At 39.9% G+C, this 101,709-nt stretch overlaps 5 protein-coding genes and 1 pseudogene across 17 annotated transcripts; 2 read left to right on the forward strand and 4 right to left on the reverse strand.

The window, feature by feature from the left end:
• Positions 1-376: 376 nt before the first annotated feature.
• LOC122403951 (neurofilament heavy polypeptide-like) lies at positions 377-5,753 on the reverse strand. Of its 5 annotated transcripts, none has more exons than XM_043407776.1 (7): positions 5,521-5,753; positions 4,789-5,016; positions 3,607-3,742; positions 1,511-3,497; positions 1,154-1,212; positions 940-1,011; positions 377-645 (listed from the first exon to the last, which is right to left on the reverse strand). In XM_043407776.1, the coding sequence occupies exons 1-7, from the start codon at positions 5,605-5,607 to the stop codon at positions 476-478; spliced, it is 2,739 nt and encodes a 912-aa protein (XP_043263711.1). In that variant the 5' UTR covers positions 5,608-5,753; the 3' UTR covers positions 377-475. The 5 variants fall into 5 exon arrangements, with proteins under 5 accessions (XP_043263711.1, XP_043263710.1, XP_043263709.1 ...); XM_043407775.1 differs by having other exon boundaries at positions 4,789-5,019; XM_043407774.1 differs by having other exon boundaries at positions 4,789-5,022.
• Positions 5,754-6,994: 1,241 nt separating this feature from the next.
• Positions 6,995-60,779, forward strand: LOC122403948. Of its 6 annotated transcripts, XM_043407762.1 has the most exons (27): positions 6,995-7,621; positions 16,092-16,243; positions 16,377-16,453; positions 16,658-16,732; positions 21,221-21,307; positions 21,941-26,857; positions 29,980-30,027; positions 31,207-31,418; positions 31,498-31,690; positions 31,803-31,901; positions 33,060-33,199; positions 33,426-33,498; positions 33,743-33,778; positions 34,425-34,569; positions 34,688-34,793; positions 35,656-35,688; positions 39,339-39,385; positions 39,465-39,634; positions 40,820-45,571; positions 46,035-46,094; positions 56,430-56,634; positions 56,717-56,975; positions 57,057-57,168; positions 57,339-57,461; positions 57,757-57,911; positions 58,031-58,110; positions 58,697-60,779. In XM_043407762.1, the coding sequence occupies exons 1-27, from the start codon at positions 7,526-7,528 to the stop codon at positions 58,863-58,865; spliced, it is 12,621 nt and encodes a 4,206-aa protein (XP_043263697.1). In that variant the 5' UTR covers positions 6,995-7,525; the 3' UTR covers positions 58,866-60,779. The 6 variants fall into 6 exon arrangements, with proteins under 6 accessions (XP_043263697.1, XP_043263698.1, XP_043263699.1 ...); XM_043407763.1 differs by lacking the exon at positions 35,656-35,688; XM_043407764.1 differs by lacking the exon at positions 33,743-33,778.
• LOC122403950 (A disintegrin and metalloproteinase with thrombospondin motifs 3-like) lies at positions 59,646-68,588 on the reverse strand. The gene is made up of 15 exons (XM_043407771.1): positions 67,838-68,588; positions 66,837-67,089; positions 66,627-66,757; positions 66,373-66,465; positions 65,995-66,230; positions 65,633-65,785; positions 65,450-65,563; positions 65,242-65,374; positions 64,912-65,081; positions 64,526-64,829; positions 64,252-64,384; positions 63,886-64,157; positions 63,558-63,826; positions 63,202-63,460; positions 59,646-63,044 (listed from the first exon to the last, which is right to left on the reverse strand). Exons 1-15 carry the CDS (start codon positions 68,390-68,392, stop codon positions 62,691-62,693), a joined length of 3,429 nt encoding a protein of 1,142 aa, XP_043263706.1. The 5' UTR covers positions 68,393-68,588; the 3' UTR covers positions 59,646-62,690.
• A 2,274-nt stretch (positions 68,589-70,862) lies between these two features.
• LOC122403952 (zinc finger CCCH domain-containing protein 11A-like) lies at positions 70,863-82,411 on the reverse strand. Of its 3 annotated transcripts, none has more exons than XM_043407778.1 (6): positions 82,297-82,411; positions 81,942-82,042; positions 81,234-81,353; positions 80,970-81,144; positions 80,762-80,878; positions 70,863-72,864 (listed from the first exon to the last, which is right to left on the reverse strand). In XM_043407778.1, exons 2-6 carry the CDS (start codon positions 81,999-82,001, stop codon positions 71,858-71,860), a joined length of 1,479 nt encoding a protein of 492 aa, XP_043263713.1. In that variant the 5' UTR covers positions 82,002-82,042; positions 82,297-82,411; the 3' UTR covers positions 70,863-71,857. The 3 variants fall into 3 exon arrangements, with proteins under 3 accessions (XP_043263713.1, XP_043263712.1, XP_043263714.1); XM_043407777.1 differs by having other exon boundaries at positions 81,942-82,038; positions 82,297-82,343; XM_043407779.1 differs by lacking the exon at positions 82,297-82,411 and adding an exon at positions 82,130-82,282.
• Positions 82,412-84,169: 1,758 nt separating this feature from the next.
• LOC122403949 (UHRF1-binding protein 1) lies at positions 84,170-94,762 on the reverse strand. 2 transcript variants are annotated; one of them, XM_043407769.1, is made up of 17 exons: positions 94,579-94,762; positions 93,944-94,145; positions 93,598-93,789; positions 93,250-93,475; positions 92,985-93,151; positions 92,741-92,900; positions 92,410-92,667; positions 92,086-92,325; positions 91,934-91,960; positions 91,655-91,747; positions 91,379-91,566; positions 91,061-91,298; positions 89,701-90,911; positions 89,498-89,632; positions 87,897-88,262; positions 87,629-87,776; positions 84,170-87,099 (listed from the first exon to the last, which is right to left on the reverse strand). In XM_043407769.1, the coding sequence occupies exons 1-17, from the start codon at positions 94,620-94,622 to the stop codon at positions 86,738-86,740; spliced, it is 4,257 nt and encodes a 1,418-aa protein (XP_043263704.1). In that variant the 5' UTR covers positions 94,623-94,762; the 3' UTR covers positions 84,170-86,737. The 2 variants fall into 2 exon arrangements, with proteins under 2 accessions (XP_043263704.1, XP_043263705.1); XM_043407770.1 differs by lacking the exon at positions 91,934-91,960.
• A 441-nt stretch (positions 94,763-95,203) lies between these two features.
• LOC122403955 lies at positions 95,204-98,164 on the forward strand (annotated as a pseudogene).
• The last annotated feature ends 3,545 nt before the right edge of the window (positions 98,165-101,709 follow it).

The raw sequence follows: 101,709 nt of genomic DNA on the forward strand, positions 1-101,709 counted from the left end.
GTATTACGTACACGTAATACATATGTTGATAAAAAGAATCATTGATTAAATATGAAATATTAACTTATAATTATTGTTTCTTTTGAAGATCGTGAAATTAACAAAGAAAATCATTTTAAAACTAAGTACGATATTAATCATCATGATATATGTATATTCTGTTCAGTTGTACATTCTTCATTCTGCACGCGTCAAAAATGTTTCGGTATAAATTTAATATTTTAAATATAAAGTATGTACATTTATTTATTAATTTACTATTCTGTTACATTTCTAAATATTAGAGATATCGACAGTTCTTCATAGTATTTAAATTATTAAATGCAAATAATTTAACAAAAATAAAAAAATGTTGATAAATTACGATCCTGTATACTTAAAATATTATAATGCCAAATGTATTCATAACTAATATTTTTTCGAAAAGAATTCGAATATTTTAATCATATGCACCCAATAAGGTATAACTTTTATATTACAGAATATGTTCAATATTTGTTAAAGTTAAACTAACTTTATGTTTTACCTTGCGACCTTGCCGTTTAGATGCTTTTCGTGAAACTTTCGACTCTCTGCTATCTTGCACTTGTTTGTTAAGACCCAATCTAAATCGCACAGGCACCTTCGAGTCTGAAGCACTTTCATCTATAATAAAATAATTCAACAATGTTTTATATTATAGATTTTAAACTGACAACAATGTTAGTTAATGGTAATAAAATTATAGAAACATTTCCGGCCACGCGGTATTATATTTTCGGTAAAGAATTTTTTCTCTCGAAACCACATAGGATTTCGGGGTCATGTGTATTCACAAAAAATGATTGCAATTGACCCCTGCAACTAAAAATAATTTTTTCAGATTGATTTGAAATTTTTTAATAACTTTTTACCGATGCCTCGATCAAGAAATTGATATTGTAAATATATTCTACAAACCTTCTGAATCATGTAACTCGGGTATAGAACGACGAAGGACAGTAACTCTCCGAACTTCTTTTTGATTAGCAGCTGTTGCAAGAAACATATCGTGTAAATATAGAAAACACAATTATTAATGCAATATCAATATTTTTATAATCTACGAAATCTCGAAATAATATTTAATTAAAAACATTTATTGCATAAACAGAAATTAACGTATATTACTTACATTTTTCATCTGCTTTCATTAAATGTCTTTGATTTGCTTTTGCATTACTTTTCACAACTCTGGAAAGAAACGAAGCGATTATTTTCTTTGAAAAAAAACGTAAAGATTTTCTATAATGGTAAACGTAGAGAGAGAATATGAGGCGCGTGTTTAAAATGAGTTAATAATTTAACGATTAAGTAATGTGGATATTTTCACGAGTGAGTGGACGTATGTATATTTAGTATTTAAGCTAGCTACCATATTGAATACGTTTAAATTTCATTTTATTATCAATATTATCAACACTCTATAAATGTCATAAAAAATATCATAATAGGTATCTGGTTCTGGAATAAGAAATATAATAATACTTACTCGTTGACGACGCCTTTAAAAGCAGACTGCACTAATCTTGCCGACTGAATCGGGGCTGTCCTGTTTAATCTCTCGGCTCGTCTCCTACTTAATTCGGTTCTCAAGTCACTTTCTTCGTCGACTGCTATGTCCTCGAGAATTACATCCATATCTTCGCTCGGTCCATCCGAAAGAACATCTTTGCGTTTTTTACACTTTTTTTCTTTTCCAATGCGTTCAGAGAGAGGAAGTTCATTTTTTAATTTTCCTACTTGATACAACTCCTTATCTCGCTTTTTATTCTTTTTTGAGGATCTCTCTTTCTCTACTTTTTGTGGTTCTAAATCAACACAGGAATTAACAGAACTTGTAATAGCAATGGGAGACGTATTTTCTACAGTTTCTTCAAATTCTTCAAACTTATATTTAGTATCTAAACATAAACCTGTTTCTTGAATAACATCATAGTTCTCTGCAAGCTTGTTAACCTTTCGTGTATTCCCTGATTGGGCATCTCCGCTTTCCAGACACTCCGCCTTCTTATTCGTATTTTCTTGTTTACTTAATTTAATTTTCTTATTCGCATTTATAGGATCTATAGGCCTCGTAGATTCAAATTTTCTTCGCCTGGCTTCTAATATAGGATCATTGATCGTGTCGGTAGACTCTTTATTCGTCACGGTAGTTTTCTCAAAATTCTCTTCTTTTTGTTTCATTTTAATACGATTTGTCTGTGGCGATATTCTACCTTTAAGCATCGGAGATGATTCTTTGACATATAACGGGCTTCCTGTATCATCCGGAGTGACTGATCGTAGCCCATGCTTTCGAAATAATTCCTTGGGTGACCACCTTGGGGATCTTCTACGTCTAGGAGAAAGACGAGGAGAATTTCTTGGAGACGACCAAGGTGATCTATGCGGCGATAATTTCGGTGATCTGGACCGCGATGAAATTCTTCGCGGAGATGCTTTTGGCGACAACAAACGTGAAACCCCTCTTCGAGGAGACTGCCCAGGTGATTTCGATTTCGGCGATGATCTGCGGGATGGTGATATTCGTCTTGGAGATAATTTCGATGATCTTGATCTTAAGGGAGATTTTGATGGAGGAGATAATCGAAGCGGTGAAAATTTCGGAGAGTGGGATCGTGTTAATCTTGGTGATTTAGTCGATGAATTTTTCGGTGAACGTATTGGTCTAGGAGATCTGGAATGCGGTGAAAGTCTTGGCGATCTTCCTCTCGGAGATGACTTTTTAATAGGTGATCGTCTCATCGGAGACTTGTTGGGAGATCTACGCGGAGATAATTGTGGTGATCTAGATCGTGGCGAAAGCTTGGGTGATCGTGAACGCGGAGAATATCGTACCGGAGACTTTCGAGGCGATCTGTACCTCGTTATTTCTCGTTGAAATTTTTTTGACTGCCTAATCGGTGATCTTCTAGGCGATCTTCTAGGTGATTTTTTCCGTGATCGTGATCTGGGTGACAACGACCTACGTTTCTGCGAAATTCGATTGGTGTAAGGGGACATGGACCGTCTTTCGTTTTTTAAAAGCGGCACCGTCGAAGCAGCATTATAAAAATCCTTTCTACTGTTGCAGTCTTCTGTTTTGTATTTTTGATTTATATTCTTGCTTACTTCATCTTTTTTTATCGAATCATTGTTTCCCTTTTTATTACTTCTTTTTTCCTTCCTATCAGACGGCTTATCAACGTTCATCTCTCTTTCCATTTCATCCATTAAGCGTTCCAAACTGTCCTCCTCTTCGAGATCAGCCATAAGAAGTATATCGTCGTCGTCATCGTTAATGTCTTCTTTCTTTTCCTCGGCTTTTTCCAATTTTTCTGTTGCTTCGACTCGATTTTCAATTCTCGCAGCTGTTTCACTTTTCCCACCATCCTTCTCGATCATCTTCATTTCTGTATTCGTCTTTTTTTTATCTTTATTATCTTCATCGTCAGAACCACTTCCATTGTCTTTAAAACGATGAAACTTTGATATTTCTAAAAATGAAAAAATATCCGTGGTAAAAGGTAAGGTTAAAAGGTAAGAAAATATGTAGAAATATCATTAAAATCATAACACTTTTATAATATATCTATACTACCATACCTGTTGAATGTGATTCAACGCGTGGACCAATTTTGTCTACGGTACAAACTAAATCAGTTTGTTGAAGTAGAGAATGTTCGTCTACAGGAACTATCGCGATCAAGTTTGGATTACGTGGACTCTGATAATATAAATTCTGTAAATAAAAATATGATACTTACTGAGCGTCGGCTAACACAAAGATGGAATAAAACCAACACACAACTAAAAGAAGGAACAAAAATGTAAATTCGAAAATTCGAAAATTTTAAATAAAATCTTGGCACTAAACAAGTAACGAAAGCATTCTGTATGAGAAAATACTCATTAAACTTTGAAAAGTTATCGAAAATTTCAAGGCTTCCAAGATTTTTAAACAGACTATCAAGTAAGGATGTACGGGTAGCCGACATTACGGACCGAGTTCGATTCAGAGCAGATTATAGTCGAATTATTCGACATAATCCGAAACGTAACAAATCATTTTCCGAATTGTTTTTAACTCATTAATTCCTCTATATTCTCTAATTTTGTTTAGAAAAAAGATAATTATGCTTTACGTAATTCAAATATTTCATAAAGTTAAAGAAACGATAGAAAAGAACTTTGTTACGCAAAGAGCAATAAAAAACACCTTTTGGTCATGATAAAAAAAAAAAGTTTGTCTGTACTATATGCCGTGGGCTATAGTAACATTGCAAAACTTGAAAAAGTCTTTGATAATGTTGTTCTAAAACAGTTTTTGAAAAATACATACGATATAATTTAATTCATTTAAAAACTGATTTAAATATCAGTAGCACATAATATTTTATTAAAAGCATTTTACTCCAAATAATATATTCAAATATTAATTTTATATAGTTAAATACTAATATATAATGTTTTTAGGAAACATTAAACTTTTATCGGTTAGTAAGTGCAATGCTCACGCATGGGTAGACACGTTATACAATATACGTATAGAGTGGATAATACATAAAATAATGAAAAAATACTTGTACATTAACCGGTAAAAGTCACTAAAATTGTTAAATCTAAAAAAATAAACTTTAAAACATATAATAATGAAATCATACAATTAACAAAGATATAAACGTTTTAAATTATGTATATATTTTGTTAAATAACATTAAAAACATACACTTTCTATCAAGATATTAAAAAAACATCAAGTTATATGAAAATTATTAATAAACTTACCCCATTCTGGCGTTGTTGTAATTGATTAGGAAAATATCCTCTTCTCTGCGGTTGCTGACTTTTATATAACGGACGAGATGTTTGCCTTACTTCTGGCATTACCTTCTGTAATTGTAGCGGGGACTGCTTTTTGTAATGTATAGTGGCTTTTGTTCTTAAAGACTGTAATGCTGCTAATCGCAATGCCTCTAAATCTTCATCATCCTCGTCATCGTTCTTTGTGCCTTGCTGCTGCTGCTGCTGCTGCTGCTGCTGCTGCTGCTGCTGCAAAATAATTAATTTAAAAATTTAACATCCGTCGGTGCTAATAAAAATTTTCTATATTATATAAATTATTTATAAGGGCAATGGTCATAAATGTAAAAGTTGGTAGAATAAGTAGCAAAGTCGAGCAACGATCTTTTTGATAGAAACAGTTTTTAATTTGTACAAGTATATGTAAATATGCGGAGAAAATCGAAGTACATATATAGATTTATACCTTAGCTATCGTTTCATTTTAACAACACTTTCGTTATAGCTAATAAACAAACTTAATGACCGAGTTAAATAAACAAACATAACATAATTACTTAAATATAAATTTCTAGATCAGTTTGAAGCAAACGTTATACGCGATTTGTGACAATGTTATAAATATAATGAACATATATGTACACCGTACCGTATCAATCGTTTAGCAATAAATCATTTCCATGGACTTGTTAACCGATATATTATGATTCTCCTTACCTTTTGACGATAATCCATTTTATCCGAGTTACAATTGTGGAAAAACTTATAGCTATCACTAACAACACGAAGATCCAGCAATAGCATTAATAACTTTATACTGATTCTGAAAAATTATGATTTACCTTAAGGGTAATTACAATTTATAAGACCGCAACATTGCAGGAATAAGCGTTTCTTTTGATTAAGTTTTTGATAATTATAAATTCTACGAGTAATACTGCACACTTTGTTACCCCCCACTACATATAAATAAAGATGGCGTAGGCGCCCTTAAAATTAAAGGCTTCGATCACATCGTCATAGAAGATGAGCAACCATATTGTTGCGTTTGAAAAATTGTAATTTCTTAGTCAATATTGAAATGAGATTAACATCGTTGTAATAATGCTACCAAGTTGTATCTAAATTCTATCCCTTTGATTAATTTAACTAACAAGCCTGAATACTTTGAGGGGAAAATGATAAACATAAAAATTTCCAGCTTTCCTAATTAGAAGGTTTCTATTTCTAGCACTTGGTGGCTGCACGTCACAGATACGTAGAATCATTATATCTGTTATCGTCACTGATCTATTTGTCTAGATACGGGCATTAAATATAGAGATCAATGACTGAATGCGGTATGGAGGAATTTGCGCATACGAAGTACTGGAAGTACATAAGTATGTATTTCGGGCGACTTTAAAGCCGCCATCTTTGAGAACGAACTATTAGCGACCTCTGGCCAGCGTCCCATCTACCAAGTTACTCATCAACATCGCTCCTTTATGATAAATGATAAAAATTAATTAATTCCTTTGTTGATTGTTTCGAGTCGGTCGGTTTTCTGTTGTGCGATTGGAAATGAAAATATTGGAAATATCCTAAATAAAACATTGGATTCCATTGTTTAATAATAATCGTTAGAAATTGAATATTTGTAATTTTACTAAATGTTAATTTTATTAATGTAATAAGGTCCTATATCTGTAGTTTTCTGTACCGAATATATGGAAATTTCACTAGAATGCGGTATGACTGTTAAAAAGGTAAGAAATAGGGAGAATAGAAGATAGAGGTGGTTTAGTTTTTGGGACAGTGTCCGAACATTTCGTCTTCCAATAGTAGATGAATGTTAGTTTGTAAGGCACAGATACAAGTTTTATTTAGGTAAACATTTATTCGTGATGTGAGAATGAACGGTAAGTACGTATACATATACATATACGTATAGATAGAAGTTTAGCTAGATAAAACGATAGATCCGTTGTTCGTAATATGAATAAAAATGTGGGCAACTCTGGTATACATAGAATATGATCCATAAGCCACAAGTGGTTCGTTGGAAACGAATCTGGATCGTAGGTTAAGAAACGTTGATCGTGGCTTTGTAAAAGAGTGGGGAGGGTACATACGCGTGTTCTGTTGGTGGCGTGAGTTTGACAGGATGGTAAGCAGCGAGGGTGTCGCGCAGACGAATATGCGGGAGAGGGGAATGCGCCGTCAGTAGTCCGCGAGCCACCGAACCGTGTACGTCGTGTTTTTGCATGTTTTTCCTCGTTGCTTGTAATTACGTCTGTCGTTGGCGTTGTCGTCTTGACATTATTCATCGGTTCTGTCGATTAAAATGGGTGGTTAAAAAAATGAACAGGTCCCTCTGATGATCACTTGGACGAACGAACTATGACCACCGACGATACTGTTAAATAAAGACTAGAGTACCGATTCGAGTGTATCGTGTATTCCGTGATAGTAATTTATGCCAGTAAACAGAGATGCGATCGTTTCCACGTAAGAGAGAAGAATTTACGCGAGATTGGGAATTTTGCACTACGGAGCGTGAACTGCGACCTTGTTAATTGCTTTGCGACGGAGAAACGAGACGGCGTGGCATATCTATAACAGTGAACAACATACCGGCGTGGTGTGGCGTGGCGTGGCGCGGCGTGGCGTGGCGCGGCGTGGCGCGGCGTGGCGCGTCGCGGCGCGGCATCTCGCGTATAAGCGAGCGGTGTAGGACGGGATGAGTGCGAGAGAAGTCACCCTCCTCGGGGGCTCCCCTTGGGGGTTCCGCATGCACGGTGGACATGACCTCCATCAACCTCTACGCATTTCTAGGGTACGTTTATTCACGGAATGTTTCATTAAGCATAATTGATCGTTTCGATGTCGGAGGAGCAGCGTTTAGGGTTGTTTCTTTTACCACGAAAGGGAAGCTCTTTCGACAGTTACACGTTACAACAGTCGTATAGTCGTTTTGTAGTTGCATTTTATTTCTACTATGTTGGACACGTTCTTTTAAAATACCGATATAGATTTCTTTATCCATGGTATACGATCGATAAAATAAAGGGGATCCATCACTCCAACACCACTCGAACTCACACAAGCCCAAAATGTGTAACCGATCCTCCGACGTGGTTTACGTTGATAAATGCTACTTTACGTTTATAGGCGGTAATAGATTGTAAAGATCATGTCCTGCTGTTCCTCTATTGAGCGACAACTCGTGTGTTTGACACGTCTGTTCCATTAGCAGATGAACTGACCGTCTCCTCGGATAAGCATCCCGAGGGTCTTCTCTCTGATTAATTAGTCGTCCAACAACGCACACGTATCGAACGTTAAAAGGATCATCGAAACATGTTTCAGGGATTTTAAAATGTTCATTTTTTATTCTCTAAATTCATCAGTTTTAAGCAGTAAGCTTTAACCGACCGAGGCGTATAGAGATTGTAAAGCGTGAAGAATAAAGGTTGATAAGTTGTATATTGATATTTGTAAAATGTGACAAGTCGATAGGATGTAAATTTCGTTGTTAACGATTGGAAACTCGAGTAGGAGTACGCAGTACTTTTTACGCTTAGCGCATTAGGAATATGTATGCACGTATGTTCCTCTGTTATACATATGTATATGTTTGGTGATGACGGCACGGTAATTCAACTGAAATAGATACGAAAATATAGAACTCGGTCAGTCCGTCTATACATTGATAGAATTTTAGGGGAATATTTATCATCATCGTACCGTAGATATTTCTGTACATTTTAACGAAATTCCTTTCGCATCTACTTTTAGATGCGCATACGCGAATGTAAATGTAAACAAGTGAGAACGCGAACAAAGTCGCGTTAAACTCTTTCCTCCGTCTCGCATCAAATGTAATAGAAAATTACGTAATGCCTTATTTATCGCGCGACGGACGTCGTAATACATACACGTCGCTTAGGTAGAAACGGTCGAGTAAATTCATAAAACATTGGCATACCAAGGCATTCGCAATCCGCAAGAAGCTGTTTTCGCTGTGACGCGAATCATCGTATATGTATAGATTGGCTGTCACACGATGGATCAAAGTCTTTTCTCTCGAATAGTAATAATTCGTTGTTATTCCGCTCGTGGTGCAGTTGCACTCTTACGAAATATAGGTAACGAATGCCGATTATGTTGAATCAGTCATCGTTGACTCGCATTGCTTATTCAACGGCTGTCCACGTGACCTCAATCAGGAACACAGATTGACGTCCTTATTATGCAGCCCGCGTTAGTTGATACTATTACAGTTACCAAGCATGGTCTACATGTTATAATAAGTTTGTTGACCCTTACGAACAAGACACTGATTTCCCGATTCAAGATACCAATTATCTATCTCCCGTCGCTCGAACAATCGCACCTCGCATGTTTTTCATCAACTACACTCCTCGATAACGTGACGTAACTTGAACTTTTTCAACTGTTGCGATACGCGAATCAACAACATAACGGTTTTAAACGATACTCGTATCGGTTCACGGTACAACTCCCGACGGTTACAAATTTACGTATTCGTTAAGATTCATAAGTAAGGAAAAAAGAAAGAAAAAGTGTTCGTAGAAGGTTACGATACCGTCGTATGCTGTCTAAAAAAGTGATTTTTTCCGTATAATAAAGTATTTATTAATCGCATAGAAAGGAAACATGAATTTCGAAGAAGGAAATACGAATAATTTGACAATCGACGGATCGATAATATGTTTGGAAGTAACGAGTGCACGGTAAAGTATCGAATAACGAAAATATCAACACTTTTGTTCGCGTTTGCCGCATCCATTGGCGTAGTCTGGATTTAGAGCCGTCACGCCTACCCTTCTGCAACCGGGCATGCAGGCTGCAGTTGTGCTGCGCGGGTCTGCAGGCGCCGCGATCGATTACTTTTACCTCTGAACACGACCAAAGAACGTCGTTCCACCGCGTTTTCCAAGGTCTCGCGGAGAATATTGATAGGGAAACTTTTTCTCTGCCTATTGTTATCTTCAAAGTCGTGGCGCAAAGTCAGTCGCTCTTTCGAGAATTTACCACGATAAATTGCGCGTTAAATATTTAAACACACGCTGCATTCTACGTTTACGTAATTACCTTTTCGATAGGTACGCGTTAGAAAGAAAAATAGATGGAAGGAGTTGGAGTTGGAGTCGGTGGACAACGCAGCGTTTACGCTTCGTTTGTAAAGTTTCGTACAAGTTTCGTCGAGCATATTCGAAGCTGCGATCTATTTTGTACGACTGTCTGGAAGCTACTTGCGCTCTCGAGTGCCTTCACCGCGAGCAGACGCAAGGTTAAGAGCCGCGTTGCCTCTCTATTGACAACGAATAAAGTACCATCGACGAGTATACTTCCATACGTGCACGCATTTCCGAGAAGAATCGCGGAGGATCGGGGGTCGGTGGTCGGTGGTCGGTGGTCGGGGGGTCGGTGGTCGGGGGGTCGGGGGGTCGGGGGGTCGGGGGGTCGGGGGGTCGGGGGTCGGTGGTCGGTGGTCGGATGGAGGGGGCGCCATACGTTTTCAATTTGAACGAGCAGGGGGCAAACGGTCGCTAATAGCATTTTGACGAGCATCGCTCGGCTCGAGACTCGAGCGAGCCTTGCTATGCAATCGTGTGCATTCTGAGTGCAAGGAGGGGCCCTGTTTAGTTGATTGGTCATTCGGTAAGTCGGTGAGTCATGTGGTAGCGAGCGTGTGTGCGCGCCTTCCCTTCGGTACAGTTTCGTACGCCCCTTTCGCGCGAAACGCCCGCATAACGCAAACCGTACAAAACACACGACTATGCTTTGTCCTCTCGATAGCTTGGCTTTTCAGGGCCGTTCCTACCACTTTTCCTACCACCCTGGACTCCTCGACTTTTCTCACTTTTCTCCAATTTCTTTAAACGATTCAATCAATGTTCCATACAAGATGGAATGGTTTCGAGAGGAACACGTTCTAATGTCGTTTGTTTCTTTGTTTTTTTATAGCTGATAGGCAAAAGATAAAAATGTGGACAGGTAGAGAATCGTGTACAATGGCACGTTAACGCGTTCGGGGGTGGATCTATGGTTGAAATAATTGCAAGACACTGTCCAGGCTATAGACAGCTCTCGGGCAGCAGGGTTACGGAGGTCGTGGGAACCTAAGCGAGCACGTGTATCGCGAAGCTTTACCCAGCAGCAGCAGCAGTTCGTCCTACGTTTAGACAGGCCGGTTACGATGGATTTTAAGGAGATCCCGGAAGGAAACGAAAACCCTGCTCTTTACTCGAACGAAGATTCTTCCCCCGAGAAAATAATTTAGCTCGATAAAAATTGAAATTATGGTGAGAAATGGCAGCTTCGAAGACCACCTCTGTTTGTACGGGCCTGAGGGTCCCGTATGCCTCGACTGCGCGGAATGAGTGGTTGTCGAGGTTCCCTGAGTTGGGGCCAGTGGCAGCGATCGCTGGCTCTCGAGTATACTAATCGCCGAGACGTATCCTTTGCGCGACGAGTACCAACGGATACGCCTTGGAACGCGCACGTGTTTCCTCTTACGGTGAAATTTCACGAAAATTCGTCGACCGGACCCCTATCGACGCGTCTTTAAAACTGCAACGCGACATCCCCGTGCTTTTACCTTGGTTGTGCAGCGCGCTGCATCGTAAAACGATCGTTGTCGCGCGATTTCCCGGGATAGATAAATTTCGTTATCTTTTTAATGTACAGCGATCGATATCGCGGAGAAGGTCATGGAAAAGCAATTATCGACCGTCATGACGCAACGACAGCTAGATCGATAACTATTATCCGTTGCTTTCCGTCGATCTCCGCGTTCGATCAGTTTGTTCCGCGATTTAAATATCGTTCGACGTATACGTGAGAAACGGCCGATGGAGCATTTACTTGCATACGGTAGTTGTTAGAGTTGGAGTGTGGTGAGACGAACGACGATCCTCGAGGTGCTTTCACGCGATAAAAAGAAATTCTTCCGCGATGGTTCACATGAGTTACGCGCAGTGGGCCTGTCTGCCTAGCACTTATCGGAACAAGGTTCGTGCATTCTTTAACTATTTACTTTTATGCATTACGAAACATTGTTCTTTCGAGTTTCGAACATTTATCATCTCCGTGACGATTTTCCACCACTTGCCAGTGGTTATTTTCATTCGTCAAAATTCGTACGATGACGCAAATTCCTTCGAAAATGGATTCAGAGTTTGCCATTTAGACTTGGCAAGACGGTTCGAGGGTTAATGGATGTGGCCATTGAATTGATTCCATTGGGAGCTCTAATGGTACACGCACGTGTGCCAGTTGCTAACTTGTCGAAACAAGTCCTTGGACCTGAAGGGACCAACGTGCCAACTACAATGAAAACCGAGTATAAAATTAAGCGGAAATGTGACGATCAAGAGACAACGAAAAGAGGACGGACTAAAAAATGACAGAGACAAGAGAACGCAACTACGTCAGAATGTCGGTAAAGACAGAATAAGAGAGAGAGAGAGAGAGAGAGGAGTGTGTGGGGGAGAGGGAGAAACGCTTACAAATCGGCGATTCTAATATTGTCCTAGGCACTGGCCGGTGGCTCGCGACAAGCCGGACGCAGTGAACCAACCGTCTCGGTGCCATCGACATCAAGAAGAAACTCGTTGATCGCGCGAAAATTGTTTAAAAATTTTGTGCAACATCCGTAACCAAGCAGTGACGTGACGTGACGCGACGCGACAACCAACAACCAACAACCAACGCATGTTTTTACCATCTCCTTGGATCGTTTAGAGTAAAAAGTTCAAAGGATCGGTAAGCGTAATATTAAAAAAGAAAACCTACTGTTTCGTTGAAGACCATCGGTTTCAATGTCGTCGAGAGAGACGTGTTCGTTAAGAATTGTTTGTTGACGATTGAGAGAGGGAGTGATCGTGAAACCCAGGCCGACGAAAGAGCAATGTCAGACAATTTTAATATAAAACCTACTTGATGGATGTGTCGTTTTTTTTTGTAGGTTTCTCGTTTCCCAGCTGCTGCAATTTTTCGTTCAAATTTTCTAAAACAGCGTCCAAGGTCCACCGTTGGCTCTCTGAAAAACAATCATATTATTTGTAAAATTGCCATAACCCGACAAGTAGAATTGCAATATATTTTTTCAGAAAAGTATTTTCTCGTTGCCGGCTAAATTGCTTAAAAAAATGATCGACTCGATTTAAATTCGAATTGGACCGAACGGTGAACCGTGCAACGAAAGCAAGGTGTAATCGAAGTAAACGAAAGGTATGTCGACGCGTATCGGCTTCCGCCAGAATCCATGCGAAACTTGAGACGCGCGAAGCGACCGGCTATTTTAAAACGAGCCGAGTTCTGCTCAAGCTCATCGGTCGAAGGTCATTCTAACGCCGGTGAAAAAAAAAAGCACAACGAAATGAACAAATGGAGTAATTATAATTTCGGATAAGAGGACGACCGGGGCCGGCTGAAACGCCCGACAGCGCAACGGACAAGTACGAAAATGATGATAAAATGTACGTAGAAAAGAAAGGGCAACTAGAATTTCGATAAAATAACAGAGCAACCAAGAAACGTAAGTGGTTTGAAAGGAACATCCTGTGGATGTAAATGGCATAAATCATAAAATGAGAATGGAACGAGAACGTTGTAACGTAACAGGGTACAGCTGCTGATCTGCGTCGGCTCTTTCAACAAGACGGAAATGAATTTTCAGATGTAAAAGCCTCGTGCAAAATCATTGGCCACAGTCGCCGACGATATATTTTTAAACGACTTACCTCATCGACTGCTCGTACATTTTCAATCTGTTGCTCGTGAACACAACTTCTTTATCAAATATAGTTATACGTATGTACATGCGTAGGCATACATGGAGTAGTTCGCTTATCCGAACAATACTATGTGATTTTATTTTGTTTGATCGCTCGCGCAACAAAATACCAACTTGTATACTTCAAATTAAAGATTATGTTAGCCAGTGTATGTACGCGCGAGTGAAAAGTCGTTGATGAAAGTCTTGAACAGGCAGCTTAATATATTTCTTTTTGCGAAGATTAAGTAGGCGGAGTGGCTCAAGTTATGTCGCTTAATACGTCCAATTTACCACTGACGGTCTTTCGTCGACCGACCAACGAGTTAGTTTTTCTCTGTCTTTCACGTTTTTCTTACGCGCGGTCCTGCAATTGCGGGAATACCGTTCCACCGGAACATAACATTCTGATACAATTACACGTTTCCCTCTCTTTTCTTCTCTATGCTTGCGCGTCTATTACTTTACTCTTATTCATACGTACATACATATCCATTCAACGCGATCTCACGATAGATTCTAATACAGAGTTCGTAAATGTATGGTCGTCGTTGGATAATTCGTAATTCGTTTCGATGTACCGAGCATTCGTTGCGAATTAAAACGACCACTAAAACCGTAGAAACACGAGCACTTTTAGATGCGCCTGCATGATTATCGGTGAAAAGTAACATCTGCTTCTCGTCAAATTCTCTTCTTTTTTCACTGATAATGCAAAGGGGCGTCTCTGTGGTCCCCTGAAAGCGCAAACAGCTTCCGTGGACCATGCCAGCCAGGCCAGAGTCGTTTGTTGGACGGTGAATCGTCTGGTTGTTGGCTGACTTTGCGTAGCTCGATTACTTCGGATCCATCTAAATTGAATTAATTGACAGTGACATCGACGATTCGTACAATTGATACCACGCGAGGGCTTCGGGTAATTAACGGCAAGTAGGAACAAGGCGCTACTGATCCCATTTAACCTCCAGATAGTCGACCATATGGCGAAACAGTCACTATTACCACAATCGAGGTATACGAGTACACTTTACATACGATCTATTTTTTCGGTTCATTTTTATGGAGATATAGAACCCCATTACTATTCTCCTGTAATTCCCAACATTACCAACAGGTTACAGAAATTAACACCAGGGAAAGTGAGACAGCAAATGAAATTACAGAAACATTTCTGCCGACACATTAGATTTTCGGTAAGGAATTTTTGTCTCGAAAGTGCGTAGGAATTCGGGAGTATGTCCAATGACCAAAAATGTTTGTGTAATTGACCCCCGCGACTGAAAATAATTTTTTCAGAACGATTTGAAAATTTTATTTTTGCCGAAAAATTTCACACCTTCTCGAATTTTTTTCTAGAAACTGGCTAAGATATCGAGGAGGGTATGTCTATTCACCAAATATGATTGTAATTGACCCCCGTATTCGAAAATTGAAAATTTTTTTTTTACCGAAACATTTCTCACAGCTATTGATTTGAAATTTTGTTCATTTTAATTTTTTAATTACTCGTATACCTCGTCCGTGCTATTATACGGTTAAAAGAAACTCGATGGTTTTATTTAACGAAAAGTTCCGTCGAATGTTTCGTTATCGATAGAATCTAGGAACCGTTGTTTGTAGTTCGTGATTTCACCGCGTTTCTCACGTGCAGTTTGCTGCGTTACCAACATGCGTTTATTATGGTCGATAAGTAAATTTGTAAGTAATTTGGGAATTATGAATCTGTTGGTATAGAAAACAAATCGAATAAATCGTTGGTGCAGTGTTTTTTTTTAAACGGGTCTATAAAGTTTTCTACACTCGTAATTTGTAGAGAGGGCTGTTACCAGATAATAGAAATGGACTCGTTATTACTTAAGGCGTTGCTCGAACCTCGATTAGTATTTTAAAAAAAGTATCCGGACGAGGATACGGATTACTCGAACCTTGTCATTGTTCTCGTTGATATATCGACAACGTCGGGGACATCGTGGAAGTTTCCAACATGCTCAAGTTCCGAGTGTCGGGCCAACGAAAGTGCAGCTACACGGTGAGAATCTTAAGCACCAAAGTGGGGGGTGGTTAACGAGTAAATTTCAAAGTGATTTCTCTCGCACGGCATTCAATCGTGTGCAGACATAATTCGTTCGCTTGCGTTTTAAACACTCGGACCATTCGTTTCCGTCATTGATCCAGTGATAGAAACATTGGTACTTGAAAGAAATGATAACCAGGAAAGCAATATCGGTATCAGCGTATTATCGGACCTTTGGTAAAGGTAATTGTAATGTTGGGGTGAAACGTCAGGACGGTATTTTTGAAAAGAGTACGGTGGTTTCTAGGTAGCAGGGAACCTAAAGGTAATCGATCGTAGGAATGAAATGCGGGTCAAAACGGACCCAGAGCGCAATCGATCAGTGATTGCGGTAAATTCTCCTCGCGTTGCACGCTCTTAAATAAATGAATGTTCAAAGAAACGATCCCATTGTAATCGAGGAACAAATGTAAATTTTCGTTGCAGGTTAATCCGGGCAGTAAGGCGGCACAGCAGGGTGTGAGAGAGGGTGATTTAATTAGCAGCATTAACGAGAGGAGTACCCGGGACCTAACGAATAGCGAGGCACACGCACTCTTACGAAATGCCGGGGAGCACTTAAAGCTTGGTCTGAATCAGTAAGTTACTTTACGTGTACCTTTTTTCAGAAAAATTTTATTCAGAATATTCGGCAAAATGATTGTTCATTTTGTAAATATTCGTTTAAAAAAAGTTATCGTTATCCGGTAAAACGTAATTGTCTCTTTACAGGGAAAACATTGGCTCGCCAAAGAGACGTATTTACAAGAGCAGTTTGCAGGAAAATACTACCACCGAAATTCTCAATAGTAAGTATACATAGACATATTTATTACTATAATTATTGGAGCGACTCATCATAGTCTGCCAATAACTCTGCTAACTGTACTCTATTTTTCCAACGAATCGACTTGCGTTCTATTATGCGGTACTATAAATTTTCTACATATTTATTTATTTTCTTTATTAGTTTCCATATTAGATTAAGAGAATGGATCATGTTTATTTTACAGAGACAACGACGACGAAACATATAAGCGCATCGAATACACGGATTCTAACGACAGAATCGAAGAAGAACGAAACAAGTGAGTGACTTTCTATTTTATATCTTTCTATATCATGTTTTTGTTGGAATAAAAATTTAAGAAGTAAAAGAATAGAAGGAAGCGGTAGATTCGTTGGAGGGAAAATCGATAGGGGATCTGACCGAATGGTTCGATACGATTCAAAACGTAGACAATGGGGTGGTTTTAAATAAACGCGTTGACAAACGCAAATTACGGTAGAAGCATAGTAGTCCTCCTCTGGCTTGTTCTTTTTCCCTTTGGTCTACATCACGTGCTCTCTTTTGCAAATTGGTGTGCCGTCATGGAACGATGAGCAGACGAGCACCGTGTACCCACGGTTCACTTATGCTCTGCAAACGATCGCGCTCTCTACAGACCAACACACCTGTTTTTTTTTTTACACAAACAACTAACAACACGTATACAGGATGCACCTGCCAGCACAGTCACGCGTCTCGTTTGTGTTTCTTGGACGACGCGTTGCGTTGCGCCGCGCCACGCCGCACCCTCGTCGTTCGCCAGAAGACGCCCCAAGACGGTGACCCTCTTCTTCTTCCTTCTTCGAACCTCCATGTGACCCACCTTTCTGTCAGTGCTCATAGACACTTTGTCCAGTGTGCCGGTTAAACTCGATCGTTTCGTTCTTTTCCATTTCAGAAATGCCGCGTCCTCGGTCGACGGTTTCATCGATCTCGCAAACTTTGTGACTTTTTTTAACAGTGGATCCAAACGTTGGCCGCAGTGAATGTGTTTCCTTGATCACCGATCTACACGCAAACCGACATTCCAGAAAGTTGAAACGACAATTTAACCGGTAATAATCGGAAGTACTCGATCCCGTGGTAAATTCTCTTGTTACCCAATTATACGCGGAACAATATTCTTCTGAAAGGAATAGTTTCTTCGCAGTCATCCTCCTTCTTTTCTTTCCTTGAATCGTGGCAATAATTGATCGTACGGTGCACTTTTTATCCATCGAATAACGTGGAAAGTATAATGAGAAATCGAACTCCAATGTTGGCGTGCTTGCTCTGAATTCTCATCGATATCGGGCATGCATTAGGCATCCGAGTTACGTAATTCAGACCGGAACCATTGGGGATTCATCGATGATCGAAAACGGATATACTTTTCCGATCACAATGGCTCTAACCTTAATGATCGCTCTAATGCGAAGCAATGCGTTAGCTTGGCTATAATTACGTAAGAAGAAACAAAAGTCGTGAAACTTGCAAACAGCGTTTTGGTAATATAATAATCGTGGGCTTGAAATTTTGTTGAATATTGGATGGACACTGGTGAACAGATTAAAAGCGTTCGCGTTGAACAATGAGATTGTTCGATTGCACGCGATGTTTCGGCGGGGCGAACGAAACAGATTCGTCGGAAACCTCGAACCCGTCGTTTCAAAACAAACACTGTTCGGGAAGAACAACACGAGCGACGAAACGACGACGACGCAGGTCGAAAGTAACATTGAGTTCGTCTCGGTTACTGGCGATGGTACGTTCGTTTCGTTCGTCGCGGAAACGCGGGAAAAGATTTCAAAGTCCGAAGAGGCGGCTAGAAACGCATCGAGAAGCGTCGGAAAGAGGCAACGGAAATGGTTCGTCGGCCAGAAAACTATTCTATTCGACGGTGGACTCGACCAGGACGAAAATTCTGAAAGGGAACGTCCAAGTTGAGGGAAGCGGAAGACTCGGGATCGGGATCGGGATCGGGATCGGGATCGGGATCGGTCGTAGGGAACTCGAGCACGAATACTACCAACACCTAGAGGCGCTCAAGTTTCTCATCGAGCCCCCGGCTTGCTTCAGGAACGACGAGGCCAGACAAAACTTTGAAAACAAGCTAAACACGCTGGACTTTAGAAGAATGAATACCGTCGCCATCCCCGAGATTCCAGCCACGGACTTTTCTAATCCCGAAACGGTACTCCGCGCCTCCAACTACGAGCAAACAAAGTCCAAGTTTCGAAGATTCTGCTCGAACGAGGATCTGAAGGGTGCCATGATAGGTTTGTTCGTTAGGGCACCTATTCTGAAGAAGAAGAAGAAGAAGAAGAAAGCGGAGACTGCAAGTTGTTTGTTGGGTGCTGGCAAGGAAGCTAAAACGGTACGATTTAAGGAGGAATACGATCCGCGCGAGTTTTACCAACAAGGCGTGGATGAAAAAAGTATGGATATCGAGGGCGAAGGAAGTTTCACCGAACCGTCAGAGGAAACGGTACCAAATAATTGTTCAATATCGAAAGAAACCGATTACGCTGATAGGGTTTTATCGAACGAAGAGGTCTTTTGTCCGGACGGAAGGTTCGATGTAGCCGGAGAAAATGGTAAATGTTTGAAATATTTTAACGAATTAAAGAATTTTCAAGCCCCGGCGACGGCGACGGCGACGGCGACGGCGACGGTGACGCCGACGCTTTAACGCGCCTTTGGTGGGTGTGCCGTTGTCGCGTCATGCCCCGAAGGAGCCAAGCCCGCATTTCCGCAGCCCCATCTTCCATCTTTCGTCCTTTACCCATCGCCAAAGCCGAACCCTCGCGAGGAATTCCTTGGATCTCGTTACCGCTTTAGTTACGCCATCGATCCACTCAACATATTTCATTGCCTCCTCACCGATTCGTTACGTAATTGGAAGGCCAAGCGTAATCGTTCCTTTATCCTGTCTTTTATCACTATCCTCGATGATCTTATTAATAGACCTCGTGTTCACCATTTCTCTATTCATTTTACTTTAATTATTTATTCGAAACCTTCGTCGATATTAAAGTTGGTTGCATCTACAAGGATGCAGCTGTAACTTGGCAATGGTATTACAGCAGAGTCGCGTGGTTCCTTCGTATTTTGCCACTCCCATTGTAATTGTTCTCGTTGTCCTTGGTTCTCTAGCAATTTGATATTAGGCGAAGCATTACGAACGAGTCTCCTCGGTCTCATCACCGGATCAATTACGCAGCTAATAAGCATAGTGCGCATCGCTGTTTCTATGCATCACTCGCTGTACAAGGTTACTTAAAACTTTTTAAAATGATAAAAAGAAATTGAAACTATTTCGAAGATGTTGGTGAAATTAGCAGTATCGATATAAATATCCCTTTAGTCGGTTATCTCCTATTTCTAACGAAGAGATCTATTCTTTTCGCCGTATATGTACATATAAATCGATATTGTTGGCGAGAAGAGTCGCGTCTGTCCCCTAGGGGTACGTTGCATTATATCTCGAGGAGTGTTGTGCAACCCTTTGAAATCTCGGGAAGCAAGATCTAATTAGAGAACCATTCGTACTCGAGCAACAAAGAAAAGAGAAACGACATCTTTGAACATCCAGACATCAAAATTGCTTCTTTTCTTTTTCCAGTGTCTCGTTTCTCCGACATCGTAACGACCGTCTACTCGATTCCTTTTCTTACCATTATCTTCCTACCATCTGATCAAAAAGCAGAAACGAGTTTTACTCGTATTGATAAAAAGGGGCAACGTACTAAAAATAGGTTTCCGATTCGATTCCTTCCGCATCGAATTCGTCGCAGGCCTGTATTGTTGGTGCGTGTGTCACCACTCTGGTGATGTAACGAAAAGTGTGGAAAATGGATGGGTGTGCTCGCGATAGTGGCGTTCTGCCGGCCGGCATTGTTTACTCGGAAGGAAGTTCAACTCGGAAGTGGCACTATTCATGAGCGTCGCACGAGGGACGGACACGCACCTTGTCCGTCGATGTGTGTCAGACCGCGGCAGTCTACGTTGAAAACACCCACAAACCTCCGAACAAAGTATGCGTGCGTAATATACACCGTATTTAATAGAATACGTGTGTAGGTACGTGTGACGTAAAAACATCATTTAGGGGACAAGCTGCGCAAGCGTAACTCGAAATTCTCTACGTGGTAGGTTGTCGGCTGATTTATCACAGCGTTTCTCAAACTTTTTCTTCCACGCGAATCGTTTGATCGCGTATCGATGCTTAAAAATGTTCGATCGTCTATAAACGAACGTTACCGCCTTCTTAGGATCTATTATACATAGATCGGGGGGGGATCGATGTAGAACCTTTATCGATCAAAGCAGAGAGGATATTTTTCGCGACGAATCAAAGGGACGGTTTGAGAATCTCTGATACGTTGGTACGTATATGTATAAACAATACACATTGGGAATATAGACGCGAGCAAACAGAGGATCGTAGGCGTGGGTGGGGACACGAGCGTGTTGCACGGCTGATGGATCTGTTCGCACTCAGTCCATTCCCGCGATTCATGGACCCTACAGGCCATGCCGCTCATTTCTGGCCCGTTCGCGTTTCATTCGGAATTCAGAAGCGGCTGTCAGTGGCGGCAAAATACGTGCAATTGTTGACGGATTTCGTAAACATCGGGTCCGTGTCTGCTGTTAAATTATTTCGCTACCTATTCGCTGTATCTCGTCATTTCGAAATAGAGTATTTTAGATTTTTTTTATGATCGAAGAGTGGTACATACGTTTACAGCGACGCGTCCTGTTTCAGATGACACGAAACCCGATCAAAGCCACGTCAATGAAAACGGTGGTCCGAAGTGTTCCGTGATCGAGCAACCAGACGAAATCAAACAAAGTAAGAACGATCATTTTATTCTTTAAACATCTTAAGCCGATATCTTTGAATGCTGGGTTGAGTCATGCTTGCTGCACGATCGCAACAAACTATATATTTTATTAATCTTTCGCTACACCATTCAAATCGTTCTGGTTTCATTTACAATCGTACCAAGGATTTCGATTCTATTCTCCATAAAGGAAGCGTAATATTTTCAGACTAACTACCTGTTACGCAACGTGTATCGTATCGACATGGAATATTTTCTAATATTAAAATATTAATACGTGCCTGTCTAAACATATTTCTATCGATAATAGTAGCCGCTATGACAGATAACTGCCCGTATAATTGTTAAAATAATTCCGAGTAGTAGGAGTAGGCTTGCTGTCTTGCTGTTGTTGTTTTTATTCTCTATTAATCGATTCATTAGATTTATTGACGGAATCTTGTCAGGAAGGCTATTCCAAAGAAACGTATCAGTTTCGTTTCTATCTTATGCCGGTGCATTTTGATCGTCTTAAAGAGAAATCGTGGGTGGAAAGCTATCTCGGCGGACACAACGACGCAACGATCTGCCTCGAATAATCTCGGAGGACAGTCTGTTTACGAAAATTTAAACGAGATCCGCTCGATTCTGGGATTCCACAGGATTTACCGAGTCCTTGGAGTACGCCACGGACACGGAAGAGATTAATAGAATGCCGCACGGTACGCGAAACCGCAGGAATCGCAGGGGTCGCAACAAAAGGCGGCTTCAATCCAACCCGATTCTCGAAAGAACCACCGCCACCGCCACCGCCACCGCCACCGCCACTGCCACTGCCACCACCACCAACAACAACGACGACGACGACGACGACGACGACGACGAGGACAGCGTCGTAGAAAATACAGAGAACGTCGGAGCTTGGAATTCCGCGTCAACGAACGACTCCTCCACGGAGATTACCGTACAGGTGGACGAAAATAAAGCAGAATCAACGAGAAACGACGAGAATAAATGTAAGAAGAGAAAGAAAGAAAAGTATAGAATCCGAAAAGGCAGCACGGTGCAGCCTGTGGTTAAGGTTGTGGAGATCAGGACGATCAGCAGCTTGCCGTTGGCGGGTAGGATCGATCACATTCCGGGAGTCGGTATAATAGAGACAGGAAACAAGGACAAGACGGTCGAGAACGCAGGAATAATGACGATCAGCGAGCCTTTAGAGACGTTTGGTTTGCCGAGCAAGAGCATCGAGTCGTCGAGGAGCAGTAATCGGCAGCGGCTGCAGATACACGACGTCAGCGACTGCGACGTAGAGACCGACAACGTTAAACCGGTTATCGTGGAAATGGAATCGGACGTGGAGAAAGAGACGCCGGAAAGTAGCAGCGGTGGTGCTGTCTCCGTGAGCCAGGAAACCGATTTCGAAGAGTCGGGGCCGAGATACTCCGAGGCGCGGCACGTTTGGGACAGCGTGATGCCAAAGGAGGTGGAGAGGAAATTGAGGAGCTTTATCGAGGAGCTGAAATTGCCGACGTACTCGGAGGACGTCGAGGAACCGTGCAACTCGACGGACCAGCAGAAACTTCTCACCACGACGTACAAAAAGGTGAGAAAACGCGCGGCTCTCGAGTCCTATTACGCCCACTCTCAGGCGGCAAACAGATTCCTGGACATTATACAGGAGGAGGGCGAGAAGCTCTCCGAGGACGAGGAACAGCACATCAGGGATTTCATCAACGAGGAGATTGGAAAGTATCGAAGGGAAGAGCGTCGTTTCGAGAGAACGAAATGGGACGCGGAAGCAAAGGAACCAGTTCAAATAAATATTTCTCACAAAGATACAGAGTTATCGAATTACGCGAGGCAAGACGAGATGATGTTGGAAACGGAGGAGTCGAAGGTTACGGAAAATTCTATTCCCGAAGGTGACGCGCTGTTTCGACAAAATGAACGCGAGGAAAAATGCGAAAGAACGTTAGAATCGAAAAAGGAGACTTTGATAAAAGAATCGCTAAATGTGAACGATATCGCAGAGAATGTTGAATCGAACAAAGGGAAAGAAGAGTCACGGATAAAAGAGGAAGTGATAGAAGGCGATTCCGAAACACAAAACGAGGGAACCGATCTTGGAGAAAATTCGGAACCGAATATATTTATAGAAAATGAAACGTTTGGTATTGATACGGGTAACCAAGTGGCCAATGCATCGTCCGCTGTTAGCAATATCCTCCCGGAATCGGAACCGCCAAAGGAACAACAACGGCGTCCTCCGACGCCGCCAAAGAGATCGTCCAGCCTCGTGGACGTCGATCTCGAAGAAAAGTCGAATAATCGAGTTCCCGACGACGACGACGACAGTCCTCCGAGTCGTCCCCCTTTACCCAAAGAAAACGTTCTTGTTCCGGACGAGCCACGATCGGAGACGTCGATCGAGAGTTTGGTGGAGACTCTGTCGCGCAGCGCGTCCGAATTGCCCGAAAATATTCGTCGGATCGTCGATGAGTTAAGGGCTCGGGGGACGAAGGCTTGTTTCGAAAGTGACAGCATTGCCGAATTGCGCAATTACGTCGAGAACGGCGCCAGCCTTGGCGATGGAACAAGTCTTGAAATAACGGCTGACTACACGGATCGAAAGATGCGCGAAAAATGTTGGCCGCCCAAGTCGACGACAACGTCCCAGGCGAACGGATCATCCGCGAAGCCAGCGAAACTTATCATGGAATCGTCGTCGGACGAAACGGCGCTTGATAAGGCCAAAATTGAAAGTGAAACTGCTGCAACGCGCGAAAAACGATCGACGGATCAACGATCGCATCGAGAGGAAAAGCACGTTTGCACCAAAGTTACTAAAAATACAACAACGAGCAGGAAAAGGATCGAATCGCGAGAAAATACGTCGACGAGCACGAAGGAGTTGACGACGAGCGAGGAAGAATTTGAGGAAATCTACAATTATTCGAGCTCGAAAAACGACCACGATAGACGCGGCTCGGATGAAAGTACCGAGCGTAATGATTTTTCCGCGATATTCGAGCGCATGCTAAATAGTAAAGAGGAGGAGAAGGAGGAGGAGCAGCATGTCGACGATAAAGAAAAGCTCGAGACGAGCGATTGTCAACCTCAAGACTCGTCGAGCAGTACGACTTCGTTGAGCACGGTAAAGTATAACCCGATGGAGGCGTGGCAGACCGACGTTTATTCGATAATAGCGGAAGAAGCGAGGAAAAGTAAAGCGAGACGCGATGCACGGAGAAACGACGAATCGTCCAGTCTGAAAAGCAAACTTTCATTGTTGAAAGGAGGAGAGGAGTTGCAGAATGTCGCGAATGGACACGAGGCTCCATTGTCTCCGGAGCCTATACCTTACTCGCCCGTGGAAGATTTGTATTACGTCCCGTTGAACAGTGGCGAGAATTACGCCGAAACTCGCTCGGAGGAAGCAGCAACAGCCACGGCTGGTCCAGAGTCTCTGAGGAATCTCTGCATCAAACGAATCTTATCGATGCCGTACGGCGTTCGAATAATCGACGAAATAACAGTGCCTAAATTTAACATCTTCGAGAGTCTTTGTTCTATTGAAAAATTTGCTAACAACGTAACGAGAAGCGAGATTAAAGGCCCATTAAATATGCATGATCGGCAGATCGAACGAGCTAAACTAACAGCTTCGAAACGTCCCGACTTGTACGAAACTACTGTTTCAGACCAGACTAAATTCCAAACGATGGAAAAATCCTTACCGAGTAAACGGAACTCGAACGCGTGGATGGGCCTGGTCAGTTCGAGGGACCCGAAGCTTCTCGTGTGTCTCTCGCCGTCGCAGCAAAAGGCCGCCGTTAAAACGAGCGCGGATAATTTGTTGGACCTGCACAACAAGTTCCTAAACAGGCACAGTTATTACGAGGAACAGCCGCCAGCGTGCATTCCGGTTCCCAAGTACAGAGTCGAGGTACGACCTGCCGGCGAAATCGACCGGAAACCGACCAACAGGCTACTGGAGATTATCAAAGAAAACTCGGACGACTCCAACAGTCTCCAAGCCTCGAAGCATTCGAGCAAGTCATCGACAAGAAAATCGACGAGATTCGAGGAAGGTCGGGTAGATCGGGAAGGTCGGGAACGTCTCAAGGTCACTCGCCTCTGCGACTGGTTGAACCTTGCGAGACGCGATCCCGTCGATATCTCCTGCCACGCGACATCTCTCTCCGATGATTTATTAATAGAACCGTCGGTCGAGGGAGAACAGCTTGATAATAAGGTCCGTTATGGTAGTCGTTTCGACGTTGCAAAAGAAACGAATACCGTTGGTAGTTGGCCGGAACCGCCTGTCAGGAGCTCGACGCCGTTTAACAAGAGCCCGATTATGTTGAACACCGCCCTGATCGACAGATCGTCCATCGTGCCGGACACCGCCGGGAAAAGGACGCCGCCTCGAAGGACTATCGATCCGCGTTACAACGTGAATCCAGCGTTGATCGACGACAGAGTGCAAGTGCCGCCGCGAACGAAACGCGTGGTGAACGTCGACAGGTCATGCATCGACACCACCAGCATTTTCGACCAGAATCCTCCCAGGTGCCACCTGGAGCCGCGCAAGTACAAGAACGCGGACAGTTTTAAGCACCTGACGGCCACGGAGATCGTGCAGAATCTGAAAAAGCTTCAGACCGACGAGGAGGACCCATCCGAGGACCACGGAAACTATTCCGTGCCGCAAGAGTACTTTGCGCAGCAGCTCAAGTACATAGAGCTGCTGGAAAATCAGCTGAAGAACGTAATATTGGCCGAGGAGGAGGAGGAGAAGGAGAAGGAGAAGGAGAAGGAGAAGGAGAAGGAGGCGTTCGAGGACTTGCGGACGCACGTCGGACAAAGGATGCAGGAGAGAGGTGATAAAGGTGCATCCGAGCTGGATGACGAGGCTCGGGTTACGAGCGAAACTTGGCACGATAAGTCTGAAAACGTGGAGGAAAATCGGTCCGAGACCACCGACAAACACGTACACAGACACAGACAGTTTCGGAAGAAGACGATTCGCGAGAACGGTTTTCACGGGGAGGAAACGCGCGAGAAAATCGATACCACGGAAGAGCGTTCCGTCATCACCAAGAAAACCAACGAAACCTCCAAGAGAGGAGAAGAAGCTGAGATACCGAGGACATCCGCGGTCCTGCCGAACGGCGAAGCGTTTCGTCGAAGGATGTACGACGAGTACGTGCACAAAGTGCTCGAGAGAGAAGAGAGGAAGCATCACAAAGTGGTAAAGATCAGCACGCACCAGGACATCCGTAAACCCAGCGAGACGTCCAACAAGAGCGACATGAGCGCCGTCGAGAAAGAGTTTATAGAAAAGGCAAAGAACAGACTGAACAAATTCGGGATCGATCTCGACGGAAGCGAGGCTAAAGAGGATGAAAAGCGCGAGGCGAGGAAACCGAAACTGGACGAGGAGGAGGAGAAGGAGGAGGAGATCGCTATGGCAAAGTGTCTGATCGACGGGAAGGAATTCGAGGATGCGAGAAAATTGCCCAAGCATTTGCAAGAGTTCCTCGAAATATCCGCCACGTCGACCACCGACGACGGTGAGTTCCGTGGAAATCGAGGATTGCTGTGTTGTTCGTCGTTTAGTTTCTTTTTTTTTTTTTTGTATGCTGGCATTGAATGTGCCCCGAGTGCTCGAGTGTTTCGCCTGACTTTGGATTTCAGAGATCGCTACACCGTGTCGAGAATCGAATACGTAACAGTTACTAACTCACGTTCATAGACGTATTCATGATTTGCATTGTCGTAGGTGTATCGTGCTTGTCCTCGCTAACGAAACTACGAGTCCTCGTTACGAGTCCTCGCTACGAGTCCTCGCTACGAGTCATTCCTTACTATTTTCTCCACTTTTTACTCGAAAATAGTTCTCTTTTCGTTCGAGCATAGAAACTACTAGTAGGTACATAGATGCGGTCAAGATGAACATCTACCGCCCAAAGGTTTATTTTTCTTCGATGTTGAATAATAACGAGCGACTCAGGTTGGTCGGTTGCAACGTTCATGATTCATTCGAGAATGGGAACCTAAATATAGGTACCATCGAGAAATAGGCCAGCGCTCGTAGAACGTTTCGTCGCGCGTCCAGTTTCACGGTGGAACCCCACCGTCTCGTTTTTGGCTATTTCCGACCAATTGCAACACGACCTACTACATTCGCCGAGTTAGCTGAAACTCCTCGAGACCTTCACCCTTTCGGAACTACCTCGTTCTCGTAACAGCAACGAGCTTTATTTTTCTCCCGTTGCTCCGTTTCAAACCTACTCTCGCACACCTCTGCCTTTTATACATCCAATATTTACATCTCTGTATATTATATTTTCACAGCGACTAAATTTCTAGTCGATTACATCACACTGAATCTACTTTAATTACTTTACGCAAAACAAATAAAAACACAGGTACATGAATTCGTTTATACGTCTGTGAATCAATCATCTGTGATCGTTACTTACATAAATACACTCTGCTTTTTTTTTTGACGTAGCTTGGCAACAATTAACAAATTTACTAATACGATCGTGGAATATTTATGATAAATTTAAATGTCCCACTTCCCATGTAAAAATAGTCACATTATTTTCTTACCTATTCACATTTTGCTGCTCGCCGTAGAACATGCTTTATTTTTTCGATAATATGTTGTACTTCCCTGTTTCTGGATCGCTGAAAATAGAAAATTATTCACAGTTTAGATTAACGTAACCGGGCTCCTTCCAACCTTCTTAAATACATCACACGCAGAAACCGTAAATATTTCACGTGCACGCACAATTTTAACGCTTCCGAATCGCATTTTCGAGATTAAAGTTTCATTACTGCACTTTAAATATAATAAAATAAATGTATATATATTTTTTTTACGTTTTGGGCATGGTTTCTTAGTTAAAAGGAGTGGTTTTGATTTTGCGGCAAAGGAAAATGACAATGAGAGCGATCTGCTGCACGAGATTGACAGTGCTTTGAAAATTGGCAAAGGATTTCTATTGGGGAAAGGTGCGTCTCATGATTTTGCTTGGTTAAGTAGAGCATGCTTTTTTCGATCGAAAACATAAATAATATAAGGAAATAATATCGTGAACAGTAAGAAGGAGTTTCGAGTGTCTCCATTCCTAGTTCGAATTCACGCTCGTTTTTTCACACGTTCGTAATCGGTTTCGTGGGAGTTTTCGAGCGTTTCGACGAGTCGCGTCACGAGCCTATTCTAAATCGTCGGTTCTGCGTAGTTAAACGACGCAGAGCATCGTCGATGGCGGTGGTATCGCCGTCCGAGTTCCGAGCGTCGCGACGTCTCTCAGTCCTCGGTCGTCGGTCGTCGGTCGTCCTTCGAGCTTTTGGTTCGTTCTCGCGAGTTTCCGTCTCACCAGAAACCAAACACGTCACTTCCTGTCTAGCTATCATGCTGGAGAAAAGTGAGTTTACCGTCCGAAACATCGTCTGGCGATCGGGGCTGGAACAGAGCTTTGGGAAAAGTGCTGGTACGAGTGTCGTCTTAAGGATTCGTTCAACAGGTTGTCCTATGAACGCGGAAATCTGCCGTAAACTAGGACACGTTTCACCAAACACTTCCGCTACTCGGACACGTTCGATGGATTTTCCCGACTTTTTTCTTCCTTTTCGTTCCTTTATTTTCTCCTTTCTACCGACACTGCTCGGTTCTTTGTTTAAACGCGACCAAAGTTCGGCAAATATTTACTTCCAATTCAACGCGTACCAGGACACTTTTAGAGAAACCCTATTGACGACGATCGTTGGTCAATGACCGCGACCGCGACCGTGACCGAATTTTATCGGTCTCGACTTGTTCGTTCCAACATGGAGGATACTGACCGATTAATTCCAAACGTAATCTACGAAATATCTCGGAAAATTTCCAATGATTTTAATGTATGCAAACCGACGAGTAATTTGAAACATTTTCCAAGAGAAAAGTTCCTGGAGCGTAACAAGAATTAGAGTGTACAGTTTAAGAGTTCTTAATCTTTCTTTCTGTTCTCGGCTTTTTTCCATTTTTTCTCTCCTTTCTTACTTCTCTTTCTCCTTCGAAGCTCATCAAGCTTGCTTCTGTATTAATGGTCTGCACCGGTCTCCTAAAGAAGCAATTCAAAGTCTTTTAATGCTGTCTCCAACAGGAGTAATCATGGCATGCTTCCAAAGGTCACATTGCCCCTGTCAATGCGGATATCACCTTTAAATAGAGTATTTTAAATAGACAAAGCAATTGATAGACACATACTTTTTTCTCCTCGTTATTTTACTTCGTCGGTACAACTACTCTAAAACCAGCAAAGGTTCAAATATACTATCGTCTTATGATATCAAATTCATTTCCTTATTTTCAAAATTAATTACCTGTCTTTTCATTTCATCTCTATGTTTCGTTGTCGATTTTACTTGGAAAATAAAGATGGGTGAAAGTTGAATTAATCGCGATAAACTAGGTAAACAGAAACTTTCGTAAAGTCGAGGACAGCACAACTGTTGTTGACAACGACAGTACAAGTCGCGGGTGGTTTATCAGTTCCTGTAGAATTTCAACAGTGATCGCGAGAGTATACCGTTGTAATTATTTATTATTTCTTTTTGTAGTAGTAATTCCGACTGTCAATTGGATATGTTATTCCAATTATAACCGGATTCTTAAAATCCTTTTTAATATTTTCAGAGAACGTTATGTTCGCTCCCACGTTTAAAGCTTCGTCCGCAACACCAGGTAAAGTTGCAAACGAAACGTGTGAAACTAACAGAATGTTTTGTACTCTTGTGGATTGTACGGCTTTCTTTTTCATTTTTTTTTTTTAATGAAAGAATAAAGGACAATTACATTAATAGACTACACATTACCATAATCAGTGTGATCACGGTGGAAAAATAAGAATGAAAATTCCCTGGAATCTGAGAATTACTCGACCATTTTAATTTAGTAATTCTACGTAACATTGGAAATCAGACTGATCGGAATTATCGACGTAAATTTTCATTTCTATCCAGATATCAGGGAAAAATTCATTCTACATTTTAGTAATCAAGTATCCTCCAATTAGTAACAATTTTCCCTTCCATCATCTGCTTTCGTCGAATGAAATCACTTACTAAATTCTCTGTAACGGCTTCTAGAAACATTTTCAAATAGGATAAATTAAATTTTAAAAGAAAAACCACTGGTCTGTATAAAATTCGAAAATCGCTCAACTGTTTGAAAGTAAGCTCGAAACTAAGTTGTCGATGATCTTTTCGATATGACGCCAAGGGGAACTAATTGCTGGATAATTAGCGATGCCAGTGTGCATGCCAAACATTGTTTCAGGCCCTTTTCTCCGATCCGTTCGCGTAATGGAACGAGTAAAGCAGGGAGGAAGGAACGATTCTTTGTACATATAATACGCTTCCGTGGCCAAGATTAGCAAGTCTCCTACAGATCCCGAATGTTGATTTTGGCTCGTTCTCGCTGGACTCGCGTGGCCCAGCCACCCAACGTCCGTCATGGTGCAAACACCCTAAATACAGCTTTCTTCGACTCGTGTATAATTGTTATTTACTCGAAACTCGAATCTATCGTTCGATTCGATGATCGATAAACTGAACCGCGCGTAACAGTTGTTAGCGATCTTGCGTGAAATAGTAAAACGCGAACCAAGGTCTTTGAAACGTTTAGCATGCAAAATCGACCACATATTTTACACTGATTATTTCTAACCAGAAACAATTTAATCGAAATAATAATGGTTATAACAGTTAGGGTCCCTGATTAAAACAGTTGTATCGCTCGAACATCTGCTTAGAATTATTTAAGCTTTTTTTAAGAATTTCAAACGTTCGTGTACCACTGCCTATTGAAAGTTGTTGTTATTTTCTCCAGTCGTTTCTAACAATATGAACTCTGATTTGTTAGGCGTTTGGTCGCCTGGAAGTGAGCCACCACCACCACCACCACCCCCAAACGAGCCAAGCTCCGAACGAAAGGAGTCTGAAAAGGATGGTGGAATTCCAGCCGTCTGGGCACCTTCCAGCGCCGGAGCAAGCCCAGTTCCAGAAAGAAAGGAATTTCGTCCAGTGCAATTCGAAAGCCCTGTTCTAAGCCGCAAAAAGCTAACACAGCAAGAAGTAAGTTATCGAGATTCGCACCGTGGTTCTTTTCGTTAGCTCGTAAATCTGAAACGATTCTCCTGGTGGAAATTTTCAGATTACACAACAAGCACCACCACCTTGGAAGACCGAAGAAAGAAAAAAGGAAGCGTTTGAAAGTAGTTACGAGAACAGTTCACGAATCGTTAATTCGCATTCAGCACCTTCGCAAGGATTAAAATCGTTGGTTTCGACGCCCCGTTTGCCGCGTGCTCAAAACCCAACCATCACTCTACTGCAGAAAGCAAGAGGTGAGTCAGAATTGGAACCGATCTCCAGCAAATAACCATGCAAACGGTCGGAGGACAATTACTTTCAATTCCTGCATTATCAAAAAAATTGCTTTTATTTTTTTTATCCCAGAGGGACAGTTACCAAAAGGAGCAGCTTACTTGGAGGAAATCGAGACATCGAAACATCCTCCGAACGATGAAAAGCCTCTAATCAATCCGGGAGAGATAAGTGAGTACTTTGAACATTAAATCTACCGACACTTTGTGTATACCCATCCCTACCAAGACCGATCAAATGACCAATCTTTCGTTTTCTCTTTTACAAGGGAACCATATTCAAATTTAAAATCATTTTCAATTAAATAAACAATTTATAATGAAATTTTATCGCACACCAGTCGTACGATGAATAGGAATTGCCGAAACTTGTTTTGGTATGTAGCGTCAAAGTAAATGTAAAAATAAATATAGAAGACAGCATAAATGATAAAAGTAGTTATGGTAATTGGATAGGGGATGAAATGCCCTTTAAAATGAGCGTTCGTGAGAGTCGATAGCTTAATTAGTTCCGGAGATATGAGGATTTTAATTTCAAGTCGATCGGATGAGACCGAAGCCTTTGTTTACATCCGCGAGATCAATGAACTTTCTTACTACGGCCTTGCCAAGGTCGTTGACCGCACGTGACTCGTAGTAACTAGGTCACGCGACCACTCGGTCACCAGTCACGTGCGCGCGAGAGAGAGGTCCGGCGCGACGCGGCAGACAAAGACAGAGACAGAGACAGTCAAATTGGACAAAATTACCCCTTTACATAAATTACGATATCTCGAAAACGGAAAGTCGGATCGACAAAAACCAAAAAGCAATTTTAAAGGGGAAGGTTTACTGCTTCCAACGGCGGTGGAATTTTGAACAAAGCACTGGTAGTTTCGGAATTGCACGCGTCTAAACTTTTAGTATTTTCAATACGCGTTGTTAGACTGTTCCAAGGCAGTGGAAACTGAAGATTCTCTCCTTTCATCGAACGCTAACAAGAATATGATATTACATTTTATCCGGTTTTTTTTTACAAAGAAATGTAAATCGTTCAAGAGGTGAAATGACCAGTCGTGGTAGGTTTAGTGTTAACGTACAACTGATTGTTAATATTTTACAACCTGTACTGTGTACCATTAAAGTTTAACCATATTCGTGTATATAATTTTTCCGTAATTCCACGCGTTAGCTAATTACATATGGTAATTTATTTGTACCATGCGGGAAGAACGACGAGCGATGAACGTTATTGTAATGAATAAATCCTTGAAGATAAAATATTTTTCTCTCTGAAACTTTGCGCGGTTGTTTACGGCTGCATTGTGAAATTAAACTGATGTTCGCTCAGTCTACACCGTGAAGAAAGAGTACGAGAGCGAGCCAGAAGCGGAAAATGAACCGCCGAAGAAGATGGCCGATTTGGGTCCTCGAAAATTCGAGGGTATTGGCCCAACATCTAAGGAGGGTATTCCTCTTGTTTTAAGATCGGTAGGTCTGTAAATAGTTACTGAAGTTTTCAAGTAATCCGAACTTTACGAGCAAAAGGTTTCGATCGACATGTACTCGTTAAAATTTCTTATTAATCCTGAATTACATACATCTTAACGTTAGTTAGTATCACGTGTCATAGATTCGAGCAATCTGTTTCTATTTATTTAAATGGAACGTAATGTTTTCATGTCCGCGGTATCTGACTGGAATAAAAATATTTTAGGAAGTCAAGGAAAATAATCAAACAAAATGGTACAAGAAAATGTATGACTCGTTGCACCGTGCAGACAGAAATGGTAAGTTTGCGTGGCAAATAATACTGTCTAGCTTCAACAACGCTTACGCGAAACGAGAAAAAGTTTATCGAAAATTATAACAAAAATTAATACATACTACTAAAACTTTCTACGATGTTTGATTTTTTTTTTTTATTTTTATTTTTAATTATTAATAAATCTAATCAATGACCAATATAATAAAATTAATTTCATCGAGTTGGATAAAAGAAACGAAGGGATTGATGTTAAATCTCATTTTCAGATGACTACATAACCATTCGTTACAAACCAAGAAGAGGTGAATACTTGTCCGACATACGATCGACGGTTGAATAAAAATTGCGATATAAAAATACTAATGAACAAAGAGCTTAGTCGGATGATTAACACGCCGCAATAGTGGTCTTCTTCTTCTTCTTCTTCTTCGGCTGTTCGCGGTGTTCGCGGTGTTCGCGGTGTTCGGCGTGTTCCGTACGAGTGACTTTAATGTTAAAACGATGTTCTTAACGTGCGATGGACTCGTAAAACTTTTATGTAACACCGAGATAACAATTGTGATTGGTTTTAACGAAGCTAATCAATCGTTCCTGTGTGAAAGTAACAATAAATAATTCAATTTTAGGATAATCGTGTGCTACGAGTGCCCTTTATTTAACACTCTGCTATCCATTAATAACCCACATAATATTCGTGTCCATCTCTCAAGTCAGTCGGTACTAATCGAGTTTCTTTTTTTACACAGCTGCTATTTTGTTACATGGTACAGTATTATAGCAATCAGCTGCAACAGCTTAACAGAAATTTCATGTAAGAGACGTATTATAATCGTGTATACATCTATTACCTACTGATACGTTGATCGGTGATGGTCGAGCGATAGAATTAACATTTTCATGCATACATGGAAATGGTTTGATTTTAAGAAACAGGTGTCTATTTTCCAGGGACAAGGTACGGATACGGAAGCAGCAGCGGATACCTGAGCGAACCGGAACACCGATTATACTCTGAACGTTCTGCTACATTCGATAGTCGTCGACGTCTACGTAACAAGGAAAATGATTTCTACACGTCGACTATGCCCAGAAAGTAAGACGATAGACTAGATTAAGCAAGACGTTAAAAGAGAAAATACATTCTCGCAGACGTTTCAAACGTGTCATTTTGATCGTTTGAAAAGAAGAGTCGTGTTCTGTTTGGATTTCAGAAACGGAGCACTAAAGTACAGTCCAGATATTTATAAGAACCAACCAGGACGCATCGAGGATTACGAGCCTGGACGATCGTCGATCGCCGAGAAGGAAGCCAAGGAGGTAAGCGCATTAGAGCCTCAAAAAATGAATCCTAGCCCTGATAAATTCATTTCTCGATACGAGTTTCTTCCGAGATTTCACAGTATCTCATGTAGGATAGGATGCACTGGAAATTCCGAACCAGTTAAAATGTTTGGAAAACAGAGGAGATTACGACAATAGTGTATTTTCCCTTTTGCAAATTGTGATCGAAGCGACGGTCGATTAACGCAAACTGACGCGATTCTTGTCGGCATATTATGTATACATATGTAGAATATCGCGTCACGTTATGGTACGTAGATTGAAAAGCTTCCCAAACAATGTGTCTGAAACATGATCGTTTGAAATGGCTTTGCTTCTAGCCGACTTCTGTCACACGGACGAGAAGGAAGGTAACGATTAATGGAACGATTGAAATCAATTTACGAAGCAACGCTCGTTTTCTTAATTTTTTGGAAGCTTCTTTTTACTTGGCGTCACGATCATCAACTTCTCTATGGATCGTTTCTTTTACCACGGCCGATGTCACGTTACGTTTCGGAGATATCGAGCGCGCACGCGATCGCGTCTACACTTTCGATCTTTTATCGTACTCGTTGTTTTTTTAGTTAGCTTCGGTAGAGCGCTGCTTTTATAGATCATTAGTTGAAACGCTCCTCTTACTTTCCACCTAAAAGAAATAATCTTATCTTTCGGCCACGGTTTCATGAGAATTCATTCAAAGTATTGTTTAGACACGTATGTACGTTGAAATTTTAGATGGAAAGTAGCAGATGATCGAATACATCGTTCGGATATTTATTTCTTTTATTTAAATTTCATTCTTAACCTCATGCAATTAGTGCATATATTAACGCTATATTTAATTCTGTGTTTCTAGTGGTGGGACGAGGTCATGGACATATTTGACGGGGTACGCTATTTTTATACTTAATCGTAGTTAAATAAGAACCGACTTGTTCCTTTTTGTGTTCCGTCAGCTCCTATTCGCTATCAAGACGAATATTATTATTTTTCACTAAGGAATTTCAACCCTTTGCGCTCGAAGACTTTTCTTGGACGAAAATTAATCGCGATTAGCAAACAATTAATATCGATATATGTACTATCTAAATATATAATAATTTTCTCAATATTTCTATAAATTTCGTTTTACGTAGCTTCTAGTGGCGAATATACATACACAACTACTAAGAATAAACTAAAAAAATGAAAGCTAGCAGATTGGTGTATATTGATCGGTGTATTACGATTCGGCAGAGTAATTAACGGATCGAAATAGTTTAAAAGAAATGAAAGCCCTGATCGTCTATGAGAGCTAGTCGCACGTCGTGAGCCACGCATGTAGTCCTTGTTGGTCCCCGAGAGAATATATTTTTGGAAAAGCCGCAGCTGATCGATTCCCTTTACATGTTATCGCGATCGATGTCCTGCGTGTGTGCGTGTGTATCTTTGGTGTTTGCGTATCGTGTCTGTTGGTGTGTACCACCTCCGACGGTTCCGGATTACGTGGCCCTGTTGGTTCTCGGACGATGCCCGGTGACAACCACCACGACGCTAACAACCTAACTGGACAGTGGTTGAACGAGAATGGACATCCTCAGGGTACGGGGATGGAGGAGTTGAGGAACGCGGAGCTGAGCCATCGCGTTCTGAGCCTCTCGTACCGACCGGAGACGAGCATTCGGCACAATGTAAGGCTATCAGCGGTCAGCAGCTCGAAAACCGTCGAGGTCGTCCCGAAATCCCGTCGAACCGCCATGGAGGATGAACCGTCCTCCCGTGGCGGTAACCGCGATAATAAACCGCAAACGAAGCAGTGGTCGAGCATGAATCTGCTCGATTACCCGAGGCCGAGTAATCTCGATCAATCAACGATCGAGACGGTGAGAGCCAGCAAGGACGATTCGAAAGATCGGATCGTGCGACCTCTTGAACGGGCTGCCGACTGCGGTTGGCACGCTGCTCCTGTTGCTACTACTACTACTACTACTACTACTACTACTTCTACCACCACTGCTGCTGCTGCTGCTGCTGCTGCTGCTGGCATGCTGGAAGGACGATCAAAGAGCTTCGTCCTGCCGGATCGTTGCTTGCGTCGATCGAGCTCGCCCATCGGCGACAGATCGACAGCTATCAGATCGACGCTCCTACAGGCTACCACCGACGAGCAGCATCGCCATCGTAATCATCACCACCATCACCACCACCACCACCACCATCATCATCATCATCGCCAACACCAACGCATCTCGCCCACTTCTTCTTCTTCCACGTCTTCTTCTATTTCCAGCATCAATCATGTTATGCTAGCATCGCCATTATCGACAACACCTTCCGTTATCACCGCCAACGCTCAGCCGTCGGCTTCACGGGTTAGAGGCTGCAACATCGTCGACAAGTAGAGTGCACGATGACGTTGTCCTCTCTCTTTCTCTTTCTCTCTCTCTCCTTTGGATCCTCCCACACGTTCCTAGCGTTTTTTTTCTTCTTTCCAACGAATCGATAAACTCGCGTCTTAATCGTTGAAAAACGCTACGAACTTATTATCGTCGGACGATCCAACGGATACTTCTATCTCTTTTTCTATTTCTGTTCCTCATTTTTCTTCGCTGTTTCTCTTTCTCTGTGTGTATTGTCGACGCTTGCTTGTAACTACGTTTGCTACGTCCGGTCATCTTCATTTTGTCCATCCTTGTCTTCCAGCGCGTTTTACTCCCGCTGGACTTGCCCCCGTTTGGCCTAACGGATTAACGATTGATTCGATGTCTGGAGAAGAGTTCTGTTATTTTTGATCTCGTGGGAGATTTAACGGACTACGGACAGCCACGAGCGCAGTAAAGTTCGCAATAGTCCTTTCGATTTTCGTTGTTCAATATCACAAAGGGACACGTGAAATTTTCTTTTGCACAGTATTTTCTTCTCTGCAGCCCCGTTTCCATAAATTTCGCATCGTTTGCATTCGACCGTTCCCCTCTGTTATTCCTCCTTTTCGTAGCTTCTCCTTTTAAAATAATTTATTTGCAATTTTAAAAGACTACCCCACTTGTGGTGTATCGGCCGATTCTAAGGATCCACACATTCCACCGCATTTATTAAAACCAAGTCCAGACACGATCTCGCCTCAACTATTTTTAATTACAACGTGACTAGAAACAACGAAGCGAAACATTTTTATAGTTATTATTTTATAATAAACGGGCAATTAATAATGCGAAACTTGTAAGACTGGTAATAACTTCTTCCTGCCGCTACGAACAGCTCGAAACGTTTCGCAGAATTGTAAACTACGTACGGTACTGTCTCGTCAAACAATTTACAACTGCATTATTATCCATTTACCGGAAAATTACCAAGTAAATTGAATATTAATCGAGAGCGTCGTTGACGCGTGCTCGGTGCTGTAGTCTTATTCGATTACACAAATTCATTGCGTCGATGATAATGTACAACAGAACCAGTGCACAAATCAAAATTACACGGTACGATAAATTATACAAATTAAAATGCAGAGATATTCTTCTTTTATATATAGAAAACTCAGTGAATGAAAACTATACGTATAATTTCTGGTTATTTCAAGTACACGTAATTAAAAATAGATCGTATTTGGATTTATGTTTATAAAAGAACTATGTCACTTATCAGGCTGTTATAAAATTCTAGTCACGATGCCGGTAAAATGTCCGATTAATAGTAGTTGGTTGGATTTACACGAAACCCTCGACCATTAAAATATTACCCTTAAAATCTATATTAAATTAATAACCGAACGATTATTATTTAGAATTATTTTTATAAAAGATTTCTATGGACACTAATAATTGGGCATAAGTAAACGTAGAAATACTGTTAGCGCATTAATCTGTCGTGCATGGTTAATAGTCTGTTGAATTCTATAACTTTGTATTGCGATCGTACCTTACTTAAGAATGTATATTATATATTTATACATGTATACATATATGTATACATACGTTAAATTCCGTTGGAATTTATATGAAAATATTTTTTACTTTTGTTTCAAATACTCGATTCGACGTTATCGAAAACGTTGTTAAATTTTTCTTTCGTTGTGTCTACTCTATCGTATCGTTGTATTCACGTAAACGTGTCGTATTTACGATTTAAGTAGTAGTTTCTTCCATTGTTGATTTGGTACTGTCGTTGACCGGTGTCGCTATCTAGGTTCACGTACCAAACTGTGTTCTTCTTCTCTCTCTGTCCTTTTGTCTGTGTCGGCTGTTATCAAAATTGCATATCATTTGCTCTTTTATCGCTCCTCGTTGTTGTTAATTTGCGCTTAGCATTAGCCGAATGTCGCATGAGATACGTAACATCCGATCGACTTTTTATCGATACACAGTCGTTCGTACCTACGTATACGATAGATAAAACGACGTTGACTGAAAATTGCTTTCTTCGATGCAAAGCTATTGTAAATCGAATTGGTAAACCTTGTACGGACAAAACCGAACAAAAGCATGATCTATGTACGTATCGAAAGTTACGCGAGGACTTGCGCAACATCGACCGAATAAGTTGTTCTTTTGTTTTTTTCAGCCATTCGATCAACGCAACAATCGTCCAGTGAAACCGTATATGGCGCAGTAAGCGTATTTTCTGTTCACGCTTGAACAAAGTTTTCGTTGGTGGGCTGTCAACATGATGGATAATATTTGTTTCCAGCGCCCTGAAAGAGTCTGGCTACGAAAGTGATTCTACGCTAGTGTTCCGTCGCAAGGAAGACATAAGTCCGTTGAGTCAAGTGGAGCAAAAATTGGCCTACAAAACTGTGCAAAGCGGGGGTGACGTACCCCTTCATGGACTTCGTAAACCAGCACCGGAACGCCCGAAGGGTGAGCTCAGCCCCACACCTAAATTTTAATCTTTATTCCAAAGCTACTTTTGTTTTACTTCTCTTAATAAATTTTAATTTCACTGTTTTGTTCGATCGAAACTTTTTTTTCGCTGTAGTTTGATGTTATGCAAGCAGGCATGCGCGCGCATACACGACCGATCGGTCGTGCCTGATTTATTATCGTTTGCCCAATTACTAACGGTAGCTGTGTTCAACTAATCGCAAGTCCGTGCATGGTCGTGTTATTGTGTTATTCAACTTGTTGTATCCGATAGTTACGATCAAAGTTACACTTTGCGCCTCCGAGCATGACGCGGCGTTCTGTATTTTCATAAATAATTGCCGTCTTTTTCATCAACGATATCGTCCATCCGGCAGCTTCGGTAATCTCACGTTTATTTAATTAACAACAACGATCGCCGACTGTAAATACGACGACGATTCTTTACCGTTTCCGGAACGAACAAATTGTAGAAATTGTCGAATGCTCTGGAGAAAAGGTTGCAACAAGCATTCCTTTCGTACGATCGTTGAATTATATGTATAAAACGTTCCTACTATTACTTATTGTTAGTTCGGGATCGGCAATGCGCTTGCAACAGCTTATCACCGCTTGAGACGACGAGTTGGTTTAGTATTATTCCTCGTAAAATTAGTTTAATAGAAGCATCGTATCGGACGGTAATTAATTATAATTATCCGGTAATTACGGATTGCCGCGTTACGATTCCAAACGTAAGCGTGCCGAGCGTTTAGTTTCACGTTTTGAATAATGCATCGAGTGAAAAGTACAAAGCATGACTCGTAACCGCCGTTTGTATCCATAAATAACTGTGCTAGCCGCGAGGTGCAAGCTTGAACGCATACTTTTCACGATATCTAAAGTTTCTTCTACACCGCACCGCTCGCCTCGGTATATCTATCGATATTGGCGCGCGAACATGAAATTTTCTTAAATCTTGTATGTATAATACGATGCACCAGACGTACCGTCACCGAGAGGAGTTTCTACACGACACACACGCTGTGCCGGGAACAACGCGGCAATATCACCAAGCTTAAAACATCACCAAACAATCGCGACTATTCTTTCGTTAGAAAACTTTGGTGAGAGGGTTCTTTCGCAATACGTGACGCGATACGAACGAAATCGCGACAAACGAAATAAAAACTTTGTCCACAGACGACACGGAGGTCGAGTATTTTCCTATCTCGCCCACGTTGACGCGGATCCGCGTTCACCGGAATACCGTCTCTACGCCCACCTCCATCTGTTTCTCGCAACGTAAAATGTCATCGTTTGGGCTAAATTCAACGACCAAGAGAACGGACCATCGCTCGAAATCGAACGTTTCCAGAGACTTTGTCGATCCGCGTCGATTAAACGGACCACCTTCGCCGCCGCGAAGGCAATCCTCGCGCAACAGCAAGACTCTGAAATTGTACGTCCAACAGCAAGCTACGGACACGGGACGCGCGTTCAAATCGCGGCACAAGCAGTGCTTTGCAGCCGACACCGCGAATATAGAAAGATACAAGAAGACTCGTGAAAACTTTCAGATCCAGACGTCCAACGGTCCGAGCTCCTCTCGATCGAAACTTTCCACCCAGGTGTTTGTCGACTCCAACAAGACAAAGTTGGAACACCGTCCTCTGCAAACTTTCACCGTTCGCACAGATGCGAACAAGAGCCTAACTTTGCAAACCAAGACGCCCTCCAAGTCTCTACTTCCTACTTTGACGAAATCGAGGGAAAGCATTTATCATACCTCGACGTATTTAAAAAAGGACTGTGGAAGGGTACGTTCGGTAAAAAGGGAGCAAGAAGAATCGGTCAAGAGACTTTTACACGGATGCAGAGAAGAGGATGCGAGAAGGAGCGTGGCGGGAACCGGAAGCATCGTTAAGAGTTCATCGACGGTGTACAACACCTCGGCGTTGAACAGTGGGAAACCGAGGAATCCGAACGAGAAATCTTTGAAAGTTGTGGCGACGGTATCGCCAAAGGGACAGCACACTTTAAGGAGGACCAACTTGCCTTTGACCGGAAAGACGGCGTGTTCGGCATCGATCGTGCGTAAGACGATGTCGACGGACGTTAAGAAGCCAAGATCACCGATCAAACAACTCGATAAGGTAGTCGTCTCCAAGGAATGTTTACGATCGTCGACGCCTTCCTCGGAACCGATCAGCGAAACGAACAGGAAGAAGAGACTCGGAGAGAAGCCCGAGACCATCGTTAGAACGCCCGTGCGAAACCTCGAAACGATACGAGTGAATCCCGATTCGAGCAAGAAGAGGATCGAAGTTAAGAGAAAAACCAAGAGAGATAAGGATAAAGGAACCGGGAAAGGGAAGAGAGTGGCGAATGGTCGAAAGACAGACTCGGATAAGGTAGGTCTCGGCAAAAATAACATCGAGGACGAAGAACCGAACGTCGGACAAAAGAATTCGAAATCGGACGAGCAGTTATCATCGCCTCTGTTGACCATAGAAGAGATCAGAAGGCACCAGGAGGCCACGCGATCGGACACGTTTTTCCAAAAGCTCTTCTTGAGCTCCGTACCCTCTGTCGCTTCGAGTAAAAACGTTTCTTGCAGGGGATCCATAGTGTCCGAGCGGGCCAGACTGTATCAAGAGAGCATCGTGAGGGGGGGCTACAAATCCGAGCCGTCTTTGAAATCTCTGAGCATCTACTTGGCCCACAAACGTCCGGTGTCGAACTCAAAGTTTAAAAATTGGGAACGCGAGAGTGTCTGTTCGAGGAGCTCGAGTCCTTACGGCGTCAGCTGGCCCGGCAGATCCGTGTTCCAGAAGATCAGCAAGTTCGACAGTTTGATGGGCATCGAGGATTTCGGGTCGTCGGGGACGCTGCGCGATCCTAGTCCCGATTTCGCGAGGGAACGCGTCAAGGAAAGAAGCTCCAGCGAACCGCCGTTAAAACGTTTGTCAGAGTACGCGGAATCCAGCCGGAATTCTTTTTCTCGCGCCTCTTCGACGTCGCCGATCAGATCGCCGATCAGATCGCCGGCCAGATCGCCGGCTTGTCGACGCATACAAACGCTGAAACAAGAGAAATCGGAAGGTCCGAGCACGTTCGCGAGTGAAGGGCGGCGGGCTAGAAGCGCCAGCGAGGCCGACCAACTCCAACGATCCAGAGGCAAGTTCGGGTCTAATTCGTCGTCGATGAGAAGCACGAGCTCTCTTTGCGCCTCGCCGGTCGATCGAGACGAATACCATCGGTACGTGGTCGAATTGACGCACGACGGAAGAAAATCCAAGAGGTACAAAGAGCTGTACGACTTTTACTCGAGCCTCGAAAGACTGGGCGAGCTCGAGAGGACCTTTTCCAGCTGCGATTTACGACCGAGGACCAAGAACGAAGATATCATTGACTACGACCGCTGGAAGAGGGTGAGATCGCAGGAGAAGGCAGAGATCGAATGGAACGAGCTTTACGGAAAGCTAAGGGCGGTCCAGAGGGACAAGAATTTGTTATTCAGTACCAGAGACGTGAACAAGTTCAAGTGGCAAGGTGATTGCGGTTTGAGGTGCAAGGAACGATCGGTGGAGAACATAATACAGCATTTTAAAAAGCTGCAAGACGAGGAGAGCGAGCTAGAGTGTACGAGGCGAAAGGAAATCGCGTCGCGGAAAGACACGTACAAGCCTCTTTGGCGAGGAACGTCCGTGATGAACGTGGCGAGCACTATGCAGAAGAAGGCAACCAACGATCGGAACAACGATAAATCATCGTTCGATCCGTCGTTGCAGAGGAATCTGGGAGGCAGTAAAAAATTCTGGAGCAGCTTGTCCATCGAACAGGTGGCGACCCTCAAGAAACAATTGAACGAAATTTACTGCAGTGGGAATTTACAAAAACCACCCCCGAAAGTAGATCCCGACGCGGTGGAGTGGAATCGTCGAGAAACGATTACAGCTAACCGCGATTCTCTGTCCAGCTACGAGATCGAGGTTCCGCCTCAGACGGAAACAACCGATGGGAAAGGTCTTCACGTACGATGTCACTCGATGATGATCACGTCGGACACGGCCGCGGACCAGAAATCCTCCACGCTGAAGAGAAGCGACTCGTTTGGTCGCGGTAAAATCGTGGAAAAATCCGAATCGGACGAACCCGTGACGACCAGTGAACGATCGATGAGCGAACTGGAGAAGCAAAGACTATCCGTGACGCTTGGAAAGGAAGTTTTGGACAAAGTTTCCCAGAGACGATCGTCGTCGATAGCACCTCGTGAAACTCGAGGTAGCATAGCCGCAGAGTTGGCGGCTAAGAAGCTACCTAAAAAGGTTGCTTCCAGCGTAACGAGCACTTCTCCCAGGAGCTGTTACTCCCTCGAGGGCGAAGATGATTCGAAAGAGAAGAACGATTTCTTGGTGGTTTTAACGCCCAATAACGAGAGTTTGGCCGACAGACAGCGAGTGGAGAGCGTTTTGGAGGAATGGTCGATGAAACCGCCGCTTCTCTCGATATCGTTGCCCGAAAACGATTCACGGACCAAGCCAACAACGGGCCTGAACTCTGGCAGCGAGAGGGACAGCACGACGGGAAGTTCCGAGACGTCGGTGAAAACGGTCATTCAACGGAACATCGAGTCCGAGGACGTCCCGAGGAAGATCGAATTCTTCGAGAACGTTGACAAGATTGCTCCCGCCGATACGAGAAGAAGAAGAAAAACGGGAAGATTGTCCTACTCTCAGAGCTTCGCCGATCTGAAGGAATTGTTTGGCGAAACAACGTCGGCGAAATACACGAGCTTGGCCGATTCGAGATGCGGAACACGGTCGATCTCACCGAGCGTTGCGAGGAAAGGAAGCAGCAGCCCCGGCACGGCTGAACCGGATAAGAACGCGCGACAGTCGCTTGGTTGTTGCTCGCGAGACCGTGAACACGATAGATCGCGTAGCGTCAGTCCGTGTCGCGCGACCTCCCGATCCAATTCATCGTGCAGTTTGGACAGTATATGGCTGCGTAGCTCATCGCCCGACCCGGAAAAGTACTGGCGCGCCTACCTCAAGCTCGTGAAAAACGGCACGGTGAAGCGACTCCGAGTAAAGTTCGAGAGCGCCGAGGACATCTCGAGCACCGGGACCAAAGCCTCCCCGACGCCAAAGAGATTTAGAAGCGATCCGGAGTTAACGCGCAGTCTTCTGAAAAAGACTCTGAAGCCTCACGAGTTTCCGGACGTGGCTTGGCTACGACGAAAGTACGAACCCCAAAGGGGTAAAGCTCGTCGGCGGGGCGAATCGCCCCCTATTCCTCGCGTGCCTCTGAAACGAGAGGACTTGTCGATGCCTCGTATCGACGTGATCAGCAAAACGGCCGAGTTGAAGGATTACTCGACGAGTTGCACGATCGTTGGCAATGGCGTGGCGAGAAGGGCGGAGACCGAGGAACTCGAGGCGAAGAAGCCCGTCGGTCGGATGAGGGAAAAGTTTGAAAATTTCGCGAAACGGAATGCCTCGATTTTGGGGGAAATGTTCACCTCGTCGCCGGATGTCCGCCAATTGCGCGATATCGCGCCTTATCTGGCTGGTCGTTGGGTCGCCCACAGGTACCCCAGCCGACGAGATAACATGCGTTCGTTATCCTCGCCTCCTGCTCTCGCAGCCAGACGGTCCTCCTCGAGAAACGATCGCACGCCGCCTTTGCTTGCACCGAAAACTGACGCTATCGGTGCAAGCAAAACCACCGGCAGCAAACTACGACGCAACGCTTCCTCCAAAGATCCGTCCTCGATTCTCAAACAGCCCGAACCTTTCGCGAATCAGCCGTTCGATCCTGATAAACACAGGCCGAGGTTTAGGTATCAACCTCCCCCGCCACCACCTTCGCCAACCGTGCGACGGAAGACCACACCTTGGTGGTCCCCTATTCCGATCTATACTGCTCGACCCACTGTCACTTTCGAAGGTCTGAACTCTCCCAACTGATACCGTTTATCTATTCTTTATCCCTAATATACATATCTTGTGCTATTTTACAATTTCACCATCCAGTATTCGAATTGCAAATCCCTTACGCGTTACTCTCATCATCGTGAAATTGTCATTTCTACTATTTTTAACTTATCCATCGATTTCGAGTTGGCTGTTCGGAAGCATCGGAAACAGCGAAAAGAGTGATTCTAACGCGTTCAACTTGTACAATTGCACCAATTCATTTGTTTGTATCGTTTAATGCATCGTTGGAAAAGTGGTTCATCCCGGGACACCAATATCGATCGATGCCGAACAAGAGAGTGAGTGTGTTCCATTAAACTGAAACTTTTTTCGAATGTTTACAGTGATTGTTCGTGCCGAGTGATTTTCTCCCCTCTATTTATTGTAGCGCGGCTAATTATTATTTTCCTTTTTTTTTGTCGGCTCGACCATAGAATACTCGAACGCACCCCCGCCGCCGCCAAAATCTCAACACTACAGAGACGACTGCCAAGGTAACGCTACAAGCTAATCACTTTTCTTTTTTTTTCTATTTCTATTAATTAGGAAAAGTTGCTTGAAAACTTTGGTCAAACTTTACCACGAACGAATATATTTTTCGTGGTGCTTCTATAGGATAAAAATTCATTTACACGTTTAATAAAATACACTGGTAAAGTTTGTCCAGTTTGCGAACATCTTGCAACGCGTTTTTGGCGCGCCTAATTTATTCGTTGCGAGTTCATCCATAATCACGAGGCGACACTTCATCTTTCAGAAATTGTATAAAACATTTTCAGAAGCTGTTGTAAGCTTAAGCTATATCATCGCGTTCTCTTGGTTTCCTATAATTGGAATTATATATTTTTGTTGGAATATGTGTAGCTGCTCGAACGAAACAGAGCATGAGATGATCTACTGGTTGTGCATGACATCGGGTGCAATTACTTGCACCTAAAACTACCGTGCAATTGTTTTGCAACGAATCGAGCATGGACAGGATTATGAAAAAATAGGAAAGCGGCATGTACTATTTTTTGCGTAGGTGTATTCGTGACTGGCAGAACGTACACAAGTGCATGCTTAGCAAACCAGTTGGAATATACTCTTCTAGAGATATGTACCGAGTATTCGAGACGAATTATTCAACAATTTCGAAGCCACTAAAGTTCCATAATAATTTCGTAATGATTTCTAGCAAAATTTTGATAATTATTTTGATCGAACAAAGTCCTCTTAATCGTACCTATTGCAATGTACATTAACATCTAAGTACATATGTATATTTGCGTACGTAGAGAAGGATAGAGTATAGAATGAACGTGACGGAGTCGCGTCTTATCATTCCGTTACACGATTAGTATGAACAGCTGCGTTTAACCGAGTCGAACCAAGCCCCATTGCACTCGATAATACCTACACGAATGAATTACCAAGTCTGTCGCAATATGTAGTTCCAAGCGTCTAACGACGAGTCTAAATAGTTTCAGCGAACCGTGCGTTATACATAATTTTATTCGTCAAAATTCGACAGACTTTCCTTGTTTGCAAACTGATGTTGGAATTGGTGCGGTCAAATTGGTCAGAATGGAGTTGAAGAACTTATCTCCGTTATCGGTACATTAAAGATTACTGTACCGTCGCGTATCTTAAAATGTTATTTCATAGAATGTCCGCTAATCGGAATCTACGCTTTCCTTGAACGTGGATACTGATAGGCTTGCGTGCATGCTGATAGAAACGAACAATTGCCACTCTAAACTCGAGGTATTTCACCAGCTTGCATATTAACTATTCATATTGTAAACAGAAAAATAACGCGATAAAAATGATTGGAAAAGATTCGAAATTTCCTAAGGTGTAATACCTGTTTGCGAATTGAAATTTTCAATTACCGCGTTACTCTCGCGCCTGAAAGTTTCTATCGATAAAGCGATCGGTTGCGAAGGAGATTAAACGCGTGTGTATACGGTGCTAAAAATACCACTAATGTATTAAAATTTCAAACGGTTGCCGGGAGAATGGAAACACCGCAAACGACGTTGTTTTCGTAACCGATTCAAATTAAACAATTAACACCAATAAAATTATGTGGCTGAGAAAAACACGCGTAATTTCTTTCTCGAGAATTGAATTGTTTAAAGGCGCATTGCGGTCTAATAATAATTAAAATAGCCTTGAACTTTGAATGGCAAATCTCGTGTATATGTACTACTTACGATTAGCTATCCGAGATAATCTATAAGTATAGTTGGTGGGTAAACATTTCACCATGTGTTGCTAAAACGAAGATAAGACTGATACGACGATATTATTGTCGGCTCGAGAAAGGCGATAATGTTTGAAAGAAAGAAAGAAAGAAAGAAAGAAACGATCTTGTACAGAAAGCGGCGTCTTTGCTGAAAATCTGTTTAATTAGTTTACGTGGAAGAATATTAAGAAGAACCTTGATAAAAATCTCGGTGAAAAAAAGACAATGACATGCTTATCGCAAAAGCGATCGTACGTGGCAATTTTAGCGGGCCAGTCCTATTAATTTAGCAGTGCCATTTCCTCGTTTCAACGCTAATCGTTCTGATTTTTATTATTTTCATTTACCATAAATCCAATCTCGAAAGGTCTGCGCCACTGGGCAGGCACTAACAAGCTACAAGTAATTTGCTCGCGTTAAAAGATATATTCCATCCTTTATAAAATATTGATCGCGGTAGAAAATATACGTTGCTCTCGAATAAATTGAAAATTAAATAAAGAAGATGTATCTGTTCGTAAGGAATCGTGCAGACATGGTTGAAACGACGTTTGAAAGGAACACATAGTTGGTATAATAAGAGTCCCGTGGGACGTTTACTAAATCGAGCATCCGAAATCGAAAATTTCGTACCGATAAACGGAAGTTGAGATAAATGGAGTGACTGAATAAAATATGGTGACACAGTATGGTGACGGAGACGCGTATCAGTGACCGACCTCCAGGGAAGTTTGAGTGTTTGGTGGAAAAATACGGATAAGAGGAGAGCATTAAACGTAAGTACCGTAGGTAGGGGAAGTGAGAAAAGCGTGAAGCGTGAAGCGTAAAGCGTAAAGCGTCGGTGAATTGGCTCGAGCATCAGACGATCGGCGCGCTTGTTTCGCGGCAGTGGCTTCTTCGGTGCGTCGCGTCGCGTCGCGTCGCGTTCTAAGAAGAACCGTACTTACGTTGTTTGTTCGCCACGGTGCAACGTGGACGCGATCTTACGTTTATTGGTTCCGTTTGTTTTTCGTTCTGGCGTCGCGTTGTGTGTGCAATGAACCGCGATTTTCCGCGCGAAAGTGCCCGCACCGAGGAGAACGTTCGCCAACAAGAAAAGTTCCGAAATCTCCTCCTGTTTGCAAAGTGCACCAATACGTGAAACATCCGCGGTTCAGTGTCAAGTTTCACCTATCAAATTTCTTCCTGAACGATGATCGTACAAGCCTTGTTTTCGTTCGAGTAACGCGTGTTTCAATTTCATGCTTTTCGTCAAAAAAATTAGCGAAACTTGGAGACAAAGACGGACAAGGTCGTCGAGCGCGGTGTCGTAAGAGGTTAATCAGTCACTGCCTTGAATCGTAATTATGAACTCGGTTCGCTCTTGAAGACTTTGTATGACAAGTTTATACGAGAAGACGAAACGCGCGACAGAACGGTCAATTGTATGGAGATGAAGGCGCGCGCGCGCGCACACACACACACACACATCATAGTATATTTATAGTTTATCAATAATTGGAAAATAAACACGATAACGAATTTTAGTATAAAAACGTTTACGTCAGTCTCGTGTCGAGTTATGTACACGTATGTATGCACGTAGAGTTATCTTTTAAAACGTCTTTGTAACATCAAGATAAACCGATATAAAAGGTGGAAAACAGTAAACAAAGAAAGTAATCGGACGTATAAAAACATTCCCATTTAAGAAAGCAATTATTTATTTATTTAGAATTTACTTGAACGATTAAATGAAATGAAAGTAATTTCTTGCAACGAGTTCTATTAAATATTTAAGGCGTCGAAAAATAGGCAACCGACGCCAACTTCACCGTCCACGTGTAACCGCCGCGCCGTTTGTTCTGTTACGTGTAACTGAATATCTAACGGAGATAGACTCGACGAATCGCGATACATATGTATAGGTACACCACTGTGAGAAGTAGTTTTTTTTAATAGCTAATTAACGAGCAACATTATTCAACGTAAATCGTTTCGATGAATAGTTGCATAAATTAAGGTAGAACCGAAAGAAAGAAGTGGATCGTTAGCGTGGTGTGATTCGCGGTGAAATCGTTTCCCAATAAAAAAAGTTACTCTCTTCCTCGCGAACAAACAATTCCACGTTATGCCGGGGGGATGGTAGTCCTCATTTGAATTGAATCGAATGGCAGTTATAAGTGTAGCAGGTAGCACCTTTCTCACTTCGAGTGTAACAAAGTATGTACATATGTACATATATGTATAACCGTGTTTCGTTGCGACGAGCACTTAATCTTAATAGGCACGACGATCCTCCGCGATCGCCTGTGAACATTTCTCGTTGAAACAAGGGTGAAGCTAGTTCCTTCCTTTTCGGGGCACAATCATCGCGAGAGAAAGTGTTACGAGACAGACACCTCGTTATACTTTACCCACCCTCTGATCACACGATCGTTAAAAATTTATGCACGCCTAGTTTTTTCTTTTTTACAGAATAATTAAGCAAAAGTCCTGGCGTAGCGAGGACCGAGAGTAGAGCAATACGAGTCGAGAAACTAGTATGTATTTACCAACATTTTATCCAACCTAGCCATTGTGTAATTAAGGATATTAATTAAAATGTTGCCGATCGATTGTGAACACGCTACGAAATTTTCCAGAAACTACCTCCGGTTGCTCAACCAAAACACACTTTCCATTCCTCATCGTTGATCATCACGCTATTAATTCTGCACTTGATCGAAATTAACCAGATACGAAGTTTCTCTAAGCAGGATGCCTTGCAAAATTCTTCTCGGAAAGTTTCGCGTTCGAAACTACATACGTATGTACTATACACAGATCTAGACGATTGACTGTAGGCTGCATCGGACTTTGTTGTCTCCGATCTAAAACTTTTTCAAACTCCGTGTCATTGAATTGGCGAGCACCCGAGCGTGCACGAATTTTATGTCTGCTCGAGTTCTTTTTCATTCGCTTCGCCGACAATGAGCAAACATGTACATAACTACTGTTTTCTACGCCTTTTTCAGCCTAACGACGCGCTAACTTTCGGTCGTACGAAAACCACATGTGTATCGCAGACTGACTTAATACATATATTCAGTGAAATCTTTATCGAATAAACGTGTCATGCAAGTCGGAAACATTCTTCCGGAATCTTTTCCAAATTTACGAAATTAAATGAACGATGTAACTTGGTGTTTTTAACAAACAGTACGTTAAGCTCGAACGATGAAGGACATTTAAAAAGAAGCGAAAATGTCAAAGGCAAGTTTATCGCGCGTCGAGGACTTTGAGAAGAGTTCCGAGTGGACGAATCTAGCGAATGAGATTAACGATCTCGAGAAAATGTGTCGTCTGAACAACCATCGGCGTTCGAAGAAACAAGTGTTCAAGTACCACAACTACCAAAGGCACTCGATGCCTCAGGTGCAAAAGGCCAAGTCCGTTTGGATAGAACCGACCACCGACGAACCGAACGAGAATTTCGAGGAAAATTACGATCGTACGAAGCAGCCCGAGGCGGACGAATCGTATCGCTGGAACTGGAAACCTAAAACAGAATTCGAGCGGACTTACTTTTTCGATGATTATAGTCAAGAGAATTTTCACGAAGACCGGCAGAAACGTTACAGTTCTCTTCCTTACAGCGAAACGTTCGGTCAAAGGATGGATGATCAACGATCTACCGAATACCAGAAAGATCAGAGTCCGTTCCTTGGAGCCGACGAGCAGTCTCAAAGTTCTTTCAGCGGAGGGAAACTGGGCCAAGTTTATAATAACGTTGATATGAACGATGAGACCGGGCCCAGTCACACCGGGACCAGAGAAAGGCTTCACGAGATCTTTGAACGCAACAGATACCTGAGAAGAAAATTTTTTGCCAGCATGCCAAACAACGATACCACCGCATACCACCCAGTCGCCGATTTACCCAAAGGGTTCGATAATAAAAATTCTAGTACCGTCTCAAAGTACAACAACAGCGGATTCGGCAGCACGGAGACGCTCACCAGTCAAAGTAACCAGTCATCGATCAGCAGCGTAAACGACAGAAAGTCGAGAACTCAGGTAAACATCACGCCAGAGCTTGTCGAGGAAGAAAGATGTTCGGACGAGTTTGATAAAACTTTGATAACGAATGGAAATCGAGCGTCGGGTGAAAACGTTACGTCGTCGACGGGAGAGAGCAGCAAGTTATTGGTGAACATCTTAATGGGAAACAAAGTATACGTGTTGAAAGAACCAAGGAATTTTCACGACAAGGTTTTTACGCAAAATTCTGGTAGAAACGAAACGATGCTGGCCGAACAAAATTTCTCGGCGAACGTGGACGGTGATCGATATACACGAAACGTGTGGAGCGTGGTATGCTGCGAACAGTTTAATTCAAAGGATGAGATCGAAGAGGAAAATGGAAAACGCGAGAGCAATTTCGAACACGTAACGTGGACTTTGCCCAAGTTATTTGCCCACGACGATGGTGGGAATAAAAAGGAGAAGACGGTACGGTGTGAACAGCGGGATAAGAAATCACACATGGATATGAAAATTGATGGAAAGCGCGTAGAATCGGAATATGGTCCGAAAATAAATATTTCCGAGTCGAAATCTGTCGGTCACGAGACGGTTTCGGTGAATAACGGATGCTCTTCGTGGACAAGACGAAAGGAATTGCGTTCGCAGAAAAACCTCTGCAAGTCTCTGCCCAATCTATCCCGCTTCGAGATAACGTCAAACGCGGGCTTGGATAAGAAAGAAAACGTTAAAAGAGATTGCAAACACTTTATTTCTCAGAGCGAACTTGCGCGTATTCCCCGTACGGAGCCAACGAGTTTGACCTTACGAAAAGTAAAACTCGTCAAAGTTCCACCACCGTTGGATATGTCGAGGGTGAACGAAAAATACGAAGAGATGGAAGCGATCAGAAGGAGGCGATCGAACGATTACACGGTCGACGTGTCTCTTGTTCGAAACTATAATTGCCCGCTGATAGGAGAGCCAACGATAATAAAGGAAGAATGTTCCTCGGACGATAATCACGAAGCGTCGGAGATCGCCGGAGAGAATTGTTTCCGCGAGTCTTGCTGCTCGTACAGAGGCAAATGGTGCAAGGAAGAAAGAGGGAACAGCGATAAAGATAAATCGATAAAGCGGTTGGAAAATGAAACGGAACCTTTGAACAAATCCTGCGGAGATTTGTCAGCGATGGACGATCTGCAATCGCCGCAGCTGGTCAACAATTGTAAGAATTCGGTGATCGATCTGCGAACGAGCGAGCCCGCGAATCTTGATCCGAGTTTAAACGAAGACGATGAGTCGGCCGATCGTACGAGTTCGATCAACGGACTTCAAGCCGGGACCGGAACTACGCTTCCCTCGGTTTACGGACCGATTCCATACAGTCAGTAAACATGCACATAATTCTCTTCAAATAATTCTCTTCCTGCTATAAATATCCTTAGTGCCGTTAGAACCACGTTGTGCATCGTTTTCTCCTTTTCTTATCGCATACTTTAAAACTTTATTCGCGCTCTTACGGAAACGCTTGGACAATATTTTTGTTTCTTTCTCTTCTGTACAACACTGTACGTACCGTGTTCTCTCGCTGTTTCTATGTATTTTTAGTCAGCGAGCGTATACCTGTGGCAATAATTTAGCGATTCACTGTATACTGTATACACATATGTAGGGAACGATTCGTGTCTGCAAAGCTAGAACGCAAGCGCAACCAACAGTTCCCTCTCGCGTTCACTCGCGACGGCTACTACCGTCCAGTTAGTTTCATTCGCATTATCAGTTGCATCATCTCGGTAGATCCCGGCGGATCAAAGCGCGCCGCCGTGCACACCTTTCATCGCGTACCATTTCTTAATAAATTCGTTGGAAGCATTTGCACCAGCAACGTGTCCATAGTAAGCGTCTACGGGGCATAACTAAACATTTCAATCGCTTTCATTTACCTATTGATCGTCTGCGATAAGAGTGAAATAGAGTTTAAGAGTACATAAGAGTTGAGATTTCTCAACAAGGACCAAGCTTTCCTATCTCTCTCTCTCTCTCTCTCTCCCTTTACTACTATGCGGCAGTAGTTTCCTACTTCCACCTTGATATCATTTCTTCAAAAACGGTACGAGGAAGCGTTGAAAAAAATACATTTTTAATTTTTTTGTTTGTTCAAACAACGTGTATGCTTTTCCGTGTGAAAATTTGATAGAATATTTAAATAATTACAAGATCGAGGTATAACATCCGATGGAGCAATCTTTGCATTTTCGAACCTTTGATCCATTACGTCGTATCTACGTGTTACATATTTACTCGGATGTAAACATAGAATGTACAGTGTTTTAACGTTCCTTTATCACTCGATACATCACCAAATTTCTCCTCCTCGCCGAACAACAAGCTATTGGACGTTGGAACGATTCTTCGGAATTGTTGCACACCACCATTCTCTTTCAATGGAATCGCCCATCGCTGATAACGATTATTTAACTTGTTCGAACAGAGAATTAAATGCACGTTTCTACCGTTTAAACCTCGCGAGCTGAATGGAAAGTTGAAAAATGTTCTCTGTGGCGTAGCACTCTTGTTGCAAACGAACAATGTTACGTTTCGAATAAACAGTATGTGTTCTGCAGCCTTCGGCGACACGAAACACGTTGTAATTTCTATTTGAACATTTTATCCAGTGAAATTGTTTTATTATTCACCATCGTCTAAAGGTTTGCATATGCTTAGAAACGTGCGCGTGCTAGCGAATCAGTTTCAACCGTAGGGGTGCTTTACTTTAGGGCGTTTATAAGCGTTGGGATGGATTACTGTGCTGCTTGCGACGAACGCCCATGGGCGTTCGCCGTGTATGATCGACAAATGCCACTAGAGGACTTCCGCACAGAACGCGTGCCCAGCCTTCAAATTTTAACCCCGAACGGGTTCGAGCGTGAGCCTTTTTCATTTTTAACATAAGCCTTTTCTCGGTATATGTACATACATACATATACCTAACGAATTCTCCTCGAATTTCACTCGAAATATTAATAGATTTGAAAAACGTTATTCGGCTAACGTTCGTTCGTTTGTTTGTTTCCCCTTCGGAAAGATTTTCTTTCCGCGAGTAAAGAAGCCATACACTATTATACATACATACATACATACTACGCTTCTTGCGGAACGAGCTAAACAAGCCACGACCGACCTCGATATAGGTTAAGCCAGTGTTCCTTATCTGCGATCCGATTTTTCGCATAAAAAGCCGGTCTTCCCGCGTGTCGGATTTCTACACGGCCTGATAACTTTCGGAGAATCGAAATTTTAAACATTCATGAATACGTATAGGTTCGGACTCGCTGAGAGTACGGCGTAGGTCGGTGTATAGGTCACGGTGACCAATTAAATGGACCAACATCGGTAGATGATATTTTTAAAAGTGGACGAACCACATCGCCTATAAAGATATAACAATTTATGAAATACATCAACGGGTAGTTTTTATTCGACGAGAAGTGCAATGCACTTAATAATCCCCCATTTTACATCAGCAATCTGGTAACTGTAAAAATAAAACGAACGGTTATTTACCATTCACAGACCCTGAAATCTCATGTTCCCGTAAGACAGACAACACCCACGAAATGAGAGACGTGTATCTGCATATCACGTATCGTTCTTCCAAGTTATCTAGAATGTTGATCCGCTGCCACATACAGTCGGACTAATTATTCCAAATCAACACAATCATCTGAAAATTTAACGAAACTTGTTACCAAACCTTGACAGTCAACATGCAGAAATGAGTAGAAAACCGAGCATCGAGAGTGTACAGTAGAGCGTACAGTGATGATCAAAATGTCACAAGCGAGATACCTACTTGCATATGAAATTGTACAAAATTAAATTAAAGATTAAACGAACATGCAACCCGTAACTTGAAAATATCATACCGTGTTAAAAACAAAAAAAAAAAGATAAGTAATAATGGTACATGCGTTGTTCCGAGATAATAATTTCTATGTCGATAGCCGGAAAGCAATAAATCATTAGCGGGTAAGATGCACGAAGGATATTGATTATCGAACCACGTCACGAACAATGAAACGATGCTCGTTATTTATGCGTTAATATAATTTGTCATTACGACAGGTGCGCAACAATAAATGGAATGGATATTTCATTTGGGATGACGTACGTTTCATACCGATACAAAATCAACAATTGATATCAACGTTCTAGAACCCCATTAGCCCGACATACATATACATATACGTATGTATCCACTCGATACGAACGAAGATCTTCAATTTAGATTCCACGTTTCCTAACCGATCGTTGCTCGTCATACTTGTACAATGAAATTTATTATTGAAAAATATACAATTCGAGCATCGGGAACAAAAGAGAATGAAACTCTGAAAGATATACATACATGTTTTTTGATAGATTTTTCGGGTCCTGATTGACCATCGTCGGTCGTAGTCGTTTCTTGCAGAGAGTTCGAGGGGATCGAGCTATGAGAAATAGAGTGTCGGGGAAGAAGAGAACGCGTACTTACTCGGAATGCTAAGATTAAAGAATCGAACACGACTATCGAGGATCGTGTGAGCTTAATAACGGAGGTTCTCTGTCGCAGAATCACCGAGGCGTTATGTGGAGGGTGAGGTGACGATTCATTATCGTTCACCAGTGCGTACAGAGGCGAAGGAACCATTGAGCGAGGAAGAACTCGCCCGTCGAAGCGCAGAGAACATGCGACGCGTCTATCAAGAAGAACGACGTCGCAAATATCTTCAGGAACTCCACGACATTGATTCCCGACGACATACCGATAATTTCATGTAACTTAACAAATTTACTATTCGCAAACTTCACCTTTATTTCTTTGCATTTCCTCTATTCGAAAACTATTTGCTGTTTCAGACCATCCCAGAAGTCACCGATCCCTCTAAACCGTTACGACGACTTTGTCGACGATTACAGCCATAGAAGCAGATCCCAGGAACAAACACCGGAACCTCGGCTCGTAGCAAGAGCGCTTTATAACTTTATCGGTCAATCTTCGCGAGAATTGAATTTTCGTCGCGGTGACATAATATTTGTACGTCGTCAGGTGGACAAGAACTGGTACGAAGGGGAACACAATGCTATGATCGGACTCTTTCCATCGAATTACGTCGAGGTAATCCTTGATCGAACGTTCATTGGTTCATTAGTCACGCGAGATATCAAGAGAAATTAACCGTTTCTTTACGTTTCTAAGATTTTACCATACGACGGAATGCGAACGACACCAAAGAAACCTTACGAAGGTCAGGCACGAGCTAAATTCAACTTTGTCGCTCAAACGAATCTCGAACTGACATTGGCCAAAGGTAAGTACAGAGTAATGTGTTAGTTGTCGCTTGGTAATCCCTCCCACCTTTAATTTAAACTTATTTCTCGAAGAATGGTAAAAGGAAAAATTGGATAAAATTTAAGACAAAAGCTACAATTCCTCAGATGTTCTAAATAATCCAGATATTATACGAATGTCACTTTTCAGGAGAGTTTGTTGTCCTGACGAGGAGAGTAGATGAAAACTGGTACGAGGGACGCATTGGAAATCGAAAAGGGATATTTCCTATCTCTTACGTCGAAGTCATTGTAGAACCTGGACATAGATCAGGTACCGTTGCCGTTAAATGCAATCAATTCACACGACCGAATCTGATATTGAACGCAAAGCTTTCTCTTTCTACATATACATTTATATAAGGAACATTATAGATCATCGATTGGTCTTGATCAAGACTATTGCGCGTCCAACAACTTTTTCCCCTAATTATTTCTCCTATTACAAAATGTAAGCAAGATATTCCAGGTAGTCGAGTTAAGAGCTTCTCAACAGTTTATACCGCGATATAGTAGCACTGTAATGTAGTACGTGCATTAGATTTCTAATAAATCTATATTGATTTTAGAAACGCCGATACAAAATAAACCGGTGGCTGCCCCTGCGGCTCACAGTCTCTTAGCAAATGGATCGGCTGGAGGGAAAATGAGCATGGGACCCCATCACTACGTACCGTCCATACCAGTCAATATAAACACAACTCAGCCCCATTTCAATTCACTGGTTAGCTATAATGTCTATAATATTATTTACAAGATAATTTTTTCCATTTTGTCATGTTATAGCAAAACTACGTTGAATGTTAATAATTACTTTTACCCTTGTTTTTGTACAATTTGAAGCCAAGAATGGGGGGCAGCAAACTACACGTAACGCAACTCAACGAGGCATTACACATCGACACGCACTCCGGGCCAATACCGTAAGTTTCGACATTTACAAATAAATCATTTTCACCAAAGCATACAAAATATTGTACAAATGACAATTAACGAAACAAAAACCGTAAAAATCCGCGATGGAACAAGAGACCAAACAGCTGCTTAACCTATCAAAAACTAGCACACAACTGGCACACCGGGACAAAATGGCGGGACAAAATGGCGGGAGAATTATATACCTTATTTAACTCACCAAATAAATGATACCACGATGAATTTCAAGACACTATTACAGATAAAACCACTGTACTTTACATCCTACGTACTACAAATAAACCATAAAACCGTCGTCGCTGATAATTCAAAGAACATGCACTTTGAAATAAATTTTAAAACGACCAACAAAAATCCACAAGTTGAAAATCACTTGTTCCGAAATTCCATGTAATTACTAGTAACGACAGGCGCATGCTCATCACAAACCAAAGAGATAACAGATTAAATCGTTTCGGTTCTAATAAGAATATGTAGTGATAATAATATACATATACATATACATATACGTACTTACAGAAAGATCAACTTGGATTGTATAACCTGAAATATTGTTTCTTGAATATTCTCCAGATACCGAGCATTGTACCCTTACAGACCTCAGAACGAAGATGAGTTGGAATTAAAGGAAGGAGACACGGTGTACGTGATGGAAAAATGCGACGATGGTTGGTACGTCGGTTCCAGCGAGAGAACAGGTTATTTCGGAACTTTTCCTGGCAATTACGTGGAAAGATTGTGAGAAAGAACGATAAACCGCGATCTTATCACCGCGCCGCGTATCGAACCGCAAATTATGTTTTACCAAAGCACTCGGTCGAACCATTAACGTAGATGAGATATTTAACGTTTACACGTCGATGATAAGGAACGAAGAAACACGCGTCACAACAGTCTTCCCCTTTACCAATGTCGACGTCGACGATGACAATGTCACGCAACTCGACACGATCAACCTTATTGTCGAATTTACCAAAAAACTTATCGTAAGGTTACGAGTAACGTGTAAGTAGTGTATAATAACGTTTAGTTATTTATTATACCATTTACGAGGGCAACTGTGCGTTAGGCGAACGTTGCGAGGCGTCGGAATAGAAAACGAACAGAGCTCGTTCCTTCCTTCGTGTTTCGAATCGAATTTTTGAGGTTATCACTCGCGAAACGGAAACGTTGTAAAATAATGTGGAACTCTAAAAAGCAAACGTTAAAGGGTTAATACGAGAAGTTTTCCGTCGAGCATCGAAGGGTCTATCTGGTTTCACCATCAACGAATAAAGTTATTCGTCCATTTAATAATTTAATCGATCAACCGGCAAACGCGTTGCAGGATTTTTTAGCTGAAAACTTGACCTGTTGCAAACGAGAGTTCAAGTTCCGCGGATACGAATATCGTATTTGTCAAGAAGAGTTTATTGCTAGGAGAACATGAAAAGTTTATATCAAATTTACACACACACACACACACACACACACACACACAAAAATGGCACTAAACTAGAAATCATGGATTTCTTTTTTTTTCACATATATTGGACTATTCCAATGTAAATGGTATTTTTCGACTCGATACTCTTGCTGCGTATCGTTAATATGAATATCAGGAACGAGCGTTCATAGTTGAAAATCTCTAAAGAAAATGCAAACGGATGTCTCGGATCGATAGCAACTTGGAGTTGTATTTTTACAGCTAGAAACCGTACATAAAAATGTCATGGTTTTCAAGTACATAATGTTTGGATAAAAAATTATCAGCTCCTGAGAATGAGAGCGACGCGAGTAATGTTTACTTTGGAATAAAGTTAAATTAAATTGCGACAAACTCCCTATACTTTTGATCAAACGGCATTAATAACGACCAGCGAACAAATGTTTCACGTAATATGATCCAAAAATTGTTCGATCGAGCCTCCGAATCACCAAAGGATCCGAATTTAGTCATAAATGGAACCAATCTAAGGAATAAGTTTCTTCATCGTTAGTGAAACTGGATATTTATATTGTCTAATTGTAAGTTTACGACGAGCCAAAGATGCAAAGGTTTAGAGCGTTCTATCTTGGAACCAGAGTTCACGATCGAACCTAGAAACTATTCCAATCTATCGGAAAGAAGATATACTTTTCTCAAGATTGTACCGAATCAAGAGGTTTTCGTTTAAAAAGAAAAAAAATAAGAAAGAAAGAAAAAATGTAACACGAGCGTGATTTGAATTCAAGGAACATGTTTCCTTCTGCGTTTGGTATTGTAGATAAATCAACCGTGCTGATGGTTAGATTCGCGAATATCCAAGAGTAAGCGATTTATAATTGAAAGTTTGCCTTCCCAAATTAATATTTTTGTAAACATTATTTGTATCCAGAGTTATATATGAATTATACATATAAATTATATAATGTATAGAGGGTATACATTTGTATATCTATTATTTATAGTTGTAATACATAAAACTGTAATCGTAGATGTATTTAACGGCGTAATTATCTATGCACGTGTTAAAGAAATACACACGTAAGGTTTACAACCGAGTCGTGTGTCCATATTAATCGTAACGAATTAAAAGATTTTCACCGATGTCACGGAAATGCTACGATCAGAAAACGATTTGAGAACGTGTTCCGCTATGACGTTACACGATAGATAACCTATTCCTGATCTTGGGGGACAAAAAAAACTAACGCGAATCCATTTGGAAAACAGACAATACTAATTACTATCGTAGAACTTTGTAGAACGAAAAGGAAAAACAATAAGTACGTACATACATACATACATACATACATACATACTTACGTAGTAAGGGCATTAATCCAACGAGCGCGGCTAATAATCAATCGTTTCTATTACGATCAGTCGTCCAAGTTCTTCTTTACACCAACGTTCAACTAAAACGTACGAGCTTTTAATCAGGAGCAGACGATTCCAGTACTTGTTCAATATCGATCTTTGATCCGCAGAGCTTTTTCACAATTACAGATGACTCGTAAAGCTAACAGGAAGGAATAATAATATTTAGTACGGTGCAATACGTATGCCTGTAGAAAAAAGTATAAGTTGAACAATTTTCGTAATTTTGTATAATAATGGTTACACGTACATACTTAGATAGGTTCTGGCGACCGTCGTATTTTCGGATCGGAATCGGAAACAGGAATCGTTAAAAATCACTTGGAAATTAGCATCCAACCATTGTTTTCCCGCAAATTCTAAAGAGCAAATTGCCGCCATAACTATTATTTTCCCGCAAATTGTAAAGAGCGGCAACTTGGTTGGCATACCAGAACCAATAAGAAATTTTTTCGAAATAGACAACCAATGAGAGACTTGGTCGAATCACAATCGCGCAATTGCATACGCGCCAAAGAACTTGTTCAACGGTCGAATAAAATTCGCGACATGTCTTGACATGTTCTGACACCTTCCAACAAGCATTTTTCTACAAAATAGCAGGTAGCAGTGTTGATAAGAAAACGACAGGTTAGTAATAAAAGGTTATTCCACATTTTCTATTCATCGGATCACGAACATGAAATTATATTCTCTCTTTTATTGTACGTTACATATGTATGTATGTATGTAGAAAGTTTAGAAACGAACGAGAAGCGACTAATGTATAATAAAATAATTTTGTTTCTTGTTACGTGGTCTATCTGTAATTGTGAAAGGATCGGTGGGATACTTGCGTAGATACATATCTTACGTTACGTGCATATCTTGGCTGATTTTGGCCAAGTATAATATGTAATCTACATAGCGCGAATTTGTACATTTCGATTTTTCGACCATGTTTCTGTGCTCGTTGCAAACAGCTTCCAATAATAGACAGAAGAGAATATGATAATATGGAAGATGATACCTTTTCGTAAATTTGGTTCGAAAGTCTCGTAGGTAGCAAAGTACATACTTACTTATGTACAAGTACTTACCCACCTATACGACAATCCTCCATGCGTAGAAATGAACGATTCGTCGAGAGTAAAATTGAATTTTCTATTCGAGTAAAGAAATATTTCTGTTATAAGATTCGCGTAAGATTCTGATTAAGTTAACGAAAGTCGATAGTAAAATACATATTTATTGTAATATTTAAAGAAAATTTGTTTCAGTACATACATACATACATACATACATACAATATCATCGTGTGTAATGTATTATCGTTAATGTTTCGATGATTGTGCGTGAAAGAAGGTAACTACGCTGAAAATGATATTTGTTAAACGTCTATAATTTCTAAATAAATACATACACGTATACATTCGTATAACGTAAGGAACAAAATTGTATAAACAAGTACTACATATGTATACATATACATAATACATACATATACATATACTGATCGGGAAATTTGTCGAATTACCGTGACGATGTTCTGTTATTTTGTTTCCAGGTAAAAATAATGAAACGTTACGTCCGAGGTTTAGTGATGATTATTCAAAGAAATAAGAATAAAGTGATACGATCGATGACGTAGGCAGGAAAGTTCCATACTACCATCTTCCCTTCGGTATTTATCCTGCAACGTAAGTCAAGTCGTTCAGTTTGATTAAAATTCGTTTTGGTAAATCGTTAATGTATCGGTATGGTTGGTAAGTAAACTGGTAAAGTCCGTAGACCGCCGCGATGCTTGGAATCGAAGATGGTCGCCGGTAAATCCGGGTGTTTGTTCGTCTCGCAAGACCGACAACATCTTCTCCTGAATCCCGGGATGTTGCAATAGCGTTTCAGGCTCGGTATAGAACAGAATCGATTCTTGTCTCGCCAGCAACGGGATGGAAATTGTATGGCCCTGGTTACGTGTCCATTGCAAGGACGTATTTCAGTCTTTACCGTAGACCCGTTGCAAGCGTAGAACGATTCTTTATCCGGAGGGATACATCTAGCTATCCGAGATTGTATGCCTTTTACGTTACTCTTTGAGCACTGCATTAAAAATAAGATAGGTTTTATAGCAGCAGCCGTCTCGGTAATGGTGGCAAATTTAAAGAAACAATTTAAGCGAACATTGGCCGAATTTGGTCTTTTCGTATCATGTCGATACGATCAATCGACGAATAAATAGGAAAAAATTCTTCCTTACCAAAGACCAATCCGTAAAAATCCAACGTCCGGGACAGGGAACCCTATTGCATTCTCTTTTATTAATAGGCATAGAACTGGTTTTACATATGGACGGCGGCTGTACCATCGTTCGATAAATTTCCAATTCATTATTTTTGTTCACGTCTGTCCCGTTGAACTCGGATTGCATGCAATAAAGCTGTCGCGATTGAATACCAAAAGTTCCACACGTAGCCGAGCATCCTTCCCACGGACCCAGTAGCCATTTGAAACTGCATCTTAATAAATTTCGAACATACGTACATACACGTATACATACGTAGTTGTGTCTCTTTTTAGCGGTTCCGATCGGATATTTTCTCTCCGAATGTATACCTGAAAACGTTGCATTTCTCGATCTGCTGATTCGGTTTCGTCGTCAATGGGCATTTCCTTCGTGAAACTATTCTTCCAGTTTCCTCGTCTTTACAGAGTATCGTTTTTTGACGCGTTCCGCCGCCACAGCTCGCCGAACAAAAGCTCCAACTGCCAAATAACCAAACGTATCTGTTCTTTCCATTATTTTCGTCGCGATTCAATGAATATTGCAAGGCAACTGCAACCGATATCATCCCGTGCTTCGCGATAGTTTCTGGTACCAAGAGCTGTTAGAAGAAAATGAAATTTAGGCTTGAACCGGATAGCGAAAGAAAAAGGTTCTTACCAAAATGACCACGTCTTCGGACGCGGTACCAGCTGCTTTTACAAAGTACGAGTTACGAGTATCGCGTTTCTCAATTCGAAACGCACCACCCTGTACGATCATCGAGTCCCGTTTATGGGGGCTGAAATTATCTTGCACGTTTCTTCTTCTTCTTCGTCCATCCCCTATCACGATCGTTAAATTGTCTCGATGGGTTGACGAGGTACCGAGTACCGTGATATTCATAAAGAAATTGTGAGCATCTCTAGGTATCACAGCGACGCGCGTTACTTCTGCGAAACAATACATAGAAATGATTAGAGACGGGCGTTCCTCCTCCCGGGCTATCCGACTTTTACTTAAACCTTGAACCGTCACTGAACCGACCTCGACGAAGCTTTCGCTGAAACTTGCTGATTACGTTCTCGCAGGTTGAATTGTCCCCGTCGCATACTCCACACATGTCAAAGGCTTTCATCGAACCCAAGACATTGTCGCATCCTCGTTTATGGCACTCGCCCTGCAACACACGAATAAGTTTGGTATTTATTTAGGCATTAGGCATTTTTTCGGATTAAAAATCATCTATACGATTATCCGTTATGTTTCTAGTTATTTTACGTACATACGTACTTACATATGTATGTAGTTGGACGATTACCTGTATGCATATATCCGTGGATCCGTAAGAGCACGGTGTACCGTTGATCAAATTTTTCCTCGAGTAAAATATTTCGCCCGTCTCTTTGGCCCTGCAAACTAATTGACATTTCAAGTTTTTCTGATCGGGTTCGTGCGGTAGCCAAGTCACATCGTTCTTCGAATGGGTTCGTTCAAGAGTGAAAACATTGCCCAGTTTGGAACATTGTTGCGCTCTGAGGTCGATCGACGTGGAACATTTCGGTAGATTGCAAATCCTGCAATCGTCGTTGGCTCCTGAACAATACTTGCCACCGTAGCCAGGCCTTTGGGGAAAAATATCGTCTTTTTTTATTCAAAGTTTTACTACTTATCGATATATTCAGTATTACAATTAGTATCACTAACAGCGGTTTGTTACATTTTCGTGTTCGACATTGGACTCCTATTCCGCAGCTCCTCGAACACTTGTCCCAGCCAGTCCATGAACTCCAACCCCCGTCTCTGGGTTTATTCAATACTATTCCCAAATCGATGTTTTCTTTATTCGCGAATCGGCATCGACCGTTCATGCACCACTGAATCAAACATTCCGTTACAGTTATTGAAAATACTTTTTTAAAAAATAGTTAAAATCCGTTTTATCGGTACATATGTATGTATGTATGTATGTATGTATGTATATCAAACTCGCTTCGTTGTTATTGTAATTTTGTACTTGGAAGGTGTTTTTTTTACCTTGGAGACACCGCATAACGTGCCTTCCAAAGGTGGTCCCTTCTTGGTCTTGCATGTTTGAGAGATATTGCTATTGCCGCACCATAAGTGAGAACACGGCTCCACAACGACGAAACTCTTGCAAAGTTCGTATCTAAATAAATGCGAAAACCGTTTGGTTTGTTCGTTCTGATATTATTAACGTACAGTTTGATCCGAATAAACGCACCCATCGCCAAATTCCATCCGACATTGCTCGTCCATCGTAAAGGTTTCGCGAACGGAGGGTTTCAGGGGCGTGTAAATGTCGTGTTTCGGTTTGTTCAACAAACAAGACCACCGTCTACAAATAGCTATTTTAGCGGTACGTGATTGTAAAAAAGGTGCGTTCGAACGAAACGTCTTTTCTCACCTGACTCTGCGGTGAAACTCTCTCTTGGAGCAACTGGACCAATAAAAGTGGTGAAACGTGGCGGCCACCATAGGGGCCATCACGCTTCCTCGGGATCCTTCTGCGTTGCAGGCGTTTCCGGTAGACTCGTCGCCGTCGTGAGTCAGACCTAGACTACGGGAAACACAAAGTCGAGGAACACAAAAAAACATTTTATTTGCCGATTATACATAGAAGAAAATTTAAAAAAAAATAAACGGTAAAACTTGTCGTGTGTAAGTATGTACAACGTGTTTCAGGCATTTTCCGGAAGGCCTCGGGGTCTCGTCGAGTGGTGTGCCCGAGGGTGTAAGAGATACAGAGACGACGCGTGCGATACTCACATATGCGCGAGCTCGTGTGCGATGATAAATGCGCTGGTTAAGCCTTCGTCTCGATTCAAGGCGCATGATCTCGCGGGATCGCATACTCCGGACACGGGTGCGTATCCAGAGGGACCTCCGATGTCTAAACGCGTCAACCATATAGCTACATCGTGGTTTACGTTCGCCAAAGACAGCATTTTCTTGTTCCATTTGTTCACGTTCTCGAGAGACCGTCTGGCATCGCCACGACGGACCTATCGTCCCACCATAATCGTAAACGCACGCCAGAGAATATCAGTGTTTTTAGCGCTTTTATCTCAAACATTATTATCATTTCGAAAGAAATTTAAACGAGGAAGGAAATAGTGTGAAATTAATTGTAATCGGTTTGCTCACCATACTGTCTCGTTTTTCCGCGTATAATATCATTCGCGCTACCACCAAGACCATGTTTGACTCGAGCGATGGGTCCATGTAAATTGCACTCACCTACATTTACAAATTTTAAATAACTCTGACAGTTGTTAATCTATTATACTTGATACAAGCAGTATCAAGCAGATTCTATAAAATACATTTAAATCGATGCTTGAATCGATCAGCAATACACGTTGCTCGAAATATTTTCAATAATTTCTGTTATTATTTACAATGTTCAAAAGAGCCAGGATGTATTGTTGCACTCGTATTCCATGAAAATTTACTACGGAATAATCGGCGGCTATTCCGATTTCCAGCCATCGTGGTGGCGACGATTCTTTTTTGCCGTTAATCTTCTTTCCTACGGTAAACGTACGTACGGTTCGTATTTCTATTTCCATTTCTATTTCTATTATTCGAAGAACGAACATTTTGCTCACTTGGTATTTTATTCCTTCGCCACTGGGGACCCGAAAAATAATCAAGATCCTCGGAATCCATATCGATCGGTAGTTGTTCCGTTATGGTATCGTTATATTTTGTCGGTGTTTCATCATCCCGTTCGTCGTACAAAATCAGTTTTTCGGCTTCCGGATATTCCATGTTAAAAACATCACCCGATAGATTGTAGAAATCTTGAACGTATTCGTTCAGAGAATCGCGCCTCGTTCGTTTAAATTTCTTATCTCGTTTCTTGAATCCTGATCCTGATCCTGATCCTGATCCTGATCCTGATCCGGATCCGGATCCGGATCCTTGCATATTCCCTACGATCGGATATTACTTTTAATTTCCTTAGAAATCGGATTTAGCAAAGCATTTGGAAAAAAAACTATTCACACATTGGTGTACATATGTATGAAATTCCATTGCAAATCGAGCTATGCGGGTTATGAAGTTGATAATTGTTTCGTCGCGTTATGCAATACCATTGCGTTAATTATTTCAAGTTTTAAACGATTAGATGAAACTGAAACGTACTTGTTTGCTGCAACGAGTTTCGTAAAACATTGTTCAACGGGACTAGAGCTTGTGGGTACCTACAAAAAAGTATTGGACAACTTTTCTGTAGGGCGTCAAATAAAATGATTAAAAATGAAAAACGAATTTTCAAGAAAAATCGACAGGGGGTAGGTGGTAAATTTTTCGGCAGAAAAAAAAAAATTTCAAATCGTTCTGGAAAAATTATTTTCAGTTGCGGGGGTTGGTTACGATCATTTTTGGTGAATACACACACCCCCGAAATCCTACGTGCTTGCGAGAAAAAAATTCTTTACCGAAATGTTTCTATAATTTTTTAACAAAGCCCGAATGAATCGATTTCCAATCAGCAATTTGATAAGAATCAACATTAAGTAAAAGTAATTGAGTCGAGATTGAGAGTCCAGTTAAGGATTAAATAACGACGATCCATCCGTTTCGAGGATCACGTACCATTAACTCGAGTAGTAGGATTTTCTCGTTTCACCGAGACAATGTCCGGAGTATCTCTGTAGGACCACCAACTAGCATACTGCGACTCGTACATGACGTGTTGGCCATTCGTTAAAGGCTGAACGAAAAATGATTTTCGATCCGTCAACATCAGAACGTACATTTCTTGGTTGCAGAGGGTCGCGATCACCAAAGATCGTTTCCCACCCTCCAAACTACCGCGTCTATGATTACAGCCCAATTTCGATCGATGACTCGTGGATCTCGCCTCGGTCGAGTGCACCCAATCCACCGTGAAATTCGACGAAAGTGTCAGACGATTGGTCGCGATCGTTTTCAACGTCCAATTGCTGATCTCGATGAATACCGGCTCCTCGAGATCACCGTTCTCCTCTTGGACGATCGATCGTCTGTTCCGCTCGTTTTCCTTCGGGATTATGCGCGGATAAACGATCTCGTACTCCCGCAAGCTTTCCAGAAAATCGCTCACTCTCGATTTAGTTGCAATCGTACCGAGCAACCACATCGTTAAGAGAAAGCTCGGAAGTTTCGATCGCGTCATGGCTCCTACTTTAATAAAACTTTAATCAGACTTTTCGATCGCGTTGCGAACGTTCACAGTTGCATTTCGTTCCACCTTAGTTTGCTTCGGTTATGCTGAACCCGTTTAATCCGAAAACCGAACGTCCCTTTCGGGCTGAAAGTTTTGTAATCTCGTGCCATTATATTTTACAATTTCCAATCACTCGCTTCGAATTTAATAGAAACACGTAAATCAGTCGTTTTGTTATCGGATGCCACCTTGGAACGCAATGTCTCTCTGGCTATAATATCTTTCGACATAATTATTTCACGGCAAGCAACAATTTGAATCGTTTAAATTAATTATTGCAAGCTCACGAGAAACTTTACTGTCCGGGCGCGCGCGCGCGCGCGCGCGCGCGCGCACGCCTAGTCCTTTCTCGTTGGAAAAAGAACGCCGGTAACTTTTAATCGTACCTTGGAAGAAACGCGTGGACGACAGTTTCGAATAGTTGGCGATTCAAGAATAGTATTTTAATCGCGAACATTGGCATCGGGAACGGAGCAAAAAGTGGAGCGCGTGATAAGAGGACTCGCGCGACAATCACTACACACTCGGCACGTTTCTCGCGTTTAACAAACGTACTTATGTACATATGTATGTATATCAAATAGAACTCGATGACGCGTCGAAAATTATTCACTCGATCCGCTGGTCAAAAGATAGAACATCTATGGAGAGAATGAGAGAGTCCTTCCTCGGGAATCTGACGTATTATCCGTGCATAATTGACTCGGATAAGGTCTCTGAGATGCGAGATAACGCGATACGCGATCCACCATCCGATAGAGACCACCGATTTCGATAGGTTGTATCGATAACCGATTCTTTTTCAAGTTCTAGAAACCATTCTTTGAGAGAATCGATCGTTAGGATCGAATCGAGGATCGATTGTTCTCTATCAGCTATCAGCCAGAGTGAATAGGATATATTAACGGGACGAATTTAGTAAAAGTGGACTGGATGGAAATGTGTATCGCCTACCCAAGAAGGAAGATAGATATGTATTTCGTTCCCCGGTACGTAACGGTCGATTCGACGTGAAACAAAGCGGCGCGACGTTTTGTTCGCGTACGCGATCCTCCAAATTAACGTTCAATTAAAGCAGACGCAACGCGACGGCTGACCGTGCTAGCTACAACTGGCAGCCACATGGACGGAGAGGAACGTAGCTCGAAACGCAGCTCGAAACGCAGCTCGAAACGCAGCGCGCAAGTGCATCCAGCGAATTGTGCGTAAGAACGCGAACACTGGAAAAACCACCATCACTTGCCTGCCGCCCACTCAACTTCTAATAATGCCAGCTTTATGTGCAATCACCGACAAAAGGAGGATGCCCACCGAACGCATTCTTCTGCCCTGCTCGTTAACAACAACCGGGCAAAACATTACCTTTTTAACCCTTTTGTGAGCCGCGATCAACTCGATACGTTCGTTATGCATTAATAACCAACTATATTCTCAAGTAGTATATTTTCACCCTTAATTTTTAGATTGTCGCTGGCTGGTCTCGGGCTCTCCACGACCTCCTCGGATCTGGCATACCGAACAAAATTTACCGTAACGAGAGCGAAATTTCGACAAGTTTTTTTTTCGAACGGAAATACGCGTGTTAAGCTCGTTGTCTGTTATATCTACATACATATGTATACATACATACATATGTATACCGAGGCATTGCTCGTGGTGCAGGTAAAAATTAAATTTTTATTTTAATTAAGCTTTTAGGGAGAGGGATGTGGGGGAAGTTTTTTTTTTAAAGAAAAGACCACTTACAGTACAATTTAATATCAGTTAAATATATAAAGGAAATATTTTATTAGAAATAAAAGATACAAGGGTTAACCAAGTTTTAAAAATACTTATTTATTCGTTACTATTACACTGTTTCATCCTCGATACGTTGTTTTTCTATTGACAAATCCGTGAGTAATGCTGAAACAACTGGTTGTATTTCTTTTTTCTTTTTTTTTATGTTTTTTAGGTTCTATACCGCAAAGGAAAATCCGTTTTGTCTCTTTTACATATTTTGTAACCAGTTTCGTGTACTGGATCCGAGTATATGTCAATTCGTTAGCCATAAATTGCAAATTAATTATGTTTTAAATTATTTTACCAAATGCGCGCACACGCACACGCACGCACGCACACGCACACGCACACACACACACACACACACACACACACACACACACACACACATACGACGCACGCACACAGCTAGAGCAAAATGATGTAAAAATTGATTTAATCCCGTGATTAATATTAAAGGTAAGGTTGATAAGAATGAAAAAGAAAACCGACGACCAGTAGTTTGAATACGTAACAATCATGTATTTGTTCCGTCTTAATACTTTTCTTTATACAGTTTCTTCCAAAGGTATTTGCATTTATTGTACGCATGCATTGGTGGTGATGGTTGGTGGTGCTAAAATAAGAAGAAAAAATGTCGAGTGTGACCTCTCCCCTCGAACAGATTCATTTCGAAGAATCAGAATTGATGAAATGTTCTGTTGCTGTTGCTGTTGTTGTTGTGGTTGCAGTAAAATACAAAAGGAATGAACGTTGCGAAACAACTTGTACAGAATTTCATTTATTTGTCCAAAATGAATGAATGAATGAATGAATATATGTATATGTATTATATACATATACATATGTATATAATGGATGGTGATTCTCATAGTCTACACTGTTATGAGATCAATGTTCCCATAGTGCACACATCTATGAAACGTTGCAACGGATATAGACCGATTGTTTAATAAAGGAACATTGAACGAAATACATACCAGAATATTAAAATGGCGCAGTGGCGTTACTGAAAACAGATGTCATAAAATGGTAAACGTATCTTGGAGATTATTTGGAAAAGTAGACTTGTACTAATCGTGATTATTTTCTAGATATCCGTGTCGAAAGAGAATATTGGCAAATTGAAGGGTATTGAAAAAGCATAAATTCCACTAGAACGGTTGGCCATCGGCCAACTAACCCAGGCCTAACAACGAAAACGGATATTTATTTGACGCGATATGACTTTACCATTTAATTATCGAATAGAAAATTGGTCTAAAAACTAACCGGTCTTTGATCCAAGGCCGTCTATCTGAACCGCTGTGTCGTGTCGTGTCGTGTCGTGTCGTGTCGTGTCGTGTCGTGTCGTGTCGTGTCGTGTCGTGTCGTGTCGTGTCGTGTCGTGTCGTGTCGTGTCGTGTCGTGTCATGTCGTGTCGTTTCAAGAGAAAAAGATTCTTGTATCGTTCCAACGGTAGAAACGCAAAAGCCTGTAAACTGTAATTGGAGAGCAAAGAGCAAGTTGAAACGTGAGAATGCATTAAAGTTGAAAAGAAAAAAGATCAGGATCCGTAAGCAAAGTAAGCGAACGGCTTTTCAGTCAATTTTCCAACAAGTATATGTACCCCTTTGGTCTTGGAAGTTTCTCTCAAATCGAATTCTTTTCTTTGAGCAAAGCGTCGATATCTTTAAGAATATCGTCGGAGCCCATGTCCAGCGTCAGATAGTCGTCCTCGTTGATATTCAACAAACTGTCGCAGGAAGCCATAGTAGTAGTCTCCTTGGATTCGTCCGTGATGTTGTGTTTATCCACCGAGAGTTTCTCTTGGTTTTTATCAAGCTGTGTTTGATCCTCGTCCGTGCTACTGTCGCACAACCTGATCTCCACCTCGTTCCTTCTAGCTAGGTTGCTCGACTCTGACGACTGTGTTAGGTCTGGATTCAGCCTGTCCAATCCGATACTCGCTGCACTTTTCCTACTCTCGTTTTTCTCCTCTTCCATGCTCTTCCGTTGAGCTTTTATCCGAATATCGGTAAGGGTTGGCAACTCTTTGATTCTTATCGGTGAAGATTCGGTTAAACTCCTCCTGAGTTTCACGGGAGGCACACTGCTCCCGAACGAGCAGCCACTACTCTCCGTAACGTTATATTTCATTTTACGTCTGTTCGTATCGTCCTGGCAATCCTCGAGCGACCTCTTTATACCTCTGATCCCTCCGATCCCTCCGATCCCTCCGATCCCTGTCAACGTCTTTGTATCGTCCTTTGACAAACGTCCTTCTTTCGTCGGTTCATTTGTTTCGTCCTTCAACGGTGACTCTACCTCTTTCTCTTTCTCTTTCTCTTTCTCGAAGGTGGCTTTGTGTCTCTTTCTGCGTCGAATCTCTTCCAAACTGAGAACTTTAAAGTCCAAGCTCTTCTCTCCGTTCTCCTCCGTAGTTCCCAGCCGCGGGCTGGGATACTGAGAAATCTTTTTAGTCCGGCGAGTCTTGATCTTGCCAGCAGCAACGTCGCTACGATAGTCTTCGGTCTTGTAAGAATAATACGCCGCGCTCTCAGCCTGGATCTCCTCCAATCTGATCTCTTCGTAAGTCTTGCAGTAAGGAACCCTCGGTTGTGGCTTCACCGGCGACGGTACACTTTCATTGTCCGATTCTGGAAGAAACATAGGGCGAAATGCGAGAATTTATGTTACTCGTGAGTAGCGAGAGTGGTCCTCGATGCTGGTGGCCTACCACCGCGTACACAACCCCGTACACCACCGCGTCATTAATTATCCTCAGCGAGCTTTCCCAAACGTAATCTTCCGTATATATATCTTACATTATTATACTATTCAATTCGAACCAGTCCTCTCTCTCTCTCTCTCTCTCTCTCTCTCTCTTTTTCCAATATCCGATACAACACACCTGCCAAGCTTTACTTTTTTAACTTGACAATTTGTCGAGACTTGTGAGAATTCTCAAGAGTATATCAACTCTATTTTAGTCGTTAGCTATTATCCCTTCGCAGTCAACCATCCGCGTCTCTTCATTCTTTTCGTTACCTCTGCTCTTTAATGTACTTTAATAAGCAGCTTTGTCTATAACTCGCTAATTTTTATCCTAAGGGAATTATTCTATTTCCCATAGGAAATTATTGCTAGCAAATTTTTAAAGAGTCTATAATATTGTACAATTCCAATACTTTTATCGATATTTCTGTGGTACGATCAATCTCCGAATCTTTTTGCAACCAACCTCTCTGCATTCCTTTCCATCCTCTCTCCGCTTTTATTTATTTATTTATTTCTATCTTGTTTTCGTTTCATATATTTTTAACTTTCCACATTACTTTTTGATATTTACCTCGTTACAGTAGTCACAAGTGAAACTAGCGTGCCGTTTATGAACTTTACCAATTCCTCAAGTAGCAAGGAAACTGTATCATATTTTTTTATGCTTAAAATTTAATAAGGGAATCGTTATCGTCGTAGTCGTCAGTGTCGTCAGTGTCGTCAGTGTCGTCAGTGTCGTCATTGTTATCTCTTTGCATTTCTTTCTTTACTACGTTTCTCTGTAAACTTCCTTTCAAAGCTTCTCGTTTTCTCTCTCTCTCTCTCTCTCTCTCTCTCTCTCTCTCTCTCTCTCTCTCTAGCTTCACTTTCGTTTTCAGACTTGTCCACTTTTAGCCCTCTCCTCTCCCCTACCCTCCCCTACCCACCCCCCGCTCGCCCTCAATAAAAAAGAAAAAAGAAAAAAGAAAAAAATTGAAAACGCGTTTCAATAAACTCTGTGAGAATTTGCAACAGTAGCCTGTTTCCAAGCATCGATACTCTCGATGCGCACAAGCTTCTCCAGAAAAATTTTAAAGCAACAATCAATCGTATAATATCATCGTCGTGAAATTTCTTTTCCGTCAACAAAGCACAAACAATAACAACAGTATGAAATAATTCTGCTACATTTCACTTTAATTTCCATTTAATCAAACATTTCCTTCTCGAATCAAATTTAGATATTAATAAGTTAATAAACGTAAAATATTTGTCGTTTTCCAATTAACAATAAAATAATAATTTTCATCGCTCCTCGTGGTTCTGTCTTCTTCTCCATAGAACCATAAGATTACAAACGATCCAAGACGAATTACATTTAACGGACAACTACCGTTTAATATTTCCAATAATATTAACATTACGTTTCGACATAATGTTACTAATAAATACGAAACAACAATATCGACAACTATCTAACCGATATAGAGGCACAACTATAATAATCAGGAGGAAATTAACTGGCCGTTCGAGATCACCGAGGATAAATCACTTTGCTGATTTCACCGTTTTACTACTATCTCTACTATCCTCCGTATTTCCTCTCCTTGTATCACACGCACGATCAGTCTGTTTTTAATATACATATAGACAAGGGTTAACGAAAGGCCAATTAAATTTCATCCGAATGTAGTTTCTTATTACGGGGACAATAACAGAATGTTCGAAAATGTAGAAAAGAAGAAACGCAGGAGATTCGTTGCAGTCGTACCGGCGTTATTTTCCTTTCTTTTTATGGTATCAAGTTTATTAAAATCCAAATACCATCTCAATAAAAATTAATAATTTCAATTCGTTTACATAAATTCATATAGCAAGGAATTACGTGTCGCCGCGTATAATCGGTATATGTATAATCTCTCTTAAGTGAATCCCTCTCTGTCGAAAATACACAAGAAACATATTCTCGCATTTATTTCGCCGTTAATAGTTACGTAATTTTACAGATCGTTCAATCGACGCAACAACAATTTCTCTTATTGGTTATTCGTTACCGATTCGAGACTTTTTCCGTTCTGTTAAAACACTGATTATATGATCTTGAACAAACAAGTTGACGAAATGTTCAATGTTTGAACGACTGGAAATCACAGTTCTTGTACAATTGTTAAATGAAAAAAAAAAGAAAAAAAAAAGAAAAAAAAAAAAAAACAACGGCATATCTTCGTCAATTGTAATAAACAATATCGATGACGATGACGTTAACATCAACTATACTACCAACGATAGTAGTAACATAAATAATAGAAGCAAGGAGAAACAGTTTGGAAAAACGAAAGAAAGTGATACGATTGAAAGGAGCAACCATCTCCTCTGTGGAGGACGCGCGAACAATAATTGCAGCTGGACGCGCATAATAAGTAAATATTACGAAAAAGGAAAAACGCGAAAAGAATGACAACCGACACTATCAACTTTTTTAAATCGAAAAGATAAATCAACGCTTGTATCGAACCAAATTATTAAATGGTAAAAACAAGTATAGAAAATGTAAGAAATGTTTCGAGAACACGAGTATAGAACGATCGTATATTTAACAAAAAAGAAAAGAATGTAGTAAATTGTTTATAATCTTGATAAAATATACGAGAAAATGATGGCGGTAGCAATGGTTGCGATTATAATCACACAAATCGTCGATCAACTTTGGATTGTTACAGTCTAACGTTAAATGCATTATTTATTAGTTAAACATCGGCACGAACAAATTTTCGCTTAAATGGATACGATAAATAAAGTTATTAAGGTAATCGCCGGGAACATACGTCCAGCTGCTGATCTCCTTCCTTCTTCCCAACTATTATATAAGTTAGTACTGTTGCACTATTTTCTCTCTTATATTCACGCACACACGCACTCGCAAACAAGTTACATGCGTTACAGGCCGTGTTCCGTACAAAATAATTCTATTTCCTGACAACATCACAAGACACATCGAACGCAATTCACCAGTTTTAGCAAAACGAAACAATTATTCCAAATACGAACATATTTCCATTTCAAGCACCGTTCTCGTTAATCAGGTAGAAAGAAATACTAGTTGAAGAAATTTCATGAATGTAAATTTTATTTCATACTTTTCGCACGGCTTTCGCGCGGACGCTCTTTCGTTTCTCTAGTCGCAAACGCAATGAAAGAGTCCTTGAAAAACAAGTTTCACACAGCATCGAGACAACAATATCGAATATTTCTCAATCGATACAAAGGCCGGTGATTATAAATAACCGGTTCATTACTTTCGGAAATTATCTGTGACGCCATATCACATTTAATACATTCACGATTAAATTCATTAAGATTAGTTATCGATACAAACGAAGGTATCGGATATAAGTTAGTTTCCTAGCAAGTTCTTTACAATAGAAAGAAAGAAAAAAAGAAGGAGACAAAATGAAAGACAAAGTCTCTGTATCCTATCAAGTTTACATTATTCTTCCTTATAATATACAATCTCTGTCTCCGTTTCATTCGTGCACACTTTTATCCTTGTCCCTTCCATACCCTCTGACCCTTCTTCATTTTCATTCTCTCTCTCTCTTGCTCGCTCTCTCTTTCTCTCTCTCTCTCTCTGAATTTCCCAATCAAAGTACGGTCATATCAAATCTTTCATTTTCAAGTTACGTACAAAATAAGGATTTTCTGTCTCTGTTATCAGAAAATTTAAACTGCACGCGTGTACACCTCGTAAATGTTGACGTAATTTTTTTAACTGAAAATCTTTTTGACCGAACGAAAATAAATCGGCAGAAAGTGCAATTAAACCTAGGGCTCGAGACTATAACGTTCGATTTTACCCGTAAAAAATCAAAGACGCAAAAACATCCCAAATCCGTCGTTCATGATCGATGCTAAACACTCGATTACGTAGCCGACAATTATTCCTCGACCATAAATATGCCATTAGCGGTTCAATATATAATATCTTATTATGCTGTCGAGTTGTCGTAATAAAGATTACATTAGTTTTCCCTTATACCTCTCGTGCGGATCTAGGCGCAAATAGTAATTCGTAACAAAAATAATAAATATTGCAATTTGCATCCACTAGGACCTAGGACATTTTAATATCGGATACACTTCATTATTATTATTATTATTATTATTATTATTATTATTATAATAATAATATATTTTACCAACTCCTTTACCAACATTTGTTTTAACTAACACACAAGTAAAGCAACACGCGACTGGAACAAAATTCAAAAGTACTATTTAATACACCAAGTTCCGCTTTTGCTTCACGTTAAAAGTACATATTATGTAAATGTCTGTATGCATGCAATATTAAGTCGTATTTCTTTTCTTTAAAAACTCTCTCGCTCAAAGCAAGCGCTTGCTGCTCCCCTTATTCATTCTTCTTTCTTTTCTACATATACACACACGCGCGCGCATATATATATATATATATATACATGTAAGTATGTATGCGTGCGTGCGTATTCCATATATATACATAAATACATACATATACATATACATATACATATACATATACATATATATATATATATATATTTATATCTATATCTATAGTTATGTATTTGTATTATATGTATAATTCCATATTTTATCATTTAACCTTTTCTTCGTGTGTGTGATCTATACGTCGTTTTCAATACTCGAAATTGTCCTTTCTTTGCATGCTATCTTTATTATTCGATGAATCTAAAGCGATGACTGTTGAACAAAAATTAAACATTTCTATACCATGCAAGCTTTCGCCGATTGCACACTGATTAAATGACTCGTTTGTCAACTTGCTCGAGAAAAATCCGTTTTATACTCGTCGATGGAGTTTTTCAATTTTACGTTAATTTAAAAAAAAACAAAACAAAAAAAAACAAACAAAAAAACAAAAAAATTCACTCGATCCAGTACCTTTGTAATTTCTTTTCCATTCCGCAACGACACCAAAGTTTTTCCATCGCCGCGATAATACTTATTTATCGCTTTCAGCGGCATTAATTCACAATTGATCGCTATGTGATATACATAATCGAAATTAACATGTTCAAATAAAATTTGTCACAATTCTCCTTAACGCGTTCAAAACTACCATTTATCTCATGCAGCACGATTCGGTGTGACGTTCGCTTTTCCTTCAACATACATATTCGTATTTAATTTTCTCTTATTCGTTTTGTTAATGCAAAAGGTACAACGCAACGTTAGGACACGCACACTGTTGTAACAAATTTTCTCTAAATACAAAGTGTCGCTGTTATACGCTTTGTGTTATCCCATGCCGTTTCGACAATTCGCTAATTCGTGTGGAAAGCCAAAACATATGAAGGCATTATATGTATATCGATCGTATGTACGTGTTAAATTAAGGCTGGGATACGGTTCAATCGAATACTGCTTATCCTAAATATAAACTCATTGTGTTTTGTGTTCATTTATCTCGCCTTACATCTTTTCTTTCCTTTTCCTTTTTCTTTTTTAAAAGAAAGAATGTTACAATATATGTAGTAGGTCGCATGTTTTATTACACGCAATATTGCACAAAAACAAAAGCACGTGTGCGCCTGTATCTGAGGCAGTATTCGACTCGAATAATTGTATTCCTTTACTACACATTATTCGCTTCGAGATATAACCACAAGTCCGAAAAAGAAATACATCTTATTGATAGAACCTTTTCTTTATAATTGCTTTGCATTCACAAGTTATGCTTCAAACTCAAAGTATCATGTGTTTTTTTTTCTTTTCTTTTCTTTTTTTAATATATATATATATATATATATACTTTTTACACACACAAAAAAAAAAAACAAAAAACAAAAAAAATAGTTTCTTGTTCGAACGATTAAACAGAGACAAACACTTACAACTCAATCTTCATAAATAGAATTTTCACCCTACACATTCTGACGTTTAATTGATATAAAGATATCTGTGTGAGTCGAGTAGTGTGCGTGCGTGTGTGTGTGTATTTGGGGGGGGGAGGTGTAGGGTAGCAAAGCGACAACCTATAGCTATCTTCTTATTCATCCAGTAGTTTTCGTTTAGGTATCTTATAACACAATTACAGACTTGTTTTCTACTACGATATCCGGGAAAAATTCAAGGGCTCATATCGTACTGCCGCTGGAGAAAGATAGCCATAAGAAGTTAGTAGAGGGCTACAGGCAAAGTTTAGATATAGCAGCCCCTGGAGAAATTGATATTCAAATCTACGTTTTTTTATTGTTTTTTTTTTTTTTGTATTTTTTTTTTGTTTTTTGTCTTTTTTTTTTTTTTTACATACAATAAGATCATCGTATTCTTTTGCGACAACACGATTCTTCTCGATTGTTTTAATCGATCAAGTTATGACGATGTAACTAACTGTTGTCGGATAAGTGTTAACGTTAATCGCTATCCAATAGGCAACTAAACTGATATTAAGAATACAGTTTCATTGAATTAATCTAAATGTTGCATGTTATCCCTCTTTTCGGTGACGATGTAATACATACACTGTGTATACAAAATTATATGTGTAATCAATCATATTGAAATAACACGTACCGTCGACTACCATTTTTAAGTGTAATGTACACAAATGTTTGAAACCATCTTTTAAAGGAATCTTTCATGTATCGATACGATTTCACGATCATATTTTATCCAATAATAAAGACAACGATATAGACTACCTATTGCTTCTTTCTACATTTTCTAAACTAATAAAACATCTTGCACGTATATTCTTTTATAATTTTTTTATTAAATAAATAGAATGAAAACTATTAATATTTTATGTATCAATAATTTGAAGTAGTGCAGTCTTTATTATTGAAAAGGCAATTGGAAACATATTTTACGAATTTACGATAGATTAACGCGTGTGTCGGTCACTAGAAAAAGCCATTACTATCAGCAAAATATTCTGTAACTTTTCAATCACACTTATGCGGTTTAATTAAGCGGGTTTTTTTTTCTTTTCTTAAGGATATACTTCTTTTTTTTTATGGTTTCCTTGTAACAATTCACTTTCTGTGAAATAAGTGAAGCGAGGATCGATCAAGTATCGGAAATGTACCAACATTCCTGGTGCTCAATCAATATAAAAGTCTGCAATAACCTTTTTTCGAAAGCAGAAAGTAGATTTTACTTTTACATATCAAGTAATCGTATATGTTTATTCTTTTAAGAGCAATATCTAGTTTAATATAACTTTATATCTGTTTTCTTCTTCTTCTTTTTTTTTTTTTTCCTCGGTATTTCTATCAGTGTACTTTTCTATGCTGGTTGACGGGCGATGGAAATTTACATTGTTACAATCAGAGTGTTCGTTCGAACTTTAAAATCGTTTATAGGATGTCATTTCAAAATATGGAAAGGGAAATCTTGACGTTTGAGGCTGAGAAGTTTGTCGTGTATGGATAGGCGAGTACGGCGGTTGTTGAAGGAGCGGAGAATTCTGTTGATTTTGTAACGGTGATAACGATTGGCCAGGAGAATGCGAATGCAAATTTGGCGGATGAGAAAACGATAGTGCATGATGACAAGGGGAAGTCTGCGAATTTTGTACACTGGGTTGCGGTACGTTTAAATTGTTCGTGACATTGATATTATTTAGAATGTTGAGACTATTAGAAACGTTATTAGGGATTGTCAGGTTGCTTGGTATACTGAGCGTATTCGGAATATTTATACTTGTTTGCAAATTGGGTGGAAGGGAGAGAGTAGCCGATGCAAGGTAATGTACGCTGAAAGATGGACGGGGGGGCTAGTAAAGCCTCATACCTTCTTCAAATTTGACGATAAGAGGATCAACGGCTGGACTGCCAATAAAACTGCCCGCTTCGCTACTTCCTCTACCTTGATCCGACTCCGTACTATTACCATCATACTTTGTATCATCTATCAACGATAGGAGAATAATTAAAACTATACACGGGGATAGAACGGGGATAAATTACGTAACGCTAGAAACGCAGCTAAATATGCTTACCTTGACGATTTAACCATTCTTGATTTAACGACTTTGATGTTAATTCGGAATTCTTCACTGGATTAATAGGATCGCTAGTAATTACGCGAGCATTCTTATGCATAAACGAACAATGCGGTTTTCTACAACCTCCAGGCTGGGTCTCCCAATAACATGGAATCGACTTGCGATTTTTCTAATCCAACAACAGAAAATAACAATCTTAATAATTTCTTTACTTTCTTTGGTGAACTTTGGTCGCGTACGTAGCCGAAACATACTTACTTTTAATTCCATATGCCTAAAGTTACAGTGTTCGTCGAGACATTTACCATGTTGCCAGTACGTGCACATTGTTTCACAACCCAAGGCAGACGGTTCATGTCTGAACGGGCAATGGTCACCCTTTGAACACAATCGTAAATCAACCAATAAATAACAAATAACGAAATACAAGTATATTTTTTTAATAGAAAAATACTAATAAAAGAATAAAGCCGATACAAGTTTAACGTACGATTATCATAATAGTTGCAGTGCTCGTTGTAGATATCAATACTGCATGATGGTACGAACAAAAGATTTTTCAATTATTCGAATTAAATGTGAAATACTATAAATCTTTGATCAACGTTCAAAGTATTATCAATAAAATCGGATTTGTACAAGTGCGAGAAAAAAAAAAAAAGAAAAAAGAAAAAGAAAAAAAAAAAAAAAAAAAATGACAAAATCAAAGCACCTTAAAATTATTTAAAAGACAATTAAAAGACATTACATAATACTTAAGTAACATTGTAATATGTTTCGAATTAATTTGTCAATTATTTGAAAAAGAAGGGTATCGTGAAACCTGGCTTCAACATGGCCGATCTAACCTCGCGAATCGAACAAATCAGAAACAATATGGAACAAATTTACGAAAGATTTAGAGTTTTATCGGGACGATCGAACACGACGAACATTACGTTTGTATCGTTTGTGAGAAAAATTTACCTTTTTGCACGTAGAATAATAGAAAAAGTAACAGTCGGTATTCTCGTGACCGAACTCCATTTGCAAAAACTGATAAAAAGATTGAGCGATCGTGTTCCTTGCTGAAACAGAAAATATTTCAATTCATCGACGTAATCAACAATCATAAATAGTTAAATAAAATGAGAAAATTGAACATAAAACGTTACCACTTGGCAGAAAACACGATTAGAAATTAATGTATCTTGTTTGGCCGCTAGTTTCAATGTTATCGGATATTCTCGCTTTGAATTTGAAACTTTTAACAACCACAGGTATTTCAACCGTTAAAACTGACCTTTTTTCAACCTGTATTAGTTGTGTACTCTTTACTTACATGTGGTGGCAGCGATTCCTTGGGTGACTTCTTTTTTGCCCCTTCGCTTTGACCCACACACTAAATCGACTCGCACACAGATTCAAGTAAATAGTTCGACCGTAGCACTTGTCGCCCCTTTCGTTGTAGACGCTATTCAGTAATAGATACGATGGCGTAAACTTACGAAGAAATGCGAAGACACACGACCGTTTCCGCGCTTTTTCGACATCTATAGAAACAATTTATTAAAAATATCTTCTCGAAATTTCATTCAATTTACATTCGACCGAAACACCTTCGATACAATGTATCTCGGTTAATGATTTCCAATTCAACTGTATATTTTAAGTAACAACCGTGAAATACGTTCGTACGAAAATAAAGATACAAAAATTTAACGATTTTCGTAAGGGGAAAAGATCGTCGTACGTGCGTGTCCCACGAAACCGAGTCGAAATCATAGTTACATGTTAGAACAGTAGTAGGGGATAAAAAAAAAAGAAGATATTTCATCGGGTGGAGGGAGTTGAACGCGGTTTTCATCGTTAAAGTTCTAAGTTCAAAAATTTTATTTTATTATGAATTTAATTCATAATCAGTCACAAAGTTTCTTATTATTCGTAAGCGATAGTACATGTTTTAGAAGAAATACATATACACAGTTTAGAAATGATACAAATATTCTTTTCAATAATGCTATAGTATTAGCAATAATTAATAAAAAATAGTATTAACAAAAAGGAAGCATTTAAGATTACACATTACTAACAAAACCACCGGATTATTAGTTTCCAACGTATAACAATAACATATATATATATATACGTATACATATACATATATGCAATAATTATAAATATGTAATACATTTAAAAGTTACAGACTTTAAACAACATTACTCCAACGTTACTCCAAATAAAACGATAAACAAAGTGAAATGTTTCATATTTCGCATGACAAATATACTGCATAAATTTAACGTCCAAAATGGATGAAAGAATCCTCTAGGATTTCTGTATTTAATTCTTACTTGTATCTTCAAATGTGTATGTAACTTATGTACATGTAATTTTAAATACATATACAGTCATTCATTTTTTTTTTTTCTATCGTATGCATCGAACATTTTTACGCAACATGATGAAATTTAGAAAACAGAGCATATTTATTCAGAATAATTGTCACGTGATTGTAATTTCACTGTTACAAAAGTCATTTTGGTAACAATCATTTTTTCTACGGGGAAAAAAATCTCCATTATCTGCGAACAAAAACATTGTAATATTTCTAAAAATATTTCACGGAATGTGGACTTTTGGTATATTAAATGTCAAATAGAAAATGGTAAAAAACTGAGATAGTGTAACATTACGGTGAACAATCACGATAAATGTTCAATTCTGCCGAGTTATCGAACATTAATCGCGATATTTTTTCAGCATAATTAATGCTTGTACATTACAATATATTACATATGCGTGTTTCAAAGAAATTGTGTTAATTTTCAAGTATGCGCGAATAAGTACGTCATGGTAGAAAAGAAACTGTTTTAGAAACCGAACTCTGATGAACATGAGAGAAAATCACTGTTTTACGAGAAATGGATTAACCAGTCACCTACTCGTGAAAATAAAATTTTTATCGGTAAATAACATGAATATATCACAAACGACAAATTATGTCAAAATTCATATCAATTCATCATAGTATATCAATAGTAGATTACGATCTTTCTTTAATATAGTTTATAACGATCATTTGCGAAGATTCTACATATAGATACGATTATAAACGTTAATCAATGTTTACCATTATTCCAGCAACAATACGAGGAATAACACAATAACATTAATTTTACAGTCTTATAAAAAGATTCCATATTATCGCGGTATACATATACATACACGATAGTAGACATTTTTATAACTGTTCTATAGTTTATCAAATAATGAAATCAATCATTGCAATGTTACGTATAAATATAAAGAATTTGATATTTTCATTCTGAAACTAGACAATCTATTCATAGGTTCAAACAACACATCATTCGGTATCTATCGGTATCATCTCACATTTATAACATCATACACTGTTGTACTCTTTCGCTCATTGTCAGTTAAAATTTATTTACGAAAATCGTCAAAACATTCAAGACAAAGAGAACAGAAGCGTCCGTAAAAAATTTATATTCAATTCTTTGTTCATATACCAGATAACAATCACTACTATGAAATTAAAGATGTATTGCAGTGTCTTGACTAGCATTCTATACTTACATTATGTACGTTTCATATTCATATATGTAACAAATATACATATACATACATATTAGTGGTGCGCGAATGTCCCGAAACAAAGCTTCGAACCGTTAAGTAATCGATGAGTTCGGGTGGAGCCCGATACATCTCGGGATCGATTTGGGGCGGACAATATCAAAGCAATTAATTCGTGATACCTGCACACCCTACATACATGAAAAAGGTGTTTCAAAACGACAATAAGTATCGAAACAAGTCAATTCCTTATGCAAAAGGACATGATCGGTTTTCTACTGTGGTTCGTGGATTTCGCAGGATACACATACACACGTACTTATGTATATGTATTTTTCCTTTTCCTTTCAGTCCTTCGAGACGTGTGTCCTCGCGCATGGTGACGGCCGCCCTCGTTGCCTTTACATCAAACTCGGGCATATCTTGGATCGGATTTATTTTCGCACAAGGAATTTACATATTTCGGTTTGTTTTATGGTTTTTAAACACCCCGCGTATACATACATACATACATATACATGTACATACAGATGGATTACCTACAAGCGGACAATAATTTAGAGGGTGAATTTAATTTATATCAGGTGAAGATTGAGAAAAAGTTTATGCAACTTTTTGGAATTCTTTTTTTGTGGTTCGTAATAGAAAGACGCCTTTGATTTTTTCTAAATTTTGCCATGCAACGATAGAATGGGAGAAAATGCAGTAAAACGTGATTTTCAAATTCTACTCGATACTACTTACTGCATCGAGAAAGAAGATTAAAACTTGGCACACATTGTTCTTTCTTTAAACACGATCCATTGCAACACGAACTTGGTTTCGAAGAACATTTCTGGCTCCGTTGCTCGACCGCTGCTCTCTTTGTCTTATAATCACAATACATTCGATCACTATAATTTCCTTGTAAATCTTGAAGTAAAACAGCTTCAAACTCAATTTCACACCCTTAATTATTGCGTGTACCTATAGATAAACAACTGTATATACATTATCTTTGTACATATATATTACGCCATCGAGTAATTATAGTATAGTTACATAGCTATTGATAGTGTTTGTAGAATTAATTTCTGATTCTCAATGAAAATATTAAACGTCGATTAATATTGCCATTACTTATCGCCTTGTACTCGATCATAGTAGGAAACATCATACTCGATGCAAGTGCATCTTAGAGAAATGGATGCTTGCTCAACTGTTAAATTGTGAACAAGTTGAATGCCAGTCAGCAACGCACTCATGGTAGTGAATAGACAGGGCGAGTCACATAACTTGATTACCCTTATTATTTCTGGCATCAGGGAACCGATACACATAATACATCTTTTCCGTCTAGGATAGTTTGGTTCGAAAATATTCTGGAAATTGATCGCAACACATTATCCGTAAATCGTTTCTGAATGTTTCTAGCAAACAGGAGAACATATTTTTCCATCAGAACGAAAGACACAATGAAACGAAAATGTAAACTTGTCGGTATTTTGCGTGATTGATATCGTAGCATCGTGGAAAACGGTGAAGCTGTACTTACGAGTATTCGATACGTGGGTGTATTCGTTTCTCGAAGGAAGAATAGATTTTCAAACATTTACCTATATTACCTATCTTTCAGTTGTACAAGTATCATAATTTGAATACTTCCGAATAACGACAGCCCACGCGCCTTAAATATGTACCGGTTTTCATCATGTATACATGTGTGTCTTTAGTTCTGATCGTAAAAGAAATATTTTCTGGCGTTTGCTGCGCATTCGTTATCGTACCTGTCGAAAAACGTGGAATTCCATTAAAAAAAGGCTAAAAGTAATCTCGAACACTCGTGAAGAAATAACTTATTAATTAAAATTTGTACAGGCTTGGTATCGAACTATCCAAAGCAAAGAATATTCTAATTGGTCCAGAAAATTAAAACGATCTCGTCATTTCGATCACCGTGTACCAACCAAATGAAACGACAACAAACGATAAAAATGGTTTCTTTTAAGAAATTACGATAGGCCTTTTAATAAATTTAAAATAAACTCCAACCATCGTTGAATTGAAACGAATGGAAAAACCGAGGCATACCAATATAAATGTTCACTTTGAATATTATGAAAATTACTTTTAAATTATCATAATCATAATTATTATTATGATTTATTCGAACTACAACATTTTGAACAATCAAAACAACTGGTATGCTATCTTTTAGTCGACCAAGATGCACGAGTACCACCACTTCCAATTACTTGATTTTGAAGGTCTGTTATCGTTTCTTGTAAAACTTTCTTTTCCCGCAAAAGCATCTGTATATCTTCTCGTGCTGCGTTTAAATGTAACTTTATCGTATCAGATTCTTCTTTGATACGCATCAATTTTGCATTTTCTTGCGATAACTTTTCCAGAGTATCAAGACGACGTCGAAGTTCTTCATTGTCCGACTTTAATCGTTGACTGGATTGCCTCAGACTGTTTAATTCTATTTCTCGATGAACATTTTGGACCGTTTGATTATCACTGTTTGATAGCGTATCAAGAGAATCGCTCCTACTCAACACACTTGCTGGAAGCAGAATATTTTGCTCAGGTAAATAACGAAAGGAATTGGAAAAATGAAAATTTGTTAAAAACACGATTGAATATCGCAGTAGCGAACCGATGGTAAATAACAATCTATTTTATCGACTAACGTAAAACGAAACAAGTACCACCACGTTACGACTATTCACTCATGCTGATTTATAAGTCGTCTTCTCTATAAATCATGCCTAATTAAGTGCACATTTATTAATTGGTGGTTCTATTTGACATTACGGTCGAAGAAAACAGCAAACTCTAAACTCTAAAACTAATTTTCTAATTGCGTTGTATCAATGCTCACATTAGAACGATCATCCGAACGCACAGAACAATTTCTATAATGTAATTTAAAAGCCTGCTGAAAATTTTAGTGGCGTATTAGCGATATCATATTTATAAGAAGACATTATAAGAACATATTGAACGTTGTTTAGAGCAAAGTAAAAGCAAAGAGTAGAAATTACAAGCGGCGAATAAGAATAATAGAATAATCATTTTAGATCGTTCCTTACCGACTGGTTCAATATGGAAAACACCGTTATCATCTCTCACTATTCTAAGCTTCGAAATATTCAGATCTATAGGAATCGGTCCTGGCGAAGTTATATTATTTGGAGGACGATCTTCGTTCAATTGCAACGATATACTCTCTAGATATATCTGTAATAAAGATTGTTGAAATTTAAAAATGTAGGTATGTATCACGGAGTATAATAGATATATTTCATGCGTGAACCCAACGAGCTAAATTTGTTTGAATAAGATTGTAGGTATATGTACCTGTATAGGTATCGGCTTGGGTATAATTTCATCTTCGATCAAGTCTGTAAGTCCAGTTATGGAACTCATCGACAAAGCCATCGTTACGTTAGTAGCCTTAACATCGATTTTATCTTGAAACAAATCCAAAACGCTTTCTTTATCGTGCACATCGATATTGCAAGCATCTATTTCTTGGTTGGTAATGTTACTTTGGTACTGGGACGAATGGACTTTTTTGTGAATCGTGGTTTGGCTCGCTCGAGACAGTTTATACGAATCTGATTTTGATTTTAAATCATGATCCAAACGTAGCTTAACGCACGATCTACAGTTCGAATCGGAAGGTAATTCAACCCAACCTCTAGATCGTGCACTGAATTTTGTCTAGTGAACAAAGAACGTTAAAAACGATATAAATTTATATAGATATGTAGAAACGTAGAATAGGAATTGTTTTTAAATTTACCACAAGAACGTTCAACAACGCGATACATCGTGACAGAATGTTTCTGTTTGCGTGATAGATTTAAAAAAATTCCAACTGCTAACATTTTCGATAAATTTAAGATCCTACAACAACACCCAAAAGTTCTACCAATCGATCGAGAAATTCAGCGAAAAATCAAAATCTCTAAACAAAATCGCACACAATTCATATCAGCTCTTACACAGCTCTTAACAGCTTTAAAATAGATTTAGCCAACATTTACATTTATAGTTTCTGCTGCGTGAAATTTGAAGATTTTTATAATTAAGATTGTTGACAATAATACGTGTATCAGACTTGCATAACAGTAACATAATTTAGTAAAAGAAATATATGTGCAACGGAACATATGCATTACAAGGCATCTAATACAAACAAATATATGAATATTTTGCCAATACCTTCCTCTTCACCTGCCACAAGTGCCACATAAAAACATTCACAAGAGAAGGAGACGCAGGAGAGGCATGCAAAAAAGTTAAAAGACAAATATTGTATAAATATATATGTGTATATATATATATATATATATATATATATATGTATAGTGTATGTATGTATGTATGTATGTATGTATGTATGTATGTATGTATGTATGTATGTATATGTATATATAGTATGAAATGGTTGTAACGTATGCGATCGAAGCTAAAAATAAAATGTAAAAGTTTCTCCGTGACATAGACGGAATTAGTATAAAAAGTTAGTCGCTAGTTTCAAATATAATTGTATAAAAAAGAATCGATCGTTGATCGAATACCGTGAATGTATTAAAACCCGATACCGAAAGCACCTGGATAAAATGCAATTGAAATTTAAAGACGATACTTTGTCGAAAGAATAAATTTGTGCAAATTAAAGAATGATCGATGCTCGATAATTTAGTCCGATTGCTAAAACAAATATAATTGTTTAGACTATAAAAAGCAATTTGTGTAGTATAGAAGTAGACTTGGAATTTTGCTAAAGAAATATTATAGAAAAGAAATACTAAAGTACGATACAATATTAATTACAAAGACTTTGAAAATTGTTATATTTTGATGTGTCAGTTAAATGAAAAATAGCATAATCGTATGCCATGAACGACCAAAAAGTTTTGATTTCTCCGAAAGGATAAAATTTCTGTTACCTGAAATTCATCCCATGGAATCGAGGAACATTCATCATTGGCAACATTTGTAACTTGGACTTTAATGGTAGACGCATATCCGGAAGATTGTTGGATAAATTCAACTTTGGACAATTTAAAAGTTACCATAGATACCTTGGAAAGAATCGTAGTCGATGAATTAGAAAACAGTTGGAGGAATTAGAAAACACTTGGGAACTTACAATATCTTTTCGTTTACACACGCTATCCATGGATTTCTCACTTTGAGTATCAGGAGTTTCTTCGACTACTTCACTAGCCTCCTCTACCGCTGTTATTCTAATCGTATTATCGACAGCAAACATCGCATCCAATTTCTCTTGATCTTGAAGACTGATCAAGACATAATTCTCACAATCGGAACTAACGTCGCTTCTTATAGATACCGTATCGCTGCTACCATCTTCCGGAGACGCCTTCAAAGCCGAATCGATCGACGTCATTAAATTACTGAAACCCTTTTTCATAGATGAAAAACCGACGTTGAAATTATTCGGAATGAAGGGTGTATTGGAGGTCGAGGAGGAGGAGGAATCTCCTTTACTATGTTTATGCGTAGATTCGGGAGCATATCGCACAGTCGGTAATGCTCTTTCTTCTTCTATGCCAATGCACTGTTTCTCACGGGTCGTGTTTCCTAACATTTGCTGATCCTGTTTATTAGCGCCATTCTGTTTAAACGTAACAACAGTTTGAGTCGGATTAACAGAATGTACGAAATCCATCGATAACATCGACGATACTTCACTTTGCGGCGTCGCTACGTCATTAGTTATATTCATTCTTTTGCCGCTATAATCAGCTCGTTCCGTGTTACTTTGCCACGGGGTAGACGAACTGACAATCTCATCGACTATACTAGAAGAATCAGGCATAACCGATTCTAAATCTCCTCCAGAATTTTCTTTACCGGGAGTATGCGATGGCATGACAAAAGTCACTTCTAGTTGCGGTATTAGCGCGCCAATAACAACCGAATTATCTGAATCAACTTTTAATATTTGATTGGAATCGATGGTCAGGTAGGTTGCCATCTCTGATAAAACTTCCGATAATCTCAATAAAAACAAATATTGATAATGATTTATTTGCACGCTAACTAAATTGCTTACGTACGCAAGAGCACGAATATCAGCGATCGAAGATTTTTCGGAATCCGATGGGTTCGCCGATACGTAACACCATAAAGTTAAAGGGAATGCATCAAGAAACGGGACAGGACGATTCTGTCCGACCGCGCGGGCACCAAAGAAATCTCCCCAAACAGGTTCCAAATTACAACACCACACATCTTTAGCTTCCATCCATAAAAGTTCTCGATGTAATTGACGAGTTAATTCATTGACGGAATTACTAGTGAAATTGGGTGGTGGGTAGCGAATATTATCGGTGGCTAAAATAAATAGATACAGTCTGTTAAATATGAAAAATTACATGTACGTAATTATACATGTAGGTAATTGTAATTGTAATTGTAATTGTAATTGTAATTATACATATACATATTATATATAAATGTTAGGTAACGTGTAAAATTGTTACCCGCACAATGCGCCAAGAATTTGTCCGTTACAACGTGAAAATCGTTTGGTTTGTTTGGAAATTCCGTACCAAAAAACATCTGACCCATTTGAAAAGCGTTCAAACATTGGGCTAAATCTGCTCTCGAGGATCTTTCCGTCGAACGAACATTCGTTATCGATGCTCTCGCAGTCTGAATATGCAATGATTTTGGCCTGTCTTTTTGATTCGGATAATCCTGTTGACTTTCAAAAACTATCTGAAAATAGTAATCGCATGATAAAATAATGACACTTTAAACGCTATACTATACAGGTATTATACTCGGACACCACTTACTCTTGGAAGTATGGCTTCAATTTTCACATCAAAGTACATAAAGTTAGTGGAAGCGTGCGTCGTTTGCGTATCTTTATTCATCAAAGACTGATGTAAGTTTAGTAGAAAAGAATTAAACCATAAACAGGTAGAAACATCGAAGTTTACTTGAATAGGATTTAGTTGTACGTAAAATTTTGGCGGCGGCACTAAACGATCAGAAAATGGTTTTAATTTCTAATGGAATTTTATTGAAAAATAAAAAATAGTAGAAATAAGAGTTATACGTTTACCTACATGGAAACGTAATATCACCAGGATAATAGTAATACGTAAATTCAGCATGAAGAATCGTTACATCTTCCGGGACGCAGAACCTGTCTCTTTCGCCTGACGAAAAGAAAAAAGGAATAAGTATTTCAGGAAAGAGCACCGTCTTTGCTAACAGAGAACTAACTATACGAAGGAACAACAGAACTCGTCAACACAGAAAACCGCTATTTATATTTAGCATTTCTAATTAAATAATAACAGTAGTAATAATATTGGTACGCTACAACTATTAATAATTTATACCTGTTGCATGTTTTTTCCTTGTCGGAGCTGTGCAATTTTTAAACGAAACGATTATTGATTATCGTACAAGCACTTTGTGCGAAAAATATTTAAAAAAAAGTTCACGAAATAAATTTATACACGCGTTAGAATATTTCTACATGTGTACATACCTGTAACGAACTCTTTCGGTATAGGATTGCGAGACGTGGTCGTTACTTTGAACAAAGTAAAGTCATCGATTCTTATTATAATACACGTGGTCATCAATTTAGCGAGATGTTCCAAAATATAATTTTTTACAGGATTACCACTGGGCTGTTGCGATTTTTTTTGTTCGTGAGAGGTTGCACTCGCATTTGGGGCTTGATTACCTTTCTCGAAATTTTCTCCCAGCTCTTTCGTATTGCTAACTATACGGAAAGAAAAAAAAGAAAAAGAAGAGAAATTTTACAACGTTACACGATCACACGTTCGCGTACATATTTTTCTTTTACCTGTAACATTTCCCTGGCTTCTGGTCAAAGGCGAATGCTGCGTTCTACCAGAATCGATGAGATCCATAAACTGACTTCGAAACGAACTCAACGACTGTTGCAACCACTGACTGTGAGGCGTAGCGTTCTCCCTGTATTTAGCCCAATGTTTCCGATCAGACATCGCCAAATGATACGGATAATAATCAATTTGAAACCTGATTAACGAAAGTTTCAGAGCAGCACCGTCTTTTAAGTCAGGATGGGAGGACCTACCACCTAGTCAGAAAGCGGACCACTATTACGGACGACTATTACGACCAACAATGATGAAAGTTGTAGATTTACTTACTGCCGGGATCGTCGCACAAATGCAAATCAATTCTTTGACAAAGGAAATGATAAGACGTTTCGACGACATCATATCTGCTGAATATTTTTGAAATAGCGGTATTATATTCATTCTTTTTTCTCGATTGTTGAGATACTTGTGCTTGATACTCTGGCAATACCTAAACAATTCAAAGTAATACATACGATGAAAAGAAAAGACGGTAGAGATGTTAATATTGTTTTCAAACCGTATATTTACAAACCTCTAATTTTCTAGCAGCTTTAGTTTTACGTTCTAGAATCGTAGCTTTTTCCACGAGGCCACCCAACGAGTCGATAAAATGTAACGCCGCCTTCAACTGCGAATCCGTTAGAACCCATAGAAGGTCGTCCAATATAAGAATCAGTCTGGACCCCATAACGAAACAATCTAAAATACATATATATCGCTTTACGCTATCGTATTATTTTAAATATATAGAAAAATGTAGACGGATAACGTAAGAAAAATACGTATTCGCGTTAAACCTGATATTCTTTTCTTGATAGTGATTCGGCATCTCGCACGATTCGTAAGCAAACGTAACGGCGTAAGATTCTTGTCTTTAGTACTTTGCGCCTCTATTCTAACCGTTTGCCACTCCAGTTCTTTAAAAATAAGTAACTGTCCGCGATCCGGATCTTTCAATCTGGTCGTTATTAAATCGCAACGTTGCCACGACGCAGACTTTGACTCGACGACGATATGATTCATCTGAAAGAAGAAGAGTTAGTTTCGATAACCATCGTGGTCGAAATAATTCGGTGAACGGTATAGGAATACGAATACGAGAAGAGAATAAAGTTTAAGAAGAAATCGGTCGGTAATAACTATACCTGAACAGAAGCGATAAACGCAGGACTTTTAAACGTAACCGACACGGTATTAACAGACACCGTTATACCATCGATCACCTTGTGTATAAAAGAATACTTTGTAGGACCTACGCACGAAGACAGTCCTTGCATGGAAGATAAGTTTCTCAAGTCTTCGCACGTTTCTACTTCTATATGAACTTCATCCAAACTCTGGAAATAAAGAAAACTTTTAATATCGACGCAATTACATTTATTTTTTTCTATCGAACATTTAGGTAGAATAAAGAAATTAAGGTGGGAAAAAAAAGAAGAAGAAATTGATGTAACGTACACGACTACGTATATACTTGTAAATATTATTTACCAAAAAAATAGGAACGCTTCTTAGTTTGGTCCATTGTATACGAAAGGAAACTTTATTACACCAAGCATTGGTTAATCTGAGCCAGGACGGCAACTCTAACAAATCCGTTAAAACCGTTTCATCAAGCTCCAAATTTGTTAGTTCACCTTCCCCTTTAAACGTACTTAAATTTATTTTATCAACCGACAGATTCTTGGTAAACCTATAAATTTATATAAAAATCGTTCAACGAACATTACATTCGTAATATAATAAAATATCACGGTCCTTTTTTTTTTTTTTTTTTTAACAATAAAGTTCGTACGCGCGCCTAAACTAGAACGTAACATATCGTAATGCGTATAGCGCAGACACAATAACAGAAGATGATCGAAAGCGTTATAAAAACGCAAGACTTTGTTGCTCGAGTCACAGTATCTTTAAAACCGTCGCGTTAACAAAGGGAAACGAGAATAAGTTACTAGTAACCTAATGGCAACGAAATACGTCAACGAAATACGTTAAATGAAATTATCCACGTAGAGAAACATTAAGAAAATCTCTTGAAATTAATCAAGTGCGATAAATTTTTTTTTTAATAGCGTATTAAGCCGAAGGTAGAACGAATACGTTTAACAATCGAACCATGTAAATACCTCGACAGATATTTCAATAATTGGTTCTTTAATAACGACACCATTTTGTACTACTTTCAATTGGTTTCTACAACGTCTAACGTGCTCTTCGACATGGTTGATTGGACACTTAATATTTTCACTGAACTAAAATTCGTTCATACATGCCACGACAATACGACATTCGACAAGAGACAAGTACGAAGATCACCGAGGAGTTTATAGATAACTATAGATAGGTATTTCCCGAGGTTCAAACAGGGCTTTGTGCAGCGTCACCTGTTTCTTCCCACCAAGAATTAAACAGGACGAAGAGAAACTTCATTCTAATACAAATTTCTTTCTTCTCGGGCACATACGCAGTACTTGAATAGTAATTTACAACTGTTACGTCGGGATTCCGTCGGCATTGGTAGACTCCTTTCTAACCTAATCGTTCCTACACTCAACCCTTCCAGCCCTAACCTCAAAACACCCCAGGCTAGGAAGTTTAGGTCCGGGGTTGTTAGGCCTGTGGCGTCGCCTCCCATGCTCGCCACCAGAGGAGTTCAGAGGAGTCGCGCTCTCAGAAGCGATCGAGCGAGCCTTGCCGATTAATTTGCTTTAAACTTTCAATGCATGAGTAACTTCCTAGTTACTCCCGCAGATGGCGCGATTGGCGCCGATGCCAACCGTTGAGAGAGGCCGGGATGCTATAGGGAATTTGTCCCTAGGTACTCCCTGGGGCCTCGAGAGACAAGAGAGAATCAGATTCAGGAGGTCTTCCCCGAGCAAGCCTGAGAGACGGTCCAATAATATTATGTGTTTTGATGTATTCATGTATCACTGTTACGTTAATGATTTCAGTTAGTGCATCATTAAAGAATACCCGTGTAAGCCGAGGTAAGATTTTTGGAATTAAATTTATTTTTAAACAGAATTTAGTGATTCGAAGGAATGGTTTCTACCATAAAATGCTCATAAAAGCTGTTAAATTTCTTTATCGATTTACCCCATGTATAATGTTTATCGAAGAATCCACCAAACTTTTTGATAGAATCCGAGTTACGAACGTACGCGACGCCGAGGGTGGTATCGCCACCAGAAGAATCTTTAGCGGAAAGGTAAACTTAAATAAAGTGCGAATAGAAAATGTTAATACTAATTACAAAAATGATCGCTAATTGTTCCGAACATATGTATTTTAGAGAAAGTCTCATCGATCATTTACAGCAAGAAAATAGTCGCCAGAGACAAGAATCGCATCGTCTACCGATGGATCATCAACGAATCACGGAAGAGCTTCAGAGTCGTGTCATGCAACTTGAATCGGGTTTGCTTATTAAGGTAAAAACGTTTTAATTAATCATTAACATTATGGTTTAGAAAAACAGTATATGTAACAAGTTGTTTTTATTTTTTAGCGCAATGAAATTGTAGAAGAAAAACAGGTAAATGAGGACTCTCTTAAACAAAAAGCAGACACATACATACGTGTACATTTATATCGCGATCTAATATAACTTGTCTGTTATGTTTGTGTAGAAAAGTATTTTGTTTTGGAAGAGAAATTTCAGAAATTGAAAGATGTATATGGAAAATTAAGAGAAGAACATATCAGTTTAATCAGGAAGGTAGGAATATTGTAATTTTCATAGTTTTTAATATCATAAGAAAATATTCATGGTCGTTATGTGTATCCTCGTATGTAACAGAAAGCCGAAGTGGAGAAGCAAATTGGGTTATTAAAAATGTGAGAAGAAAAATCGGAACGCCGACTGGACGAGTTAATAGAAGGTGAAGATATAACTGAACAGGAAGCTCGAAAAGCTATCGAAGGACAAGAGGATATGGACGATATAAAAGAAGAAGTAAATACCACGATAGGTGAAAATTTGGTTAATACCTTTCTTTTACTAGATTTACGGTTATATTTTATTTTTATTTCGTTCCGGTAAAAGTGTAATATTTTAGGCGTTGATTGGCAAAAATGATTTTACAACTTGTAAAAAAACGGCTTTAGGGTGAAAATAGACCCGCAGAACAGGGTCAAAACAGACCCGCAGGAAAGGGTGAAAATAGACCCGTGGAACCGGGTCAAAATGGACCCACAGAGCAGGGTCAAAATAGACCCTTAGAACAGGGTCAAAATAGACCCGAGACTAAATAACTACTTCCTGATTTCTTAATTATTTTTATTTCGTTCCGGTAAAAGTGTAATATTTTAGGCGTTGATTGGGAAAAATGATTTTCTAACTTGTAAAAAAACGGCTTTAGAAGGCGATCTACATGATTTATTAGCTCAGAAAGAAGAATTAGATTTAAAGATGGAAAAATTGGAAGTTGAAGGTGAACGGTGCCGTAATGAAACGAATATGCATGCCGATACCATGCTGTATGAATTATTGCGTAAGTATTTAAATTTATTCGATAATAAAATGGTGAATGGTTTATGTTGATATCTCTGATAGAAAGGTGTATTTTTATTTCAGTAAATTGCATCTCCGAAGCAGAAGATATTATCGAATATTCATTAAACGGTATCGATAATCCATCGATGTCAGACCTAACTTGTACTCCTCAATACTCATTAAAAGTGCAATACACGTTGCATATGTTTTGGGTCTTTATTCAATACATGGAAAATCTACATGAAACACATCTATTGATATTGCATCGGGCGATAGTAAGTTAGGAAAGTTAAAAAATGTAGAAAAAAAAAAATGAAGAAAGTCATATATATTATTTTGAATTTTATCGTGTTGTAGAATCGACCGACGAATGTAAACAGTTGGGAGTTGGAAGTTTGGTAGAGGCAGAATTGTTAAGTATGGATAAAGCAATAGAAGAAGCTGGTAATCGAATACAGGTAATCGCATATTACATTTTAGTGTAATATATAAATTGTTTTTATCCATGGTTATGACATATTTTATGATCAGGACATGGTGGAGAAATCTCGCGCTGGTGATTCCGGGTTAAAATTAGAAGTGAACGGAAAAATGTTAGATTCATGTACATAATTAATGGAAGAAGGAAAGGTACGTCGCTTATTTTGACCGTTAATATTTAATTTATGAATATTAAATATGGAAAGAGATTTTGAATCGTAGGGCACAGCCTCTGGAACCGAATTCTAGAAACGTAACCATCAATGGTCCGAAGGGCTGATATCAGCAGCGAAGGCGGTTGCATTTGGTGATAATCTTTTATTGTAAGTGTAGAGGATTTATTTCGGTTTTTGTTTGTTATTAAACCGTAAAATTTGTTTACGCGTGTAGAGAAGCAGAGTAAAAGCAAATAGAAATAGCTTGGCTGCACTCTCAGAGGCATCGAGAGACGTAACAGAAGCAACTGGAAGTGTTGTTGCAATTGCTAAAAACTGTGGCCATCTTGTGGAAGAGAATGGTAATTGTAGTTACTACTCGTTATACACTATTTGGATAAGGATGATAAAGAAAATAAGCGTTAAAGTTGTTAAGTATTAGAAAGAGTGAATATTTTGAACGATTTACAGATGGAGGCACAAGTTGATGTTTTGGAATGGGAAGAAGCTTTGGAGACTGAAAGATTACGTTTAGCTGCTTTACGCCGCTATCATTATCAACTGGAAGGTGAAGAAGAATGATCGGTACGTATTACCGAAGAATATTAAATAATACACTTTTTAAATAATTCGATTGAAATTAAGAATCAAAAGAAATGACAATGTTTCATCGACATGAAGCAGTATGGAAGAAAATGTTTAGAAATGGAAAGTAAAGAGATTCCATTATAAAATAATATATTACGAGAACAGATTTATTTAGGTTGTCCAAAATGTATTATTGTAATCGAATGGCTACAGAAAAGTTACCGTTGAAAATGTAACTGTACCTTTTCTTTAAATGGAAACCTAGAAATGTAGTTTCTTATGTTGTACATAAAAGTACCAACATACTTATGCCCTGAACTTATTCGTTAGGAAGTTATCGAAGATAAATAAAGTTGCAGTAAGAACGTATGGTTGAGTTATTAGAAAAGTAATGAAATAATGTGGTTTTTCATAAATTAGAATATACATTTGTCCTTTCTTTAAAGTGTATCCTCATCTGGGAAAAGTAGTTGTTATGTAATCGAGCTATCATTTATTTGCTGAAATCGAGAGACAAGTGAGGAAAAAATGAGATCTTTAAACGTTGAAATTCGCAAGTTGCATCTTTTTTTTATTTTGAGAGTCATATCAGTATGTAGTAAAGTAGCGATACATGCATATGTATCCGAAGTTATGAGACGATTTAACTAGTACATATATGTGGCGTCACCTCCCATGCTCGCCACCAGAGGGCCACCAGATTGGTCGCGCTCTCACAAGTGTTCGAGCGAGCCTCCGTTAGTATATATACACTCGGCGAACGACTTTCTATCCGGGCGTCGGGCTACGGGCGTCGGTTAGGTCGTGGGGGTATTGTCGCGGGGGTTAGGTGTCGAGCTTTTACGTTGGGGGGGTTTCGTCGCGGTTAGGTCGCGGATAGGGGCGTATAGGTCGCGGGATAGGGTCCCCGGTGTAGCAACGCAACCTTCGATCTCTGGAGTCCAGGCTCCGGGTGTTAGAATTGATCCGGAGAGGGCTACAGAGATCGAAGGTCCGGTGTTAAACCGGCTCGGTGGGGGGAGGGGGCGTAGCTCGTGCGATATTTCGCCTGACCTTGAAATATCAGTCGTTCTCAAAGTACTTGAAATTAAAATTAAAATTTTGTAATTTTTTTTTATTATAATGCCGCGTGACAGACAGTGAAATATAAGAGTGATCGTAAATTTAAAAGAAAAGAATAAAAGAATCGTGAAAAGTATGGCATAATGGTGGCATCGTATAATAAATGTAATAAATAAATGAAATGCTAAAAGGCCATGTGCGTAGGTGAAGATCAATGAATACAGAAATAAATACAGTTAAGTAGTCTCGAAAATATATTGAAAGAAATGTACCGCGCGCAGGTATAACTGGACGTGAAACTTTTTTCTCGAAACTACATTTTTCTGCAACTAAAAAACTATTCAAGATATCAACATCAAATTTATACAGTATCTTTTTTCAACAAAAAAGCAAATATTAAAATATTCAGTATTTTTTCGTAAAATAGCTGCCATTTGAAAAGATCCTAGTTCATGCTAACCACACTCATCTATAGAATAGGATTTCGAATAACTTGTACGCAGTCCGGTGCCGTTCGTAAAATTGATGATCGACAAAAATATAGCTAAATATATAATAATGAAGCACTTGTAGGCTTGCACTACTTCTAGAGGACAACATCGGGAAAAATACAACGTTAAAAAGTTATTAAAAAATTTCAAATCCTCCAGGAAAAAATTATTTTCGATTGCGGGAGTCAATTACAATCATTTTTGGTGAATAGATATACCCTCGAAATCCTAACCATTTTCGAGAAAAAAATTCCTAATCGAAAATGTAATTTATGGGCAGAAATGTTGTCCGAAAATTTCATGCGGATCTTTAAAATGTCATAACTTCTGAACGGATCGAAGGATTTTAATTTTCAAAAATGCAAACGACGCGTATTTTAATCAAGAATACGTAGAAATCGCAAAAATATGCAAACAGTTGATCCTTGACCCCGCAAAATGAGAAAAACCCCATAAAAATGGTCGAATCTTCAAACAGCCATAATTCCTACAATAGTGAATATATTTGAATGAAACTTTTTTCTGAAGTAGAGCTCATAGGTACCTACTAAAAAGTATTAGACAAAATTTCCGTAGCGCCTCAAACAAATTTGTTAAAAATGAAAAACGAATTTCTATAAAAAATCGACAGGGGGGGGGCTGCCTCATTTTTCCGGGGAAAAAAAAAAATTTCAAATCGTTTAAAAAAAATTATTTTCGAATACGGGGGGCAATTACAATCATATTTGGTGAATAGACATGCCCCCGAAATCTTAGCCATTTCGGGGGAAAAAATTCAGTGCGGGCGGAACTTTAGGGCGGAACTTTAAACGTTAATAATTTCTTAACGAAGCCTCCACCAACAAATTGCTATTCTTGTATTTTTCCCGATTTTCCCGACTAGAAGTAGTGCAAGCCTGCAGTGCTTCATTAAAATCAAAGTTAGAACAGGGTCAAAAAAGACCCATAGAGGAGGGTCAAAACAGACCCGCAGAACAGGGTCAAAAAAGACCCATAGAGGAGGGTCAAAACAGACCCGCAGAACAGGGTCAAAAGAGACCCATAGAGGAGGGTCGAAACAGACCCTTAGAACCGGGTCAAAATAGACCCGTAGGCAGCATAGATCAGTGTCTGTCTGTAGTGGTAGCATATACATATGACGGTTATGGTTCTTCTTATAGAATAGAATAAATACAGTATAAAATGCTAGCTGAGAACTTGTATGTAAATGATAGCCACTTGATAAATAAAATACAAATAAATAAGTAAATAAATAGATGAAATGAAATAAATAAACCAATAAAATATAAAATAAATAACCGGCTAATAGGTAAACAAATAGATAGATTGCACACGCGCGAGCCTAAAAGCCGTTGTCGTCGCCTCTGACCGTCTTTTCTGTTTTCGAAGGTACGGTGGCGATGATCGTACCAGAGAGTCGAGCACCACGAGTCACATAATTGTACGACAGCAACAATAAAACGGAACAGAGCGGAGTCATTACCTTCCCGATCCCACGTAAGTAAAAACAAATGAGACGAAATAAAATAAATACATAGATAGATAGGATAAAATAGAATAAATGAAGTAAAATAAAATAAACTGTACACGACAATAATCTTATGATAAGGTACCCAGATGTGGTAACTGGTACCTCCACCGGATAACACACCGGCAGCGGAAGTCGCTGCACAGCAAAGCCCCAGGGCTGCTTCCGTCCGTCGGTAACTTATCGTCAGTAGACGCCCCACATGGGAACATGACTCACACCGACCGTCGAAGTTACCCTTCCCCGGTGCTGCCCTCGACTTACCTTCCACCGTCGGTACACCTAGGTAAGACAAACGGATAATATAATTACAATAAATGAGAATAACATAGAAATAAAATGGAATGGAAATGAAACTAAGCAGAATAAGCTAAAATAAAATAAAAGTGGAAGGACGATACAGCAAAATGTATGAAATAAATAAGTAAATGTAATAAGTGTATGTAAGTAACTAGTTT

Source organism: Colletes gigas, unplaced genomic scaffold, assembly GCF_013123115.1.
Source record: "Colletes gigas isolate AHSC1104 unplaced genomic scaffold, ASM1312311v1 Colletes_gigas_Sc00085, whole genome shotgun sequence".
In the NCBI taxonomy this organism is placed as follows: Eukaryota; Metazoa; Arthropoda; class Insecta; order Hymenoptera; family Colletidae; genus Colletes; species Colletes gigas.

What these genes read in the sequence shown, in the direction of transcription:
- LOC122403948 (XM_043407762.1), top strand. Translation starts at nt 7,526, where the DNA reads ATGAGTGCGAGAGAAGTCACCCTCCTCGGGGGCTCCCCTTGGGGGTTC. An exon ending in TTCCATCGAATTACGTCGAG is followed by an intron (nt 56,976 to 57,056) that starts GTAATCCTTGAT and finishes TACGTTTCTAAG; the next exon opens with ATTTTACCATACGACGGAAT. An exon ending in AGCCCCATTTCAATTCACTG is followed by an intron (nt 57,912 to 58,030) that starts GTTAGCTATAAT and finishes TACAATTTGAAG; the next exon opens with CCAAGAATGGGGGGCAGCAA.
- LOC122403950 (XM_043407771.1), bottom strand. Translation starts at nt 68,392, where the DNA reads ATGACGCGATCGAAACTTCCGAGCTTTCTCTTAACGATGTGGTTGCTC. An exon ending in GAGAAAATCCTACTACTCGA is followed by an intron (nt 67,090 to 67,837) that starts GTTAATGGTACG and finishes TCAGGATTCAAG; the next exon opens with AAACGAGATAAGAAATTTAA. An exon ending in TCAGCGAAAGCTTCGTCGAG is followed by an intron (nt 64,158 to 64,251) that starts GTCGGTTCAGTG and finishes ATTGTTTCGCAG; the next exon opens with AAGTAACGCGCGTCGCTGTG.
- LOC122403951 (XM_043407772.1), bottom strand. Translation starts at nt 5,607, where the DNA reads ATGCTATTGCTGGATCTTCGTGTTGTTAGTGATAGCTATAAGTTTTTC. An exon ending in AAATGGATTATCGTCAAAAG is followed by an intron (nt 5,053 to 5,520) that starts GTAAGGAGAATC and finishes ATTATTTTGCAG; the next exon opens with CAGCAGCAGCAGCAGCAGCA. An exon ending in CGTTGAATCACATTCAACAG is followed by an intron (nt 3,498 to 3,606) that starts GTATGGTAGTAT and finishes TTTCATTTTTAG; the next exon opens with AAATATCAAAGTTTCATCGT.
- LOC122403952 (XM_043407777.1), bottom strand. An exon ending in AGAATGGTTAAATCGTCAAG is followed by an intron (nt 80,879 to 80,969) that starts GTAAGCATATTT and finishes TATCGTTGATAG; the next exon opens with ATGATACAAAGTATGATGGT. An exon ending in TATCGTCAAATTTGAAGAAG is followed by an intron (nt 72,865 to 80,761) that starts GTATGAGGCTTT and finishes TGTTTCTTCCAG; the next exon opens with AATCGGACAATGAAAGTGTA.
- LOC122403949 (XM_043407769.1), bottom strand. Translation starts at nt 94,622, where the DNA reads ATGGTGTCGTTATTAAAGAACCAATTATTGAAATATCTGTCGAG. An exon ending in TTATTGAAATATCTGTCGAG is followed by an intron (nt 94,146 to 94,578) that starts GTATTTACATGG and finishes ATAAATTTATAG; the next exon opens with GTTTACCAAGAATCTGTCGG. An exon ending in AAGCCAGGGAAATGTTACAG is followed by an intron (nt 92,326 to 92,409) that starts GTAAAAGAAAAA and finishes CTTTCCGTATAG; the next exon opens with TTAGCAATACGAAAGAGCTG.